The sequence below is a fragment of the Panthera uncia genome, chromosome F1 (assembly GCF_023721935.1).
Source record: "Panthera uncia isolate 11264 chromosome F1, Puncia_PCG_1.0, whole genome shotgun sequence".
NCBI lineage: Eukaryota > Metazoa > Chordata > Mammalia > Carnivora > Felidae > Panthera > Panthera uncia.
The window spans coordinates 55,603,730-55,725,871 of record NC_064813.1 but is presented as its reverse complement, the minus strand read 5'-3'; the positions used below and the strand labels follow the sequence as shown (position 1 = coordinate 55,725,871).

General features: G+C 39.0%; 3 protein-coding genes across 7 annotated transcripts in view; all 3 read left to right on the top strand.

Moving 5' to 3' along the window:
- Positions 1-2,944: 2,944 nt before the first annotated feature.
- Positions 2,945-23,842, top strand: BPNT1 (3'(2'), 5'-bisphosphate nucleotidase 1). 4 transcript variants are annotated; one of them, XM_049634573.1, is made up of 11 exons: positions 2,946-3,143; positions 4,422-4,626; positions 8,020-8,147; positions 10,746-10,850; positions 11,592-11,699; positions 13,145-13,193; positions 14,932-15,023; positions 16,127-16,171; positions 18,728-18,925; positions 21,555-21,660; positions 23,188-23,842. In XM_049634573.1, exons 3-11 carry the CDS (start codon positions 8,028-8,030, stop codon positions 23,334-23,336), a joined length of 972 nt encoding a protein of 323 aa, XP_049490530.1. In that variant the 5' UTR covers positions 2,946-3,143; positions 4,422-4,626; positions 8,020-8,027; the 3' UTR covers positions 23,337-23,842. The 4 variants fall into 4 exon arrangements, with proteins under 4 accessions (XP_049490532.1, XP_049490530.1, XP_049490533.1 ...); XM_049634574.1 differs by having other exon boundaries at positions 2,976-3,044; XM_049634575.1 differs by lacking the exon at positions 4,422-4,626 and having other exon boundaries at positions 2,945-3,143.
- Positions 23,843-35,235: 11,393 nt separating this feature from the next.
- Positions 35,236-106,968, top strand: EPRS1 (glutamyl-prolyl-tRNA synthetase 1). 2 transcript variants are annotated; one of them, XM_049634566.1, is made up of 32 exons: positions 35,236-35,400; positions 39,356-39,440; positions 42,768-42,867; positions 43,750-43,906; positions 45,409-45,548; positions 46,853-46,947; positions 50,976-51,102; positions 51,806-51,998; positions 53,761-53,932; positions 55,682-55,915; positions 57,205-57,289; positions 57,807-57,866; positions 64,010-64,120; positions 66,149-66,285; positions 67,031-67,238; positions 67,818-67,930; positions 71,981-72,098; positions 77,055-77,411; positions 85,287-85,520; positions 86,558-86,820; positions 88,876-88,927; positions 89,836-90,045; positions 90,435-90,507; positions 92,012-92,091; positions 92,327-92,428; positions 93,469-93,624; positions 94,108-94,305; positions 94,785-94,958; positions 99,584-99,744; positions 102,114-102,192; positions 106,443-106,507; positions 106,605-106,968. In XM_049634566.1, the coding sequence occupies exons 1-32, from the start codon at positions 35,355-35,357 to the stop codon at positions 106,753-106,755; spliced, it is 4,536 nt and encodes a 1,511-aa protein (XP_049490523.1). In that variant the 5' UTR covers positions 35,236-35,354; the 3' UTR covers positions 106,756-106,968. The 2 variants fall into 2 exon arrangements, with proteins under 2 accessions (XP_049490523.1, XP_049490524.1); XM_049634567.1 differs by lacking the exons at positions 35,236-35,400; positions 39,356-39,440; positions 42,768-42,867; ... (1 more) ...; positions 45,409-45,548; positions 50,976-51,102 and having other exon boundaries at positions 46,861-46,947.
- An 8,628-nt stretch (positions 106,969-115,596) lies between these two features.
- SLC30A10 (solute carrier family 30 member 10) overlaps positions 115,597-122,142 on the top strand; it is a 35,589-nt gene continuing 29,043 nt past the window's right edge. The window contains exon 1 of the mRNA XM_049634578.1: positions 115,597-116,103. Coding sequence (XP_049490535.1) covers positions 115,656-116,103 — 448 coding nt within the window. The 5' untranslated portion in view covers positions 115,597-115,655. The remainder of the gene's footprint in view (positions 116,104-122,142) is intronic.

The window sequence follows — 122,142 nt, the reverse complement described above, 5'->3', positions numbered from 1 at the left end:
TAGGTACTATGGTTATTGCCATTTTACAGTCAAGGAAACTGAGGCACATAGTGTTGAGTAACTTGCCTAAGACCATAGAACTAAGAAGTGAGAGATAGGATTTAAATTCGGGCAATTGGGTTCTAGTGGCCATGTGGATAATCATTATACTATATTGCCTCCCCTACACTGTACTGTGGGACAAAACATTTGCAAACACATTTTAAAAATTAATATCCATAATGTATAAGGACCTGCTACAAATCAAGAAAATAAATATCAACAGCCAAATAGAAAAAAAGGTCATAGGATAAGAATAGGCATTCACAGAGAAATGGAAACAGCCAATAAACAAACATACTCAAAGATACTCAACTTTAAGAATCATCAAGGACAGGCAGATAAGACAAGATACCATTTCCATCCAACAAATTAAAGCAAATATTAAGGCGTTTGATAATAAGGCGTGGGAGGGCATATGAAAGTGGCCTCTCTCACACTGCTGGTGGTAATGTAAAATTTGTACTGCCTTTTTGATGTTTATTTTTTCTACTTTTGAGAGAGAGCAGAAGCAGGGGAGGGGCAGAGAGAGCAGGGGACAGAGGATCCAAAGCAGGCTCTGTGCTTCCAGCAGTGAGCCTGATGTGGGGCTAAGACTCACAAACAATGAGATCATGACCTGAGCGGAAGTTGGATGCTCAACCAACTGAGCCACCCGAGTGCCCCTATACTGCCTTTTTGAATGGCAATTGGCAATATCTGTCACCATTTCACTTTTGACCTGCAGTTCTGCATCGGGGAAACTATCCTGTGAGCTTCAGTCTCACGGGAGCACAATGATGAATGTACGGGGAAGCTCTTCTAACCAACCTCTACATAACCCATTGCTGAATTCAACAGTGTTCTCTGTCTCCCCATAAAACCTGAGGGTACACTGAGCCCTCAGAGCAGAAGGCTATTCTCTGACACCTGCAGACTTCCCTTCTCACCTGTTGAGTTTACAGTCATGTTTATCCTTAAACTTATTCAAGCCAGTTGTACTCGTTTTGTATTACATAATTATAAAGACCAGCATATGCTTAAAATGGTAAATTTTGTTATATACCTATTTTACCACAATAAATGATCTGACTTAAGTCTCAAAGTTATTATGAAAATCAAATGAGACTGTATAGGTAAAAGATTTCTCAGGGCACCTGGGTGGCTCAGTCGGTTAAGCATCCGACTTCAGCTCAGGTCATGATCTCACTGTCCGTGAGTTCAAGACCTGCGTTGGGCTCTGTGCTGACAACTCGGAGCCTGGAGCCTGTTTCAGATTCTGTGTCTCCCTCTCTCTCTCTGCCCCTTCCCCACTCATGCTCTGTCAAAAATAAATAAGCATTTAAAAAAAAAGTTTTAAAAAAAGATTTCTCAAACTAGAACTCCTGTAATGGTAGCCATTTGTTGATATTCTCCGATGAGCTGTTGTTATTTTTTAATGGAAATTATTGTTTCTACTCATAAAAGTTTGGGAGTTACAGAAGAGCACACAGAAACAAAAATGGTTCACTGACTACTCTCTTCCCAAAACCAATGCGGTTTTTTTAATGCAAAGGTAATTGCTTTTATGAAAATCAAGCTGAATGCTCTAAAGAGTCCAGTAAAGAAAAATCTCCAAAACACAAAACAAACTGCTGTTAAATCAGGTGAAGATAAAACAAGTGCATAATAGTGGAGAAAATATCATAAAAAAATTATAAGAATTCTGCAGTTAGAATGTGTCTACGTTTGGGGGCGCCTGGGTGGCTCAGTCGGCTGAGCGTGTCCGACTTTGGCTCAGGTCATGATCTCAGGTTTGTGAGTTCCAGCCCCGCATCGGGCTCCGTGCTGACAGCTCGGAGCCTGGAGCCTGCTTCGGATTCTGTGTCTCCCTCTCTCTCTGCCCCTCCCCTGCTCACGCTCTGTCTCTCCCTCTCTCTCAAAAATAAATAAACATAAAAAAATTTAAAAAAAAACGCGTCTAAGTGTCTAAACTACAAAACTAGACAGTGCATTATGGCTCTGCATTCTCAGGAGACAGCAAAATTCCAATCCCAAAACACATGCTCCAAGAAAAGGCCTGGGCAGATAGTATCCTTTGCATTTTTTTCTTTTAAGCAATGAGAATGTAATGAATTACTTATCTAATTTAAAAAGAAAGTAGTACCTTTATTAATATGAAGGATACCTTTAACAATACAAAATCATAAGCAGGTTTTCCTCCGTGCCGCCGAGAAGCGAAAACAAAACCCCCAAATCGTTAACAAGGAACATCTAGCCAGGAAAAGAGACTATCCCCAGGGCTTACTGTCAGACATATGAAAGGGTCACAGACCCTTTTAAGAATCTCATAAATGCTGGGGCACCTGGGTGACTCAGTCGCTTGAGCATAGGATTTTGGGCTCAGGTCATGAGGTCATGATCACACCGTTGGTGAGTTCCAGCCGGCATCAGGCTCAGGTCAGAGCCCGTTTTGGATTCTCTGTCCCCCCCCCTCTCTCTCTCTGTCCCTTCCCCACTGTGCTCTCTCTCTCTCTCTCTCTCTCTCTAAGCGAATAAACATTACAAAAAAAAAAAAATCTCATAAATGTTTAAAAAAAAAAGGTAAAAGCTAGTGACCATTTCGCAGAGAGCCCCACTGCCATTGCGAGCAGAAGTGCAGGTGTCGTGGACCTCCTGAAGCCACTTCTCGAACAACTGGGGTTCGAGGTTAAGCAGTCGCTGGCCGCCGCAGGGCGATATTACTATCTAACATTACTACTAACATTTTAAGAGTGAAACATACATACAAAGAGGACTGGAAGACCCCTGAAATCAGAATGAACCTTTAAAAGTAGACACACCCCTCGCTGTGACCCGAGGCGACATGGGCCGCCGGAAAGTTCAGGGAAAACACGGAGAAACGGAGTTACCCTGCAGGTCCGGAGTCTCCCGCGGTCGTGGGAGCAGCTGTTCTGCGCCTGCGCCGAATTTCCCGCATGCTCAGTAGCTGCAGTAGGTTGTCCTGCATCCGCCAACGTACGACCTATTGCCGGGGAGAAGGCCAGGTACTGGAAGCTACCAGGGACCTGTTGCTTGATAGCTTTTAGTTGTTGTTGTCAACCTTCCAAGTGTCTTTCGTCTAGCTTTGTTCCAGGCTTGTCACTGTAAGTTTCTCCCCTGCGGGTCAGAGCAAGGGCCTTGGGCAGATCTGAGTCATTTATTGGTCCCCTAACTCCACCCCTTTGCAGAGATATAAGGAGATTTCAGAGATTTATGTTAAAAAAAGAAAAGAAAAGATTGCGGGAATCAGATTGCCTCTCCAGACATTCCAATTTCGGACCTAGATTCTTGAGTGTCAACAATTTGATTGTTTGATTTGTTTTTGTGCTCTGGGATCTTTTCATGGCAATATATTGTAGAAATAGCAAGGCAAACCTAGACAGTGGGTTTGTTAGAGACTGCCTTACGCCTAAAATTAAATTTCGTTAAAATAGCACACATTCTTCCTACTGTCTTTGCTGCATACTTATAGACTTGCTTGAATGCATCCTTGCTAACAGTGCTCTGGAGGATGTTCCCTCACAGGCTAGCCCACATTGGTCATATTTATCCATGCCAGTCTTACACATGAACAATCATCTTTTGCTGTTTTAATTTGCATTTCTTTCATAATTAGTGAGGTTGAGCATTTCATGTAATTAACTAATGGCCATTGCTTTTCGTTTTCTAGGAATAGACTGTGTCCTTTGCTCATTTTTCTACTGGATTATTTATCTTTAACATGATGATGTAAAAAGCCCTCTACATAACCAAAGTTAACCCAGATGTCTAGGCTGTGATACAATTTTTTTTTTTTCTCATTTTGTCACTCATCTGCTTTGTGGTAAACTGGCTACATAGATATTTTAGTTTTTATGCAGTCAAATTTGTCAATGTTCTTTTATAGATTGTTAGTTTTTCTCATGTTTAAAAGTCCTTTACCAAATTTATAAAATATTTAATATAGTTTTATTTTCATACTTTTATGGTTCATTCTTTACTTCTAAAATCATTCATTGATCTGGAGTATATATTTGATACAAAGAATGCAGAAAGTTTTAACTTTTAAAAAGATTAGTAATTGTTCTTGTCATTTTTTTGCACAATTAACTTTCCCTTGTGATTTGAAATACCACCTGTAGTATCTGTTTCTGGAATTTAATTCTGCCCAGGACTAAACTCTTTAATTACTATAGTTTTATATCGTATTTTGATAACTGGTAAAGAGTGTATCTCTGCTTGTTGTTCTTTTTTCAGAATTTGCTCTGTCGTGCTCATATTTTTATTTTTCCAGATGCCTTTGCACCTAGCATCATTTGATCAGGTTTCAAAAGATATATAATCTTTGTATTTTGATTGGGAACTCATCACTCATTTAAAAAATTTTTTTAATGTTTGGGCAGGGAGAGCGGGAGACACAGAATCCAAACCAGGCTCCAGGCTCTGGGCTGTCGTTACAGAGCCCAACATGGGGCTCGAACTCATGGACTATGAGATCATGACTTGAGCCAAAGTGGGATGTTTAACCGACTGCCAGCCAGGCGCCCCGTCATCATTCGTTTTTGGATCCTAATCCTCATGTGCTCACCACCTTTATATCGATTCAAGGTACATTTCCCAGGCTATCAGAGGAAATGGATCATTTGATTCCAGTTGTGTTTATCCTTCCAAGTTAGCCCTATTGGCAACTGTGAAGATTTCTTAAAGAGTGGGATGTCGGGTTGATAGCCTTAACTGGCATGCAACCTTTTTCATACATACTCTAAACCTCAACCTCCAAATGTTATGAAAAAGAATCTGTACTGTGATTCAGGGTCGTATTGGTTATCATATTACATTGATTACATATTATCATACTACATATTACATTGACCCCAGGGTCAAAATAATGTTGCAGAAGTTATAGGAATTGTTTCACCCTTAACACTGCCCTGATGTCTCTGCAGGAGAGCCAGTAATGAGGACAATTATTACAATAATGGTTAGCCAGTATCATTTAGTGCTTACTTTGTGCCAGGAACTGTTACAAGTGCTTTGCGTGCAATCCTCATTTAATAATTACAGCAACCCTATGCTATAGATGATATTGTTAGCTCTGTTTTACAGCTGGAGGCACAGAAAATTAAGTGGCTTTCCAAAGATCGGACAGCTAACATATGCCAGAGCCAGGATTTGAAGACTGGCAGTGAGCTCCAGTGCCTGTGCCTTTAGCTACCTCATGATGTTTTGAGTAAGCTTTCAGAAAGACGTGTTCACAAAAGGCGGTGTTTTAGGACCCAGAAGGTATAAAACTGGTAGAGAAGGAAGTACAGTGCGTGTAATTTGACCTGCTATAAGGAAGTTAGCAACTTGCAGGTAGCTTTTCAGGCTTGCTCTGGCGCTCCAGTACCGTCAACGTCAACGAGTGATTCTCCAACAGGTGATTCTCGTTTGGGTTCTGGGAGGAAACGCAATTAAAAAGGCTAACAGGAACCTCTTTTACAGATGTGTTTTGATACTGTGATTAGATTAATTTTCTTTATATTAAGGGCCAAAATTGTATTCATTTGTTCAAGAAATATGTAAGAATATTAGACAGGGATAATAATTTTATTAATTATGTTTAGATCAAAGTATTTCAGAGCAATTGGTTGGCATATTTTCTTACTTGCCAACTAGAAGTGATTTGCAGGATCTCTTTAAAAATCAAACCTAGGGGCGCCTGGGTGACTCAGTTGGTTAAGCGTCAGACTTCGGCGCAGGTCTTGATCTCAGGGTTCGGGAGTTGGAGCCCCACATGGGGCTCGCTGCTGTCAGTGCAGAGCCCGCTTTGGATCCTCTGCCCCCCCCCCTGCGCCTCCCCCTGCTCATTTTCTCTCTCTCTCTCTCAAAAATAAACATAAACAAAATTAAAAACCAAACCATTCTTATGAAACTGATGTTAGCTTTAAATGGCAGTTCATGTAGTATGCATTTTATGAGGAATGTAGTAAAAAGACAAAGCCCGAAAGCTTGTCTTTATGAAAAAATACTGTGAACTTGGCAAACATAAAGGGAAGTGGTTTATTTAGATACGAAGCCTGATAAGTCTAGAATGATTGCTTAATTAGCTCAAAGGTAAATGATATCTTGAAAAGTTAGAACACTACCACACAGTGAGGGAAAAGGATCTGCCTTTCATAAATGTCATTTTATAGAAGATGGGGACCGAACGAGCATACCAACACATAGTACCACAACAGCGGTTAAGACATTTGGGCAGTACGTAATTAGTTGCCTGAAGACTACCTTTTCCAGAGTAGAATAAATCAGATAGGTAGCCAGTCATGGATACTAAGGGAGTAGAGGTAAAGTCCACAAAGTATTTGCTGAATTATTTCTCCTGTTTTCAGTTTGAGGTGTTCCTGCATGAGTAATTTTCATGAGCAGTTTTTCCACATGTAGTACCTAGCATGCCAAGAAAATGACTGTAGCCTGATGATATAATAAGATAAACAGGATTTAAATACATAGGAATTTGTTTTATTTTCATCTTAATTCCCGACAGCTACTGGCCACAGGATGGTGTTCATTACCTTACATCAAATTCAATTATGTTCTCCTTCTGAAGGGTTTCAAACGCTTCACTTGTTTTTTGTCTCAATTATGTTCATAATGCCTGTGAATAAAATGTGGATGACAGGAAAAAGATGTAAAAAAAGAGCTTGAAAGCCTCATCAGATCAAACGTGCAGTCAGAAATTGGTGGTAGGATGATGGCTGTTGCCGAATTGAGGTTTATAATGTCTTTTCTGTTCTGTTTTGTGTTCCTTTAATGCATTAAAATAATGTTGACCTGATTTGATTGGGGGAGGGGGGAGGGGATCATCGGGCAGTTCCCTGTAAGCATTCTGAGACAGAGATAAAGCCCAAGAGGTTTATTAGGGAGTGTTCTTGGGATCACTTGTGGGAAGTGGAAAGTAAGCAGTGATGCCTTGTGGGGGGTTGGGAGTTGGGCCAGGACAGAGTCCCAGCCAAGGTCTCGGTCAACCAACCGTGCTGGGCATTCAGAAGCTCGGATGAGCCATCAGAGTTAGGGTGGCACCCAGCTGGAGTGTGGCGTGACCTTTAAATCCATCCCCTCTGTTGACCAGTTTCAGGTGAAGTGACTCATCTTAGCAGATAAATTCCCAGAGAAAGGTGGCAGGTAAGGGCCATCTGTTCGTGGCACTCTCAGCAGCTGGGGAAATGTCCTTCAGCCCTGAAGGGAATCTGAATGGTACATTGCAGCCTCAGAACAGTCACTAAAATTGCAGAATTTGTATTTGTATTTTCAAAGAGGAATTTACTTTATCCTAAAGGCTGTTTTTTTCCGCATTTTTCATTGGGCCAGGGGCTATTCTGACACTCATTACTTTTCCACATGATTGGTCTTTACCCCAATTAATTATGTCACTTGTTCTCTTTATCTGGTAACTGACGATGGTAGTAATAAATAACCAGCAGGTTAAATTTTACTTAATCTGTAATGGACTATTCTGTGTTTTTTAGGAACTAATTATCATCACGTGCAGTCCCTCCTCTTTTTAATTACTGCACACATCCATCTACATCCCTTACGCTGTCCATATACCTCTCTTGGCACTTACTACTTTTATGTTACAGGCTTTAGGTTATAATATTTTATCGCCAATCCACCAAAATATTAGCTCCTCGGTGGCAGATGTTTTATCTTATTAGTCTCTGCAGCACCTTCCATGGCCTTTGCACATACATTCATATATCTCATACATCCAACTTTTTCACATGCTCATAGGCCTGGGCCAGCTTACCCTATGCTTCAAAATGTACCATCTGCAGAGAGAGAGTGCTATAAAATTTATTGAAAGAATCAATGCTGAAATGGAAGTTTTTCCAAGTCTCTTTTAGTAAATATTTATTAAGGAATCTGCACAGTTAGGCACTCAATAAATATGTATTGAGTTGAATTCAAGTAAATAAAACCAGTAGAAAGTAACACAACTTTCTCTTCATTTCCCCCCAGGGCTTATCATGGCTTCCAGTCACACTGTGTTGATGCGGCTGGTGGCCTCGGCGTATTCTGTTGCTCAAAAGGCAGGAACCATAATCAGACGTGTTCTTGCTGAAGGAGACCTGGGTATCGTGGAGAAGGTACTGAAAGTCTCATCTCATTTCATACCAACTTTATTTTTGTTCCTTGAAATTTAATTTATTTATATTTTTGAGAGAGAGAGTGCGAGCAGGGGAGGGGCAGAGAGAGAGGGTCAGAGAATCCGCAGCGGGCTCTGTGCTGACAGCAAATAGGCCCATGTGGGGCTCACGGGGCTCGAACCCATGAACCATGAGACCATGACCTGAGCCAAAGTTGGACGCCTAACCGACGGAGCCACACAGGTGGCCCCAAACATTTCACTTTAATTCATGTTTAATGTCAACCAAGAAAAGATCATTGCTGATAGATCATAAGACTCTGCTTCTCTTTTTCTCTAACGATTAACTTAATACAGTTTTAATTCATTGAACGCATCTTCTCAAAAATGTTGTGGAAGAGGAGGACATGAAATCATACTTATCTGGGGCCCATGGGTGGCTCAGTTGGTTAAGTGTTGGACTCTTGATTTTGGCTCAGGTCATGATCTCACAGTTCGTGAGTTCGAGCCCCACGTCGGGCTCTGCACTGACAGCAGGGAGCCTGCTTGGGATTTCCTGTCTTCCTCTCTCTCTACCCCTCTCCCGCTGGTGTGCATGTGTGCTGTTTCAAAAATAAATAAACATTAAAAAAAAAGAAATCATACTTACCAAATTTATCAAAAAATGAACCTGGTAAGAGTAGCTAATATATTGGTTAGTTAGTATATTGGATCACAGAATAAGTATTCAAAAAGTTACAAACACTGAGAAAAGAGGGCCAAGTCCAACAGGATATTATATTGGGAATAATTATAAGGTCCCAAAGTATTAATGTTCAAGAAATAAGAAGTAAATCTGATTTATAATTGTTTGAAAAAGAGGTTTTAGTTGAAAACATACTGAGTGATAAATCAGCAATGTAATTCGGCAACTTTCAGAAGGCTACTAACCTCACTGCCTTTTTTATAAAGTGTTTTTACTGTTATGAAAAATAGGAAATAAAGAAAAATAGCAAAAATAAAGAAAAGTTATCCATCACACCACCACTGCCAATACTTATGATCATTTCTTTTCAGATAGTTTCCTTACGGCATCACTTATTTTTACATTGATTTTATATTGTCATTGTGTTAGATGTACCACATTGTAGCCTGTAGCTCAGAAGTAATGGAAAAACAGTATTCAAGTTAGGAAAAAGGTAATAATCGCCCTGTCCTCTTTACCGGTCAGACGCTTCGAGTACTTTATATCTACTTGTTGACAGCTCATTTTAAAAGAGGAAGGGCAGAATTAAATTTGTCACACAAAGTATTGAGTGCCAGATGAGGTCTGGCACTATGTCAGTAGAAAGCGCAGGAAGTATTATCCTGGAGAAGAAAAGAATTGGGATAGCTTTCCTCGTATACTTCATGGCCGTCAGTGTCTTTTCTCTAGAGAGCAATGTCTAGACTTGATTGCTGTATGTTATCTCCAAATTTAACAAATCTTTTCAAAGTTTCAGCAGATATTTCTAGAGCGGCTACCATGTGCCAGACACAATTCTTTAGGAAATAAAACAAAGATCTTTGTCTCTGTGGCCCTATATTATAGTTACTTTGCATTGAGATGATGAGCAGACTTCAGTGTGGCATAAGAGTCTTTGATTTTCATGATCGTTCCCTTGTCTCACTCTCACTCAAAAGTATTATAAAATTTCTACTATTTGAAATAACATAATCTGTAAACCCACCTAACCAGGCATATGTAAATTGCAACATTTCATAATTCTGTGAAAGCAAACTAACAAAAGAGGTTGTGGCTGTCAATTACCAGATTTTCCACTGTCTTGCACTAGAATGACTATCTGACATACGGCTTGAGTGAGAATATTGTAGGTGAGCTATACATGTCGAATATTATTGCTGTTCATTTTCATATTTTTTATATTTGAGAGATAGAAATTCTTTGTATCATCCTGAGGACCTATTGAATTATTAGGGAAGTAGATGAGTAGACTAGTAGAAGATTAGTGAGTAGAAGTTGTAGAAGGATCCGTGTAAGGAATACCTTTCAAATAGCTAAAGATAAAGTTTTTAGCTCCGATTGCCTTGGAAAATTATCAATTTCCTCTCTCTTCATCCTTTTTAAGTAAAATATTGATGTAGAGGGGCGCCTGGGTGGCTCAGTTGGTTAAGCGTCCGACTTCAGCTCCGGTCATGATCTCGCAGTCTGTGAGTTCGAGCCCCGCGTCAAGCTCTGTGCTGACGGCTCAGAGCCTGAAGCCTGCTGTGTTTCCCTCTCTCTCTGACCCTCCCCCGTTCATGCTCTGTCTCTGTCTGTCTCAAAAATAAATAAACATTAAAAAAAAAAAAAAAAGATTGATGTAGAGATCTTATGAAGAGGATTTCTCAATTGGGGGATAAAATGGTCTAATAATCTAAAAACTCCTTTCCAAACTTTAATCACTATAAATCCCATGAGAAAAACCAAACTGGGAAACTAGTTGACTCCTTTGGTGTTAAGTTCCATGAATCTAAAAGTAGACAGTGTGGTTTAAATGATATGGACACTCATGCGTTAGGGGTCAGAGGACAACTTATTTCATACTAGTTCTGCTGAAATTTGCATTCTTTGTTGCAGACCTGTCCCACAGACCTGCAGACCAAAGCTGACCGGTTGGCACAAATGAGTGTATGCTCTTCACTGGCACGGAAATTCCCCAAACTAACAATTATAGGGGAAGAGGTAAGACTTGTGTGAATCTGTGAATTCAATGTTGTGATACAATATATGTGATGCAATACATTTTTAATGACTGTTCCCCATATGGATTTACAATTGCCCCTTAAAGATTTATATACCACTATTCCTATTTCAGAGTGTTGTATCTGGTGTTTTAACACAAAAATGATATGTCATATTCCTTGGACTTGAAGGAAATGTCTGATAATAAAATATTTTGGTCCATTTTTAGGCAGGTATCTCACTTCTAGACCGTAAAAGATAGTTCCTGTTGTAATAATCAGCAGACAAACTATAAGATGGGATGAGTTCTAGAACTTTGGAATAAAAATGGATTTTGTTATTTCTCGTTGCGTTTTTTGTTTAAAATTAGGCGTATTTGTGCACTTACCCAAAGACTATAACACTGGAAGTGGTGGAGTTTGCCTGTCCTGTGTTTGAGAGGGAGGTATCAGATGTCAGAACAACTTTACTTAAATACATTTATAGCACTGAGATATATATTTTTTAATTGTTCAGGATAAGAAGGATGGGGTTTTTTGTAGTCAACTTTGCTCAGCCATATGTGGTCATTTTTGCAATTTGATTTGATTTGCTTTACTTTCTACTCGGTTAAACTCTAAACATAAAGGGCAAACAGGAAGCCCTCGTGACCCACGGTGCTGCAGTTGTTCTGTTACGAAGACAAAGGCTGCTCTGTAAACACCAAATAGCTTCAGTGACCATCAGTGTTCTCTGCCCTAGGATCTGCCTTCTGAAGAAGTAGATCAAGAACTGATTGAAGATGGTCAGTGGGAGGAGATACTGAAGCAACCGTGCCCATCACAGTACAGTGCTATTAAAGAGGAGGACGTATGATCCAGATCATTATTTCGTTCTTTGTCAGCCTTCATGTTGTTGCTCTAGTAGATAAAATTTGCCAGTAATGTTGAGAAGTTGGTAGATACAAAATAGGGCCAACCAGGAGCTTGAAATCTTTCAGGGCCAGCATAGAAGTACCAGGCAACCACATGGAATGTATGATCTGTTAAGTTAGGGTTTAGTTTCTTATCCTCTTGGCTTCTTCTCTAAAACTATTATTAAAAATACCTGAAGGAAGAACATCTAATTTGTTAGATTTGGGTAAAACATTCCATTGCTAGAAGGAGATGAAATAGATCCCTACGTTATATGTTTTGAAGGCCATAAAAATCACCTTACTTACTTATTTTGATTTGTTTAACATACATTCGTCAAATACCTACTATGAGTAAGGCACTTTGCTCTGTGATTTGGAGGACAGAAAGAAAATGAAACATGGTGTCTTCCATCCGAAATATGCCTCATTCACAAATTCACATCAAGCATTATAGCTCTAGTGGGTAATGGCTACATATCGTGAATCACGTTAAAATCCTAAGGAGAAGGGATTTCTTTTTAATGTACCATCCGTTCATAAAACATTCATTTTTCTTTGCTGTATATTATTGGTATCCTTAAGTTCAAGTCAGACTGTCATTATTTTTTTAAATCAGCATTATATGCCAAAGTGAGTACCAGCCACATGTTGTTCAAAATATTTTGGGTGCCACTTTAGTTTTCCCTGTATTACCACATAGAGCTCAGTGTGTTCATAGCATTGTGTTTAGTGTTCAGGTGACAGCAAATTTATTAGTTAAGCATTTTGTATTTAAAAGTCTTTGAGAGAGTGCGAGTTGGGGAGAGGGGCAGAGGGAGAGAGAGAGAGATAACCTTAAGCAAGCTCCACACTTGGCATAGAGCCCACGCAGAGCTTGATCCCACAACCGTGGGATTATGATGTGAGCTGAAATCACAAGTTGGACGCTCAACCGACTGAGCCACCCAGGCGCCCCACATATTTAAAATTTTTAGGTCAGGGGTGCCTGCGTGGCTCAGTAGGTTAAGCATCCGACTTTGGCTCAGGTCACGATCTCACAGTTCGTGGGTTTGAGGACCCCCTTGGGCTCTGTGCTGACAGCTCGGAGCCTGGAGCCTGCTTCAGAGTCTGTGTCTCCTTCTCTCTCTGCCCCTCCCCCGTTCGTGTTCTGTCTTTCTCTGTCTCTCAAAGGTAAATAAATGTTAAAAAAAAAAATTAAAATTCTTAAATCAGACTTTTCTCCAATTTAAATGGACGTTTTCCATGATTACAAAATATAAGGTTTTTTGCTATCACGAAACTGATGACATTAGCTTAAGCAATTCATAGTATAATTTTAAAAATGAAAAAAGTATTTTTAATCTACTTAAACCTATTTTTTAAATGTTGTATACTTACTTTGGATATTTCTCTTATTTAGCTTGTGGTCTGGGTTGATCCTCTGGACGGGACCAAGGAATACACTGAAGGTTGGTATCTCTTTGGTATTTGTTTCCAACAGCAATAGGTCTAGTGTATGATATTTGGTCGGCAACACTTAATATTTCGTCTGCTGCATGAAAACCTGGTATCCTATCTCACGTCCATGGCCTGAAGCTATATTTGTGCTCATCCTCGCTAACTTGTTGTATATCGGTGAGTGTCAAGACAGCGAGGGAGAAAATTCATCTCCTTCAAATACCACCCCCCCCCCCCCCGACCATCTAACAGCCGCACAATTCTAATGTCCCCCAGGTGAGGATAGCTGGCACTAAGCCAGTGTCAACAGTGACAGCGCTGAACCCCCAGCTCTGTTGGGGTAGAAAACAATGTAAAGCCCAGCTGCACTGCTGGGCTGTGCCGCCTCTGCCCTCCCACACCGCTTCCACTCACCCTCCCCTCAACTGTGAGCTGCCTTCTCACTCACAGCCTCACCTTTAAAGATGAGTTTGGAGGGGCGCCTGGGAGGCTCAGCCGGCTAAGCGTCCAACCTTGGCTGAGGTCATGATATCATGGTTCCTGGGTTCAAGCCTCACATCGGACTCTGCGCTGACAGCAAGGAGCCTGCTTTGGACCCTCTGTCTCCCTCTCTCTGCCCTTCCCCCACTTGCTGTCTCTCTCTCAAAATAAATAAATGAACTTAAAAAAATTAGGAAAAAAATAAAGATGAGTTTGGAAACACAGTACAATATTTCTTTGTGAAATTGTCTACAATGAGAAAACTCAGAAAGCAGCAGATTAAAAGAAAATGGACAGCATTAAAGTAAAAAGACCATGCTCCGAGTCTTAGGTTTTAGGAGCATAGCGTACATACGCTTAGAGTTTTATTTTTGAAACAGAGATCTACATAGGTTTTCTGATACTGGCTCTCAGCTTTATAGCTTAAGAAAAAGAAGATTTCACATCATTATTAGAAAAACTTTCTCTGTCTTTGGATGAGACATACCTGTAATGAGTCTGTTGCACAGTGTATATGCAAATGTACATATGCACACGCAGTACAACTTCTCAATGATCCGTAGAGAAATAGGGAAGCTCTAGATAGCTTAGTACATATAAGAACACCCAGATAGATTGTTTACATCTTGACCCCCACCTCCAGAGAATTTGATTCACTGGCTCTGGGAAGAACCCTGAGAATCAGTGTTAAAAATTATGCCAGTTAAGGGGCACTGGCTGGCTCAGTCAGTAGAGCATGAGACTCTTGATTTCAGGGTCGTAAGTTTGAACCCTACGTTGGGCATCAAGCTGACTTTAAAAAACAAACAAACAAGAAAAAGCATGCCAGTTAATTCTGATGCTGCTTGACAACGCACAGACCCCACTTGGAGAAATGTTACCTTAGAGACTTGAAATGGAGGTCTAGACAGTAATCCTGGAACAGGGAGTGATCCAGCAGGCAGGAGTGACATGGATGGTGGCAGAAGGTCACAGCAGTTTGACAATAATGGCTGTGGAGTTATGGCTGGTTTATTCAATTGGTTTACAAATTGTACTAATGAGACCATGCCTATTGATTCAGTTAAGTGGCCATAGATCCTTCTTCTGTCTCTGGCCAGCTATCTCTTATAATTTGTGCATTTTGCCAGCAGAAGGATTGATCGTGGATGAATCATTACAAATTTCTTACCTTTATTCCAAAAATAACTTGGAGCAGTTGATGTGCTGATGATGCATTATATGTAATATGAGAAAGTTATATAATTGATATTCATTTCTTTCTCATAGGTCTTCTTGACAACGTGACAGTTCTTATTGGAATTGCTTATGAAGGAAGAGCCATAGCAGGAGTTATTAATCAGCCATATTACAACTACCAGGTATTACTATAAATGATATAAAAATATTTTATTAGATACAGTGTTATATGATTCCTGATGTTATCTAATCCAGTGATTTCTAACTTCATTGCCCATGCAGTTATTAGGGAAGTCAACAAAATACAGATTCCCAGGTCATACCCCAGACCTGTTGAATCAGAACCCCTCAGGGCACTGATACGAGGAATGTATACGTATGTATTTGTGTGTACAGAGGGACACTATGTATACTACATATACTTTTTTATGTATGCCTTATTTGAATGCCAAAGTTTGGGAATTACTGACATGGTTCTTGATTAGCTTGGTTATTGAGACACCTGATTTACAGGTGGTTCTTGAAGCATATTGAAGAAATGAGCCATTTCAACCAAGAAAAGATGCTAGCCATGTTGTTTTCCAGGTAAAGCTATATAATCCCTAAATTACAGTCAGCATTGATAATAGAACTAGCTATGCTCTTGCACTCATTTCTTCTATTTTGTCTCTCTAATCTGCTTTGACTTTCTATTATGCTCCCAAGAAATTGCTTTCCTTAGAAACAAGAGAATAATGTAATTCCAAGGCATAAATATACTGTGAAATCACATTAAATGTTGAAGGAAATTGTTGAAATGAAACAGTTGAGGTATTTGCATTACTGTGACCTTGATAGAACTTGGAGAATCGAAGTAACCAGAGTGGGGACTATTACTTCTGAATTGCTAGCTTGAGTTTAAGAGCAGGATTAATCTTTGCTTCTAAGATATTTTTTTCATGTGTATGATCATAACTTTTTATTTATAATTATGTGCCTCTTAAAATTATTTAGCAAAAATAGTTCTGCATTACTGAACAACTCTCTCGTACTACTTTAAGTGTCTCTTAATTTTTTTAATATGACTTTAACGTTTATACAGTACTATACGCAGACACAAGTTTGTGGTTTTTATGTAAACTTTAAAGTAAGTTAATACCATTACTCAAAAGAGGGGTGTTTAGTTCACAGATGATGTTGTAATGCATGGCACCTTTCATCCAAAGACGATCGCAGTGCTTAGGGGTTGTTGATAGTTTCCATCACTTCTTTCTGAGATTAGAAAACTTGTATTCATTTTCCACAGAACAATGAAAAGCAGAAGTTAAGGGAACACGGGAATGAAGCAAAGGTGAGAAAAAATAGGTAGGGTTTTGGCTCCACTAGTAGGTAGAAAACAAGGCAGTCTACTTGTGGTACCCAGGTGGCCATTGTGCCTCTCGTGTGTCTGTTCAATTCCTCCTGTCCTGCTTCTCCCACTGCTACCTCTCTCTCCTCTACAGTCCCTTCTGTACTCTCTTTTTCCTCTCATCCTTCATGCTTGCATATGCCTTAAAATTTGTTGCAACAAGTGGAAAAGTTGCCCAGCTCTGTTGATGGTATTCAAGGATGGATATTCAGCTTCAAATAGTCATCAGTATAAGAATAATTGCTAAAGTTTATCAAGAGCTTACTGTGTGCTGCCAGACTCAAGAGATTCACAGGCTTTATCTCATGTAATACCACAGTCCTATAAGGAAACCTTTATCCTTGTTTTAAAGAAGACGAAACTCAGGCAAGTAACTTGCCTGTCATGGACAAGATCTGGAGACTGAAACCGAGGTCCAGGCTCTTACCATTACTCTATATTGCCTTCTTGAGCCAGATAGAAGACTTCTAACAATTTGAACTTTAGTATTCTAACAGATACTGAGCCTGGTAAGCACTTAAAGGAAGCAGGGTGGCTTAGTGCAAAGAAACCTAATTGGTCTTTATGTCAGAGATAGCCTCTTAACCATTATGAACTGTAATTAACCATCCTTTGTTACGTCCAGAAAGTTGGTGTGGTGCTTTTGAAGGAGATGGAGAGATCAGGAGCACAGAGGAAGGCTAGCTGGCTGCCTCATGGGATTGCATTATCGCACCCAGGTGCCAGATTCCTTGGTCACATCCTCTTTGCCTACATACTCATTTATGGAGTGAATGTGACATTTTAGGAACCAGAATACCCATGTCTGCTCTTTTAGTATGATTTCCTTTCTTTTTCAGAATAAATGGAGATGAATTGATAAATAAGTTTCTTGAGAGCATGAGATTTATCTCAGCAATCAAACCGAGGCCCAATGAGCACCAGAGCCCATCTGTACTTTTCAGGTTCTAAGACTCTCCTGTGGTGTAGATTCAAGAATCTACAGAACAGAGGAAGCGCCTGAACATATATTGAACACCAAGTGCTTATTCTTTGGTTCCTTTGTTGCCCCATATGCAGGGAGAGCTATGCACAGACCGCCTTCAGCAGGCAGCCTCTTCAAGCATTGTCTCACCTGAAAAGAGCTGCCTCACCCAGTGACATGCCCTTTTTCAAGGCAGTCCATTTCCAATGACTGATTATTGCATGAGTATAAATGCCTGGTATTTCCTTCCAATTTTTACCACCCTGAGGGCCATTCTAGCTCAGAGCTAATCAGCTGAGGCTGTTGTTGGATCTGCATCACAGCTCGGTTTCTCCCTCTGCCCACTCATGTTTCCTTCCCTCCCTTGCACAGGTGTTAATCCCAAGGGTCCTCCCTAATGAACACCCTCCCTAATTCAGAGTCTGCTTCCCACGGAATGCAACCTGCAACATAAGCATATTTCACTATAACAGCACCCAGGATGCCGCCAGTGGACAAATAAGATGATGTGTTTCAAAGCATTTTGATAAGTAAAATGCAGTATAATTTAGCAATGAAGGATATCAGCTTTGAATACAGATGAGCCTGAGTTTGGTTATGGTCTTCCCAGAGTCCTTGGTCAGGTTACTTAATGATTCCACATCTCATATTTCTCATCTGTAAAACAAGGATGGTAATACTTGCTTCATGGAGTTGCTTGGGGGGTTAAATGAAATAATACATGTAAGGCACTTAGTATAGTGCCTGGTATGGTACTTGCTTAGAATTCAGTAACATATATGTCTGTATGTCTCTGGTATATGTTTAGTATATTAACATAATGGTGTTTTGATGACTCTGTGCTAATGATTTTATGCATCAGTTTTACTTTCCATGAAATACAAGTTTTGTTTTTCTGTATAAAGTATATAGCTAAAACAAAGTTCTTTGAGCTCTGCAAAGGAAAATGCAGGTGCTAAGATTGCATTATCATTGCCATTTTACCACCACAGTTGTCAGTAAAAATGTTAACCCTGACCCCATTATCCGTGGCTAGTCTTCAGTATCAGCCTATTCAGTTGCCGTGTCTCCGTAGCTGCAAAATACATTATCTCTGTTACTTATTCCCATAGTAACAAGACCCTTGCTGTTCCTTAGATGATGAAAAGTAGTAATCAGTATATGGTGTTTCATTTCCTGGGTACTTCAGTACCTTTTGCAAACAACCATTTTCAGATACAACAACGATATCATTGGCTGATTCAGAGAGAGACACGAATCGGTATATGATTTTTCCTTGCCTGAGGACTTCAAGGAATAACCATAAGTTCCCTTCAGTGCCTCTTAAACCCAATTATTAGCCAAAACAACAAGAGAATAATCCTCTGATTATCTCAGGAAAATTTCATTGTCGATGATATTGTTCTGGTTCTTTATAACATTATCATATTTTTATTTCAAAAAAATCATGATGCTAACATAACTCAGCATTCTATTTATGGCTGACATTTTTCTCCAGACTATTACAAGCTTTTCTGTTTCACTCATTTATATAGGCAGGACCAGATGCTGTGTTGGGGAGGACAATCTGGGGAGTTTTAGGTTTAGGTGCCTTTGGGTTTCAGCTGAAAGAGGCGCCTGCTGGAAAACACATCATCACAACCACCCGGTCCCATGGCAGCAAGTTGGTGATGGACTGTGTGGCGGCTATGAACCCGGACGATGTGCTACGAGTGGGAGGAGCAGGAAATAAGGTACGAAAGCGTCTGCCGTTCCGCTGAAATGCAATTGAGTCTTTGACAGAAATCCCAAGCTTTAAAAAAAAAAAAAAAAAAAGTGAAATCAGGGTTGGGGAGAAAGAATTAGAGATTGTAACTGACCATCAAAGGCACATTTCAGCAACATTTGAATTTTTAAAAAATGTTATGGTTCAAGTCTTTTTTACCTAAGAGTGTTCAGTGCTAATAGAAGTCACCAGGATAAGATCCTGTGCCTCTTGCCAGCCCTCCTGTTCTCGAGGACTCTCCGGGGTTACTTCTAGATCTTTTATTCTGCGGACTCCAAGGATGGGCCTGCCTGCCTTTCCTGGATGCTTCCCCCATTCTTTCATCTAGGCTTCCATCCTCCTGAAAAAATTGTGAAATGGAACACAATTTGATCTTCATCCTTCCCAGCCCTGATCTCTTCTCCTCTGATTGCCCCCTGGATATCATCATCCTGACATCCTTCAGGTATCTCAAAGTCAACATGTCTAGTTGGAGCTCTTCCTTTTTCTTCCTGCTCCATGTGCGTTCCTCCTATTTCCTGTCTGCTAAATGGCACCACCATTTTCCTAACTGCTCCAGGCAGACACCTGAAAGTCTTCCTGGACTCCTTCATTCCTCACAGCCTATCTCTGTATCTTCTTAATTCCTCCCTAATGTCTCCTCTTGTCCGTCTTAACTGCCCCCACCCTACTTGAATCCTATTATCATCCTTCACCCAGACTTTACAGCTTGCAGTGGTCTCTCTGTTCAGTCCCAGCCCTCACATTAACATAGAGCCGTTAAACATGCAAAACTTACCATCTGCCACTCCCTTGCCCCAGACCCTTGGACACCTCCCTGCACCACAATTGAAAATCTAAGCCTTGGGGCCCCTGGGTGGCGCAGTCGGTTAAGCGTCCGACTTCAGCCGGGTCACGATCTCGCGGTCCGTGAGTTCGAGCCCCGCGTCGGGCTCTGGGCTGATGGCTCGGACTCTGGGCTGATGGCTCGGAGCCTGGAGCCTGTTTCCGATTCTGTGTCTCCCTCTCTCTCTGCCCCTCCCCCATTCATGCTCTGTCTCTCTCTGTCCCAAAAATAAATAAAAAACGTTGAAAAAAAAAAAAAAAAAAAAAAAAAGAAAATCCAAGCCTATAAGAATGGAATGTAAATTCCTCTATATCTTGTTCCCTGGACACACCCAAGCCTTATCTCACGACATCCCCCAGCTCAGAAGCTAGTGATACTGCCCGTGGTTCTGGATGCATGTGCATTGCACACTTGTGTACCTGGCACAGGAAGGCAAAGAATAAATACTTACCGAACTGAGTGGATTTAATTTTTCTTCACCTACACTTTGGAAGCAATAATCAACCATTTTTAGATTTTTCAAAAGCACTTACTGGTATGAGGATGAAAATAGGAGTTTAAAAATAATAATATTTTGGAAAAAAACCTAAAACATTTCAAAGTAAAAATATATTCTTGGTATTCACCAAATATAAATAGTGACAGGTGTGATTTCTCTTTGCCCTTACTTTTATAACCACAAAAATCCCATTACATCTTTTATTCCCAAGGAGCACCATTCTCCTTAGGAACTAAGTCCCCATCCTGCACATTCCCCACCTTTTCTCCTATAAAGAGACCTTGTTAGGCAGTTATTCACTTTTTTTATATATATCAAGGACTTATTTAAGGATCTAATGAAGGCTACAGCCCTTCCTCCCTCAAAAAATATACCTGAAATAGTTCTTGGCCCATAATAAGACTTGACACACAGTTGCTAAATGAAAGGAAAACCGTTTACTTAAAAGTCTCCAGGAAGGTTTAATCAAGTTTGCTGGCGTTCTTGAGCATCAAGAAAAACAATTGAATGTGACCAATTCCTTTCCTTAAAGAATTCACTGAGATTTTCCTCATTCTGTCAGTGTGTCCTCCTCATCTGAATATTTGAAATCTGAATTTTATAGTACTGATTATTTTACAGCATAACCAAAAAATAAGTAAATAACTAATGAAAGCTTGATATAATTGCTCTTTATAGAGTCATGCAGTTTCTATCAGTGACCTCAGTTTTGTTTGAGAGTTGTAAGAGTTACTAAGATGACAATTTAAAAATTCATATTTTGGCATTAGAAACCGCAATGCGTAGGATTCCCAAGACTTCAGAAGCTACTTGTTAGACTAGTCCGCGCTGCGTATCTGTTAGGACTTACTATAGTTTATACATTAGCGCACTACTTGATATTCTTCTATCCTTTATCTAACAATGGTCACTTCCTTACGAGATTGAAAAACTTTCATTTTTCTATAATATGCAATATGTTGATTTTACAGTAAGAGAAAAACAACATAATAAAAAGAAAATTAAATCTATCTGACTAGGACTATGAAGACTGTTCCGATAGACTCGTAGCTTATTAAACCACTTTCCCCCCTCAGGTCACTATATTATTCTATATTCTATAGTATTCTATATGTTTCTCCCTAATACTCATATCATTTAAACCTGCTAAAAGCTTTAACCTAAGTTGAGTTGGACAGAGGAATTGAAATATACTTGATAAAAAGCAATTTCTCTGATTTGTTTTTCAATTATTTCATGGTCCAAGGATAATTATTATCTCTAACCTTACAGATTATTCAGCTGATTGAAGGCAAAGCCTCTGCCTATGTATTTGCAAGTCCTGGATGTAAGAAATGGGATACTTGTGCTCCAGAAGTTATTTTACATGCTGTGGGAGGTCAGTCCCTTTTATTTTGGGGAATTAGAGTTTTTATAGTTTTTATGTTATGCTAAGATATAATTTTTCAGTATGTTATTTTACCTAGACTGTGAGGATATAAAAGCTACAAGGAATCCTAGAGATTAGCCAGTGCAACTCCTGTATTTCATAGAGATAGAAAATAGATTTTCAGTAAATTCCTCTTTCTTTAGTTATTGTTTACCTTTTGGACTTTGATCTACATACAGTTGATTTGATTTGATTTGATTTGATTTTTTTTTTATTTTAGAGGGAGAGTGAGAACAGGAGAGGGGGCAGAGGGGGAGAGAGAGAGAGACAGACTGAGAGAGAGAGAGAGAGAGAGAGAGAGAGAGAGAGAGAGAGAATCTTGAGCAGTCTCCACGCTGATTCAGGGTTCAATCCCACAACCCTGGGATCATGATCTGAGCCAAAATCAAGAGTCAGACACTCACCAATTGTGCCAACCAGGCACCCCTACATACAGTTGATTTATTTTTTTAATGTTTTTTTTTTTTTAATTTATTTTTGAGAGAGAGACAGAGCGTGAACAGGGGAGGGGCAAAGAGAGAGACACACAGAATCCGAGGAGGCTCCAGGCTCTGAGCTGTCAGCACAGAGCTGGACGCGGGGCTCGAATTGCAAACCACGAGATCATGACCTGAGCCGAAGTGGGCCACTTAACCAACAGAGCCACCCAGGTGCCCCACATACAGTTGCTTCATTTAAGCCCTTAATGATTTATGGCTTTAATGCTACTAGGGTTTTTTTTTTTTTTTCCTTGAAAAGTAAAATATTCATCACCATTGTCTTCACTGCAGTTTCATTTAAGCAAATATTGGTAAACATCTTAGTACTAGTGCTTAAGATCATAGAGTTAGAATTTTTTTTAATCTGACTGAAAATATACTACAAATATATACATAGTAAGATGATTTTTCAATTTCTAATAGACATCAGTTCACTTGTACTCTTGAAACACTTGATTTTTTTCTATAATTTCTCCTAATATATTATCAATATCTCATTAGTATATTACATGACAAGGAAGTTAGATTCATCACAATCCCATCTCTTTAAAGTATATAATTAAACTGTATTGTAACACAATTATATTTGATGAACGTACTTCCCTTAAACTCTTATTAATTAAAGTATTAATATTCAATGGAGGAATAAAGAAAACACTTCTGAAAATGGGAATCGTTGTGTTGGAGTAGAACCGACAAGAAATGTAATCGCCTCAGGATAAGAGAAATTAATTGATACTGAGAAATATAAATTAAAAATGCTAAGTGAAATTAGTTTTAATCAGGGAGAAAAATAGTTTGTTATCTTTCAGTTAGTCAAAATTGCTCTATAGTTTTAAATTCAAGTGAATGAAAACTTAACCTTTCTAGTCACTCATTTATCTTATCCAGAATGAATTGATATTATTGTACAGGGAAGTAAAAGGAACTTAAAAATAGCTAGAAACATAACCATGTGGTCAGCCACTAATGTCGTATTGATGTTTTTTTGCTGTAGGCAAGTTAACCGATATCCATGGAAATGCCCTTCAGTATAACAAGGAAGTGAAGCATATGAACTCCGCAGGCGTCCTGGCCACACTGCGCAATCACAACTACTATGCAAGTCGAGTTCCAGAATCCGTTAAAAGTGCTCTTGTTCCTTAAAGGAAAATCTCATGGACTTAGCTAGGAGAAGAACTTGATTCTCAAAATACTGTACTTTAATTAGATGGAATTAGAGTTCCACTTTATTCATTGTTGATCAGTGATTTATATTTACTTAGGAGTAGAAAAAGGAATTAAAGAATTTCTTGATTAATTATTCACCCAGACCAGTTGTGACAACTGAAGGGTTTATCAAGTAAGTGTGTTGATGGTTCTTTTCCTCCTTGTATTTGGATAAATGAAAGGAAGGTTTAATTTCAACTCCCTATTCTGGTCAGTTGTATAATCAACATTCCTGTTATTGTGAACAAGATTTCTTTAGGGCACAAAACGACAAGTTATTACCTGAATCTCATTCTTGTTTTTCACAGTAGTTTTAAAAGTTGTCCTTATTCCAGTGATGAATACACTAATACTTCAGGGATGAATACACTAAAATGTCATGTATGTGGATGAAACAGATTTATGGGAAGATTCTTTATAATAAATGAAATCATTTAATTCTAGTTCTTTATGTTCTTTACCATCTTTTAAAAATTTTGAGTAGTATTTGAAAATTACATATTCTCTACTGTGCACATTATTCTTATGGCATCGTTGTAATGACTATGGAAATTTAGGTAATTACCTTAGTTTTTTCCAAGGGGAGATTATAACATAAGCTATCAAAATCATTCTGACGTTCTGCCCAGATTTTTCTTTTTTAGGTCTCTTTGCAGTGCTTTTAAATACATTTCTCTGTTTTTGGATTAGAGAAAAGTGGTTTAAATTAATGGTCCTCAAACCCAACTACATCACCTAGAAAGCTTTTCAAAAATACGTTCATAGGCTTCATCCCAGCAGTTTTGATTCTATATATTTTTAGAAAGCTATTCTGTGGACTTTGATAATCATTGAAGTTTAGATAATAACTTCACAGCATCTGTAACGTAGCCTGAAGTGTGGCGTCTTGACATTGACACCTTTGACCACTCCAGTCTCTTATAACTCTCTTCTCAGTGATTTTCTTCTTCCTTCTCCAGCCATGCCCACCTAGTCTCCTTTCTTGGTTTCTCTTTGTCTCTCTTCATTTCAATGTCAGTGGGTTCACCAAGATTCTGCTCTGGGTTCTACCTTTTCACTAGATGATCTGATCCACACATATGGCTTCACCTGTTTACCTTTAATTCCAAAATCTTTGTCTAGTTTAGAATTCTCAGGGGCATCTGACTGGCTCAGTCAGTAGAGCATATGATTCTTGATCTGGGAGTTGTGAAGTGCAAGCCCCACTTTGGGTGTAGAGCTTACTTTAAAACAACAACAACAATCCTCTCAAATTTTAAATTGCCATGCCCAAAAGCCTGTTTTGGTGTCTCTCAGGTATCTGTGAATTACTATGTCTACAAAGCTCTTCATTCTTTCCCATCCCTCCTTATTTTACCAGTCCTCAAGGTGATTCTAGTAATTGAACAAATTTGGAAATCGCTTCCTAAATCCATTTACTTCCCTCTAAGAGTAGAGTTCTCTATCTATAAAGAGGCGACTAAACCTAATTTTCTTAATATGAAATTTATTGTCAAATTGGTTTCCATACAACACCCATTGCTCATCCCAACAGGTGCCCTCCTCAATGCCCGTCGCCCACTTTCCCCTCCCTCCCACCCCCCATCAACCCTCAGTTTATTCTCAGTTAAACCTAATTTTAAAAAAAGAAGCCCAAGTGCAATGTGAGAATAACTTCTGAAGCCATTTTCTACAGGCTCCTATTTAAATTTTTTTTAATGTTTATTTATTTTTGAGAAAGAGAGACAGAGACAGAGCACGAGCAGGGGAGGGGCAGAGAGAGAGGGAGACACAGAATCTGAAGCAGGCTCCAGGCTCTGAGCTGTCAGCACAGAGCCTGACGTGGGGCTCAAACTCATGAGCCATGAGATCATGACCTGAGCTGAAGTCAGATGCTTAACCGACTGAGCCACCAGGCACCCCTATAGGCTCCTATTTAAAAATGAGTTATCCAATACTCCTGAAATCACTGCTTCACTATATGCTAACTAACTTGGATGTAAATTTTAAAAAATAAAAAATTAAATTAAAATTTAAAAAATGAGTTATCCAAGAGACATATTTGAAAGTCTACATTCTCTCTTCAATCCCATTGCTTATACATTAATTTATACCCTCATACACCTTTATTTCTTCCATGGATCACTGTGATATCTTCCTGATGAATCTGCCTGCCTGTGCTGTAGTTCTTCACTCCACTTATCATATTCTCTAGGGTGATTTTTTACAAAGTCAAATCTAGTAGTGCCACTCCCTTACTTAAAATCTTTTAGAGCTTCTTATTGCCTTCAAGATGAAATACTAGTTTCTTATCATAGCATGTAAACTCTGATGCCTTCCTTCTCCAGCATCAACTCTGATCACTAGCTTATATCCAGCTGTGCTCAACCATTTAGAGGTCTCTCCAAATACCATGCTTTCTCTCACCTTGGCTTCCATTCATTCATTCAACAAGTGTGTGTGTGTGGGGGGGGTGTTTAAAGTTTATTTATTTTGGGACCTTGGGACACCTGGGTAGCTCAGTCAGTTAAATGTCTAACTTTGACTCAGGTCATGATCTCACGGTTCACAAGTTTGAGACGGCGTCAGGCTCTGTGCTGACAGCTCAGAGCCTGGAGCCTCCTTCGGATTCTGTGTCTCCCTCTCTCTCTGCCCCTCCCCTGCTCATGCTCTGTGTCTCTTTCTCTCTCTCTCAAAAGTAAATAAACATAAAGTTTATTTACTTTTGAGAGAGAGAGAGAAAGAGCGTGCTCAAGTGGGAAAGGGCAGAGAGGGAGAGTGAGAGAATCACAGGCAGGCCCTGCACCGTCAGTGCACAGCCCGATGTGGGGCTCAAACTCCCGAACTATGAGATCACGACCTGAGCCAAAGTCAGACACTTAACCAACTGAGCCACCCAGGTGGCCCAACAAGTATGTTTTGAGTACATATGTGAGTCACTGCTCTAGGTACATACAACAGTGGACATAACGCTGACCTCTAATCTTTTCCTTTGTTGAGCTCATGTTCTTGTGAAGCAAATCAGATAATGAACAAGTAAATGAAATTATTTTGATTGTGGTAAATGCTGCAGAGGAAATCAAGTAGGAAGATTAGCTAGAAAGCAACTGGGGCAGGATGAGGGGCTGGAAGATGATCTCTTTTACATAAAGTGGATATCTTCTCTGTGGAGGTGATGTCCAAGCTGAGATTTCCAGTAGGAATAACGAGCACAGTGTCTCTGAGGAAAGAAAGAAAAACAAAGCAGGAAGGGAGCCAGGATAGGCTGAAATAAAGTGAACAAGGAGTGAAGAACGTTATAAAATGAGGTTGGGGAGGCAGGAGCCAGGTCATGTACAGTCTTAAAATTTTTTTTTGTTTAGTTTTAAGTATTTAGGAGAAATGAAAATGATTATTAAGAGATACAGGGTTTCTTTCTGGAGTGATGGTTTAAAATCGTGTTAATGATTGGACAACTCTGAATACACTAAAGGCCATTGAGTTGTACACTTTAAATCAGTAAATTGTACAGTGTATGAACTATATTTTAATGAAACGGTTGGAAAAAAATTAAATAGCCCTGCGTGGCTAGTGCCCATCATATTACATAGGACAGCTCCATATCCTCTTCCTGGTTTATCGCCACAATTTCGACAACCACTCAACTCCAGCAAGATGTTTGAACTAAGCCTCAGAATTATATTATGCAGTTGCTATGGGATATTTTCATCTAGATACCTTTTTTTTTTTTTTTTTTAAGTAGTCTCCATGCCCACCGTGGGGCCTGAACTCACGACCCAAAGATCAAGAGTCGCGTGTTCTACCGCCTGAGCCAGCCAGGCACCCCTTTGTCTAGATGGAAGCATCTCAATCAGTTTGGGGCCAAATACTTGGCCAACCTGTTTTCCCTCCTGTCTTGCTTCTTAGACGATGACAACCATCCACCCAATCATCCCACCTGAAGCCTGGCTATAAACGCAGGCACACCTGCTTCCCTCCCACCACCCCCTTCCTCAGCATCTCACCAATCACCACTGAGTCGACCTCTCAAATATGTCTGGAACTTCCTCTCTGTTCTCAATTCTGATTTTTATTGCCTTAGTTTAGGCCTTCATCTTTTACCTCCTCTCTGATAGATTGCTGTAATGACATTTTAACTGGTCTCTCTGCCACCGTTTCTGCACACAGCAATCCACCTGCCATACTGTTGTCGAAACGGTCCTTGTAAAATGCAATCCTAATCATATCTCTTGCTGCTGCTTAAAACTCTTTACTGACTTCCTATCACGGGATGAACTCGAGTTCCTCAGAACTCTTTATAATTTAGTATCTGCTGACATTCCAGCTTTTTAATCTCTCATTGCAAAACATTTTACATTCTGGCAGTAACGAACTGGCCGGTTTTCCAAATACACACAGCTTCACAACTCCAGGCTTTAGCTCATGTTCTTTCTTTGACCTCTTTTTTTCCATCCCTTAGATATAACATCTCTTACTGGAAGCTTTCCTTTACTATTCTCTCTTCCCTCCCCTACTCACCGTGAATAATCATTTTCCATCTTCTGAGCTACTTTGTACCTTGTGTAAGCTTTTACTCATGCGTTTATTGTTATTACTCTTATTTCCAAAATGTTTTTTTAATTTTTATTTTTTAGTTTATTTATTTATTTTGTGAGAGAGTGAGCATGAGCTGGGGAGGGGTGGACAGAGACACAGAGAGAGAGAGAATCCCAAGTAGGCTCCGCACTGTCAGCACAGAGCCTGATGCAGGGCTGGAACTCAGAAACGGTGAAATCATGACCTGAGCGGAAACCAAAAGTGGCCTCTTAACTGATTGAGCCACCCAGGTGCCCCCTCCAAAATGTTTTTAAGGTGAAGGTATTTCTGGGGCACCTGGGTGGCTCGGTCGGTTAAGTGGCCAATGTCGGCTCAGGTCATGATCTCACGGTTCTCGAGTTTGAGCCCCATGTCGGACTCTGTGCTGACAGCTCAGAGCCTGGAGCCTGCTTCAGATTCTGTGTCTCCGTCTCTCTCTCTGCCCTTCCCCCACTTGCACTCTGCATCTCTTGAAAATAAATAAATGTTTAAAAAAAAAAGATGAATGTATTTCTGTTGCTGCATGTATCCCATTGTATAGCAAATTTTATTTGTCTCTTTCATGTATAAGACTAGGTCCCTTTATGAAGGGCAGAGTTTTTTTCTTTCACCTCTGTATTTCCTGTTAATTTACATTGTAAGAAGGGTTTAATGTGTTGTTTGAATCTCAGTAGATGCTGAAAATGCCCATTTTAATTTTTTTTTAAGAAAAAATACTGCTAACCTAAGAACAGAAGCAATTTTCCTTAATTGGATAGTGAGATACCAGAAGGAAACACTATTCTTGATAGTGAAACAGCTACATTCCCACAAAGTCAGGAGTAAGAGAAATATGTTTTTGCTCAACATAAACATTGCCCCTTTGACAATGAAAGAAATAGGAGGTAGAAATATTGGCTAGAAAGAAAAAAAGTGCCTAGAAAATTCAAAATGTCTAAGAAAACGATTGGAACTAATAAAATCATCCAACAAGATAATGGTCCTAAGACCTGAGACTCTTACTGCTGTAGTCCTACTTTCCCGAAAGCAGGTTTCTATTTGTGTACCACAGTTGTGCACTCTTTTTGTCATTTCTATTGATGACATCAATTTTCTTGATGATTCCATGCTTCTCAAAATCAAGAATGATATGGTTTCGACTGGGAAGAATAATACGATTGCAGAACTCTATAAACAAATAGAATAGTTATCATTACTTCTTAGCACTAATCTCTTTCCTACTCCGTAAACAATCCCACTCTCTTCTGAATTGTTAAGGCATTTCTGGACTCATCCAGTCATTGGGCACTTGGAATGTTTGTACCTAAGTCTTTTCAGAACTGTCTGTATTACTTTGACAGTAGTCAATGTGCTGAATGACATAGATGGAACTAAATCTCAAAAGTTAAAAGTTAGCAATGATATTTAAAATGAAAATGTTAGCTCTATCAAATCTTCTATGGATCAAGACTAGGCTAAGTTAGTGCATGCAACGTCTTACATTAGTTAAGCAGAGAATGGGGAACTCGAGGGATTTTAGTTGTTTACAATCTTTCTTTTTTTTAACTAAAATCCCTATGCTGTACTTTTCTTGTCTCCATGACTTATTTATTTTACAAATGGAAGTTTGTACCTCTTAATCCCCTTCACCTATTTCATCTGTCCCCTCCCCCACCTCCCTTCTGGCAACTACCAGTTTGTTCCCTGTATTTAAGAGTCTGGTTTCTTATTTGTTCATTTATTTTGTTTTTTAGATTTCACATATGAGTGAAATCATATGTATTTGTCTTTCTTTGTCTGACTTCTCTCACTTAGCATAATACCCTCTGGGTCCATCCATGTTGTTACTAATGGTAAGATTTCATTCTTTTTCATGGCTGAGTAATATTCGTGTGTGTGTGTGTGTGTGTGTGTGTGTGTGTGTATACCATATCTTTATCCACTCATCTATGGATGGACACTTGGGTTGTCTCCATATCTTGGCTATTGTGAATAATGCTGCAGTAAACGTAGGGGTGCATATATATTTTTAAATTGGTATTTTTGGTTTTTTGGTGGCAGATACCCAGTAGTAGAATTAGTGGGTCATATGGTATATTTCTTTTTAGTATTTGAAGAAACTCCATATTTTTTTCCACAATGCTTGTACCAATTTACATTCCCAACAACAGTGCACAAGGGTTTCCTTTTCCCCACATCCTTGCCAACACTTGTTGTTTCTTGTTTTTTCTGCAACTAGCCATTCTGACCGGTGGTATCTCATTGTGGTTTTAATTTACATTTCTGTGATGATTAGTGATGTTGAACATCTTTTCATGTGTGTGTTGGCCATCTGCATGTTTTCTTTGGAGAAATGTATATTCATGTCTTCTGTCCATTTTTAATTGGATTATTTGTGGGTTTTTTTGGTTTTGAGTTGTATAAGTTCTTTATATATTTTGGATGTTAACCCCTTATCAGATATATCATTTGCAAATATCTTCTTCCATTCTATAGGTTGCCTTTTGTTTTGTTGATTGTTTCTTTTGCTGTGCAGAAACTTTTTATTTCGATGTAGTCCCAACAGTTTATTTTTGCTTTTGTTTCCTTTGCCTTAGGAGACATATCTAGAAAAATATTGCTAGGGCCGATGTCAGAGAAATTACTGCCTATGTTCTCTTCTAGGGTTTTTATGGTTTCAGTCTCACATTTAGGTCTTTAATACATTTTGAGTTTATTTTTGTGTATGGTGTGAGAAAGTGGTCATTCTTTTACATGTAGCTGTCCAGTATTCCTAATACCATTTATTTAAAACACTTGTATATTCAAGAATTGTATATTCTTGCCTCCTTTCTCATAGTTAATTGACCTTATAAGTATGGGTTTATTTCTGGGCTCTCTGTCCTGGAGTTGTTTACAATATTAATGAGTCAACAGTTTCTTGTGGCTGTAAAGAGCTAACGTGGCGTACGTTAATAGCATGGTGATGGGCAAAACAAAAGACAGTGCTTCTGCCTGCACTCTGCCCTGATCACACCACACCCAGAACCTTTTGTTCAGTTCTGAGTATCACATTTTAAAAGACACATTGAGTAACAGAAGCACGTTTGGAAGAGGGAAGGTGGGATAGATTAAAACTATCATTTGAAGGATTGTTGAAAGGTCTGGAGACATCTGGCCTAGAGAACAAAGACATGGGAGGCATCATGACAACTTCCAGTGTATGAAAAGTTGCCATGTAGAGGATCCCAGACCTGTTCTGAACAGCCTCTGAGGGTAGTGGGCAGATGTACAGAAAAGCAGATTTAGATGCCTCTAGTAGTAATAGGTGTTTAAAAACAGAGGGGGCTGTCTTGAGCAGTATTAAGTTCCTCATCACTGAAGGTGTTCAAAAACAGGTTATTTGGTTACTCATCTGTTGAGGAAGTGATTTCAAGATTCTCTGTATCCCTAGTACGTCATATGGAAAAAGACACTCAATATGAAAAGAATTTTTAAGAGAGACCCAAGAATTCCTCAGCAAATAAACACTGATCTTTTCCCTATATCTCATGTACGATTCAATCACTGCATAATATTTAGTGAGTGTACATCGGCGATGTGCAGGAAAGTCTGTTGGACCCTTTGTGAAACTTAATAATATCAAAAAAATCTTAAAAATCACTTTGACCAAGAGGAGTATATTTAGAAGAGGGCAGCTTCAAAGTATCAGTGTAATCTATCACAGTATTAGCACTCTGTGAACACCTTGCTTACTACCTAGATGGAAGCTGTGACCAAATCTGAAACAGCTCCCCGAAAGTTACGTGAGGTATTGGTTGATGAAGTGGAAGGGCCCATAACTAGGGGGGAATGTGACTTTCGCCTTGGAGTTCTTAATAGTCATAAAATAAATGCCGAGCATGACAATACAAGTTTCCTTATCTTAATGGCATCACATCGCACTTTATAATTCTCTTTTTCCTACCCCCTCTAACCATTATCTCATTTAAGTGTTTCCACACATTTAGAAAAAGATACATATTGTCCCTTGGCCATTTATGATATTGTGACCAGGAAAAATGAAAGCCTCTTCCGTTGTTTTGTTTGAATGAAATTATGAGTCTATAATCATAAAAAAAGCAGATATATAATAAAAGGGCCAAAACATAGAAGCTTGAAGTGGCAGCATAAGGAGCTCTCTGCTAAGCGATTTTAAAAGGATAAATATAAAACAGAAGAAGTAACAAAAGACGATCTAAGACTACACTGACTTCAAATAGAACATTCTGTCTGATTTACTAGCTGAGAGGGACCATCCATGGAGAATACGAGGTTAAACATGTTATGGAACCATCTTTACAAGGCTAAACAGGTAACAATTCCACTTCTCACTTTTGTGTTTGCAAGTTAAAAAGACCTTAATCTGTAAATATTATGTCTGAAAGGCTATAGATAAGAAATGCAATATTAGCAAAAATTAAAAGCTAAAGACATCAAAAGGGACATGTGAAGGTACATTCAGATCTGAAATTTGAATAAGAAGTCAGTCATGAAAATCTGGGGGAAAATAGTTTCAGGCAAAAGGAAAGTGGTGCAAAGATAAAAGATGTACTACTTTTTTTTTTTTAGTTATTGGTTTACTGATCATGTATTTTATAAAATAAAATAAAATAGACATGTAAGGGTCCCAGATATTAGCTAAATTCAAAGAAATGGAGGAGTCTGGGTTAATAAGTTTGAAGAGCAGGTATAATTTGGTTTGATTCATGTAAACAGTTCAGAAACAATATTTCAACTTTAGAAGATGCAGTATTGAAATATCCCTTTGTCTAATCTTGAAGCTGAACATTTTGTCCAAAGGGAATGTTATTTTAATGTCCAAAGGGAACTTTAGTGGGAAAAATGTAGGTTTACACATTTGTGGAGCGAGAGAAATAGTCAGACATGATATTCCAACTATTAAATTCTTGGTTGTGACTGATACTAGAAAGGAAAACAAATAGAACCTGTTATTTCTAGCAGTCAATTTCCCGGAACAACTCTGTGAGCTTTTACCAAAAGTAGTGACCGGCTGACAGCATCTAGGGAGGGGAGGCTCTGCCAAAGAAAAAGATGCTGTTGGTTTTAATGTGCTCAAAGAACAGAAAAGGGTGATCGCAATGGAAATTTTCATAAAAGGGCAATGACGTCGGAAGTTTCCATGCCAGTGGCAGCTGCAGATTCTGTGCCTTGCTCAGCCACCTCCACAAGGGACTTGTGTAGGACTTTAGACACCTCAACACCCTGGCTCCTGATCATGCTCTGTTGACTGAAAGCATCCACTATTCCCATGGCTCCCAGCATGGCCTTGATACCAGAGCTCTCTTCCGCTTTGAACTGATATAAGTACAAATCTACATCACTCTTGCTCGCATTCTGTAAGTTGCCCAGGCTATCAATTTTTCAGGAGTGAGTTTATCTTCAAGCTTCTGCCGACCATTTACTTCATTTGGCAGCAGCAAAATCCTCCTTAGATCCGCATGATCAATCGTGCTTAGATCAGCAAAGCCATGCTTGCCTTTTTATGGCATTTCAGAATCTTGGCTTGCACATCCTTAAGGAAGGCAGAATTAAAGACCTTGCTCAGCTCTGCTCATATTCTTGTTCAGTCCAAATTCTCCCCCTTCAGTATGTTCTTTATCAAATTCCTGGTCCCACTGCTCTTTGAAATAGACTGTGTCCACCAGAACCAGATTTGCTAAGATTAGCACAACAGATTTGCTAAGAGAGCCACTGGGAAACAGTCCTTGATGTTCTTCATTTGTTTGGCTTTTCACTGAGGAATGAACCTTCTTTACGTTCTTCAGCAGCATTTACCTAATCAGCAGAACCCACACTGGCTAGGTACAGTTTGTTAACTTTATCCAAGTCCTGAAGAAACTGATGCATCATTTTTCCATAGAGCCTATTGGTGGTGATGTTCAGTTCATTATGCATCAGTGGGTTTCTCTGATTCAGTAAGAAGATTTTGAAATTGGTGATGCAGACATCCTGACTTTCAACCTGACCCATTGGAGCCCTTCCTTTTGTGTCTCTGTGACTTCATTAAAGTGTGTCAAATTTCCCTCTCCTTCTAAGATGATGTCATCTTAATATCCTTAACTTCACTACATATGCAAAGACTCTGTTTCCAAATAGTCACATTTAGAGGGACTGAGGGCCAGGACTTGGACTTTTCTTGGGAGACACAAGAAATCTACTACAGACCCCAGTGAACCATACCTCCTCGTATTGATGCTTTTGTGTAGTCCCTTCTTTTGTATCCAGGTGGGCCCTGTGATTCACTGGTCACCAATCAAGTGGCCCAAAAGTGACGCTATGTGACTTCCAAAGCTAGATCAGGAGGACCCTAGCAGTTTTCATCTTGGTCTTTTGGAACCTTCACTTTCCTGATACTGAGATACCCTGTAAGAAGTCTTACTCCCCTGCTGGAGGCTTCACATGGAGAGGACCTATGGAGACGGGTGGGGTCCAGCTGAGCCTAGGCTTCCAGACTTCCCACCTCAGGCATCAGGTGAGTGAAGCCCTTCTGCACCTTTGACCACCCCAGGCTCCAGTTGAATAGCACCAAGTGGCCCCACTTAATGCCACCCCCACTTGAGAACACGTGGAGGCATGTATTGGTGGTGGTACTGGTGGGGTGATGAGGTTGAGATATTTTTTTGGAATCAATTCTTGACCCTTGGCTCGAATACCAGCCCTTGGAGTACACACACGCACACACACGCCCCTACCTCTACCCCCACCCCTTCCCACGGGGTGTAGAGGAGAAATCCGCGTCCAGGCAAACAAAGCCAAGACAAACGCAGGCACTGGCTTTTAGTAACGCCTTTTACAAATAAATCCTTTCTTTTTAAGCATTATTTTCAAATATTAAAGTAACTCTTGGAAATGCATTCTTCTTTTGAAAAATGCGGAAAATCAGAAAAGCTCCCCCCATCCCCAGTGTAACCATGGTTTGATGTGCAGGGTGCTTCCACGACTTCTCTGTGTTTCTAAACACACAGTGCCCATCAACAACACACCGCTCCCCTGGCGTGTTCCGTTTTGTGGCTCACGTGCAAGCCCTCACACCTCGGAAACGCTCTCACACCTGCTCTCCTCGCTTTGCGAAGGATCGTAAAGACTCGTTCGCCTCGGCACCCTCCGTTGGCGGCGCGAAACGCCTCTAGGCCCTCCTTCCCTCTGAAGCAGAGGGGCGGGGTCGAAGACCACGGGGCCCGCGGCGGGGCGGAGACGGCGCACGGCGATGACGCATCACGGTGCGCGCGGAGACGGCGGCAGCCACGACGCAGGGGAGGGGCGAAGGCTGCGGCAGCGTCAGGCGCGTGCACACGTTGCAGCTTCTCGCTTTCGGCGGGTTCGGGGTGGTTCTGACGGCCAGGCAGGCGCACTGACAGGTAGAGCCGCGGACCGGCGGGGATGGCGACGCTCTGTCTGACCGTAAATGCAGGAGACCCTCCGCTGGGTAAGGGACCGAGGCCGCCGACCTAAGTGGGTTGCATCAGCCGGGGAGGGTGCGGGGCAGGGAAGGTCGCCGCGCCCGGCGTTGCGCAGTGGCGGTCGCGGTGTGGGATTAGGCCTGCCGTCTCCCCGAAACTGTACACGGAGTAAGCAGCGCGGCCCTCATCTTCCGTCCTTGGCGTGTGGATCTGCTCCCGGAGACGGTTTACTCGGGCGTGGAGGGAGGCGTGGTGTGAGCCCGGGCAGGGCGACACGTCGCTCAGCCTCGGTCCTTTTCTCTAAGAGGGATGACTCTCAGCCAGCTCCCCTCTCCCTTTTTGAAGTGGCTTTCCCTAGAGACCTAGAACTGCTCATAGAAATATCATTTTGAAAGTTAAAATCCCATTATCTTCGCCTCTCTTGTAGCATATCCCCCTTCCGTCTCCCTTCCTCCCTCGTCTCAGAAAAGATCTTCAGTCCACTTCACTACTTTATGTTTTATTGGATTCAAAGGGAACCAGGCAGACGATCGTAGTAGCTGAGGTTGTATTAAAACTGAGGTTGCACTTGTTTTTAATTAATGGTGGCACGGTAATTGCTGGAACACTCAAGTATACTGCGGACTGATCGGGTTGCTTTACCACACACATCCTTATGGATGTAGTCAAGGCCAGAATAAACATCGGATCTGTCACCTTCCTAATACATCTTTTTTTTTTTTTTAACTGCCTAGAGTTTTATTTACAGAATTATTTTTTGCATTTTACATAGTATGTGATATATTGTGAAGTCATTTTAAATATTATCAAAGGAAGTATATTGTTGGAATTCAGTTGTAAATACTTTTCTTATTCATAGGTACTTATTTTAGAGAGGGATTTTTTTCTCACTGTATGAAATTTATTGTCATATTGGTTTCCATACACCTAATACATCTTAAGTTCTATTTGGAATTGCTTTTTTTTTTGTGGCTGAGGTTATTGTAGATAGACAGCTTGGAATTTCTGCTTTTTTATTACTTTGGAAAATTACACAAAAGAATTTAAGTAGTTTATTAATCTCCTATTTGGTAATGTGTTTACATAGTCTAGACTCACAGATACTTTACTAATGTGGGAGAAGTGCCGATCTTTAGATGCAGTTGACCACATACGGTTGACAGAATTATTCACTACATTTTCAGCTTTGGTGGCATTCTGAGTCTTTTGGAACAAAACCCACAATAGCCATTTTAAGTACTTTAAAAATGCTGGTGTTTGAACCTATTGGTTCCAGTAATTATGGGCTAACCTCACCCTAATCCATGAACTCCGGAAGAAATGGGTTTTGCTTTTTGGGCTGGAAAGCACTAGACAGTGTGGTCTCATGGTTAAGAGCAAAGACATTTGCTTCCTGGAGACTTAGGTCCAATCCTGGCTGCCACTTACTAGTTGTGGAACATTGGCAAGTTCCTTGTTTGGCTTCTCCTACAGTTTCCTTGATTAAGAGGAATAGTATCTTCCACATAGGGTTGGTTGCCAGAATTACGTGAGACGGTAGGTAAAATTCCTAACACAATTTATGTATTTTCTAGCTGTAGTTTTTACTAATGTTACTTAGAAAATCACCTTGAAGGTGATAGACCTGTTTCCTTAGTGAATTGTAGAACTCAGAATCACATTCTGACTTAATTCTGGAAGAGAATCTTAAAAAAAATTATTGTCATTTTGAACGGTAGACCAGTTATCAAATACATATTTGCTTCTCTCCTTTTTTGTTTTTAATTCTTCACATTGCTTAATTAAAATACATCTTACCTTTAAATCAGTAAAATTAGATGAAACATTTAGAAAACAGATTGCATTATTGTTATTTCCCTATTTTATATGCGTTCAGCATGTGAAGTTTTAATGTTAAGATAACTTCAAACTTCAAGGTACAAGAATAGAACAAAATGCTTTTCCCCTTGTACCACTGGAGAGCACACTGCAGATAATGATGCTTCAGCATCCAGAATATGCCAGTGTAGTGCTCTCTCAAGTGAGGAAAAACTTTGTGACCTGACAGGAACATCAAAATCAGGAAGTACACATTGGTATCATTCTTCCATTTAATGCACAGACCCTGTTCATTCATATTCCAACACCAGTTGTTCCAGCAGTACTCTCCATAGTGCAGGAATCAAAATCCAGAATCATGCTTTGCACCTAGTTGTCATGTCTCTGCGGTTTCTTTCAATCTGGAATATATAGTCTTAGTCTTTCCTTGACTTTCATAGATTTGACCTCTGTGAAGGCTGAAGACCAATTACTTGAAGAATGTCCCCTGATCAGATTGTTTGATGTTTCCTTGTGGCTAGATTCAGCTACACATCTTTGGCAGGAGTAGCACAGAAGTGATTCAGTGTTCTTCATTTCCACCCATTAATTGGCGCATGAAGTTGATTTTTCCCATTACCGGTGATCTGATCTCAGTTACTTAAGATGGTGTCAGCCAGCTTTTCGCACTGGAAAGTTTTCCCTTTGCGTTTAAAAGGCATTTTGAATGCTTTGGGACCATGTAAACATCCTGCTCAAACCTTCACTTACTGGTTTCATCATCCATTGATGCTTCCTTCCCAACTTGATTATGATTAAGAAGGTGCCAAAGGTGACCTTCCAATTCTGCTGTTCTTTCTACATGTATTAGTTGGCATTTTTGTGTCAGAAGATATTTTTCTTTCCCATTAAAAAGAATTCATAACAAAATGTACTCAAAAGTTATAATCTGTATTATTTACTTTTATTCTTTTAAAATTTTTATTTTTTGAAATCCATTTTATTGACTTACAACATGCATATACTAAACTTTGCCAATTTAAAATTGACAAGTAACATACAGTAACCACCACAATAATGATAGAGAATATTTCTCTGATTTCGGAAAGTACCTTTATGCCCCTTTGCAGTGAGTTTCCCTTCCCCATCTCTCGTCCCTGATAGTCACTGATCTGTTTTCTGTCACTGTTGTCTTTTTCTAGAATTACATATACACTGAATTATATCATATATATTCTTTTGTACATAGGATAATGCTTTGGGATTCATCTATCCTGCCGCCTGTAACAGTACTTCATGCTTTTTATTTGCCATTTAGGATTTCATTGTATGAATACAGTAAAACTTGTATTATTTACTTTAGTGGTTACATTGCTACTGTTTGCCAGTGGGAGCCCCTCCAAGCTGGCCTCTGTGTCCTTTTGGCATATCTATTTGTGTACTTGCTTTCTAGCACAAGATTTTCCAGGGTTATCTTGTACCTTCCCTGCCGCAGCCCTGTTTCCAGTAGAGCATGATATTTAGAAATCAATATCTGGGTGTTGGTGGCCCATGTTATCCAAACTTATAGGACTAAATGAGTCAATTTAGGATATTTAATAGGTATTGAGAGGCAGATTACACCGTGTTTTAGAGTTTGAATTCTGGACTGCCTTAGACCTGCATTCAATTCCTGAAGTGGCACATATTTAGTCAAGAACTTGGGTTCATTATTTAATCCTTCCGAGCCCAGTTTCCTCCTCTGTAAAATGGAGATAAAGGTGACCACCTCTTAAGGTTGAAGGTGTACCAGGTGCCCCTATGGTGACCACCATAAAGATTGAAAATTCCGATGACTGTAAAGCCTTTAGCGCAGTGTCCACCACATAGTAATCACTGAAATGTTATTAACAATAGTTTTTATAGAAGGCGCTATTCTCATTTCTTCTTGTCTTCTGAGGGAGGAAAAGATTAATTTCAGTGTCCTTAACTGGAAGCTGAACATATTCAAAAGCAGTTGGACTGTGCCAATGAATAATTTCTGATGTAATATTTCCCCAAGACCAGAAGACCATACTTTCTGTTTATAGACCATTAGGAAAAAAGTTTACTCCTTGTAGGACTTAACACTGGTTTGTTGAGTCATTCTTACTGCTTTATGATTCAAGTTTATAAAGAAAAATCTTTTCATGTCATTATTTTTAGGAGCTTTGTTGGCTGTAGAACATGTGAAAGACAATGTCAGCATTTCTGTTGAAGAAGGGAAAGAGAATATTCTTCATGTGTCTGAGTAAGTACTTTTATATCTCTGTTTTCAGTACTGAACAGCATTTTTTGAAATATTCAGAATTCAATGTTGTGTGCTTGTTTTACTTGCTAGTTGGTAGATTGTCCCTAGAAAGAAGTCTGCTATTCTTCATTCTTAAAAGAAGTATATCCAGAGACACATATTTGTCAGTAAGGTATCTGATCCCACTTATAATCTAAAAGAAAGCAGAAATGTACAGAAAGATTTATACATGAGGTTTTTTTTTTAAGAGTGAAGAATTTTTAATGATTGTCTATTTTTGAGAGACAGAGTGGGGGAGTGGGGGAGGGGCAGAGAGAATTCCGAAGCAGGCTCCAGGCTCTGAGCTGTCAGCACAGCTGACATGACAATGCGGGGATTGAACCCATGAGCCGTGAGATCACGACCTGAGCCAAAGTCAGATGCTTAACTGACTGAGCCACCCAGGTGCCCCTATACATAAGGGTTTTTAATTCTACTGTGATTTATTCTGGTAGAAAATTGGAAATATTCAAAATTAGTAGTAATAGCAAATAAATAAATATGGTAAATCCACAGCATGGAATGTTAGGCATCTGTGAAAAAGCTTATGAAAAACTTTTAGTGATGGGTTATATTTACAATATAATGTTAATTAAAAAAACAGAACGTAAAGATAAAATCACATATTTGCATAGAAAAATATGTTTGAGAAGTGTGCAGCACTTTTAGTGGTGTCTGTTTCTGGGTGATGGAATGATGGGTGTTTGGGTTTTTTTTTTCCTTCTCTGTTTTCCAAGTTTTCTACAATGAGCATATACTGTATGTTCTTGATTAAAGTGAATCATTTGCATCCTGGGATATATGGAAGATTAAACATCTTTCTTTTGGAACCCACTGGAAAGAATAAAAAGAACCGGAAAGGGAGATATTATTCTCTTTAATTTTTGTTTAATGAAACTAAGAAATGGACACAACCTGGTTTCAGATTCTTTTAACAGTATTTCACCAGATAGTAGAATCTAGACCAAATTGAAAGAAAATTTCCAGGATATTCTCCAGCAAGGTGCAGATTTGAAAAGTGTTGAAAGGTTCATAATAAACTGACAGAAAGACTTACTTTGGGAAAGGGGCAAGATACACAAAAACACATACTCAAACACACTCTTCCACTCCCCTCTCGTCCTTCCTCCCAGTGTAGTTGTATTGTAATTTTGATTAGGTCACCTTTCAGTGTTTACACTGTAATGACCTAGTAAGTTTTACTTCCTGCTGAGCCACATACTATGATTACTTTTTATGTACAACTTTTACTTTTCCATGGAATAATTGTTTGCTTTGTTCTCTTTTGAAGCCTGTCTGATTCCTGATCTGTTCTGTGTGACTTTAGGAATTTGCAGGAATATTTTCTGGTGATTCAGTATTCTGAAATTTCACAATGATATGCTTTAGTGTGGGTCTGGTTTTTTTTGTTAAGATGTTAAAGTAATCACTACCCCCAACCTGGGGCTCGAACTCACAACCATGAGATTAAGTCACATGTTCTACCGACTGAGCCAGCCACGTGCCCCGTGTGGGCCTTTTAAAAAATCTCTTCCACTGGGTGCTTGGTCTCTTTTAAATGTGGAATGGAAATCCTTCTGTTTTGGAAAATGTTTAAAAATTTTTGATGATTTTCTCCTCCATTTTCTGTTCTTTATATGGATATTAGGATTAAGTATCACCTTCACTTTCCATCTATTTTTTTCTTTTTACTTTCTGGAGTGTTCTTCAACTTTATCATCCCATTTTTTCTATTGAGTTTTTTCTATTTTTGCTACTATATTTTTAGTATCTAAGAGCTGTTTTTTATTTTTTGGGTACTTCTGTTAACAGTATCTTGTTATTTTATGATTGCAATATATTGTTTCGTTTTCTTTTTCCTAATTTGTCCAGGTTGCATTTTACTGTGTGCTTATTTCTTCAAATATTTGGTAATTCCTGATGACCTTCTTAGATTTTGGTAGGAATTTAAAGCTGTTTGCAAATTCTGACCTCAAGGGTGGGCTTGTCAGCTCTGAGCATACTTTGGTCTGATTGAGCAGTTTATTTAGTGGGAACTTCTGATGTTAGTATCCTTAGTTATTTCTTCTTAAGCTGATCAGATTATTCAATGAAGACTTTCAGTCTCTTGTTTAGAAGGTAAAGAGTTCATACCAGAATATTTTGGGAGCTGAGAGAGGGAAGAAGGCTAAAGATCTCAGCATCTAGTATATGTATATTCATTTACCCAGTTACTTGCATAAACCAACTCAGCAGTGACCAATTTCCGCCAGCTGAGAGACCCTCTGTTTTAGTGCTTAGAGAATAAACCTCCAGTTTTTGCCAAGATTGAATAAGAGAAGCAGCCCAGCTGTGCAGAATAGGGTTTGATGGTATCTATTTCCAGCTGATTCTCTTTTTTTTTAATGTTTATTTATTTATTGTGAGAGAGCGAGAGTGTGTGTGCGCGCGTGCGCACAAGTGGGGGAGGGGGCAGAGGGAGAGGGAGAGAGAGAATCCCAAGCAGGCTCTGGGCTGTCTGTGCAGGGCCTGAATTGGAGCTTGACCCCATGAACCATGAGATCATGACCTGAGCCAAAATCAAGAATTGGACACTTAACTGAGCCACCCGTGTGTCCTCCAAGTGATTCTTAAATAGACTTTTTACCAGCCCTCCTAATTTTAGCCCCAGTTCATTCTTATTTCCATTCCTAAGTCTTTTGTGGATTGTAAAATTGAAGTTAGGTTGGTTTTCAGCTTTGTCCACTGTCTGCTTAAGATTCGGTTTTTTCAGACCTGTTAAATTCATCTCTCTAGCTTCTGAATTTTTATTGTTATTCTTTCTTTTCCTTAGTCTCTTTTTCCTATGGGTGTGTGTCTTTTTAAAAAATAATTTTTACAGAACAGTTTTTATATGGTTTGATCTGTCATCTTTACTTGGAAGTTGATACAACTAGCATCTTTATGACTGTATATCCTTGACTTCTCTGCCTTGATTTATTTTACATCAGTTACTCTTGATACCCCAATTATATTTTCATATTTTCACCACTGAATAGACAATAGTTAGAAGGACAAAGCAGTGTAGATAGTCCACTCTTAACTGAATTGTCAGATTTAACTGAACATTCAGAACATATTGGAATTTGATAGAAACAGTAAAGAATGAATTAGGCAGATTGTTTTTTTTTTAGGCAGATTTTTTTTAAACTGTAGTAGAAAATACATGGTAAATGTAAGGGTTCTATTTTTACAGTTCTTCGTAAGTCTCATGACTCCTACTGATTCGCTAGAGCTATGGTAATATTTTATCTCCTGCTTGTATTCTAGAAATGTGGTATTCACAGACATAAATTCCATACTTCGCTACTTGGCTCGAGTTGCAACTACAGCTAGGCTCTATGGCTCGAACCTGCTGGAACATACTGAGGTAAGGAAGGAACACTTCCTTGGGTTTGTTTTCTTTTGTTTTGATTTATACTTCTATTCTTTTGAGAACTTCATTTTATTGTTGACTTATGTATGATTATTCTATTTAAGGTTATTGATGGAGTTTTAGTTACAGACCTAGCTAAGGAATTCTCATCTTATTTTTATTTTCAGGAAAAAACTTCCTAGCTCCTAAATTTCAACTTTTAATCCCCACCAGCAGTCCTGTTGGGTCAGTGAGTGCTGTCTTCTTCATAGAGTCCTAAAATTTCATACCTGGATGTAACTGTATAGATCATCTCCTGCACCTCCCTTAACGTTACAGATGAGGCAGCAGGCCTAGAAAATTACGAGGTTTTCCCAGGGTCACACACGTAGCTTGGATTCTCTTTTCCTTTCTAGGTGTATACTTTGATTAATTATAGCAACAGTAGATTAACTTCCTGTACAGTTGTTTAGATGCTTTTCTCTTTGTTTGTAGTCAGCTCTAATTTTCCTAAATTTGCAAAATTTGAAATACAAAGAATAGTTTCCTAAGAATTTACTTCTAAATTTTGCAGGTGGATAATCACCTGCCGGTTTTGATCAAGTTGGTTATTCCTTCCTGCTGCTGCCAGTTTTCAAATCTTTTTCTTCCTTGAAGTGCCCCTCCACACCCCTGCAAAAAGAAAAAACAGAAAAATGAATGAAATTAAAATGAAAAATGAATGAATGAAATGTGTTTATTTTAATGCCAATTTAGATCCCGGGCAACCAGAATTAAATCCACATAATGGCAGATTCTGTAATTGGAGATAAGATAGGCACGTTTCTAACTAAGGCCATTTGTTTGTTTAAATTTAAACTGTGGTGTGCATTTATTTTCCATCTTTTATGTTCACAGATTGATCACTGGCTGGAGTTTAGTGCCACAAAATTGTCTTCATGTAATTTGTTTACTTCTGCAATCAACGAGCTCAATCATTGCCTGTCTCTGAGAACATACTTAGTTGGAAATTCCTTGAGCTTAGCAGATTTATGTGTTTGGGCTACCCTAAAAGGTATCAATTATTCTTCCTGAAGGTTGTTCTATTTTAATTGATATTTTGATGGGTAAGAAGTGTACATATTTCTGCATATGTGAATATATACATACATATACATGTGCATACACAGAAACATATCCACATAGAAAGAGTCACTTAGGACTTCCTTGCAAAGGATTGACCACCTGCTATTTTATGCCGGTCAAAGTCACAGGGATTCCCTATCCTTTGCTGTCCCTAGAGGTCATCTTTCTCACTAATCCATCTCCCTGCTGCCTATGAAGCTGACCTTGGCCCTGCTAAAGAAGCCCTCATCCCATTTATGTCAGCACCTCTCCTGTCTCAGCCATTCCTTTACTCCAGGCATTGTTGTCTCTGATTATGGGTGTATATGTGTTTGGGGGGTAATCTGGAGTTGTTTCTCTTGGGGGTCACTGATCTGCTCTTCTGTGACTAGTTTGTAACAGGGTAAGATTATGGGATTGATGAGAGGTATAAAGGGGACTTGAATTTTGTTATTTTCTTTAAAAAAAAAAAAATAGAAGCAAATACACCAGAAGGTTTTATCATTCTTTAATTCTGCATTATGTGGCATTTTTTACATTATGTGTAATATTTTTGTGGCTAAAACTTTCCTCCAAATTCAATTAAATTGTTATTAAAATAACCAACATAAAATGAAGTCCTTTTCTAATTAAATGTTTTCATGTATAGGTTTGACATTGTTGTCTTTTTTTTATTTCTGACTTAATATGTGTGAAAAGGAAGATAATATCTTAAGGATGTAGCTTTGTGATGTTAATTAAATTTTCCTTCAGTGCCTACTTTTGATGTTACATCTGAAGAAATGAGCTACTTCTTGATCTTGATTTCTATTTTGTTTTCTAGTGGATCTACTTAAAGTTTTTCCTTATCTACGAAATGTAGCATTGGTTGGGGTGCCTGGGTGGCTCAGTCAGTTAAGTGACCCACTCTTGGTTTGGGCTGTGGTCATGATCTCACAGTTCTTGAGATTGAGCCCTGTGTCGTCAGGCTGTGCCCTGACAGGGCAGAGCCTGCTTGGGATTTTCTCTCTCCCTCCCCTCAAATAAACTTTAAAAAAAAAAAAAAGTGTGGCATTGGCCTTACGGTGGGTGTGTGGTGGTGGTGAGAGCAGGATTTAGTATTCATTTCATTGAGTTGAACTGCAGAAATAGTTTTAATTACCTTTTGTGAATTCTGTAAAGTATGTTAAAGAATTACATGAAAACATTGCAATGTGTGTCTGGATTTAAAATGTTTCATTTTGGAAGTGTACCTTTTTTTTTTTTTTTGGTAAGTAGACTCCACACTCAACAGGGGGCTTGAACTCAAGACCCTGAGGTTAAGAGTCACATGCTCCACCGACTGAGCCAGCCAGGCACCCCTATAGAAGAACAACTTTGAGCCATCTTGTTTATTTAAATTAACGACATCTAGAACTTTGCTTTCAAAGTCGCAGATTTATTGAATGGTTTTAAAATTATGTTTGCTAACAGGAAATCCGGCGTGGCAGGAACAGTTGAAACAGAGCAAAACTCCAGTGCATGTCAAACGCTGGTTTGGCTTCCTTGAAGCCCACCAGGCCTTCCAGTCCGTAGGTACCAAGTGGAACGTTTCAACGACCAAAGCTAAAGTGGTGAGCCATTTTTAATGCTGAGACTGTAGATCTGAAAAGAAAATTATTCCTACTAATAGTTTGGTTTTTTTTTCCCCTTTCCATCCATGAAAAAGGATCTTTTTGGAAAAATCTGCCAAGGCTATTATAAAGTTTTGACTTACCTTTAATTATTTAACTACATAAAGCCTAATCTTTGTAATTATATGTCTAAAATATTATGGTCATCCGGTGTATGTCCCTTAGGAAATCCAAACTCCAAGTAACTAAAACCTCCTTTTTATAGCTGTACTGTATTTTCTTCCTCCTGACTCTCTCCTGTTTGTTGATTTTTAACCATTGAGTCCTAGGCTTCTGCAGAGCCTTTTTGTTGATTCTCTAGGACGTGTGACGTAGAGTACAGTAGAAAAGATTCTCTTCCCAAGGTCTCTGTACTGTGATCTGTTTAACATATTAGGCATGTATAGTAAAGTTTAAAGATTTTCTGGCACAGTAAAATTTGAAAACTACTGTCTGCTTGGGTAAAGACACCACAGTCCACTAAGCTGTTTTGGCTAAAAATCTTCATTCATCCTTCACCATTTTTTTCCCATGAAATCAATCAACAAGTTGTGTTCTCATATCTATGTTTTCTGTCTCCACTGCTTTTGATTTTTATTGAGGCCTCATTACCCCCTGTTGATTTAATACCATAATCTCATCAAAGGTCTCTCTCTTTTCTAGTTCAGCTTCTGCACTGGGCTGGGTATCATTTTAGAAAGTACAAATAAATGGTCCCATTACCCCCTGAGATTTCCTCATTGCCTAAAACCTAAAAGCAAGTTCATAAGAGGCTTCATGTTTTGGACCTTGTCAACAGCTTCAGCTTCTTTGCTCATTCACCCACCCCATGTATTTCTAACTTTTCATAGACATTGCATTGTCTTTGTGTCTTACCTTACCTTTGTGTGCTGTTCCCCCTTTTCTTAGAATGAATACCTTCTACATTCTGCATCTGATGTATCTCCACGTACTTTTTAAGGTCCAGCTTGGTTCTTACCTCCTTTTAAGCTTTTCCTGATGACCCTAGATGCTGTTGGTTAACTTCAACTCACTGCTGTAACGCATTCTATACATACATATGTATGGTCTGTTGCCAGTGTTTAGTTTTATTTATGTCCTTCACAAGATTTGGGGTCCTTAAGTGCAAGGATGACGTTCTAGTCATCATTTGTCTTGTAACCGTGCCTGGCACATAGTGGGTATTGAGTATTTGTTGAATGAGTGTATTCTTAAACATTTAACGATGTAACTATTTTATATGTTGTTTTTCTTCTGCTTTTCAGACATCTGAGAAAAAGCAAGATGTTGGGAAATTTATTGAGCTTCCAGGTGCTGAGATGGGAAAGGTTACTGTCAGATTTCCTCCAGAGGCTAGTGGGTAAGAAAATGTAACTTGTAATTACAATGAAATATATTTAATGGAAAAGCTTAAAGACCATTAAATGCTTTTAATATTAGTAGATTACTAATATGGAAGAAAATAAGTAAGGTTTTAATTGTGGGGGGTGTCAAATTTCTGAACATTTAAGTCTATTATAATTAATGTTAATGTATTGAATTTGTAGTTTTAGCTTTTTAAAGCAATTAGACAACATTGTTATTTTACCCCAGATGGAATTTTAGTTATAAATAGGAAACTTTCCATAAATAGAAACCCTTAAGTTTTATTTACATTTTGAGATTTTTAGGCTCTTATTTAATAGGGATTTGTTTTGTATCCTGAGCAGTCCGTTTGGTGAGCAGAAGTTATGGTAGAATTATTTTTAAGTTACTTTTTTCCGAAATAAAGAAAATGGCATCCTGAGAAGCCTATTCTTACTGAATTCTTTCTGTTGTTAGCATGTTTCCCAACCCCTTTCACTTTTGGCACCAATAGAAAATAATATTTGAAGGGTGCAATAGAGAAGAAGACTGTTCTGGCTGGTGGTCACCAGCCTGGGGCTGTCTCAGGCCTTGCCCAGCATTACCCAAGGCCAGGGGGAGTCCACCTTTGCACCAGCCTCTGTGAGCATACCGGACAAGCTTTGTGATAGCCCCTTTCCCGTGATAGTGAGTAATACAGTAAAATACCTCTTATTAATGCCAGAATTTTGCTTAGTTTCAGATTTTCTTACCCATTTGTGGTAAGTGGAATGTGTAGATAACAGAAAGTGGCAGATAAGGAAAAATCCATTTTATTTTAGCTGTTCTTAAGAGTTCTCCACAAAGTTTTCAGAAGCACCACTGACAAGAAAATCTGTTTTAGAATTCTACATTTTCTCTCTGCTTTTCTAAGTTTGCTGATTTTGGTGTCAAAATAAAGGATTGATGGAAGGGGATGAAAGAGAAATAAGGATTTTGGAAAATTCACAGACTAAATCATTAAGTGATCGATGGGTAGTTGACTAAGTGGAATCTCGTAGATAAGACTTCTCATACACACTTAATTCCTACTGACATCTTGGGTCCATGCGGCCCTGTGTTCTGTTCCTGTGTGCTTACTTGCGACAGGTCATGCTTTCCCGTTGGGAGTGAGTGACTTTAATGGTTTGATAAAAAGCCACTTTCTAAGCAGTGGCTGTTTATAGCTGCGGCATTTGGACATTTGTCCTTTTAGAATCTTCTTATATTTTTGTCACCATCATTTCTTGGAATAGTGAGTGCCTCACATTTATAATTTACTCTGTAAAACACATTTGTCTGCCATAAGTCATGTCAATTTCAGAGACCATAGTGTTGGCCAAATACAATTTTGGGATTTGGAATATAAATTAATGTTCAGGTATTTTGGGAATCTTCTTTTTTGTTTGGTGGGTTTTTGTTTTGTTTTCTTATTCATAATTTTTGTCCTATCCCCGTATACTGCTAAAGAATTCTTTAATTTTTCTTTTTTCTTTTTCTATGTCTTTCATGAAGGGCCAGAAGGCATGGCTTCAGCCCTGTTTCTTTCTGTTTTTTTTTTTTTTTTTTTTTTAAGGTTTATTTTTGAGAGAGAGAGAGAGAGAGGGCACAAGCTGGGGAGGGGTGGACGGAGAGAGAAAATCCACGCTCCGCACTGTCAGCACAGAGCCCCATGCAGGGCTCAAACTCACAAACTGTAAGATCGTGACCTTAGCCGAAATTGAGAATTGGACACTTAACCACCTGAGCCACCCAGGCACCCCAGCCCTTTTTCTTATTCCTAGCTAACATATATAGAAGCTGTTATGTACAGGTACTATCAAACACTATACACACAGCGTTTTAATCCTCACAGCCCTGTGAAGAAAGCACTGTTAACATCTCCATTTTACAGATGGTTTCGGAAACTGATTCATTCAACATTTTAGTAATTTGCCAAACTCAAACCCGTGCTATCTGGTTCTAGAATCCATTTGACTTAAAGTTCTATTGCCTATGTTTGTTATGGGTGGCAGAAGCCCTATTCAGCATAAGTGCTAACTGTGACATAGCGCGAATCTCACTTTTTTAGCTATTCCAATTAGGTTGTTTCTTGAGCTGATTACTATTTTAGTTACCTTGTGAATATTTCATAGTCTTGTTAGCTTTCTTGACATTTACACTTGTTAGAACTGCACACATTATTTCAGGTTCAGAATAATATCTTTAAAATTTTTTTTGTTTTTTTAATCTTTATTTTTGAGAGAGAGAGAGAGAGAGAGAGAGAGAGAGAGAGCGCGCGAGTGGGGGAGGGGCAGAGACAGAGGGAAACACAGAATCTGAATCAGCACAAAGCCTGACACAGGGCTGAAACTCACGAACCGTGAGACGCTTAACCTACTGAGCCACCGAGGTGCCCCCAGAAATAATATCTTTAACTGTAAGATAATGGTTTGATTTCCTCATTCCTCTTAAATTAATTCTTTTGTGTAAAGCCTAGCACATTAACTATCATATAGTATGGGTAGTCAGTGATGAGTAGTTGTCTTTTTTTTCCTGTTTTTAATGATAGGTATAACATGATACAAGTATAACACTTTCCATGAAAACTGCAGTAGGTGTTTCTGTTTCTTTCTTGGAACTCACGGTCCTTTGTTTTATTTTACTTTCGGTAAACCTTTTATTTTAGCATAGTTTTAGATTTACAGAAATGTAGCAAAGATAGTACAGAAAGTTCCCACATATACCGTACCCAGTTGTCCATGATCTTAACATCTTAACGCTACTCTAAGGTACCATTGTCACAAGTGGTGAACCAATATCAGTATATTACTATTAACACCTAAACTCCATACCTTTTTTTGATTTCATTAGTTTTTGACTAATGTCCTTTTCCTGTTTTAGAATCTCATCTGGGATACCAGTGACAGCCTTTTATTTTATATAGAAAGTTTTGAATAGCTGTAAATGCATTGCTTTGTACTTGTCTGCATTAACTGGTGCATATAAATCCTTCTTAACATTGAATCATTGATCTAGAATGCTGCGTGAATTTCTAAAACATGGATTGATTTAAAAACTGGTGTGAAGACATGCAAGGAGTTGTATTTCCCTCTCCCCTGTTGACCCCAGCTGAGATCAGAGGTGGGCGAGAAACTAGGAGACTAGCACAGGGGAACGGTGGCTACCATTGTCAGTGGCAACTAATAAAAGTTCGTGAGAGCGGATTATTAAACTTCCTCACTTCATGCCCTGTTTGCTGCCCAGGAAAGTGTATTTTCATTGTTAGTGGTACAAGATACTGCTTTTTACCCACTTCACTGATGAAGGGAAATGGTGACATATTATATCAACAGGGCCTCTGATATATTTTACTTGTAATTGCCAACTGCCCATAGGAATAGAATAGTATTTTCACAGATTGCGATTCATGGAGCGTTGGTCCTGGATGAGACCTGTCAAGTCCTTTAGTTGAAATCCTTGTATTTTGGCTTTTGAGAGAATCGAAGCCTTGAGAATAAGTGGCTCTTCTGCAGCTTCCCGATTCCCGCGTGTCCGTCCACGAGTTAGCACGTGGCAGTGGCGATCTCAGAGGCGCCTCTCGCTGGTGTGCACGAGGTGGGTGCTCCGTCCACCGCAGAGTCAGGTCTCTGTGCAGAGTAGCCCTGGACACCGTGTAGCCTCCCGTGTAGCCCTGGACACCGTTGTCCAGGAAGCAGGTTTCCCCTAACGAAACGACCACTCATTTCCTCTGTAAAAAAGAAAAAGATTCTCCTTAAGGTGGTAACGTGACTAAATCACTTGTCTCTTTGTGAGATGTTCCATGTGAAATTGTTTCTTGTGATGACTTTATAAATGTTGTAGTGTCTTTTTCTTCCTGTGAGGGTCAGCTTTTCTATCAGAGTACTTTCTTGTTAGAAAATAAACTATGACGGGAGTACCAACTAGAAGGATTTTTGTTTAGTTCTCATCTCCTCAGGAAGGTTAAGTTCAAGTATTTAGGTAAAACATGTTAATGAGTTTCTTTGTGAAATGTTTTTGTTTTAGTTACTTACACATTGGGCATGCAAAAGCTGCTCTTCTGAACCAGCACTACCAGGTTAACTTTAAAGGGAAACTGATCATGAGATTTGATGACACAAATCCCGAAAAAGAAAAGGAAGATTTTGAGAAGGTAATTAAAGGTGTAGTGATGACCCTTTGTCAGAAAAGTTAATTAAAATTAGAGGGTGACTGGATACCTTCATGGTAAGAAAATAAATGAAGTTTGTTCTCATAGCTGCCTTTTTCCCTCATCTGTCTATTCTGTGTCTGAGACCTAAGGCAAGCAATATTGAGCTCCTATAGCAAAAAACTTCCACTTACTGTTTTCTTCCTCAATTGTACAATTTTACCAAAGTGCTATGTTTTCCTATAAGTACCAATTTCTTAAATGAATTGGTCACTAGAGACAGGTTTCCTTTCTGTCATATAATTGTAAGTGTGTGAATGAAACAAACACCAAGTAGGTATCGGAAAATGGGGAGGTTTCTTGGCCTCTTCTATATCCTCTTTGTTCAGAAGCACTGCAATATGTTCAAAGAGAGGGCAAATGATTGTCGGTATGACCAATAATAACCAGTTTTCCAGAGTAAATGGAAAGCTCCATCATGAAATCAGCTTTCTCAGCTGAAAATTTGGAGACTAGTATAATGATTATCTTTTTTTTTTTTTTCTTTTCTGACCTAATATACAACTTGTACAACCATTTTCAGGCTTTTTTTCTTTTTTTGACTGATGGTGTATTATTACATTTGCCCAAATGCAGTATCAAGGATTGAAAATACACAAGAAAATGCAAAAGATAAGTTGATGGTTATTTTGGATTCTCTTTGCAGGTTATCTTGGAGGATGTTGCAATGTTGCATATCAAACCGGATCAATTTACTTATACCTCGGATCATTTTGAAACTATAATGAAATACGCAGAGAAGCTAATTCAGGAAGGGAAGGCTTATGTGGATGATACTCCTGCTGAGCAGATGAAAGCAGAACGTGAACAGAGGATAGAATCCAAGCATAGAGAAAACTGTAAGGCTCATTTAATGTCTTATATTTTAATTGGCGGTCTTGTGTTCTACTTCTTTAGTAGAACAAGATTTCTGTGAAAGATGCTGGTTTGAGACCCATTTGGGAATGTGACCCATACGTTCATCACAGGTTTCTTTTTTTCTTTCGTTATCATCTTTACATCGTTACTACTTTGTTGGTGTCACAACTACATGCGAAGTGTGTGTGCCCGTAGTTGTGCCCATAGTGTCTCACTGCACTTGGTCCTTTGCATTGCGTTCATTCCACTGCAGTGAGTACTTCTGCAATTCTTTGTAGTTCTCCCAATTTAAATACTTAGCCTTTCTAAGAGGTTCAGTGATCATGTTATTAGTACCCGAATCTTCTTTTCAGCATGTGAGTGTAATATGTAAGCTTAGTTAGTACAACTCTATACCTCTGAGATATCACTTAACGAAAAAGCGTATTTCTTATTCATTACTTGTCTCCTGAGCTACTGATTGGGGCTGTTTTTATTCTGCATTTATGTTGCCATGATGTCACATTTGGGAAGTGTATAGTGAATTGTTGTCAAATTGTTAAAAAGTCTTTTTTTCCCCTCTTTTTGAGGTTTCCCTAACATTTTCAAAAATAGTTAACAACTGTAGTTTTAGACTCATTTGATTTTTTTTGAGGACAAAGTGTCCATCATATCTTCAGGAGGTTCCACAGAGAGTCATTGTTTAATAGTTCTTTCTTACCTGCATGGGGCAGGTTTTCAGTATTTTCACAAGATAGAACCATAGCTACTTGGGACAGAATTTTCTGGGATGAAATTTGTATCACTGTTTTCTGTGATCTCTCTCTTTTTTTTTTTTTTTTTTTTTTTTTGATCCAAGAGAGTCCTGTTTTCCACTGGAATGACTGACAGGGTTTTCTGGTAGCCCATGGACTCAGGCTCACAGCCCAAGTCATGTTCTTTACATGGGCACAGGCTGTAGCACTGATGCCTGTGGGCCCTGTGGATCAGGCCAGTCTGGTCTGTCTCCTGAGCATGAGGAAGCAGAGGAACAGAATGCTTCTGCTTCAAAAGCAGAATTAAATTTGAGACGCTCAGGGGCTGGCTAGCTGTGCCTTGATCGGCAAGTGGGAAACACAGGGCGAGAAAAACCTTCAAGTCTCATGTTTCATCTCTTACCCTTTTATTTATTTATCTCAGTGAAAAAAAATTTTTATTTAGTTTTGAAAGAGAGACAGAGTACGAGCAGGGGAGGGGCAGAGGCAGAGGGAGACACAAACTCTGAAGCAGGCTCCAGACTCTCTTAGCACAGAGCCCGATGCGGGGCTCAAACTCGTGAACCAAGAGTCATGACCTGAGCTGAAGTAGGATAATTAACTGACTGAGCCACCCAGGTGCCCCAGGTCTCTTACCCTTAATGAGTACTATATCAGTGAAATGTATTGCTTTGACTTCTAAAAACATATTCATAGAGTACTTTTCCTAAGTGTTTTTTGTGAGACTTCTTCATAAAAAATGATGCATTTACTCTTCGTACGAGGTATTGGAACTATGATGGTATTTTAATTTATTTTTTATTTTATTTTTTTTAATTTGTATATTTATTTATTTTTAAGAGGCCACGTTCGTTTCTATTGACAACTTATTCTCTACATACATACAGTTATGATGGTATTTTTAAACTAGGGGAGTGTGCTTATAATATAAAAGTAAACTATTAAAATAATTTCAGTTCAACTAGGTTAGTAATATATTAGATAAACTGTAATATAATTAATCTTACAGCTATTGAGAAGAATCTACAAATGTGGGAAGAAATGAAAAAAGGGAGCCAGTTTGGTCAGTCCTGTTGTCTGAGAGCAAAAATCGACATGAGTAGTAACAATGGATGTATGAGAGACCCAACGCTTTATCGCTGTAAAATTCAGCCACATCCAAGAACTGGAAATAAATACAAGTAGGTGTATCTCTTTCATTATGCTAGGCAGCCTACTGTGATTTCACTTTGATTGCCTCTACACACAAGAGTAGATGCAGAATAGTCAAGAGACCTGGATCTTTGTTCACTCATAGATTAATAACTGCTTTTGGGAAAGCATGTAACCTAATCTCTTGGGCTGTTTACTCACCTATTGATTAAGGTTATACTAGGTTGTTTCTAAGGTACTTCCTTAAGGTCCTTCAGTTTGCCTAAAGTTGCTTTTTACATATTGATTAGGTGTATTGTGGTGTGTATCTTTAGAAGATCTTTTTCTTCCTCTTATAAACTTGGATTCTGCTGGGCATAAGTTGATTCACAAAAAAAAAAAAAAAAGTGATAGACTTGAATCTTTACAGAAATGTGAGCATTATAAGAAAACATGTGGGTTCTTTTTTTCTAGTTTCGATTAGTTTTCTAAGTGGGTTTTCAGTTAAAAGATTCTTTTTCTTTAAATGGGTTCCCCTTCTCCATTATACCATATAAAGCAACCATAGAATGTATTTTTTTATACTTTGAAGAAACCCACTATAGATAAATGCTGAATCATAACTTCTGAAGAGATTAGTGAATGTAAATGATAACCTGTTTAGCTAACGTGACTTTAAACTTGTGGGTATAGATCTGTGTGTCCGTATGTAGACAAACACATTATGGGTGTGGTTACACATGTATACACAAATCTTTCGTTGTTGTTTTTTTTTAATAAGTCTCTCATTTTTAACAGGGTGCTTACTCATTTTACTAGGCAAATACTTTGAATACATTGGAAAAGTTAATTTGGATGTGCATTTTCAGTATGAAATAATTGCTAAGCATAATGAAGTAGAAGTTTAATGAAGTTGTAGCCTAAAAATTAGAAGGCATAATACGGCATATTTTTAAAATTCAAATTAAAAGTACTTGTGCATTATGTACATTATATTAATCAGGAATTGTTTTTAAGACTATTCCATCTTAAATAGAATTTTAATTAACCTAGTTTTCTTCCCTTTTAGTTGTCAGAGAAGGAAATGCTTTGTTCTTGAATTCATTTAATTACAGGAGATTAAGCATAGGGATTTACTTGAGTGTGGGATTAATTAAGATATTGGAAAGCTAAAATTTCCCTTGAATTATTAAGTACAGTTGACTCTTGAGCAATGCAGGGGGTTGTGCAGTCAAAAATCTGTATATAACTTTGGATTCCCCAAAAACTTGACTATTAATAAATAGCCTCCTATTGACCAGAAGCCTTACCGATAACACAATTAACACATATTTTGTTTGTTATATGTAATATATATTGTGCTCTTAAATAAGCCAGAGAAAAGAAAATGTTAAGAAAATCGTAAGGAAGAGAGAATACATTTATAGTGCTGTATTGTATTTATAAAAATTCATGCGTAAGTGGACCCATATAGTTCCAATTTGTGTTGTTCAAGGTCAACTGTATGTATATTGCTTTTGTTTTCTACCATGGTATACATTGGCCATTACAGAAATGTGATTGTGGAATTTGCTGTGAATTGGTTTGAATATTGAGTGGGTTAACTGATTTATTTTCCTCAAAGACTGATGTTTTGATATGCTTTGATAATATTATGGGTTGCAAAACCTATTATTTTTAAGAAATTCCTAACTTGTAAGGAATTATTTCAAATTACTGTTGCTGCTTATAATGCATGATCTAATATGGAAAGGGTAAAATGCTTTATTTTGCTTTTAAAAATATTCTTTTTTTTCCAGTGTGTATCCGACATACGATTTTGCCTGCCCCATAGTAGACAGTATTGAAGGTGTTACACATGCCCTGAGAACAACAGAATACCATGACAGAGATGAACAGTTTTATTGGATTATTGAAGCCTTAGGCATAAGAAAGCCGTATATTTGGGAATATAGTCGATTAAATCTCAACAACACAGTGCTATCCAAGAGAAAACTCACATGGTTTGTCAATGAAGGATTGGTAGACGGATGGTATGTTTACTGTTACTTAGAATTGAGAGGAAGTAAGAACGTGGTATATCAGTGATTTTAAAACTTTTGAGTGGTGGGGAGGATGAATGGGAAGAGGTGGAATGGGTGGGTCTCCAGGGTTTTTGGTCCTTGTCTTTATTTCATCCAGTGCATCGGGTCCCCTTCCCCTCCCCTTTATTTTAATGCTACAAACACGGAGTGCCCATTGTGGACCCTGGTGCATGGGAATGAAACACACAAGGGCACAGCCTCTGCAAATCTCAGCATTGTTTAGAAAAATAGTTGTGACTCTGGTCCTTTGTAGACCTAGTTACCACTCTCCACACTGCTGAGGCTCTGAGGCTTTTCTTTTCAGCTGGGTCCCATGAAGACCAGGATGCCCTGAGTTGAAGCAAAGACATAAATGGTCTCTGCCTTGGTGGTGAAGATCCACCTTGTGGAGCAGTTGGTTGCCCAGAGGATTCAGCACCTAGGAAAAGTTTGCAAATCTCGGTAGCATATTAATAACCTATATGGGATTTCTATGAGGAAGAAGAGTATGAAAATTAAAGTCACCTTGTAGCCATGTATCTATGTAAACAAAACCTGTTCAGATGGGTTACCATGCTGATAAGTCAAGAATATTTTTTATCTAAATAAGAATGTATACAGTAGTTTCTGTTGGCATCACATAATAGTGACAGTATGTATTAAGTATTATATGTTGAATAAGATGTATTTTATACTGGTTTATTGTGAAGCTATATTTGACAAAAGGCAAATGTTGGGCTCCAGGCAAAGGGTTTTATTGCAAACTTACTAAAGTGTGCAAATTTCTGCAGAATATTAATAAGCAGTGCGTATATTTTTTATAACCCAAATGTGTATATTTTTTTATAACCCAAAGGGCTTTGTGAAGTACATTCATACGTGGATGACATGAGACCATCTCTTCTCTGATTTTCATGGTCATGTATAGAATAGAGACCATGAATATTGTAAAATAAAAAGCAAATAAGAACGTCTTAATGCATGGATTTTCTGTATTTGAAGATGTCACCTTTGTGTCTTTTTGAAATGTACTTTACTCTTTCTAGTACATTTATTTTACTGAGCAGTATTTGACCAGAGAGCAGTTTTGCTCTTCCATGAACGAGGGCTCACGGGAACCCAGTTCTTATAAGCAACTGTTAGTCACAAGTCTTTTCACAAGCTGTTTATAGTTTATTATTCATTAAGGCATTTTGTACTCTTTGTGATTATACATTAAAGAGTTCTCCTTGGTAACTGAACATTTCCTTCTTTCCCAGGGATGACCCCCGATTTCCCACAGTTCGTGGTGTGCTCAGAAGAGGGATGACTGTCGAAGGGCTGAAACAGTTTATTGCGGCTCAGGTGACCTACACTTTGTTTTCCGGCTTCTCGGTGTTTTTACGTGTCTCATTAATACCCCTTTAGTCTCTGTTATTTCTGTCCATTCTGTTCCTTATTTGTTCCTTCTAATGTAAGGGTAGGATTTTTTTTTTTTTTTTTTTTTTTTTTTTTAAGGAGTATGTTTCTAATAGTGGAAAATTGAGAATGTCCTAAGCCCTTAAGCTGGAGTGGGACAGAGGCAGCCATGGTATGCTTACCTGTTGAAATATGTGCTCTTGACTGTGGCTGTTCAGGGCAACTGGATTGGTTCGTGCACACTCAGTTTTATATCCCAGTGGAAGTCAACAGTATTTATTGGGTGTATTCTTTTCTAACATGTGTAGAAAATTAATTAAATTAAATTAATTTAAATAATTAATTAAATTAATTAATTTAATTTATAATAAATATAATATTAATTTAATTAATAAAGTAATTAATTAAATATTCTAATGGACACTTCTTGACCTTTAAATCGTTTTATTTATTGTTTTTCTAGGGCTCTTCACGTTCAGTTGTGAACATGGAATGGGACAAAATTTGGGCATTTAATAAAAAGGTACATGTTTTGACTCTTGGTCCTCCTTTCTCATGCCTAACTCCTGAATAATGTAATATGTGTGGAATTCATTAATGTGTTCATTGTAGAGAAAATTTTGTGAAGGATGTTGTCATTTTGCAGACCTTCAGGAAAATGGAATGTTTTCCTTTCTTAAACATAAAAAGAGCATTAAGCCTATTAGCTATACCAAGCAGGTAACCATGATTAAAACAAACTTGGAGTTAGTGGGGAACGGTAACAGTTTTTTCGTTCAATCTTTTATGAACACTGCATTTCATTTTTCTGCTTTCAAGCTGCGAGCTCTCTGTAAGAAGGTATTACCTAATGCTTTTATCTGCCTTACTTAGCACATAGCTTTTAGCATACATGTTATAACCTGAGATGTTATACAGCCTTGAAGCACAATCACATTTATATAAAAGACTTGCTTATACAAATCCATTGAAAATGCATTATTCCTAGTTTCAAAAACACATGTCCTCTAGTTTTCTTAGTGGCAAAGGGAAGATTGGGCTAACTCCATTCTCCTGTTCCCTTGTGTACTGAGAGGACAGAGTTTTAAAGTTGTATGTTTCATTGAGTTGTATTGAAGGTTCACTGTGTCTTAACTGAATGTAGCTTTTATTTTTTTTAACTATTTCTTAAATGAAAGTCAAGGAATACTGCATATGGACATTATTAATTTCTAATTGGAAGCAGATGCTTAGACACTATAATAAGGCAAATCATTAAAATGCCATGTTTTGAACTATAGTCTCTGTGATTGTGTTCTGTAATTTTTTTTTTCTTATTGCTGCTTGATTGTGCTGATGCCTTGCCTCAAGAAATACTTGCTTGTCTCGCATGTGTCTTGAATTTGTTTTATTTAGTCTTGTGTGTTTTTTGATACATAACGGAACTAATTGGTTCTTTCTGTTGCTGCAGTTACTAATAATAAGTACAAGTAGAATTTATAGGTAAAGTTAATTTGGAGTACTTTTCATTAATAAACCAAATTTTACAGGTTTTCAGTTCTAATAAAATCATACATGTGCACTTAGTTCAATTGTATGAACTATATATTTCATTATGGTTAGAGAGTTCTGTAGGGTCTGTTAAAGTGAACAGCAGATTTTCCTGTCTTCTGTTCTTACATTTTCTCCCTCTAGAGAAATCACTTTCAGCTCTTTTGGGTAATTCTTTTGGTATTTTTCTTGCCTGTATCTCTAAATAAGATGTGTGTTCTTCTTGATTTTTTTTTTTTTTTTTTTTTTTGTTTCAGGCATCCTTATTTGACTTCCTACAGTGGAAAGCAGGGATGTGGGTCTCTTACTTTTTCTTATATCTTGTTGGCTTTCTTGTAGCTGATTGTTTTGTTTTCCCCCTCATTTGTTTAGTTTTCTAAATCTGTCTGCAGCTTTCTGCAAGTTATCTAAATTTCCTAACAAGATGTTCTTATGCCTCAGTATACTTTCAGTTTCATTGTGGAGACATCTCTTCCAGAGCCTTCTGTGCTACTCCCTTCTGATCTAGATTAGGGCCCGTTAGCTTCTGAAGCACAGCAAGCAGTCTTCTGAGGTCAGTCATCATCGTCCCAGAATCCCCTTTGTGTTTGTTCTATGATGGATCCTCTGGTTCTTGGATCTCCCTTCTCTTTTTATTACTCTCTTGCTTTGCTGTACTCTGTCCTTTGGTAGCTCCCTGAGAAGGGGGCAAGGGATGAAGATTTTTGAGACCTTGTATATGGCCTTTTTTTTTAATTATTATTTTTCTAATGTTTGTTTATTTTTGAGAGCGAGAGAGAGAGAGAGTGCAAGTGAGGGAGGGGCAGAGAGAGAGGGAGAAAGAGTATCTGAAGCAGGCTCTGTGTTCTTAGCCCCAGTGCAGGGCTTGAACCCATGAACTGTGAGATCATCAACGGAGCTGAAGTTGGATGCTTAACCCGCTGAACCATCCAGGCGCCTGACTTTTTTTTTTTTTTTTTTTTATAACGTTTATTTATTTTTGAGACAGAGAGAGACAGAGCATGAACAGGGGAGGAGCAGACAGAGAGGGAGGCACAGAATCTGAAACAGGCTCCAGGCTCTGAGCTGTCAACACAGAGCCCGACGCGGGGCTCGAACTCACGGACCGTGAGACCATGACCTGAGCCGAAGTCAGACACTTAACCGACCAAGCCACCCAGGCGCCCCCTGACTTTTTTTTCACTTAAAAAATTTCATGATTATGTGCTGTGCTGGGGGTCTGTTTTCATCCCTATCCATCAGAAGAACATGTGGCTCCTAGTTTGGAAACTCATTCCTTCAGTTCTGGGAAATGTTCTTGAATGCTTTATTTTTTCTCTACTATGTTTTCTTCTCTCTGGAACTCTTCTTGAGCAAATGTTGGGCCTCATGGACTGGTCCTCTAATTTTATTTTCTCTCTTTTGCCTTTGCTTTCCGCTAGATCTACTTGACTCTGTCTTCCTACCCTTCTGTTGAGGTTTTCATTTATGTATCTTATTTCTAAGATTTCTTTTTTATTCTCTGCTTCTTGTTCTGTTCCTGCTTAGAACGCTAACATCACTAGGAGTATTTTTCTCATGACATCTCTTTCCTGCAGATTGTTTCTTTAGGCTTATTCTTTCCTGTGAAAGGCGTATCAGAGGCATCTCTGATGTCTGGTTAGTCTTGGTCATCTGCACGTGTAACATGGACTAAGGGAGCAGTTAGAAGCCCTGAAGGGAAGAGTTGGACCTTCAGCTGAGACTCACTGTAGGATGACCTGGCTGAGTCAGTCAGTTGGACAGCTTCTGTGTCAGTAACTTTATATCTCACTTCTTGGATTAGGCAGTTTTTCCAGAGGGTTTCTTTCAGTTACGTGCCCGAAGTGTGAAGGCTTGGCTGCTCTCGGCTTTGGAGCTGAACTGAGCAGACTGGTGCGGCCTGTGTGGTGTCATACGTTCACTTAATCCCCTCGTGCAGAACCCTCCCCTTCAGCTCTTTCTGGTATCTGGTATCAAGAAGGATCTGGACACGCTCCTCCTAGAGTAATCTTCCGTTCTTCAGTGGGGCTGGGGGAGAGGCAGTTGCAGAGAGGGGCTGTTTCCACATGGTCTCCAGATTCCAGCATTTTGTTGTTGTTATCTCCTCTCCAATTACACTAATTTTTCTGGGTTTGTACCTTTAAACAAACAAAAAAATCCTTTATGTCTTTTTAGTGGGGATGTGGGAGGAAGTGAAGGTAGGTGAGTATTTTTCAGTCTACTTTGTTTATCCATACATCTGTGGGATCCCTAATCATCAAGCACCATGTTAAACACATAGCACGGCTAAAATTTTTCATTGGTAGTAAAAATGAAGTTGTTCTGATATGTACCTTTTTGTTTCTACTGCTGGCCTTCCTGACATCTTCCCACATGTCCTTCACTTTGCCATTCTCTCTGACCCTTGCGGTACAGATCTCTTATTTAGGGCTCATGTCACATTCAGTCTGATCACTGCTTTGTTTTTTTGTGGCTTGTTCTTTTTTTCCAAGTTCTGCAAATAAAATGTAAGTGAAGCATCAGTGAACTAAATTTAATGCTCTGGCATTGTGAAGCAGTTATTAAGGACAGAGAAAATGTCATTCTTTGGACACTCTCCCACTCTTGGTAACTTAGCATTTCTGTTAAAGCATCTCCTGCTAAAAGACAAGTGGATTAACTCTGGATTAGCTGGAACTCTTTAAATACATTCTCCTTTGGGGAAAGAGCTTTATTTACAGAGTGTGGTATATATAGTAAAGAGAAGAGGGGACAAATGGATGAAGGAGACAGTGACATGTGGGGTGGTAATAATCTTAGTATCCCTCTGCAACTACTATAGTCTGTATTTTCTTAGCCTGACTTTTCATCTCAGAAGGAAACTAATACAGAATAACTAAATAGAATCCATTTCCATTAAATGATCTACCTTATTACTGATAGACATTTCACCAGCTCCTCTCTAACTTCCTTCTTGGTTTTACACGTTAAGATTTGAAGTCTTCAGTCAAGGCAGAAGAGTCACAAGCTTTATTAAGGTGTTCATTTCAGAATAGTATTTACTTCCATCAAATTTTATTTAGTGCTTTAATTTTACAGTCTGTGTTAGTATTTCAGTGGTATGATAATACAATAGTTTTTTCCCCAAATCTCATCTTTACCCTCATGTGCGCTCCTAGCTAGAAAATTTATGTAGAGACTTCCCTCTTCAACCCCAAACAAGCAAAGTCTTCCTTGAAATGAACAACTTTCAAGTAAACCCCAGTCAGTGAAAGGGTGTCCTGGTTGAAGTGTGTCAAGGGTTCTGGAGTCCTCTTCTGCCCAGTACGAGGCCTGTCCTTCCCCCACTCGGTGGTGTCTGCTAGAGCAACTCCTTGAAATTCCGGGGACCCTTTAGAGTAATTTGATCCAGAAAGTTTTAGAATTACAAACCTTTAGATAAATAAAAGTATAATTTTAGAGCTGTAAAAGACTTAAATCTTTTAATCCAAGATTTCCCAAACTTGTCTGATCCTGACCATCTATGGAATGCTTATTAAAAATAGATTTCTAGAGGTGCCTGGGTGGCTCAGTCGGTCGAGTGTCTGACTCTTGACTTCGGCTCAGGTCATGGTCTCACGGCTCGTGAGTTCGAGTCCTGTGTCAGGCTCTGTGCTGATGGTGCAGAGCCTGCTTGGGATTCTCTCTGTCCCTCCCCTGCTCACGCTCTCTCTCAAAATAAATAAACTTAAAAAATATATAGATTCCTAGACTTTACTTCAGACCATTACCTTGATAATCTTTTAGTGTCGAGTGGCCCGAGTACAGTGCCGGCCAGTGCCCTGAGTGAGCGTCTCAGGTAGTCAGCTGTGGGAGGCCGTCTTCTACTCCTTTCATCAGTTGAGGAAACTGACTTGTCAGGTTGGCTTGTCTGGTTGTAACTTTAAAGAAATTTCATCTGTCTTCCTGGCTTAAATACTGAACTGAGTAGTCACTAATTAAATCTTGGATCATTCTAGCCCAGTTGTAGCTGAATGAAGAAATCCCAAACGAGTAAGAATGACCTGTAAGCTAACTCAGGGGAGCAAAGAATGAAATAATAAACAGAGAGGCTGGTGTTGATCTACTACCGACGTGGAATATAAGCCATTAGGAGTAGCAGACATGGGGAAGTTCAGTAGCTTTTCTAGTTTCTTTGAGGGACTCTCTAAGGATGTTTCGAGTCACTCGTAATTTTCAGAAGCCGAAAAATAGTCTCAAAGCAAACAAACAAAAACCAACCCAACAGTGGCAACGACAAAGTTAATACAAAACAAACCAAACAGCCAAGTTTAATTAGCCATACCACTATTTCCTGCATCCTTCTACTTAGCTGTTTGACTCTACACATGCCTCTATCTACATTTTCTTCCATACGCTTTATTTAGTGTTTAAACACTGCTGTTATATGTCATCATGGATCATTTTAAATTTTGAACAGTGAAGTGAAGAAAAGACATCAGACCTAGAAGGGCAGCCTACTCATGTTTTGGAGGTGGAGTTAGTTTAGAGCCTCGGGAGCACGACCATTTGTTCAGTTAGCCTGCAAATGCTTGTTCATTACCTGTGTGTGCCAGGCCCTTGCTGAGTACTGGGAACACAGCGTTCCCTGTATATATGGCTTGCAGACCAGTAGAAATGTCTTGTTTATACTAAGATTTGTAGAATTGCCTTATTATAGTGACCTAATGCTATTTTGCTTTTGATGGTGTTGTGTTGCCAAACGCTAAAAACGGTACTAAAACACATATATCTATATTCTTTCAAAATGGACTTTCCAACAATACAAAATTACGTAACACATTTACCTGTAGGATTGATACATAACCCCACAGGATAATTTTTCCTCACCTTCTTATACCAGAGTAAAACATGACTTTCAAAAGAAGTATTTTGCTTTAACTAATTGGTTTCTTTTTACCTGTTAGTAGTTAATTCTTGGAAAGGAACTCTAAATTTCATGATTGTTTTTTTTCTTTCTTTCTACTTGACAGTTAAATATTAGAAGACTTAGCAGGTAAACCAAAAAATTAGTAAATGCAGTAACAAAGAAAGCCAGTTAGTATTCCTGTGCTATTATTTATTTATGAAGTTTTTAAAATGTCTGAATGTTTTAAAACGAGGGTGCATTTGTTGCAGGTTATTGACCCGGTGGCTCCGCGATATGTTGCATTACTGAAGAAAGAAGTGATTCCGGTGAATGTCCCTGAGGCTCAGGAGGAGATGAAGGAAGTAGCCAAACACCCAAAGGTCACCTTCACTTCCACCAATGTTATTCTCAGAAGGAGCAGGATTAAAGAGGGGACAGTGTGGTTTAGTGGTAATAGTGTGGTTTGGGGATCATTTTCTATTCAACCTTATTTGTTAGGGGTTGATACTAATTGAAGTAAATATTTTTGTGGGTTTCCTGCTGAAGAAAATTATTCTAGTAATAATCCACAACACGTCTCAGGGAACTACTACCCTCTGTGCCTCTTTTTCTTATTCTGTAGAGATAGTGTGGAAGTATATAAATAAGATTTATCTTTCTGGAGTCATTTTGAAAGATGAGATATTACAATTCATGCTCTTATCTTTATAGGGAAGATGAGGTGCATTCGCTGTTAATGAGGTTATTCATCATTACCTTTCTTTGTCCTGAAGCCAAACATTAGACCTAGTAATATTAATCACATTTTTTTTTAAAGTAGTCTCTACACCCAGTGACTCCACACCCAATGAGGGGCTTCAACCATGACCCTGAGATGAAGAGTCACATGCTTTACCAACTGAGTCAGCCAAGCGCCCTTTGAATCACGATTTTAGTCCAGGATCTATCGCAGTATCATTTACTCTGTTGTAGAAAGTATCAGCAAAGTGAGAATATAAATCTTAAATGTAGATAGTGGCGAATTCCTCTTAAGTTAAAGCATGGTTGTCGTCTTAGATAGTTATGACTGCGTGGTTGACAGTCATGAAGCAAAAATAGGTCCATGTATTTCAGCTTTGGGGGTTGTCTATAAATACCTTCATTGTGTGATGGAGATTCGTAGACCGATTCACTACCCTCATAGCCTTACTCATAATTACGTTACGTTCACAGACTAACTCACGTATAACAACATGCATCACGAAGAGCTATGGATTTTCTAAGATGCAGCCTTCATATGATTGCCTTTCTATATGACATTGGCTATTTTTAACTTTAAAGATTTGAGTTATTTTAAGGAGATTCCTGATAAGATGTGGAAAGTGTGTGTGTGTCTGTTATTGATTTGGCTTTGCCTTTATCTTACATCTGATTGGTTCAGCCTGGTGAGTGGTAGTATCTGATCTATCACCTACTACTGTTAGTTTAATTGTGAAGCTAACTGAATGTTTTGAAATTTGAATGGTGAGGATAAAACTTTTTAAGGGTGCTGCTGCTTTTAAAATGATGGTTAAATGTATTCAGATAGCTTAGTTAATAGAGTAAGTGATAAAGGAAAGTAATAAGTTAGGAACTAATTGATTTGGAAATACACTTTAGATGATGACTGGATTACTCAATTTGATATGTGGAATTTTCATTATTATTACCCTCACAAAGTGTTACAGATTTAGCCTGTTAGCATTCTGTTCTGAGCCCAGCAGAATATAGCTTGATACAATATACTAATTTTTCTCAGATGTATTGGTACTTTCATTGAACAGTTATTAAATACGTGCTATGTAAGATTTATTTCAAAGGATCTTCTTATACTTTTTTCTCTTGAAGTGAAACAACTGAAAGTTAACACAGCATTCTTTTTATTCCTTAGGTCTTTTTTCTTCTTTATATAACACATTTTCTGACAAGGCAGAAAATTTATCTGTATGCAAATATAATACTTGTTAAAATTTGTTTTTTAAAATATGAAAGGTCCACAATTTCCTGCTGTGGGGACATCTGTTGTCCTGTAATATTCTGTAGTCACTGATCAGGACTGACTTTATTTTCTCCTTTGCTGAAAAACCTTTAGTGAGATTCTGAGGATAGCAAAGCAGATTCTGTTTGGAGGGACACCAAGGACAAATAATATGGGCTTAGCTCTGAAAAACAAAGAATTTTAGGCTGGAAGTAAGTTTAGAGGGACAGGTCACTTCCTCTGACTCCCGTTAGCATTATTGGTCAGATGGCTTACTCATTGTCATAGAGCTGGGATTCAGACCAACACAGGTAATACATTCGGTTAAAGAATAAAATGAACGAATATATAAATCTGCATGCTGGGTTCAATAAGTTGTTTCAATCAACACTCTTTTTTTTTTTTAAATCAGAATCCTGATGTTGGCTTAAAGCCAGTGTGGTATAGTCCTAAAGTTTTCATTGAAGGTGCTGATGCAGAGACATTATCAGAGGGTGAGATGGTTACCTTCATAAATTGGGGCAACATCAACATTATTAAAATAAACAAGTAAGAACTTTTCATCTATTTTCTAATAAGTGTGAAAGGAAATTCTTAAGTTTATTCATTATTAAAAATTACCTAATTTAGACTCATTCATTTTCCCAACTGGTTAACTTGCTCAGGTGTAGAAACTCTCAATTCTGGACACATAACAAATTTCTTTTCCATAGGTGTTCCAATTTATTAATTGGATATTGGGATATGTTTTGCTTGTGATGTTGAAAATTACTACATCTGAATATAAAAAAAGTTCTAATGCTTATGGGATCCCTTTTTGTCATTAATTCTCATTATACAGTTTGCGGGAGGGACCCTTTGGACAGAATTTGTATATGTAACATAATCTTTATCCTAAAATCTGCTTTAAAATTATTTTGTGATGAGTATGCTACTGTCCAGTTATTATAGTGTGCTACACTTGTCAGTTCTTAAGATTATGTAAATGGAACATAGCATGCTAGTAAAATTAGTTTATGTGAACTCAGAAATCTTAATTGTCCAGTCATTGCATATGATTTCAAGTAATTGTTACATGCTTTAAAATTCTTTACATTTTTTAATACTTCGTGCTGGTGACTTTAAAATCTGTAAATATATTCTTGTTTTTCATCAAATATTAGACATTCAAATACATGTTTGACACTCTTCCAAAGAAAATTTCTAGCCATTTATTACAGATCGCAGAACAAAATAATGCATTCATAGCAATTATGGTTTGTTTTCTCTAAACACTTTTCAATCTTATATCTAGAAATGCAGATGGAAAAATTGTGTCTCTTGATGCAAAATTGAATTTGGAGAACAAAGACTACAAGAAAACCACTAAGATCACTTGGCTTGCAGAGACCGCGCAAGCTCTTCCCATCCCGGCAGTCTGTGTCACTTATGAGCACTTGATCACAAAGCCCGTGCTAGGAAAAGATGAAGACTTTAAGCAGTATGTCAACAAGAACAGTAAGGTAGACCCCTGAAAGAAATCGTATTTCTTTTTTCCCTGTCATATAAGCTTTTTTTTTTTTTAAGAATTTTTAAAAATTACTTTTAAGTACTTGGTTTTCAAACAAAATGGAGAAAAGATCTGTAAAATTTTATTAAAATGAAAAGATGTAAAAGGGTGATGTTTCCATTTTACGGAAGATAGAAGCTGAAGCACACTGAAGGTGAGTAAGTTGCCTGAGGACAGGCAGAGCCCTTGTGCCTAAGTGCTGAGGGCTGCCGTGAGTTTCAGCCAGGTCTGAGTGTGCTTTTTGCACTGTGGCTCCTACCTGTGGTGGGAAACTTATTTATATATCTTCAGGGACACCAATCAAGTTAGTTGAGAGGTTTTCTGAAATTCGTCAATTTATAGATTTTGACTTTCGAAAATACAATAAATGTAATTGTTTAATTCTTCACTGTTTCACAGTGTCTGCTTAAGTAGTAAAGCTTTTAACATATTTGTTGAAAATAGCCTCTGGAAAAACAGCTTGTACTGTAGAGTTCTCTTGAGTGCTCTGATTTCTGAGAAGGTGTATTTTCATCTTCTGTCCTCTTTACAGCATGAGGAACTAATGCTGGGCGATCCCTGCCTGAAGGATTTGAAAAAAGGAGACATTATACAACTCCAGAGAAGAGGGTTCTTTATTTGTGATCAACCATATGAACCTGTTAGGTAAGTAAATGTAGTTAAGCATTCATTTATTTTTTTAATTTTTAATTAAAAAATTTTTTGTAAATTTTTTTATTTTAGAGCATGTGAGCAGGGAAAAGGGGTAGAGGCAGAGAGAAAGAGAATCTTAAGCAGGCTACCTGCTCAGCATGGAGCCCAATGGTGGGCTCAATCCCACAACCCTGGGATCATGACCTGAGCCAAAATCAAGAGTCAGATGCTCAACTGACTGAGCTACCTAGGCACGCCTGTCTTTGAGCGTTTAAATGAAAATGCTTAAAGTTCTTACAGTAAATAATATTTTAAAAATTAAGTTTCTACTTAAGTACCGTCCCTGATAATTCTCTATTCGGTCCGATTTGTTTGTTTTATATTTAGTATTTCAGGCTTTATAGTAATAAGGGGTAACTTTGAAACAGTAATTACTAATAACAAATTATTCATTTCTAAAATTAAACCATCTTATAATTCATCTTCATGGAGTCCAAGTATAAACAAAAAAGTTTCATCATATCTTACCTTTGGGTGAAAATTATCACTCTTACCTCTTTTTTCATAGTGTATTTTCTTTTTTTAAATTTTTAAAAAAAATATTTATTTTGAGAGAAAAAGCATGAACTGAGGAAGGGGCAGAGAGAGAGAGAGGCCCAAGCAGGCTCTGTGCTGTTAGAGTGAAGCCCCATCCAGGCTTGAACTCACAAAACATGAGATCATGACCTGAGCTGAAATCAAGAGTCAGATGCTTAACCGACTGAGCCACCCAGGCACCCCTGTGTTTCTCTTTATTTTATTTTTTTGTTAAAAAAAATTTTTTTGATGTTTATTTATTTTTGAGAGAGACACAGAGCGCAAGTGGGGGAAGGGCAGAGAGAGAGAGAGACACAGAATCCGAAGCAGGCTCCAGGCTCTGAGCAGTGAGCACAGAAGTATGATGCTCAACCCACTGAGCCACCCAGGTGCCCCTCCCTCTGTTGCTTTTTAAACTGTGAGCTAATGGGATTATTAGGAAAACTTTTAGTTTCTAAATTTTTGTCCGTGTTCCTTTTGGTTTTCTTTTTTGTCTCTGCTGTTTTTTCATTGTCATCTCTTGCGTGATCAGACCTTTCTCTTGAGCGCTACACTTGGGAATCTGATGCCTTTTAGACATCCTTGAATAGATATGTCAAACCCAGTATCTTCAAAATCCCGAGATCCTTAGTACCATCTCTGCTTTGCTCCTTCATCCCCTCATTCCAGTTGGTAAACTCTAGTGCTTTAACTGCCAGTCTAGGCTATCTCTGTGTGGCCCCTGCTCTGCTGTGTTAGCCCCTCCGCCCCTGCCCGCCCCTCCCCTGGCATTTCTTCTTGATTACCAAAACAGCTTCTAAAGTAGCGTCCCTGCCTCCAGTTCTGTCCATTTCTAATCCACTTTTCACATGGGCCCAACTCTAAAAATTTCAAAATAACAATTTTATCACATTTCCCCCCCTGCTTAAAACCTCTTCTTGATTTCAGGGTAAAATCTAAACTTCTTAGTGTGACTTGTAGGATTTTTTTATGTTGTGGCCTCTCCACCCCGCTGAGCCATATCTTTTGTAATTACCCTCTCACGTATCCGTCCTGTTCAAGATACTGGATAGCTTGGAGCTTTCCAAAGGCATCAAATGCTTTTGAACCTCCTGTCCTGCCTTTTGCTGGAATGGCCCTGCTTTTTCTTCAGCTGGGTAACCTTTCAGATGTTACTTCTCCCAGAGCTCTGGTCTGGATAGGTACCCAACCTATGTATGTCCATAGTATCTGGCACTTTTCCTCTTTAGAGTGTTTATCACACTCTATTGAATGTGTCTTGAATGCTATTGAATCTGTCTTGTTTCCGCTACTGGAATTCATTCATCAGGGACAGATACTTTTTTTTTTTTCCCTTAATGCCACATTGCATTCAGTCATAATAACATCATACATGTAAACAGTGTGGTACAGTGCCTGGTACCTAGTAACCCTTGTCACACATTTAGTGATGATGGTGGTAGTGGTGTGGGTGGTGACGGTACCACAATTAGAGTAATGCCCCGAACAGAGTAGGTTCTTAACTTAGTCTAAAAAATTGTCGAGTTTAAACAAATGTGCCGGATCAGTTGGATGGTCACATGCAAAAGAGTGAAGTTGGACCTCACTCCATCTACAAAAATTAAGTATGAATCGAAGAACTAAATATCAGAGCTAAAACTATAAACCACTTAGGAGAAACATTAAGTGTAAGTCTTTGTACCTTAGCATTGCTTTCTTAAACAAAGCACAAGCAACCGAAGAAAATATACATAAATTGGACTACATCAAAATTAAAAAATTTTGTGCTTTGAGGGATACCACCAAGGAAGTGAAAAAACCCACAGAATGGGAGAAAAATGTTTACACGTGTGTCTGATAAGGGACTTGTGTACAGAATAAATGAAGAATTCTCACAACTCATAAAAACAGATTAAAAATGGGCAAAGGATTTGAATAGATATTTCTCCAAAGTGGATATACAAATGATCAGTCAGCATACAAAAAGATGCTCAGTATCGTTAGTCATTAGGTAAATGCAAATCAATACCATAATGAGGCGTCACTCCACACCCACTGGGATGACTATAGTCAAAAAGACCGACAATAACAAGTGGTGGAGGATGTGGAAAAATTGGAACCCTCATACACTGCTGATAGGATTATGAATTTTAAGATGATCTGGCCACTTTGGAAACTGTGGCAATTCCTCAAAAAGTTAAACATAGAGTTAGCGTTTGAGCCAGCAATTTCCTCCTACCTGTGTACTCCAGAAAAATAATAACGTGTTCATAAGAAACTCTGACAGGAACGCTGAGTAGCCTCATTTGTAATAGCTAAGTTACAAATAACCCAGATGTTCCTCAGCTGATGAATGGATAAACAAAATGTGGTATGTTCATACGAGGGAGCGTTATTCAGTCCTAAACAATAGTGAGGTACCCTTCATGCAGTAGCGTGCACGAACCTTTAAACATACGCTAAGTGAGAGAAGCTGGTCACAGCCCACCACGTATTGTGTGACTCCATTTAAACAAAATACAAGAATAGACAAATCCATAGAAACAAATTAGTCGCTGCCAGATGCTAGAGGCATGGGGGACCAGGAAGTGGTAGATACAGGGCCCAGAATTTCTTTTTGGGGTGATGTAGATGTTTTAAAGTTAGAGGGTGGTGATGTTGCACAGTTTCATATAATCATTGAATTGTGTACTTTCGAAGGCTGATTTATAATAATATCTCAATAAGACTATTTAAAAACATTGCAGAGGGGCGCCTGGGTGGCTCAGTCGGTTAAGCGGCCAACTTCGGCTCAGGTCATGATCTCGCAGTCCGTGAGTTCGAGCCCCGCGTCGGGCTCTGCTGACAGCTCGGAGCCTGGAGCCTGTTTCAGATTCTGTGTCTCCCTCTCTCTGACCCTCCCCCGTTCATGCTCTCTCTCTGTCTCAAAAATAAATAAATGTTAAAAAAAAATAAAATAAAATAAAAAATAAAAACATTGCAGAGATACAGGACCCTATTGTCACTGAATTCTTTTTGTTTTTCCTACCAAATTTGAAGAAATCATTTGCTTATGAATAGTCTCCGGGACAGTGGATTTTGCTAATTACTGTACTTTTAGAATTGAGAAATTCTTATACATGTTTTACAGAAATTCTTCTGTTTATAAGCAGATTAGGTGTGGTATGTAGACGCACTTGCTCTAAATCAAGAATGAGACCATTAGCAGCCACTAGTGCCATTTCTGGTGACAGAGTAGCTTTTGTCCAGGAGTTAGCATGTTTATATCTATAAAAAGTTCTTAAATTGGAAGCATGCACTTAGAACTGCAAATTTTTATTTGTGTATTTATTGGTTTTAAACTACTCTGAAGAGCTTCTGATTTGAATAATAAGAGAATGGACTGTTTATACTTTGAAAAACATTAACGTAGACGGTACCATTGAATTAATCTAGGAATTCGGTTTTAATTGATGTCAGATAATTTTGTTCAAATAAACTTTTTTTGACCCTCTATTTTCTCTTTAGCCCCTATAGCTGCAAAGAAGCCCCATGTGTTTTGATATATATTCCAGATGGACATACTAAGGAAATGCCAACATCTGGGTCAAAGGAAAAGACCAAGGTAGAAACAACAAAAAATGAGGTAAATATTGACTTTTATGGATATGGCTCTAGTCGATGATATTTTTGCCCCAGGGTTTACACTCTTTCTTTACCTTCAGTAATGTCTGCATTCAATGTGGGGCTCGAACTCACAACCCCAGGATCCAGAACATGCTCCACCAATTGAACCAGCCAGGTGCCCCAAATCCTTTTCTTTTCTTCTTTCTTTTTTTGGAGAGAGCTCACATACCAGTTGGGAAGGGGCAGAAAGAGAATCGCGTAGGGCCCACCCCCAGCTTGGAGCCTGACATGGGGCTCTATCTCATAACCATGAGATCACGACCTGAGCTGAAATCAAGAGTTGGACACTCAACCAGCTGAGCCACCCAGGCCCCCCCCTTTGTTTTTTTTTTTTTAATAACCTGTCTACTTTAGGATCGTTGTGTAGAGCTAAAGAGTACTTAGAGGACCACCTGTTCTTAGCTACTCATTTACACATGGAAAGAAAAGGAAAAATCCCTTGCCCAAGATAACAAAAGTTGTTATTGACAGAGTTAGGACATTGAAGCGGTTTTATGGTTCCCTATCTGTACTTTTCTGTCAGACTCCAGTGCCTCTGAGAGAAGAGCTCCTGATAGACCGAGGTTCAGAAAAGAGAACATGGATAGGAGTTGCCATGTTGTGGGCGATAGGTTTCTTTCTTGAGTCTTGGACTCAGATTGGACACTGCCATGCTAATTTACTGTTCCACAATGATTTTCCTGTAGTACTTGATTTTAACACAGCAGTTGTGGAAAATTTAGTTTTGCAAAGATATGACATCATTGAAAGAAATGTAGCATACTGTAATGTTAAGACCGAACCACTTTGAGCTTGTAGTACATGCAGACTACAAACATGTAATGTTTGAGAGATGCTGGGTATATTGCTCTGTTTACCTCAAATACATAAAATATTTTGTGGCACCCTGGAGCACCTTGATACCTGGTTTGGGATCCACAGATGTTGGCAATTGGGTAAACACTGATGATTTGGTATCAGCGTAGAAGATACTTTGGAGGGTGGACTGGAAGTAGGACTAGAAGATGTTATGAGTGGTAAGGAAGCCAGAGCGTGAGAGCATGGAGGATGTAAAGGAAGACATGAATTTGGGAAGTAGAATTGTTGAGACAGTAATTTCTAATTCTGTTGGGTTGACTAGGTAAATAAAGATAAATAACCTGAGCTAGGGAAGACAGAGACACGTAAGTTTATTAGATGTGAGTTTGGAACTGTTTACAGTGATGATGTCGTGGCTTGAGCTTTTAATTTACACAAATATTGTGGGATCTCAGCCAAAAGAAAATTGAAGAAAAACAAGAGGTTTTTAAAAAAATTTTTTTAACGTTTATTTATTTTTGAGAAAGAGAGACAGAGTGCAAGCGGGGGAGGGGCAGAGAGAGGGAGACAGAGAATCCAAAGCAGGCTCCAGGCTCTGAGCTGTCAGCACAGAGCCCGACGCGGGGCCCGAGCTCAGGAACCTGAGATCATGACTTGAGCCGAAGTCAGGCACTTAATGGACTGAGCCACCCAGGCACCCCGAAAAATAAGAATTTTAATGGGGCAGTATCTACGTTCTGTTTTTTATAAGTATATACCAGCAGCTCTCAAACTATTTAGTCTCAAGACCCTTACATTCTTAAAACTGGACCCCTTTTGTTTTATGTGAGTTATGTTTATTAGTATTGGCTACACTAAAAATTGACAAGTTTTTAAAGAACATATTCATTTTAAAATGACAATTATAAACCCAATTATATGTTTATATAAATAACACTTTTTATGAAAAATATGTTTTCCAAAACAGATTTGTGAATTAGAATGGTGTGGTTTTTGCACTTTTATTTTACTTACTTGTTTTTAAATGTTTGTTTATTTTTGAGAGAGAGTGCGCACATGCGGGGGAGGGGCAGAGATAGAGGGAGAGGGAGAATCTTAAGCAGGCTCCGCGCTGTCAGCACAGAGCCTGATGCAGGGCTCAATCCCATGACCGTGAGATCATGACCTGAGCTAAAAGTCAAGTGTCAGGTGCTTAACCCACTGAACCACCCAGGCGCTCCAGCACTTTTAAATCTCTCTTTAGTGTCTGACTTAACAGCCTCCAAGACATTGCATTGTACCCTCATGAAGGACTGACTCAAAATGACAGACTACGTGTTAGTATTATTATTAAATAACTGTGGGCTCGCAGCCCTCCTTCAAAAGGATCTCAGAACTCTTCTGGGTTCAGGGTGCCTGGGTGGCTCAGTCAATTAAGTCTTCAACTTTGGCTCAGGCCATGATCTCATGGTTTGTGGGTTCAAGCCCCGCGATGCTCCACACTGACAGTGTGGAGCCTGTTTGGGATTCTATCTCTCCCTCTCTCTCTGCTCCTTCCCAGCTCGTGCTCAATCTCTCAAAAGTAAACATTAAAAAAAAAAAAAAGAAAGGAAGAAATCCTCTGGGTTCTGTAGACCACACGTTGAGAACCACTAGTATTTGTAATGAAATAAACATGAACTGGGAAATGTGGCTACCCATTCCCTCATTGGTCCCAGTTTCCACCTGTACCTCTCACCTTTTACGTATCCTATAACGATGCTAGTGTTATGCTATAAGTTTATGTATTCCTTTTTTATTTTCAAAATTTTATATACATTTTAGTTAACTAGCATATAGTGTAATATTGGTTTCAGAAATTTGTGTATTCCTGAAAAACTTTATGTTTTGCAAAATGGCATACTAAAAATAACAGGGCTGCTTTATTAGGGAAAATAGAGTTGGGGCAAAACACTAAGAATAAGAACCTGTACATCTCATGTAGTTTCAGTCAAGTGGTGGCTGGTTAGCAGTCATGGAAGGCTCAGCTAGGCTGGACATCACAGTGGCTCACTCAGAAAGTATCGAATGGAACAGCTGCAAGAAACCTCTTTAGTCTGGTAGCGTCCGGGTAGTGAGACTTTGTATATGACAGCTTGAGGCTTCAGAAGTGAATGTCCAGTAGACACGGTGGGAACACCATTGCCTTTTATGATTTAACTTTGAAAATCTCACACAGTGTCATTTCTGCTGTTGTCTGTTGTACCGAGCACTCATAAGCTTGCCCACATTTCGAGGGGAGGGGACATAGACTCCACCTCTTGATGGAAGGAGTGTCAGAACGTTTGTGGATATGCTTTGGAACCTGCACAGACCCTCCTAGAAACTCAAGAACAGTTGACTGGCATTGGTGTCCAACACTGCAGTCAGCCATTGTTTGCAGCCTTAAATCTTAAGGCTAATGCCCTGTCCTTTGATATGTAGGTTTGAGGGTATTTGCCTCTAGTAGAGATCAGTGTCATCAAAAATAAAGTCTGACTCATCATGGACCCTGCTTCATCTTTTCTCTTCTTTTCTTTTTTTTAAAGCCCAGGAGGATAGTTTTTTGAAATTTCTTCATTTACACTTGCATCTTCATTTGATGGCTTAATGTTGTGGTAAACAGTGTTTTTAAAGTACCACCTGCACTCAAGCCACTTCTAAAGCTTTCTCTTTTAATAGTGAGAAAGCTTTTCCCTGAATGCTTCTTTGTCTCATGTACATGAACGAACACACTGGGAGAAATCACCACCAGGTGGTGTGATTTTTCAGTGTTACCCTAATATTATTTCGTTCTTTACCAGGCATGGTTGAGTCAGTTCATGTTATCAAAAATAAGTATAACAGAACAGAATGTATGCATTTTTGGCACAGAGTGGCTCCCTTTGTGTATTTTCCTTTACTGTATAATAGGCATTTATATGTGTATATTAACATTCATGGTTGTGTATTTTGAAGGAGTAGTTTTGAGTGTATGTAGGTTTTTTTTTTTAAGATTTTATTATTTTTTTAAGTAACCTCTGCACCCAATGTGTGACCCCGAGATTAAGAGTCACATGCTGTACCCATTGAGCCAGCCAGGTGCTCCACGTGTATGTGGTTTTTGACTTACATGCTAACTTCAGAACTTAGCCCCCATGTAAAATGCAACTCTGATGTAGCTTAAGGTGCTTCTTAGCTATCCAGGTAAAGATGTCTTAAAGACCATTCAGAATGCTGGGTCTGGGGTCAGGACAGAGTCCTGGCCTAGAGATGAAACATTTTAGAGGTAATGCATGTGACTCATGAATATGGATGAGATTTTGAAAAGTTAAGTGGAAGACCATTGAAGAAAAAAGTCATGGGGAAGGTATGATGTGAGCTGGGTTTTAAATTTGGAAGGGTTTCAGTAGGGTAGAAAGCATCCTAGGCAGAAGGAAAGTATGACATTGAGAATAAAAATAGCATAGTTATTCACTATCCAGAACATATCTCTAGGTTTATTGCATACACCTTTATATAACCATTTGCCCATAAGTATGTAATTTTATACAAATGGAGTTGTTCCACAGTACTGAGTTAAATTTGTATCAGTGTTTCGTGGAAGTCTTCCTTGTCAGTAATCGAGATATTGTCTCCTCTTTTACAAAATTAATAATACCTAAAACTCCGTGATACTTTTTCTCAGGCTTTGTAACTAAAAGCTTTACACATGTTTATTACCTTTATTTTCCCATCACACTGTTGGGTTCAATACAGTTATTCCTGTCTTTTAGTTGAAACCAGAAACAGCTTTTGTAAGTAATTCAGGGTCGCAGTATGTGGTGGAACAATGATTTCTTCTCAGATATATTGGATGTGTCATAATTTCTTTAATCCTCTAATGGTTAAGATTTAGATTATTTTCAGTTTTTTACTGTGATAAAAATGCTCCAGTGAAATATCTACCTACGTCTGTTTTTATTTCTGTCATTTTTCATTAAGATAAATTGTTAGGAGTGAGGTTATTTACTTAAACTTTTTAAGGGATTAAAACTTAAAAATTTTTTAGCATGGAATGTTATAAGACAATGTGTATAATTTTGTGGGAAGACATTTAACATGAATTAACTATTTCACTTTTGGTTTTCTGTCTCTGTAGCCAACTATTCCTTTTAAGGAAAGACCAGGTCCTTCTTTGGATAATACTTGTGCTACATTTGAGGATTCCTTGGTCCTTTACAACAGAGTGGCTGCTCAAGGGGATGTGGTTCGTGAATTAAAAGCCAAGAAAGCAGCCAAGGAAGATATAGATGCGGCTGTAAAACAACTTTTGGCTTTGAAAGCTGAATATAAGGAGAAAACTGGCCAGGAGTACAAGCCTGGAAATCCTGCCGCACTGGTACAGAATGTTTCTTCTGTATCAGTAGCACGTCCTCTGGAGAGTAAATCTCTGTATGATGAAGTTGCTGCCCAAGGAGAGGTGGTTCGTAAACTGAAAGCTGAAAAAGCCCCCAAGGTCAGTATGCTGGAATGAGTCGAGACAGCATTGTGAGGAAGCTCATGAATTCAGATGGTCTAGGATGGTCGCGTCTCATCTTCTGTGAAGACATAACTGTGTATAGACTGTCTGCTTGAATATTTTGGCGGAACAGTTAACACCTACTGATGCCTGCTGTGTGCCAAGCTCGAGATACTAGCAAGCAGCAGCTCACCATCTAGTTGGGAGAGGTGTCAGGGAAGAAACATACACGCCGTATCCCATGTGACGCGACTGTAGTCCTGTATGACGTGTAAACTGTTCTCCCAAGTGTTTGTGGTTGTTAAGTGGCAGGGAAGGAGGAAGCAGTTCATAAAGGATATTTAAAATAGTCCTGAGGTAGAGGAAGCCCTTTATGGATGAATAAAGTTCAGGGAAGGTACTCTTTAAGCGTAGATCCGTGCTTCTCAAGCTTCATTGTACATCAGAATTACTAGAGAGCTTGCTAAAACACCGATTGCAGGGTCCCACCTCTTGAACTTCTGCCTCAGTAAGTTCACAGTATGCAGAGAGTGTGCACTTGTAAACAGTTGTCCAGGGGATGCTCGTGCTGCTGGCCTGGGGCCGGGTGTGGAAGACACACACTGGCAGAGGCAGAGAGGTATGAAGGTTCAAGGTGTATTCAGGGAGTAATGGGTTGTCAAGAGGTTTTGGACCAGTGACTATTTCTCATTCTTCTCAGGGGAACCCTAAAGTGATACTAAGTTTTGACTAAAGTATACATATTATTCTTGTTTTAATGATATCTTTAGGCAAAACATTTAGCCAAATGGATGGTAGCACTGAGTATGGAACAGGATTGTTTGCTGTGAGAGATGAAAGGAATGGCATCTGTGGTAGAAAAGGGCCATATTTAATAATCAAGATGTACAGTTCTGTTCAAACAGTAGTGTAGTTCTAAAACATGACCCAACGAGTAGTGCTGTAACTGGATATAATTCAGTCCCTCTTAAACTTCCAAAATTATAGACTCTGGGCTGTGACAAGAACACAGAGAGGTATGGGGAACTCTCGGACTTGACTTCTGGTACTGGAGGGGATTTGTTGTCCCATCAGTGTCCTGGGCTTTGGTTGGAGAAGAATGGAATAGGAGGTTCCTCACCTCATTAACAGTTGCTAGGCCTCTGACTGGAAACTGTCCCCCTAAGATTCTTTCTTTCATGGACATTTGACCTCTGCTGAAGAGAGAAAATGCTTTAGGGAAGTCTTAAGGTTTTGGTCTAGAAGTTAATGTTTTTCTCTCTATTGTGAAGTGTGATAAATCTCTTTTTTCTCTTTAGTGAGCCTGTTGGAAGTCCTGCAGAGCCATGACGATCTTAAAATAGCTCTGCTCCTAGGAATAAATCCTGGAGCTTAGGACATAAATCCTTGATATCTCCCACCCTCTGGCAAGGTTAGGAGTATTTCCACTCTGTACATGATCCACTCTATAGATCAGACACAAGCTATGGACCCCTCTCTAGATGTCATTTGAGGGGAAGAGCGTTGGTCTTTAAATTCCTTCATTCTGAGGGGCTCCTGGGCGGCTCGGTCGGTTAAGTGTCTGACTTCGGCTCAGGTCATGATCTCACGGTTTGTGAGTTCAAGGCCCGCATCGGGCTCTGTGCTGACAGCTCAGAGCCTGGAGCCCGCTTCCGATTCTGTGTCTCCCCCCTCTTTGCCCCTCCCCTGCTCATGCTGTGTCTCTCAATAATAAATAAACGTTAAAAAAAAATTAAATTCCTTCATTCTGAGTAGAGTATATTGAGATTCTGTGCTGATTATTGGACAGCTAATTATGTGTGGGGTAGTAACAGCAGTAACCGTTATATGTAGGGCAACAGCCAGCTACACCTCCCATCTCGTTGAGTATTGGATTATGGCATATTTTCCTGACACAGCATTGTCAAGCTTATGAAAAGTCCGCCTATGGGTAAAAAAATCTGTGTCTTTGGTAATTAGTCAGATACTTTTACTAGGTGCTTTTTGATCATGGTGAATGGGATACTGAAATTAAGCTGACTTTAGTTTAACCTTGTTTTAATTGAATGCTTAAAATGCACCATAGCAGTGTTTTAAAATACTGCTTGTATTTTTTCTTCTCTAAATGCTAACAGTGGCACATAGTGCTCTTTCCTGTTCCAGAGAATCAGCCCAATTGCTAGGAACGGACGGTGTTATTTAGACCACATCTGGCACTGTGGACTACACACTGGTGCTGTTCTTGCATTGACTCCTCCCCACAGCTTTGTTCAAGAGTGTCCAGATAATGCTCCCCTTTTTATTGGCTCGTTTTAGTAACCAGTAAGAAACTGGATCTGAAAGTAACTTCCTGAAGTTTACAAAGCCTGGATTCTAATTTTGCAGTCAAATTCCAAGTTATTTCCCTTCAGAGGTGATGGGAGTGGTGTATTGCATTAGGAACACTAGAGAGTTCTGGTTTTACCAGTTTATTAATTTATTAAGCAAGTCCGTACACATTTTACATTAATAACTTGTCTAAGCCTCTTAATTCCATTTCCTACAAAAGTAGCTTCTGTTAAGTCATGTTCAGTGGCTAAGTAAGCGATAGTTACAAGCTTCAATTAGACTTTTCTTTTTCTGTTTGTCCATCCATCTGTTCTCCTCCCCCGCCTCCCTCCCCCCACTTGAGGATCAGATACGTGATTCTGTGTAGGAACTTGTAAGCATAAAGGCAGAGTATAAGCAACGGGTAGGCAAGGAATGAAAACCTGGAAGAACCTACCTTCAGTTTCTCCTTCAAGTCCACCTTCTGCTCCTCTTCTCCTTTTTCTCCTGCTCAGTAGGTTGTTACAAAACAGCGGGTCAGGCAGATACAGTGCGAGTTGCATGTCTGAGAATACACCAAAGATAAAATAATTCTGCATGCTGAGTTATTTAAAAATGGAAGTCACTTTTCAGATTTGAAATACTAACTCTTAAAGCTCTAAAGTTATAGCTTCAAGAAATAAAACTTTGATAAATAATAAAACACATTTCTCTAATTTGAAATCTAAATGAATGCAGTTTGAACATGAAATTATAGTGTTGCTTGAAATGAGAGTCAGAAAATTAAGGGCTTTATGGAATACTTAACAACACTTTAAACTCTGGGACCGGGTTTGGCAAACTGTAGTCTGCACCTGTGTTTTGTAAGTGAAATTTTACTGGGACACAACCATGCGTTTTAGTTTACATATTGTCTAAGGCTGTTTATGGGCTATAATTGCAGAGTTGAGTGGTTATAACAGACTCTCAAAAACCTACAGTATTTTTTATTGACCTGGCCCTTTACTGGAAAGTCAGCTGACCCATCTCTTTAGAGGACAGAGTTTTGAGAAGCTTTATGGTAATGACTTTTTTAATTGAAATAATAAATGGCAGCAAAATCAAATGATTATCATGTTAAATAAAAACAATTTAGGGGCACCTGGGTGACTCAGTTGGTTAAATGTCTGACTTTATCTCAGGTTATGATCTCACAGTTTGTGGGTTCAAGCCCACATTGGGCTGGCTGCTGTCAGCACAGACCTGTCTTGGATCCTTTGTCCTCCTCTCTCTCTACCCCTCCCCTGCCCATGCTCTCTCTCTCAAAAATAAAAGAAAAACTTAAAAAAACAAAAACAATTCACAGTTGTTGCATCTTGTCATTGACAGCCTCTTTTTGTCTGATCCTGTCCCAGTGGACAGATGTTGATCATCTTTTACTTCTGCACTTACAGCATTTCAGTTCATGGCACGTTATTTATGCCCCCAGTAATTCATCTTCAATATCCCACCCATCTGTGCTCTTTTATATTTTACACCAGTGTTTGTGGTTTTAAAACCCAAATCATAGCTTATCTGTATTTAGCTTAAGGAAAGGAAACCCCATCGTTCTACCCCTTTGTCTGGTAAACAGGCTATTCTAGGAAACCACTGCCCCTCACCCCTACCCCAAATAGCCTTAAGAATTCTCAGGCCAAAAAATAAAGATTGAAGGGGGAGAATGTAAGAAGAAACAAACCCATCCTTTTTCTTGACAGAGTTTGAGCTTCTTTAGGATTTGTATGTGGTGGGTTTCTGCTATATCTGTATTTGGTACTTGATGCAAACTTGCTTTTGCTCTAAACAAGTATAAAACCTATCCATCTTGTCTGTGAGACCGGACACTTCACAAGACTGACTACAGCTTAGGGATCTTCTAGGAAAATCTGAGGAGTTTGTATTGATTGATTTGTGTCAGAGAAAAGTAGCAGATACATTGTGATTTAGGTAAATGAACTATTAGCTGAGAAACAGCAGAACAGGTGTTCCAGCCTGACTCTAGTCTGGGTCCTCTGTTGTGCTGGATTGGCTCCTGGGATTGGGGTTCCATAATTGGGCTGGTTGGGATTTCCTTACAAGGTTGGGATTTAAATAAATTTAAGTAGATTTAAATAAAATTTATTTAAGCTAAATACAGGTTTCTAATTAGTTGACTTAGGAAAAAAAAGACCCTTCTTTGAAAACCTGTGAACTTTTAGTTCGCTAAATCTCCTAGCAGACTTTTTTGTATGAGACCGGCTTCATTTCTTTCTCTCCTCAACTTGGGAGGATTCCTGCTTTGGATTGTCATCCGTCCCCCCCACCCCACCAAGTGAGAATCTGCTTCCGGAGTCATTATCACTGATGTGTGCAGGTGTAGTTCTCTCAAATTATGTTAGAAAGGAACAAAAAGTGGGAGAACGTTTATTATAGAATTGGAAAACATTTTTTTAAAAAACTGTTTTCGCTGATAATTAAAGTGCTCAGGCCCTTTCGAAAGGTTCTGTTCTTAAATTTTAAATTGGTAAAGTTCTAGGTTTTTCTTACTAAAGTTCTTTCTAGAACTTCCTAGAAAGGTTCCATCTAGTGGCTGCTGCCCACATGGCTGTTTGGGTACTTCTCAATCTGCACACAGCCCTATGAGTCAGCTCTCATCTGCAGATCGTGTTTACTTCCTCCAATTCCCATCTTAAACTTTCCACAGAAGTGTTCGTGTGTAGGCTGTTCCTTTCTCATTCATCTGCATCAACAATTATTTACTGAAAACTTTTCGTGTTTGATTTGGCACACGTTAGATAAGTTTAAAATGATCTTTGTCGGGGCGCCTGGGTGGCTCAGTCGGTTAGGCGTCCGACTTCAGCTCAGGTCACGATCTCGCGGTCCGTGAGTTTGAGCCCTGCGTCGGGCTCTGGGCTGATGGCTCGGAGTCTGGAGCCTGCTTCCGATTCTGTGTCTCCCTCTCTCTCTGCCCCTCCCCCGTTCATGCTCTGTCTCTCTCTGTCTCAAAAATAAATAAACGTTAAAAAAAAAAATTTAAAATGATCTTTGTCTACTAAGAACTTAAAATTTATCAGCATATGCTTTGTAGGGTTCTGTTGTTTACTCTTGTATGGAGTAGTACCATCCAATTTCCCTTTGTAAATGCCTCTTATTCCAGAAAACTAGAATATTAAAAAATATTTTTTCCTCATTGTAGGAGTCATCATTAAGTAGAATCAAAGATATCTTTTGAAAATGCCGTTTTCGTGGCATGGCAGGAGTGAACGGGACACTTAGATCATTGTTTCATACCTTCTGTGATGCTTGGCAAACTGTGAGGGTCAAGATCACAGACTCTAGAATAAACCCTAGATGAAATCCTGGCTCCACTGCCACTTAGTGTGTAACTTTGGGTAAGGTGCTTAGTCTTTCTAAGCTTTACTTCTTGTATAAAATGAGTCGGTTATTTTGAGAAATAAAATGATCCACGTAAAGCACTAAGCATAACGTCTAGTACGCAGTAAATAAATAGGCCATCAAATGATAGTGCTAATTTTTTTATATTGATAATTCTAATTCAAGAATCTTTAGATACCTTCTAAGTCATCAGATAAAACTGCATAGGGAGTAGTATAATTTCATTGTTTTGAAAAATAACCTGAATAGAAAACTTGGTTACCCACAGTATTCCATTTCTCAGTTGGAGGGGATATAAGTATATATAATTTAGTCTATTTTTAGAATATCCTATAATAATGAAGTGATGGACACGTTAGAATTTTCTTCTTTATAATATTTTGAATTGTAATCTTGCCCAACAAGGTTTTTTTTTTTTCTTCATGAAGTGTGTGCCATTTGACTTCAGACTCTGGTCAATACTTGCTTATGGTGTAGATTGGAACTTCTTTCAAAGGCCTCTTTTTGTAGAAGTGGTTGCAGGAAAGTCCCTTAACTTTTTTCCCATTTTCTTTCTTTTAGCTGATGGAAGTTTCTTTTTCTTGCTTCTTTTATCACTAAGTGTGTCTTACTTCTTATGGACAGGTAGATTCTGCTGTGAAAATGCTTTTAACTCTTTTTTTTTTAGTTTTAAGTTTATTTATTTATTTTGAGAGAGATCATGAGCAGAGAGAGAGGGAAAGAAGGAGAATCCCAAGCGGGCTTTGCATCACCAGTGTGGAGCCCAACATGGGGCACGAACTCGTGAACTGTCAGATCATGACCTGAGCCCAAACCAAAAGTCAGACGCTTAACTGACCGAGCCACCCAGGTGCCCCCAAAATGCTTTTAATTCTAAAGACAGAATGTAAGCAAGAGACAGGTCAGGGGTACAAATCAGGCAAGCTGCCGGCTTCTCTTTGTGTGATTTCTCCTCTTCTGTTTACTCCTGTGTGGTACCTGGTGTGACAGACTCTACTTCAGTACCAAAACGTTGTATCATAAGTGACGAGGAAATGTCACTTGTTGATTCACAGATGCAAATTCTTTAAAGGTGTCCCGGTGCTTCCTGTACGCTTTTGACCCCAGTTGTGGTAGTCTTCCTGGTTTCTGTTGTGTTGCTTTTAGCTGTCTGGAGCATTGTCATAATGTAGCCGTGAAGCTTGGATAGGGTAATTTTTTTTTTTTTTTTTTTAACGTTTATTTATTTTTGAGACAGAGAGAGACAGAGCATGAAGGGGGGAGGGTCAGAGAGAGGGAGACACAGAATCCGAAACAGGCTCCAGGCTCCGAGCTGTCAGCACAGAGCCCGACGCGGGGCTCGAACTGACGGACCGCGAGATCGTGACCTGAGCCGAAGTCGGCCGCTCAACCGACTGAGCCACCCAGGCGCCCCTGGATAGGGTAATTTAGAGGCCCTTTTTCTCTCTGATTGATTGATGCCTTGCCTTTTTAGTGGTATCTTGGTCTGTGTTTAGACTAAGTTAGTTAGTACTACCGTTCAGGTAAGGCGTCCAGCTTGGGCCCTTCGCCTGTGTTGTCCTCTGCCGGCATCACAAGTGTCTCAGTTGGGCTGAGTGTTTCATTCTTTTTCATTCTGATTATGTTGAAGTATCAGAGGATGATGTATATAGGTTAATGTCTAATTAAAACCTCAGCACACCTTCCCATTGTATTATAAATTTTTAAAAGAATAATGTAACTGTTCTTTACTTGGGCCCGAGCTGGTTTGTTTGTTTTAATGCTGTATTTAGTGTTTGTTTACTAGGCTAATGAAAATAAGGTTTGTATAGCAAAGCCATTGAGCTGATCTTTGTTCTGATTTTGTAAATGCTGACTCCACTACTTATAGACCCAGGGCTTGGACACTGCCAGTTTGCTTGGATATTCTATTATTTATTTGTCTGTTTACATGTGTAAAATGAGAAATTGTGGTACTATATGTGTATGTGTGTTTACTTTTATGACTTGTATAAAGGATTATAATTTGATTTATGTTTTCAACATTTTTTTTAGCTTTGATCTGTTATTTTATGATTGAGCTCCTTTGTTGCTTGGGTTTCTCCGTGATTATTTATAGGAATACTTTGATAGAACAAATGATTTTTAATAATCATTGAAATTTTCAGAAATGTCACAAAGTTTCAAATAATTGTTTTTTGTCTTTTATTTCAGGCTAAAGTAAATGAAGCTGTAGAATGCTTACTCTCCCTGAAAGCTCAGTACAAGGAAAAAACTGGGAAGGAGTACATTCCTGGTCAGCCCCCATTATCTCAAAGTTCAGACTCAAGTGCGACCAACAGCTCCGAGCCTAGGGGTCCAGAAACACCAGAAGCCAAAGTTCTTTTTGACAAAGTAGCTTCTCAAGGAGAAGTAGTTCGAAAACTTAAAGCTGAAAAAGCTTCTAAGGTTCGTGGGATATTTAGTTTGTATTTTTGTTTTTTACATTACAGGCTATTTTCTTTGCCCAAAACACTTTCTCGCCCATCAAATCTAAGTTCTGCTCACGTATTTCAGTTCTCAACTCTGTGTAGTAGAGAAGCCTTCGCTGACCATTTCTCTCCCCAACTAGATTTGACTGGACAGTCTCTTATATAAGACTCTGCCTTTCTCTGGCATAGTACTTAAACCCTGTGTATTTTAGCTGTTGGTTCAATTGTCCGTTTCTCTCTAGGTTGTGAGATCCTGGAGAATGGGGCCCTAGACTCTAGCAGTGCCTGGCTCATTGTAGGCCCTTGATGTCTGCTCTTTGTTTTACTCCTTCTCCTAAAGCTGAATCAGTCTCAAATGGCAGGTTTTATTTATTTTGAGCTCTGGTGTAATTTGTGCTAATTATATTCACTTCCTAGGAGTAGGATTTTTTGGGTACAGATTTGTGAGTGGGAAACAGTAAGTCATTACAGGTTTTGAAGTTTAACCAGTAGTACAGAAACTTGATTACTGTTATTTTTATGATTGTGAAATGCTCAACATGTATAGTTTAATGGCTCCTGACTTAAATTGCAGTGGAGTGCTTGTTACATACTAGTGCTTTCTTACAGAACTTTCTCTGATGGCGGGCATGTTGTGTAGCAGCTCTGTCCAGTACAGCAGTCACTGGCCGTGTGTCGCCATTGAAGACTTGAAATACGGCTGTTGTGACTGAAGAACTGAGTTTCAAATTTTATTTACTTCACATTTAAATAGCCGCGTGTGGCTGGTGACTGCCGTTCGGATAGTGCAGTTATAATACTGTTTTTCAGTCTCTCTTTTGCATAATTCTGTTCCTGTTTATCATATTTTTTTGTTCTCAGTAGTTAGCATATTTAATGTTCGCCACCCCTACCCTATTCCCCTCTACCTTTACTTGTGTTTTCAAATCTGCTTTTGAAGCTTCGGAGATGGGTGCTTAGTCAGTGATTTGAATTAAATATTATCTTCTCTCTTCCTCTTTTGTTAAACTGAAGGAGCAGGTAGATACGGCTGTCCAAGAACTCCTTCGGCTGAAGGCACAGTACAGATCTCTGACAGGAGTGGAGTATAAGCCTGTCTCTGCCACTGGGGCTGAGGACAAAGATAAGAGAAAGAAAGAAAAAGAAAATAAATCTGAAAAGCAGAATAAACCTCAGAAACAAAGTGATGGCCCAAAGAAAGACTCCTTAAAAAACCGAGGAAGTGGACTGTCATCAAGTGGAGCAGGAGAAGGGCAAGGGCCCAAGAGACAGACCAGGTAACAAAGCGTGGAAGCTTCAGTAGGAGCGAAGCAAGGCTCTGAATGAATTCAGCTCTTAAATGGCTTTTTTAAAAACCAAATTTTGCTTCGTTTAACTGTCCCATGAGGTTGGAGAACGCTGGAAGTATAGTGCCAGCAGATAGCTGTTGTCGATCTTCTGTTTATTTAAATAGGCAACAGATTCGTTTGCTTGGTTCAGGAATCTCAGAATGTAAAAAGCTCAGTGAAGTCTCACTCTTACACTTTTTGTCCTTTCTTCCCAGTTTCTCCTACCGCCATAACGAGTTGGTAACCACTGACGGGTGTTCGTTTGGTCACACAGTAAAAACAAATATATGTAAACAATCCTTTTTTCCTCCCTTTTAACACAATTGGTAGCCTGACAGTAGTCATTGCTTTTTACCTTAAGCAAATGTTTTGAATGAAAATCTTTTATGGAATGACAACATCATTCTCAATAGGATTTTAAATTTGGTTGGTTAAATACAAAACGAAGGTGTTTTAAAGACAAAACAGTGGCATAGATGGTGTTTCAGTACGTTCCAGTTCGTAGGAATAATGTGATGCCCCTGTCTGTAATCCCCATGGCAAAATTAGAGTGAACTTTGTGCCAGCCTCCTTTCATGGCTTAATAAGAGGAGAAAGCTGCCATTAGCAACTGCTATTGTGAGGTCTTTTGGTTTTAGATTTGTTTAGCTGATTTTAAAATTCTGCCTCTTAGTTCTCACATCATACATGCAGTATCTCCTTAAACAGAATATAACGGTGGTTTTTCTTGCCTTTTGACTGGGTGGTCAGATTTATAGATTATAAAATAATAGAAGAGAGAACAGAATCTCTCACCTTTTACCTCTTTGTGAAAGGGTCAGGTTTCATGTAGGCATCTTGTTGAGCTGTGTCAAAAGTGAAATAGCAGAAGTCAGATATAAATACATTAAGATTTTAACCAGTATGCTTTGTTGGTAACTCTAAAACGTAACTAATGGGTGAATTTTCCTATGTGGATCATAAGCCACAGTGCTTGAATAATTACTGATGTTCCAAGAAAAGGATTCTCATCTGGAATAGTTTTTTTTGTTTTTTGTTTTTTTTTTTAATCGCAGATCTAACTTATTTTAGAAGCATCTGTCTGTGCAACTTTTTTTTTTTTTTTTAAACATTGATTTATTTTTGAGAGACAGAGACAGCATGAGCAGGGGAGGGGTAGAGAGAGAGGCAGACACAGAATCCAAAGCAGGCTCTAGGCTCTGAGCTGTCAGCACAGAGCCTGACTCGGGGCTCAAACCCATAAACTGCGAGATCATGACCTGAGCTGAAGTCAGATGCTTAACCAACTGAGCCACCCAGACACCCCTGCAACTTTTATTTACTGCAATTAAAAAAAATTTGTAGGGACACCTGGGTGGCTCTGTCCATTGAGTGTCCGACTCTTTGATTTCTGCTACGTCATGATCCCAGGGCCTTGGGATTGAGCCTCGTGTCAGGCTCCGTGCTGAGCTGGGAGCCTGCTTAAGAGTCTGTCTCCCTCTGCCTCTCTCCCCCACTCATGTGCTCTGTCTCTTAAAAAAAAAAAAAAAAAATTGTAGACCATGTAAAGCTTATTTATACACAGACAGCTATTGGTTTTATACTTTTTGTATGTTACTTTCAGTGGGACACTGATCTTGCTAATTATAATTTTTTTTCTGGATTGAGGTTGGTCAAAGATTCTTCTTTTTAGTGAGAGAATCCCATGTAAGTAGATTCTTTATTACAGATACATTGCCTTATAAATTATAAAGGACTTTGTAAAAGAGATGTCTGCATTAAAATCATAGCTGTTCTTGGGCTTGACTTTCCTAGTTCTTTGTAGACAGTACCTTACCACCTTTAAGAGATGGTGAAATTGTTTTCTAGGTTAAAAACTTTATTTTGGGAATGAATGTACAAGAGAGATAAATATGGAAATAACTCATACTGAAGAGAAACTAATCTGTTTTGAGGCTTATTTTCATTCAACCTACAAGCAATTGATGAACGAAGGGATTCATATTTTATTTTTCATGCCTGCAGGTTGGGCCTTGAGGCAAAAAAAGAAGAAAATCTTGCAGATTGGTATTCTCAAGTGAGTATTTTATTCAGTTGATTTTTATGTTTTCAATTTCTCAAAGACTACGTTGTATTTAGGTTCTAACGTTCAGACAAAGTAATAATGTGTAATGTTGTTAGTAATATATAGTATAGTCCTTTAACGTGTCCCAGTTTTCAAAGCATGTTCACATAAAGCATTGAATTGAGAAGTAGCCCTATGAGATAGTCATTATTCAAGGTTGTTCGTTTTTTTTTAACGTTTATTCATTTTTGAGAGACAGAGTGTGAGTGGGGGAGGAACAGAGAGAGAGGGAGACACAGATTCCGAAGCAGGCTCTAGACTCTGAGCTGTCAGCACAGAGCCCGAGGCAGGGCTTGAACTCACAAACTGTGAGATCATGACCTAAGCTGAGGTTGGATGCTTAACCGACTGAGCCACCCAGGTGCCCCATGGGGCACTTAGGCTTTAAAAAAAAATTTTTTTTTAATGTTATTTATTTTTGAGAGAGACAGAGACAGAATGCGAGTGGGTTAGGGGCAGAGAGAGAGAGGGAGACACAGAAGCAGAAGCAGGCTCCAGGCTCCGATCCGTCAGCACAGGACCCGACGCGGGGCTCGAACTCACGAACTGCGAGATTATGACCCGAACCGAAGTGGGATGCCTAACCGACGGAGCCACCCAGGCGCCCCTGTTGTTATTTTTTAATGGTGAGGTAAAGGGATTAATCCAAAGTCACAAAGACAGTAAACAGGAGAAGCAAGATTGGAATTCAGATCTTAAGAGTTTAGGGCTTGGTGTTTCTCAGCCGAGGAAAGTCCATTTTACGGGCACAGTAACAGTGGAAGCCTTCAGATTTGAAGCTTGGTTATCATTCACTTGGCACTTGTAGTGTAATTTTGGTTTAATTTAGGCTTCACAGACTGTATTTTTCTTTTAAAAAGGTCATCACAAAGTCAGAAATGATTGAATACTATGATGTAAGTGGCTGCTATATTCTCCGTCCCTGGGCATATTCCATTTGGGAATCCATCAAGGACTTTTTTGATGCTGAGATCAAGAAACTTGGTGTTGAAAACTGCTATTTCCCCATGTTTGTGTCTCAAGGTGCATTAGAGAAAGAGAAGACTCATGTTGCTGACTTTGCCCCTGAGGTAAGTCAGCTTGCTTTATTTATTTTTACAGTTTTCTCATCAACTCGAAAGTGTATTTTCAGTTCACACTTGAATGGTAATTTAAATGACAAGTTACAACAACCGGTTTAGATAAATACACAGCCATTTTTAAAAGTGTGTATATATATATATATATTTCTGTCTTCAGGGCAAGTTACAGTTCTGTTTGTTACATTAACTGGCTCTTACTTTTTGCTAAACATTTATAAGGACAGTAAGTGTCTACTTTTCTTACCATGAACAGCGGCAATTATTTTAACTTGCCTTAATTTCTCTAGCAAAAATTGAAGTAGAGATTTGCCTGCATTAGTGCTGTTTTTCTAAACTGCTGTTTAAAAAATGTGTGGAAAATGATTTTCTCTTCTTAGGTTGCTTGGGTTACACGATCTGGCAAAACAGAGTTGGCAGAACCAATTGCCGTTCGTCCTACTAGCGAAACAGGTGAGGACGGGCCTTGGAGCAGGAGGGCACTCACTGGGACACTAGAGGTGGCTTCTAGAGTCGAGTCTCCGTGTCTGTTCTGTGATATTTAGAATTCTTGTTGACGGTACAGAGTTGAACGAATGTTGATAAAGGTGAATGTATACTGAAGTTGCGTAGAATTTTATTCTGTGTGCAATAGTCATTAGGACGAAGGTGGTTTTTTTAAAATAAAAAACACTAATCATTTTTTATTTGATGCTGTAACTTTTCAGAACTTGCCAAGAATTTGATTCTTGGAATATTTTTTTAATGTTTATTTATTTATTTTGAGAGAGAGTACGAGCAGGGGAGGGGCAGAGAGAGAGGGAGAGAGAATCCCAAGCAGGGTCCTCACTGTCAGTCCGGAGCCCGACATGGGACCTGAACCCACGAACCATGAGGTCATGACCTGAGCCAAAATCAAGAGTCCGACACTTAACCGACTGAGCCACCCATGCGCCTCTCTTGGAATTGATAATAAATTTGCAAGCACTAATGTTTTATGCCATATTTTCTTAGGAATTTTTAGTCATTTTAACACGACATTCATATTTGTATAGGTTTTTATAGGTTCCTAAGTGACTTCATTTCCATGGTGTGTTATTCTTAAAGTAGTGAGTGGGAGAGGTGGAGGCAGCTGTTGTCTCAGTTGTGGAGGTAAAAAGAGGTCTCTGAGGTTGAGTGGTTTTTCTAAAGTTACATGTAGTGAGTAGGAGTGCCACTTGGAGGTTTTGAGTTTTGGGGCTCGTCAGTGTTTTGCGAAGTGATTATCCATCTTTAGAATGAGGGATTGTTTGCTCTTTATTTCATACTTCTAGGGATAACTCTTGTATAATATAAGGATGCATTATTGAAATTATGACCCCAACTGTTTTCAGATAGGCAGAGTTTTATTTTAGTAATTATAGGTAGTCGTGAGTACCTATAATAAGACCGACACCTTCCCTTAAATTAGCAGTTCATGATAAGAGCTTCCATACTTTGGATAGATGCATTGAATAGGTTTACTCTAAATAGATAAAATCTAACTTGCAGGATTCAGCAAGTTATTTAACTTCTCTATGCTCAGATTCTGCATCTTTAATGATGAGATTCAAGTATCTACTTTGTGGATTGAATGAGAATTGAACAGTATAATGATGCAAAGAACATGACATAGAACATGATATATACTCTAAGATCTTCGCTTAGTGTTTTTGAAAATAAAACAGCTGAAAAGCAGTCAAATTTAATGTCAAATGTAAATCCCAATGTAAAAAGAACATAAAATAAGGTCAAGTTTAGATAGATTTTCTTGACTAATCCGCTTTATGCAAAATATAACAATACCTTTTACTTACCATTACATACGTCAGATACACATTTACACAAACATCATTTTAATTTCTGGTAATTATGTTGTTGGTGTAACTGTTAGCAGCCTTCAAAGAGAAACAAAATCTTCAGTGATTAACTCTGCCTGTATTTGCCTGTATCTTTTCAGTAATGTATCCTGCGTATGCAAAATGGGTGCAGTCACACAGAGACCTGCCCATCAGGCTCAATCAGTGGTGTAATGTCGTGGTAGGTACACACTCTTTCTTCTTCTGTTCTTTCATTCTTATTCTTACTCATTTTTTTTTAAAGCACATTTTGTTTCTCCTGATTTTTATATTCAAGGGATTGGGAGAATGGAAGTATTTTTTTTTTTTACAGTTATGGATTACAATTATGATTTCTGATTACTTACCACATGAAATTGTTAATAAAAATTGAAATGCTCTCCATAATGGTGAAATTATATTCCTGCCTCTTCCAGCGTTGGGAGTTCAAACATCCTCAACCTTTCCTACGTACTCGCGAATTCCTTTGGCAGGAAGGGCACAGTGCATTTGCTACATTTGAAGAAGCAGCAGAAGAGGTATAAAAAGTTATCTTCCATATTAATTATGTTCCATTTCTTTGTCCAGGCTGTGCTTTTTTTTTCCCCCAGCTGTAAGTAATACAGTGCTGTCTATTTGTATAGAAATCATTCAACAAATAAATACAAGTTGAAATATAATCTGATCTCAAAATAACTTTAAAAGATAATTTACTGGTATAATTGTTTTGTTACTTAAAATTTATGTATTACTTGTTAAAAGAAAAAAAAAAGCAAGTTATTTACTTATTTATTTAGAGAACACGAGTGGGGAGGGCCAAAGAGAGAGGGAGAGAGAGAGAATCCCAAGGAGGGTCGGTGCTGTCACATGGAGCCCAACGTGGGGCTTGATCTCACGATGTGCAAGATCATGACCTCAGTGGAAATCCAGAGTCAGATGCTTGACCGGCTAGCCACTCAGGCAGCCCTTATATTTTCAAATGAAAGTTTTTTCGGACTTCCATGTATAGAGGAAATTATAATCCCAGGGGTGAAATTAATTATTCTTCAGAAGATTTTCACCCTGGTTACTATATATTTTTATATCTTTCATAAATGTTTCTTTTTATTTTTTTTTAATTTTTAAAAATTTATGTTTATTTTTGAGAGAGAGACAGACAGACAGACAGAGCATGAACAGGAGAGGGTCAGAGAGAGAGACAGAGACCCAAATCTGAAGCAGGCTCCAGGGTCTGAGCTGTCAGCACAGAGCCCGACGCGGGGCTCGAACCCACGAACTGTGAGATCATGACCTGAGCTGAAGTTGGAAGCTTAAGCCACCCGGTGCCCCTATTTTTCTTGTATTCTAAACTTATGAACATTTAAAAAAATTATTCAGTTTCTTTTACCCTACTTGGTTGAATGTTTTTCCATAATAAATACACACTAGCTGCTTTAGCCTTCCCGTAAAAAAAAAGGTATTTATTGTTTGAGATGCTTGTTCCATCACATTTAGTTTTAAATAGTACAGTTTTATAGACCTTTAAGAAATAAATACACCATGAATTTTGATCGCTTTCACATTTAAAATGTTGTTACAGGTCTTGCAGATACTTGACTTATATGCTCAGGTGTACGAAGAGCTCCTGGCAATTCCTGTTGTAAAAGGCAGAAAGACTGAAAAAGAAAAATTTGCAGGAGGAGACTATACAACTACTGTAGAAGCATTTATATCTGCTAGTGGAAGAGCCATCCAGGTATCAGCAAAGTGCACAAACGGTTCATAGGGACTATGAGCATAGCCTCTGGGCACATCCAACAGACTGCAGGTTGTCAGAGAAGTAGACCATTTTCAAACAAATCAGTACATTTCATGTGCCTCCTAGACCATATAATTTCAGGCTTCTCTGTCCCATTCTTCTCTAAATCTCTGAGGTCACTTAGTTAAGCAAAGGCTTGTATCCTGAATTACCAAAGCACGGATTCTTTTTTAGCCTTTGTAGTTGAAATTAATCCTATGAAAGGGACTGCTCCCAGCAAATACACTTCTGTAGTGTTTTTTTGACTAATCCTAGTCTCTTTGTTGTATCATTTATGCTTTAAGAATTTACTTAATATAAAAAAATCAAAGAAGCTAAGTTTATATATCTAGTGTCATTTTGAGTGTGTGATCTTATAGAAATCATTTTCAGAGGCATGATTGGGGTTATTAAAATTAAAGCTTATATTTCTATTTTTAGGGAGCAACATCACATCATTTAGGGCAGAATTTTTCCAAAATGTTTGAAATTATTTTTGAAGATCCAAAGACACCAGGAGAGAAGCAGTTTGCCTATCAGAACTCCTGGGGCCTGACAACTCGCACTATTGGTGTTATGACCATGGTTCATGGGGACAACATGGGCTTAGTATTACCACCCCGTGTAGCTTGTGTTCAGGTAAGGAAAATATTTCTGCTTATCATTCCTTTTATAAAATACAAGCCCTGTTTACTAAAGGAAATTTGAAAGGGTGATTTTCTGAGTATCATTCAGGTAGATTTTGCTAATATAGAAACAACATAGAGTATGATCTGTTAGTATTGTGTAACTACGTGTATCATTTCTGTTATTGTTTTTTTTTTGCTCATAATTTTTAGCTGCTTTCTACGTAAAACTCTTTTAGAAATCATTTTTTGAAATGACTTACAATAGGTTTAATGAAATATAGTAGGTCAAGTAAAAATGCATTTAGCATAGAAAAGTAATGCAGCTGAGTGCTACACGTTCAGTGGAGATGAGAAATCACATAAGTTGATCCGTGTTAAAATTTATAGTCCCTAGTTGGTTTTGACATCTGGGTGTCCCGCAGCGGTAAGACTTCATTACCTTTGTACACTGTTTCTTTGTATAAATTTGTGACATTGTGCTGGTTCTAGGTGGTGGTTATTCCTTGTGGCATTACAAATGCACTTTCTGAAGAAGACCGAGATGCTCTGCTTGCGAAATGCAATGATTATCGAAGGCGGTTACTGAGTGTTAATATTCGAGTTAGAGTTGATTTGCGAGATAACTATTCTCCAGGTTGGAAGTTCAACCACTGGGAGCTCAAGGTAAATTCTTCAGTTGTATCTTTCCCTTCCACACTCCCAGTTTGGAGTTAGAGCTTCTTTATGCATATGCTTTTGTGAGACATAAGGCTTCTCATTACATTTCTCTGTTTGGATAGTTGTTTTTTTTCTTCTTCACTTAAACTTCACTTAGACAAAGTCCAGATCTTTGTTACAGCGAGGGATACCTAAAGCTTACATATTTTCTAAATTTAAAATCTTTTCTGTGGAAGCTTATTTTTATCGTTAGAATAAAAATGATCTTAAAGACCTTCTATATGATTAATAAACTTAAGACTGTTATACAAAAATGTTTACACCAAGAATTCATATAATAATAAGCTATTTAAATATTTAAGCTATTTAAACAGTAAGACTGTCAGAATAACGGTGCATGGTTATCACCTAGCTGACATTGTAAAACATGAGAGATTATCATCGTATTTGGTTTTTCACACCACATTGTTTTTCAACACCAATTTGTTGGTTTTTATTTTGTATATTCAAGGCTAAATTCTGGCTTAATGTTTTAAGACGAATTTCATTTATTGCACATTGTCATTAGTAGAATAATCTATACTGTTAATTCCATTTTGTAAACTTCTGGGATTTAACTTGATTTCATATGCTTTATTTAACAAGGGAATCATATTAGATTTAGCAGTGAGGAGTCGAGAATTTATAAACTTACAATCCAGGAAACATGCAAGAAGAGTAGTGACACTGCAGCTGCAAGCTGGTCCCAAGTGTGGAAGCTCAGCAGGAGGGGGATTATTCGGTGTGAACACACATAGGGTTCCCCAAATTGCTATTAACGGCCCACTTTATTTTAACTGGCCCCTAAGGTAAATCTTCTGTGCTAAAACTTAGTAGTTATATTCATTCTGCTTCCCTTCTGTGTAAAATGCTTTTTCCTTTACTTACTCTCCTACGTTTAATGAAGACTTTAAAGATAAATGTTTTCTCTGCATGACTTGCCTTTACCTGCAGTGTTTTTTGCTTACTTAGAAGTAACTGTTGTGTGATTCTGGTGGCAGCTCGTCTGAGCCCATGAGTACTTAGAGGAGAAACTTACTCTGCTGCTGGCTGGATTGAAAGGGGAAAAAAAGGCATCCGTATTCCCTTCTCCCTTCTGTGTTGTTCCCCTTTGTTCTCCCTTCTTCTCTTAGAACCGACTTGACTTTGTCCCCGTCACTCTTCTTTTTCATATCCTGCTGAACCTGTACCGTGAAGGGGACCTCTTAGTAGGAGTTGGCTCCCCCACAGCTTCCTTGTCTACAGTTCTCAGGAAAGAAAACAAAGCCCCTGTGTTCCAAACATGATTCCGAAAACTAAGGCACACCAAGAGAGTTCTCCAGTTAGTGAAAAGTATTGATGGCACTTTTTAATGCCATTTTAATCTCCATTTAGTCCTAGGATTCCTGAGAAAAGAAAGTATTTTGAAAGATCTAGATTCATACTCATTTGGTAGTAATTAATTTTATATAGAGAGGCGGTGGGGGTGGTGCGGGATATGTACTGTGAGACTCAGTTGAATAACTGGGGGTACGGTTTGGTGGTGAGACCAGACCCTGCGACCCCCCACAACTTCCTTAATACCTCTTCCTGTAGTAGGAAAATAGAAAGGGGGAAAATAATGTGAGTGAATTCAGTACTTTTCCTTTTACTGTGTTGGATCATGTTGTGTTGCTATTGAAAAGAAAAACAAGCAAACAGCCTTTTATGAGTAAATTCGTAACTTGTTACTTAGAAAAAAACTATCAACAAAATCTATGCCTCTGCTATGGTTTGGCCTCAGATTATCTTTCTAGCTGTTATTTTTTGTTAACCTCCTTTCATACATCCTTGTCTCTGTTCTCAGACAGTCTCTTTTCCACCTCTATGTCTTTGCTTGTGCTATTTCTTCCACCTCGGTTGTAAAATTTGCTATCATGAAACAATCATAAATTTTTTTAATGTGTTTTGTAATGTTTTAATTTATTTTTGAGAGAGAGAGAGAGAACAACAGAGCACGGGCAGGGGAGGGCCAGAGAGAGAGGGAGACACAGAATCCGAAGCGGGCTCTAGGTTCTGAGCTGTCAGCACAGAGCTCAACGCCGCGGGGCTCGAACCTACGAACCGTGAGATCATGCCCTGAGCTGAAGTCAGACGCTTAACCAGCTGAGCCACCCAGGCACCCCAGACAGTCTCAATTTTGTGACAAGCATGTATAGTACAAAAAATTAATTTTTCCTTCCTGAACCAGTTGAAAGTAAGATTCTAGCCTGATCCCTCTTCACTCTATGAACACAAAATTGGAGAGTTAACATTGATCCATTACCAGTGAGTTTTTGAACCCCATCGAATTTTCTGAGTTGTCCCCTAGTGTCTTTCATAGCAGAAGGATCTGGTTCAAAACTGAGCTACATGTAGTTATCACATCTTGTTAGTCTTTTTTACTCTGGAATAATTCCTTAGGCTTTTCTTTGATTATCACGATCTTGACACAGCACATTCCACGTTCACCTTTTAATCAATTAAATAATACATATTTTTGTTTTTAAAAAAATATTTTTGTGGAGCCATGGTTTCTCATGTCATTCAGTGGATTATAATCTAGTACAATCATTATTTTGAGGCTCAAAGTATCTTTGATACGACTCATAAAATCCCTTAAAGCTGACTTTTGAGCGTTTCCTTGCTGTCTGGTACTAGAATTAGTCGTATCTCACAGAAGCCCTGGTTCTCTGAGCAGAGATGGTATTTTGTGCTGGATGCACTCATCACTTTTGAGCTGTCCCTCTTTCCAGACCTTCTCAGTAGACGGGGCTGCAGACTGGGGATGTGCACGCACACACGCACGCACACACACACACACACACACACACACACACAAATTTACGTCTATGTTTCTATATCTATGTAATTTGATAACCGGGAGTTCACATTAATACTTTCAATTCCAGTAAAAAAGCAGGACTCATTCTAGTTTTCTCCCATTCCAGGTTTTCACTCCCTTCTCTGACAGTGAAACACCTAGCTCCAGTTATCCTTAATACCTTGATTTATTTGATCAGCCCCTCTGTATGCAACCAGTCTCTCTCTGCCTTTGCCACCCACTCCCCACGTGAATGCCCTTCCCATCCCACAAGGGTGGTGTCACTCCATGCCAGGCTCTTCTCAGGCCCTCTCGCCCCACTCAGGCTCTGACGCCCTGCCTTGGGCTGCCACGGCTCTCCTTGTCCAGTATAGGATCCATCTATTGCTGTTAGTTGTCAGTGTCATTTTAGTTTCCTTTCATCAGGAGTAGTTCATCAGCCTTTCTTTGCCATTCATGAAATGGGCATTTTTGTAAATATAGGTCATTTATTTCATAGAATGTTCTTCAGTTTTGATGAAATCCCTCATTAATTTTTGCCTTCTTTAGTAACGTTCTTCTCTTTTCCAGCTGAGGGTGGTCTCCCACTTCTGATTTTCTGTACTTACTGTCTGTATGCGTGCCTTATTTGCCTGGCAAATGGGAAGCTCCTGGAGGACAGGATCTGTTTTTTATCCCTCTTGTAAATCTCATTACACTCAACACTGTTACACATGCATGTACATTGGGTAAATAAAGGAAAACAATGAAATAATGTCATACTTAGTATACAACAATTTGATGGTGTTCATTATTTTATAAAACAAGTCTTCTCTAAAGGTAAATCATTTTTTCTAGAATAACATTTAAAATTTTCCTGTGGCTTTGATTTGGAGGACTACTAACAGCAAAACCGTATATGTAGAGGTTGCCTAACTTAAATTTGAAAACCCCAAATTAGTTTTAGAGCTCATTTACTCAAAAAAAAAAAAAAAAAAAAGTTTGGAAAAAAACCCTACTGTTTATCAGGTAAGGTACTCTACCCTAAAAATAAGGTTTCCCTGAGCCTTAATCCCCTCCTGGAGCATTCATGAGGGTTGAACGTTCACAGGCTTAAAGTTGCATTTAGTCCTTAAGCGTCTTTGTAAAATCCAAAGGTATTGAATAGGGGAGCAGTTCCCAGAGTGTAGCCCCAGGACCAGCAGTGCCAGCATCACTTGAGAACTTGTGAGAAATATGAATCTTTAGGCCCCATTCCTGGGCCTAGTGTAATAAGAAATTCTGGGGGTAGAGAATTTGCAGTCTCTGCTTTAACAAGCCTTCAGAGATTCTGCTGCACAGTAGAGTGTCCAGACCTGAGACCAACCAGAGTATACCATTGTGCCCCATAAGAGTCCCAGATGTGCCAAGGTATGCTAATCAATGGTTTGGTGGCCTTAGGTTCAAGAAGCCTTCTCGGTTTACCAGCTCGTGCCACACAAATGTAACTTTCTGTGCGTGCTGTCATTTGAGAAGAGTCAAGAATACTGATCTAGACAGCACTACCCTCCTGTTTCTCCATTAAACACTTTATTAGCTCAAAACCACTTGGGCACTACATCTTTTCTTAGGTTCATACGTTCTTTTTGGAGATCACCTTAGTATCTTAGGAATATTGCCTGCTGCCTTTATTTGTTAATGCCTTTGATTTTGGGGTTTTTTATGATTTATGGTAGATAAAGCCATGAAATAATTCTTTATCTTCGAGTGGAGACATGCATGTATCATTTTAACTGTCTTTTTTGTTTTCTAGGGAGTTCCGATCAGACTTGAAGTTGGGCCACGTGATATGAAGAGCCATCAGTTTGTAGCTGTCAGACGAGATACTGGAGAAAAGCTGACATTTGCTGATAATGAGGCTGAGACTAAACTTCAAGCTGTTTTGGAAGACATCCATGTGAACCTTTTTACAAAGTTAGTCCTTAGAATTGCTTTTGTTTCTGATCTTGAAATCCTGTTCAGCTTTTGAGAACTTACTGAGGGATTTTTTGAGCGCCCCAACTGGAAGCCATCTTTCTCTCTGAGCTCCCATGGTTCTTCATTTACGTTTCTCTTTGTGTTTTTGACTGGTAGCATGATGATTTTTCCAAGAGCTTTCTGCTTAATAGGTTTGCAGCAGTGGCCTCTCTGTCCCATGGACTAATTGGGGTTAACTTTAGATGCAGGCTTTTATGACATATGAATTTGGGGGATTAAGGCACTGATTGTCACCTGTGTGGGTAGACATTAGCAGCAGCCAGGAAGCTTTAAAAAATACCAGTGCCTAGAACCCTCCCTAGAAATATTAATTTAGTAGGTCTAGAGTGAGCCTGGCAGCTGTAGTATTAAAAGCTCCCCACGTGGTGATGACCTGTGGCCAAGGCTAAGAACCTTTCGGTTGCGATTGTAGGTCCGGGATGAGAGGAAGCTTCAGGGCTGCCCTGACCTGTGGAGAGGGGTCTTCTAGAATCAGGGGTTCCAAGTCAGAGGCACTAGAAGATTGGTGTGTGTGTGTGGCACCATATTTTCTCTCCTACCCACCCGAGGCAGAGAGAAAGGCCCACTGCCCCTGGGGATGGAGGTTCAGTTTGGGGGAAGGTAGTGCCTGCATCGTGTTTATTCCTATATCTTCTGATGCCTTGTGCCGGACTCATTAGGCTCCCATAAATCATGCATTTAAGGAAAGAACTAATTTTAGCTGTGGCATTGGTGCTTGCTTACGTTTTTGGGCAAGTGGTTTCATTTCTCTGGGCTTGCTTGCCCTAAAATGGAATGATAATGAGTCTCTTGACTTCAAGGATTTACTTAACCAGCTAATGAATAGTGCATTTGAAGTCCATCTGAACTCAGAACAGGTAATACTGTCAGAGGTGAAAGATCAGAAGGCTGCCCGTCTCTGTTGCTGCCATTTAATGCTGCTGTGCATTTGGGGGTGCCTGGGGGACTCAGTTGGTTAAGTGTCTGACTTTGACTTGGGTTATGATCTCACGGTTTGTGAGTTCGAGCCCCGCATAGGACTCTGATGTCGGTGCAGAGCCCGCCTCAGATTCTCTGTCCCAGTCTCTCTCTGCCCGTCCACTTGAGCGCACGCACTCTCACTCAAAAATAAATAAAACATTAAAAAGTAAGTAAGTAATGTATTTAGGACAGTGGTTCTTTTCTAGGGATTCTCTTCAGAGTCACCTGGGAACTTTGGGAACAGAAAGATACCTGAGCCTGACAGGTTTTAAGATAGATTCTGGTTATCTGTAGTATTAAAGTGTTCTCTGTGTGATTTCAGATGCACACGCCTGGTTGCAAAACTGCTTTAGTGGCTAAAAAGCAGTTTTTTTTCACTGGCATTTTTATTCAGTAAATTTGTTAACAGTGTAGGTTGCATAAAGGTGCACTTTTTTCCCACCTAAGTCTTAAGCCTGGGAAGTGTGTATTCGTTTTTCTCGATCTCATTGGCTGTAACTTACTCACATAAGCTTATCTCAATATGAAGAAGTCCACAGGAGGGGATTTGGTGGAGAGCTAGCAGGCACTGGCACAGAATTCACATGGTCTTAGACCTGAGAGTCAGAAAAGAAGCATATGCTTTCTCTTTCTTTGTCACCACCCATGAGTGGTCCTCATGTATTGTGTGGCTTTGAATGTGGAAGAGAATAAATACTTATTTCCATTTCTAAATGTAGTTTAGAAGTTCTTATAAGGGAGTTATGTAGTATACGATAACCGCTCGAATATTGTGTATTTATTGTTTTTCCTTTTTTAAAACATGCTCATGCCTTTGTGTTCGATTCTTACAATAATCCTATATGGTAGTTAGATTACTTGAGTGTTTTTCCAGTTTTGTGGAAAGGAAAACTAAGACCAAAGAGGTTTAAAAAATGATACAGACTCTCATAGATGGTAGTGGTATAGACAGGAATAGAATGTTGGTTAGTAGAGATTTAATGGCAGTAACAAAAGTAATTAGAGCACCTGGCTGGCTCAGTGGGAGAGCCTGTGACTTGATCTCAGGGTCATGAGTTCAAGCCCCATGTTGAAGTGACTTAAATAAATCAAACTTAAAAAAAAAAAAAAAGTATTACCTGTTTTTATGCTTGGGAAATTCCCCTTTCATTTAGTGTTAATGGTAATACAATGATGAGTTGACTGAGACTTACTGCGTGTTGCTGTTAGTGACAAAGTGGAGATTCAAATTGAGAAGTTCTCACTTCTAGGTAATTGCTCTTTTGTTAGATTATGCTTATTTTTTAAAGAAAACTTTGTCATATTAGTAAGAAAAAATATATTCTTTTTCAATTATGTTTTGATAGGGCTTCTGAAGACCTTAAGACTCATATGGTCGTGGCTAATACAATGGAAGACTTTCAGAAGATGCTAGATTCTGGGAAGGTAAGAGACTTCTGGAAAGTTTTGAATATAAAATATTTCAGTAATGGTATTTTAAGACTCACTGAATTTATGCATGATATTAATCCCTTTTATAAGGCCAGTCACGCAACAGGATTATATATTACTCCACATTTTATCCTGTTTTCCATTGGCTTTCCTAAAGCATTACAGCATTATATCATTTCTGGATAACACTGTGAACTGATTATGTAAAAACTTTTTCTCTCACTTTAAATACTGGCTAAACAGCATTCATTCTGTATGAATGAGAAAACCATGGGCCAGAGTCTAAATGAATTACCCCGAGCTCTGCAGAGGCAAACTTGGTCCTAAAATTTAGATGTCATTTTGACTAAGTTTAATGCACTTTCTTCTGGATATTTTTGTTCTTATGTATTATTTTTTTTAAGTTTATTTATTTTTAGAGAGAGCAAGAGCGGGGGAGGGACAGAGAGACAGGGTAAGAGAGAAACCCAAGCAGTCTTTGCGCTGTCAGCGCAGACCCTGATGCAGGGCTCGAACTCACAAATGGTGAGGTCATGCCCTGAGCCAAAATCGAGTGGGACACTTAACCAACTGAGTCACCCAGGCGCCCCAGGTCATAACCTCTTAATATGTTTTTTATTGCATGAGCTGGGACAATGTGTTAATCTCTCTGGCTCTCAGTTTACTAATCTGTAAATGAGTACAAGATAGATAATCTTAAAATCCCCTTCAGATCCATAATTCTTCAGTAGGTTTCTATTATTCTTGGTTTATTGCCTTTGTGATCTTCCACCTTTCTGGTTTCTGGAAGTTGTCACTTGGTTCAGATTATGTACTTCTTTTTTTTAATTAAAAAAAAATTTTTTTTTAATGTTTGTTTATTTTTGAGAGAAAGAGAGCTGGGGAAAGGGCAGAGAGAGGGAAACACAGAATCCAAAGCAGGCTCTAGGCTCTGAGCTGCCAGCACAGAGCGCGATGCGGGGCTCGAACTCATAAGCTGTGAGATCATGACCTGAGCCGAAGTCGGACGCTTAACCAACTGAGCCACCCAGGAGCCCCTCAGACTACATACTTCCAATAGAAGGCTAAAGATTCAATGTTTATTTTTTCTTTCACTGTAATTTATTTATGATTTTATTTTTATTCCATTAATTACTGAATTTTTAAAATTTCCTTTATTGGGGTGCATGGGTGGGTGGCTCAGTTGGTTAAGCATCTGACTCTTGGTTTCAGCTCAGGTCATGATCTTACAGTTTGTGAGATTGAGCCCAGCGTCGGGCTCTGCTCTGAGAGTACAGGACCTGCTTGGGATTCTCTCTGTCCCTTTCCTGCTTGCTTTCTCTCTCTGTTTCTCTTAAAATAAACTTAAAAAAAAAATAATAATGTTTCATTTATTATGGAAATATAGTAGTCACTTTTGCAGTCCAGTCTGGTAAAGACATTATGTAAGAGTTAATAAATCAATAGAGTAACTTATCAGTTAATCCATTGCTTTCAAAGAAAGGAATCTCAGCAGATATCAGTAGAGTCATATCTTTTATTCTAATATCAGATTAGAGATTTCAACATCTATTCTAAAGCACAAAGTGGGATGTTAGTTGTATGTCCAAAGAGCATGTAGAGATTAGATTTTGTTTCTTGTATCAGTAGCCAGTTCTGTCCCCCACCTCCCCTCATGTTGGTCACCTTCTGTGTGTTGACTGACCGTCAAGCAACCTTTGAGGCTCTTGTAAATAAAACTGTATTTACTAGGTGGGGAGAAGGAGAAAGGGATCTTTGGAACTTGCATGTAGGTGAAAGTTTGATTTTCTACTCTTTGTTGGTATAAATGAAAAAAAAATTAGATCTGATTTATAGAACTTCAGTAAATTTTTTCAAAAGTATAATTAAATGAAAAACAAATGTTATTTATGTATAATTTTTTTAGTCTTGATGTATGTTACTAATCTGTTGATCACTATGATTTTTGAGTATTGCTATTTCTCGTCATTAACATTTTCTGCTTCAGAATTCAAGATATTATACATTGTGGAAAATTGTATCTTTTTAAAGCATATAGAAATAATAAAAAGTAAAAGTTAAAAACTTTTCTGTGGTTGAATAAATAGGCTAAAAATATATATTTTCCTTTCATATTAATGAATTATATGCATAAATAGAAATTTCACGTCTTACCACCTACACTTTACTTTGAAGCTACAAAGAATTAAAACATGCATTTTTACAAAATTACCATTTATGAGTTTAAATAACTTCAGTTGAATTTTTCCATACTATGGCATTTTTAAATTTTAAAAATTATTTTAGAAATCCCTTCTCAAGGCTCAGTAATTTTTTCTTAGGGAAAAAGAAAATAAGACCACTTACTGTAGAATTTGTTAAAGTAATGAAAATATAGTTGTGTTGTGGGTTAAAAATAAAAGCAAAATTTTCTAAGAGACCAAATTTAAATTTATAATCCAAAGACCCTCTTTGTAATTAAGTCTTAATATTTTTATCATTGCACAGTGACAGTGGTTCCAAGTTTTCCTCCCATTCTGTTTTTCGTAATGAATTTTAAACAATACTTTTATGAATGTACATTCTTTTCATGCTTTCTGTTTGTACAAATGCTAATGATTTACCAAATTTCAATACAGGGGGGTAACTTTGGGTTATTTCAGCCCTTATATATCTAAGTTTATTTTGCTTCCACTTTCATCGCATAAACAATTTTTATTAAAATGTTTCAAAATTCTTACTAATACCATTCCTTACACCTTCTCTTCACCCACTCATTCCCTCCCACCCCCCCACTACCCTGCCGGGATTTTCCTAGCAAGTTATCACTTCTTTATTGTCTTAAGGCAGATTATCAAAATAACAGTTGATCAATTTTGGGAATTAGGCTAACACATTTTGTTGAATAAGAGACAGATAACTAACTATTCCTTATCCTGCAGAATGTTCACCTGATGAATTACTTGTTCTTTTTATAATTTCCTACTGTTACTTTCACTTTACTTCTTAGAGAAACCTTTTAAAGTATGTTTAACTAAATTCCCAGTGCCTTATAAGGGGTTTGCAAGAGGGTCATGATTTGAGTATGGAATGTGTGGCTCAAAGTAGTTGATCAGAAATTGATGAGGGGGTGCGCCTCGGTGGCTCAGTTGGTTGAGTGTCCGACTTTGGCTCAGGTCATAATCTCGCGGTTCGTGAGTTCAAGCCCTGCATTGAGCTTGGGCTCATTGCTGTTATTGCAGAGCCCTCTTCAGATCCTCTGTCCCCTACTCTCTCTCTGCCCCTCCCCTGGTCACACACACACACACTCCCTCTGTCTCTCTCTCTGTCTCTGTCTCTGTCTCTGTCTCAAAAATAAACATTAAAAAAAAAAAATTGATGAGGGAGCTGGATAACTTTCTGTTTTTAAACTAATGTCTGGGGATTGTCCCCATCTTTGATCTCCCCGCTGCTAATCTTGATCTCCAGGAACTTTCTGTAGGATTGTTACACAATTGTTCTTGCATACAAACCTCACTTTGAAGTAGACATGCTATGAAAAGTTTAGGGTTTACAGCTGAGAGAACTCTTAATTCTTGTCTAGTCCAACACTCATTTTACAAAAGAAGATTCAGAGCTAGAGAGTTTCAAATATGCAATGAATTTCAAAATTAGGGTAAAATCCCAGCTCTCTTGATTCTGCCCGTTATTCTGTATGATCTAGAAAGGAAAATTTGAGAGGTTATTTTTTTCTGATACAAATTATTTTTGACTCTGAGTACCCTTGGACTTTAAAAGTGATTCACTTGCCTATCGCAGTATGGCATAAAGCGAGGTTTACCTGATTGTTCATTGTTACCGTTAACGGCAGTTTAAACATCAGTTTACTATTCGTCATCTCTCCTCTGTCCTACTTGCAGCTGGTCACCTAGGCAGAGCGGGTAGTGTCCGGATCTGAAATGAGAGCAGTACAGTGAGAGGCTGGACTCAGGTCTACCGATCCTTTCTTTCCTCTCTTCAGGCACTGTGTTGTAGCCAGTTTATTTGGACATTGACGTGTATGGCAAAGATGTTTTGTCGTGTTGCTTTACGGTGTATGGGTTTTGGATAGAGGGACAAAAACATTTTCCCATCCCTTACACCTCTGAGCAGAGTTTCTTGCAGGTTTGGAAAGGTACCGTGGCCTGAAACAGCTACCATGGGAGACGTGTCCTTTTTGCTTCAACTCAGGTATTCCTTTTACGGAAGGGAATTCTAAACCCAGAATATTTTTTCTTTTCTATTAGATTGCTCAGATTCCATTCTGTGGGGAAATTGACTGTGAAGACTGGATCAAAAAGACGACTGCTAGGTAAATGTAGTTAACAGAACTTGTGAGCATTGCAGTGAAAAAGAATGGGAATTTAGAGCGTAAATGAGTGGAATTCTTAATTTGTTTTTAATTTCAGAGATCAAGATCTTGAACCTGGGGCTCCATCCATGGGAGCTAAAAGCCTTTGCATCCCCTTCACACCGCTCTGTGAGCTGCAGCCGGGAGCCAGATGCGTCTGTGGCAAGAACCCTGCCAAGTTCTATACCTTGTTTGGTCGTAGTTACTAAGGGATAAAGCAAAACTCCTATCTCCAACCCTCCCTACTTTTTAAAAAAATTGATATTAATATCTTCCCAGATATAGACAGTTTTATGATTTTTTAAAATAAAAGTTCTAATAGGAGGTCACATGAGACACAGACCCCTTCTTCTTAGGCCTAAATTAACAGTGGGAAAAAGGCTTTTCTGTAAACAACCCCAGTAATAAATATCATGAATTAATACTGTTTTATGTATTCATTTATTTCTGAAATACATGATTTATGTACCACAGGACGTCCTTACAAAGAGATGAAGAAAATTGGGAACCCAGTCTCCCTCATGTTTCAGACCTCGAACGAGCAGTCCTCTCGTTTCTTGTATGTTGAAGTCCTTCTCTTCCTACACTCCTTCTCCTGAATCTAAAATTGTCCTAAATCTTTCTGTTTAGAAGACAAAACAAAACCACAAATGGACCGAAAACCAAAGAAACCCCATACCTTTCCCGTGAGCTTCTTCCTCCCTCTCGTTACTGCTGGTTTCTGTGGGGTCTTCACCAACAGGCCATGGTTTCTGAAGGAGGCATAACCCTCTCACTTCCGCTTCTTGTTTTGCACTTGTCTGCGCCCGCCCTGCCTCCGCCCCACCGCCATTTTCCCTGCGACCCCTAATGCCACTTCTGACCCAAGCTAACGTCTCAGTCTCTTGTCTTCCCATATCACTCTGCTGCGTTTCTGCTGCTATAAAACATTTCTTTTTTTTTACTAAATTACTCCTATGACTTGGCCTCCCACTCTGATTCTTCTTCTTCGTTCTTCCCTAGGCATTCCTAGGCTAAACTTCTGTACCTGGCCCTTTTCTGGTGCTGCCTAGTCTACCTCCTCTAATCCCATGGTTTCAGAGAACACGAACAGGATGACTCCAGCCAACATTCGTTCTCTAGGTCTGAGCTCTAGACCTTATTCCAACTGCATCCTCAGGCCTCTCGAATGTTCCCATCATATTTTCAGGCTATTTGTCCCAAAACCCTCGTTTCACCGTCCACTCCCAGACCTGCTCTTCCTACAGTATTTCCTGCTAAAGGGCTTCACATTTCCAAAATGTACCTGGTAACCTAAACCAGAACCGGAGTCATCTTAGCCTCTCCAACACACCGTCTGCTGTGTTCATTTGGCCAGCACAACATCCCGCCATTCCCACTCGTGTCTCCTGGGTCTCCCCTTTCGCAGATGCCTCTACTGCCTCATGTCTGTTAACCTCTGACATCAGTTACTTACACTGGCCTCCGGAGTTTTGTCTCAGGCGGGCCCCACATTGCCACAGGTGTTTTCTTCCTTAATGTACAACGTACCAAGATGTCTCTCTTCCCCTTAAAAGGCTTTTCAGGGCTCACCATCAGTAACAGAATAAAATAATGCTATAGCCAAGTCTGGTTCAGCCTATCTGACCAGTCTCTCCTCTTCAACCAATCCAGCAAAGTCCTTTGCAACCTAACCATTTGGGGTTTCTTGTGAACAATGCGCCATTTCCCATCTCTGTCTCTGTCCCTTTGCCTGGAATGCCTTTTACTCATTTCTAGTCAACTAGGTAAATCTCTCTGGGGCTCCATTCCAAAACACTTTCCCACGTTGTAGTAATAAATACACCAATATAAGGAATAAGCTTCAAAAGGACTTGAATTTTGAATCATGTTTTGAAGGATAAGTAGAATTTTATTATTTTTTTTCTGGGTGAACTTGTTTTATTTTTTCAAAGAAATAATTTTGCTTATTGAAAAGTCATACTCATTGCTAAAAAAGAAAATATAAATTAAAATAAGACCGTAAAAGTCAATTGGTAATTCTAAAACCCAGATAAATTACTATTTGAGTATTGCATATTTACATGTCTAAGATTACTAGGCATACCATTTATAATGTTTTTTTTTTAATTCTAATTTTATTTTTTAAATTCACATCCAAGTTAGCTTATAGTGCAACAGTGATTTCAGGAGTAGATGCCTTAGTGCCCCTTACCCATTTAGCCCATCCCCCCTCCCTCAACCCCTCCATTAACCCTCTGTTTGTTCTCCATTTAAGAGTCTCTTACGTTTTTGTCCCCCTCCCTGTTTTTGTATTATTTTTGCTTCCCTTCCCTTACATCCATCTGTTTTGTATCTTGAAGTCCTCATATGAGTGAAGTCCTATGATACTTGTCTTTCTCTGACTAATTTCGCTTAACATAATACCCTCTAGTTCCATCCATGTAGTTGCAAATGGCAAGATTTCATTCTTTTTGATTGCCGAGTAATACTCCATTGTATATATACACCACATCTTTATCCATTCATCCATCGATGGACATTTGGGCTCTTTCCATACTTTGGCTATTGTTGATAGTGCTGCTATAAACATTGGGGTGCTTGTGCCCCTTCGAAACAGCACACCTGTATCCCTTGGATAAATACCTAGTAGTACAATTGTAGGGTCGTAGGTTCTATTTTTAATATGTCATTTGCAAACATCTTCTCCCATTCTGTCGGTTGCCTTTTAGTTTGTTGATTGTTTCCTTCGCTGTGCAGAAGCTTTTTATTTTGATGAGGTCCCCATAGTTCATTTTTGCTTTTGTTTCTCTTGCCTCCGGAGACACGTTGAGTTAGAAGTTGCTGCGGCCAAGATCAAAGAGGTTTTTGCTTGCTTTCTTCTCGAGTATCTTGATGGCTTCCTGTCTTACATTCAGGTCTTAAATCCATTTTGAGTGTATTTTTGTGTATGATGTAAGAAAGTGATCCGGTTTCATTTTTCTGCATGTTGCTCTCCAGTTTTCCCGGCACCACTTGCTGAAGAGACTGTCTTTGTTTTATTGGATATTCTTTCCTGCTTTGTCAAAGATTAGTTGGCCATACGTTTGTGACTCCATTTCTGGGTTCTCTATTCTGTTCCATTGATCTGAGTGTCTGTTCTTGTGCCAAGGATAAGTAGAATTTTAATACATAGAAAAGGAAGGACATTCCAGGCAGAGGGAACAGCATATGCAAAACCTCATGGTTTTGGTATATGCTATGTGTGAGAACACAGCAAAACTGTTATTAAGTTGGTAGGAAATTATCAAAGCAGATTAAATATAGCATATCTTCAAGACTGATGTTTTGAGTATGTATTCATATAGATGAATGAGATAAATACATAAGCCACATTTCTGTCAGAATCAATTTCTTATTAAGCTATGGCAATACAGAATGCTTTATCTTGTTTTTCTACCTTTAGTAGCTGTGTAAACCACCTATTCATTTATAAAATGGAGAGACGTCTAATAGCTTCACCAGAGTTACTCTACCTTATAAAGTACTTAGAACAATGCCTAACACACACTAAAAAATAATAGCTAATGTTAGTTAATGACCTTACAGAGTCAACTGGAAGTTGCTCCTAATTTGTAGCTTTAATTAACAATAATTACTTTAGCCTCTGATTTTTTTTGTCCTGCAAACATAAATGCTTTAAAACACAAGGTTTTTTTTAGTGGATCCATGACAAAAGCCTGAAAAGTAGATCAGAAACTAATAACCACATTTTGTCCCATAGCCCAAGGCCATTTTGGAGGAAGTGGCAATCATCGGAGCAAAGACAAACCCCAGGCTATTTTTTGAAGCTTCAGATGAGTAGAACTAATCACAGAAAAGCTTGAAGTTTGCTGCTTTAAAGGTATTCACTATTTAAAGGAACCTCCAAATAATTATGTTGAGGAAGGAATCCTTCATCCAAAATCTGCTTGTGATAAATTGCTTTCTTTCTCAAACTGAGGTTCAACTAAAATACCAAAACTTTTTCAAACATCTGAAGAGTGGTGGTGCTTTTCAAGAGGGTGCTAAACCTGAATCCAAGTGATTTCCTTTAAGAAATGATCAGTATTTTACTTGCAGATGACAGCCATTAATTAGATACATGACCAACAGTCACAAAAGTGATTGTGTGCCTTGTGTTTGTTCCAACAAGAAGAAAACAAATAGGTCAAGGTATATTATTGCTGGCTGTGCTCACTAGGACCTGCTAGTGTATATTATAGGATAGCAATTTCTAGGTTCATCCATGGCTGTTCAAAATAGTTCCTAATGCCAGTAAATCATTTGACACCTTCATGAAAATTAGTAACAGCAACTTCTCTGGCCTGCTGCTGGGGAGGCTTTGAGGCTTGAGATCAGCAACAAGCAGAGAGAAGGCATTTTGACTGGAGAGTCTGTGCCTGTCCCCCTACTTGGTATCTGATTGTAGTTATAAATATTAGTCATCTGTCATAAAGCTGTGGTTTTCAGGGGTTGTCAGGAGCATCAGAAGTTTGGGGAGGCGGCTACCGCTACCAAATCTTCGGCCTTTTGCTTGTTACTTTCGCCGTGTCTAGAAAACTCCAGCCATTTATTTAATAAATTTGAGCGCCTGCTTTGTGCAAAGTGCCTAAGCAGACAGCAGCGAGTAGAGCCAAACATGAGTTTTCCTCTTCTTGGCTCTATCTCCTTGAAGTTATCTAGTTCGGCTGCAAAAGCAGGCAATGGAGTGGACAGGGAGGTGGAGCAGGGAACTGGGGCTGAGCACTGTGAAGAGGGGGCCATTGCCTCGGTGACCCTCACGGAGACATGGCAGGATCATCCCTGCCCACAGCAGCGTGCTGACAACAACCCCTGTACTCAAGATGATGATAGCTGGAGAATGAGGTCCACCCGATCCTGCCACACCTCAGGCTTGAAATCACAGAGACAAACACATTCCCCTGGCTCAGCAGGTGATGTGAAAACGGTGCCTCCGTTTCACTTTACTGGAGGATTCAAGAGTTTGAAACATCTGTAGTGCTGAAATGATACAAAACTGTTTTAAAGGAGTCTCATGTAATGGGGATATCTCACAATATATTTTAGTAATGTTCCCGAAAGCAAACTTTGTGACTGGGAAGAATGTGTTGAATGAGCGAGGAGCTTGGGGGATATACAGGCTGGTGACGGTGCTAACAACAGAATTATGTGGTAAAAATGTCATTATACTGTATTTCCCTCATTTATTCATTCTCTCACTCTCCTGGACAATTATTTCCTTCCTTCCTTCCTTCCTTCCTTCCTTCTTTCCTCCCTTCCTTTATTTTTCCCCTCAATTTTTCCAGATTACCCCTTTCTGACTTCGAGTTGGTCATCTCGATTTCGATTTCATCAAGAAGATAGAGACAATAAGAATAGACCCACCAGGGGCGCCTGGGGGGCTCAGTTGGATAAGTGTTAGACTTCGGCTCAGGTCATGATCTCACAGTTTGTGGGTTCGAGCCCCGCATTGGGCTCTGTGCTGACAGCTCAGAGCCTAGAGCCTGCTTTGGATTCTGTGTCTCCCTCTCTCTCTGTTCCTCCCCCACTCATGCTCTGTCTCTCAAAAATAAATGTTAAAAAAATTTTTTTAATAAAAAAAAAAAAAAATGGACCCACCAGGACCTCCCGCCACTGCATCTACCCTCTTGTGTGGGTACATGCTGTCATCTTCCCCAACTTGTCGATTCCCTTATCCCTTTAGCCTTAAAATAAAGCTATCTGTACTTGCCAGCTCCTGTTTCCCTTGTCTGTTCTGAACCCACTTCATTTGCCCTCTTGTTCAGGCCACCAGTGGCGTCTGTAATGTGAAATACGAGCCATCACTTCCAGTCCTCCTCCCGTTTACTCTCAGCGTTTGGCCCGGCTGATTCCTCCTCTTCTTTGAAACACATTCTTCCTTGGCCTTGAGAATACTATACCCTCCCATTTTCCCTTCCGCCTCTCTGGTCCTTCTCTCTCATCTCTTAGCATTGTCTTCTCTTTACAATTTTCTCTCATTTCCCTGGTTGACCTCCTGCAGTATATTGTCAGCATTCAAGTTCATATATTCCCAGCCTTTCAGCCCGGCTGTCTAATAGATACACCAAACAATGTCATTTCTGCTCCTTGCTCCCCAAAGCTGTCACCTTTGTCCTACTTCCATCTCACTTGCAACTTCAGGCCACAGCCCTAATGTCACCTTGACTGTTCTCTTTCATACCTCTCATCCAATTGCCCAGCAAATGCTATTGGCTCTAACGACCCTGAGATCGAGACCCGAGCCGAAATCGAGAGTCGGATCCTTAATAGACTTGAACCACCCAGGCACCCCCATCCTAACCATTTTTAAGTGTATGCTTCAGTGTTAAGTATATTTGCATTTTGGGGTAGCCAATTAGCAGAACTTTTCCATCTCACAGAATTGAAGCTATATTCATTAAACAACTCCCTCATGTCCCCCTCCCCCCAGCCCCTGCAACCACCATTCTAACTTTTTGTTTCTATGAATTTGACTGCCTTCGATAGCTCATAAAAGTGGAATCCTTCAATATTTGTCTTTTTGTGCCTGACTTATTTCACGTAGCTTGGTGTCCGCAAGGCCCGTCTATATAGTAACGTGGTAGAATTCCCTTCATTTTTAAGGTGGAATAATATTCCATTGTATGTATACATATGTGCACACACACACACCCACACCACATTTTATCCTTTCATCTGTCAATGGACACTTAGCCTGCTTCCGTCTCTTGGCTGCTGGGAGTAGTGCTGTTATGATGCACAGACCCTGCTTTCAATTCCTTCGGTTTTATAACCAGGAAGTAGACTTACTGGATCAAACAGCAATTCTATTTTTCATTTTTTGAGGAACTGGCATACTATTTCTCATAGTGACCACACCGTTTAAAATTTCCTAGTAATTTTTCAACAAAGGGCCTTGTGCTTTCATTTGGTACCCAAGCCCATGGTTCTGCCTGGGTCTTCCCACTTCCCACGTGGTCCAAGTCACCGGCCTTTTGTTTAGATTATTGCCACAGTCTCCTAACAGGTTCCTCGGCTTTCATGTCATCTCAACCCAGGATCCAAAGATTCTTTTAAAACGTGAATTCGGTCTTGTCATTGTTCAGCTCTCCCATCTCAGGATGCTACATGATCCCCCCCCCCCCCCCCCCCCCGCACCATTGCTTCTCAGACCCCACATCCCGTTTGTCTCCCTCAGTCACTCCTCTCCAACCACACTGAGCTCCTTCCCTGCTCCTTGGACTTCCCATGCTCTCTGCTTCCTCTGCCTAAGGAAGAACTGCTTTCAGGCATCTTCATGGCTCAGTCTCTTCCTACCTTTCTTTCTTTCTTTTTTTTTTTACAGCCCACCCACGTCCCCCGTTCAGATCTTACTCAAGAACATCTCAGTCAATTCTTCCCTGACCACTTTATTTAAAATAACACCCCCACCCCTATATCAACACTGTATCCCTCTTCTCTGCTTCATTTGTCTCCATTATCCTTATTACCATCTGACATTCAGTAGATTTTATGATTAATTTGTTAATCTCCCTCCCCCACTAGAATGTAAGCTTCATGAGGGCAGAGACTTTCCTCTGTTTTATTCACTGCCGTCTCCCCAGAGTCTAGAACCATGTGTGACATGTAGGAACTTAGTATCTGTTGCGTGAATGGACGAGTGAGGTAGTCTTAGTGCAGTAATTTTCATAATCTCATTCAAAGTCCCAATGTTAGAGTATCAGCTGACCAGGAGATTATTTCTGAGATGCTGAGGAAATTACTAGGGCTGCATCTAAGTTGTCAGTGTTTTCCAGATGAAAAAAACCCAATATGGTGTGTATATAAATAGAAAGATGCATTAAAAGGAATTGGCTCATGCGATGGCGGAGGCTGAGAAGTCCCAAGATCTGCAAGGTGAGTCGGCAAGCCCGAGGACCAGGGGACTCACTGGAGCAGGTCCAGTGAAAGACCACAGGCTCGAGACTGAGGATGAGCTGATGTAGGGGTTTAAGCCTGAAGGCAGGAGAAAGCCAAGTGTTCCCACTTGAAGGCAGTCGCAGGACCAATTCTCTCTTACTTGTAGGGGGGAAGTTCTGTTGATTCCTTCCAGTGAATGCATGAGGCTCTTCTACATCAGAGAAGGGCGATCTGTGGCACTCAGTCTACCAATTGGAATACCAATCTCATGCCGGAATGATGTTTGACCAAATGTCTGAGCACCTGGTGGCCCAGTCAAACGGACACATAAAATTAACCATCGCAGTCAGACTTCTTTAATTCAGAAAAGATTGGGTATAGTAATTTTAATCTGCGTTCCTCTATAGGATTGACTGTAGGGAGTCTACTCAAAACAATAGAGGCCGCTACTGTTTCAGATATTCGGGACCTGGAAAATCGTTATGATTTATAAGTGACACATTGATAAGATTAAAAACAAAAAAATTTGCTTGCATCAGCTAAATTGAGTTATTCTAATTTAGCTTTCTTCCTGAAGCTAACTGGGATCATGGCTTTAGCTCCTTCGGCTTAACGGTGTTTTATCTTTTCTGAACATGAGGAATGTTTTTCTTGTCTTATTTGTGGAGAATGCTTGGAAGTAGGGTGCTTGTTATTCCGGATTAGTGGACACGACAGTAGAAAAATCACCCTAGCCTCTTTGGCTTTGACTTCTTGTAGCTCTGATCTGTGGATTAGAGACCCCTAGAATGTTCCTTGTTCCATGTGGTTAACAGAATTCATATTTTTTACCCACCAGGCAGACAAGACCCGATTGTTTATGACAAAAGGCTTGACCCACCACAGTAGCTATTGCACACACCGAGGCTGGAAAGGCCAAAGCCACAGATGAACTTCTGCCCGATTCAAAGATCCGGAGGCTCCTGGCTTTTGTGCATAAACACACAATGAATGAAAGAAGCCCCTCAAGTCTGCATCGGACACCCGTGCCTTCACTTTCCGTAAGTCCCAGCTCACGTGACATCTCTTGCTTAATTGCCCTTTAAACTGTTTTATGGCTTTATAGCAGCCTATAAAAGGTGATTTCCAAATATGACAAGTGCTGCAAGGCTGAAGGGGAGAGTTACCCTTCCCAAGAGAGGGGTGAGGAGCTGCCCGAGAGCGGGGTGCCATGGGGCGATACTCGGGAAGAAGCTTCCGGTTAGTCCTCCTGTGCGCGGTGAGCGTCCTCCTGTTCGTGATGGAGCTGGTGATCGCCAACATAGGCAACTCCCTCTCCCTGGCCTCCGATGCCTTCGCCGTCCTCTCCCACTTTGTTTCCATGATCATCGCCTGGCTTGGCGTGAGGGCCAGCAGGATAAAACGGCACAGGAAGAGCACTTTCGGCTTTCTCCGGGCAGATGTGGTGGGAGCGTTTGGCAACTCCATTTTTGCCGTGGCTCTGATGTTCAGCATCCTGGTGGAAGCTGTCAAAAGGTATATCGATCCCCAGAAGACAGAGGAGCCACTGCTGGTTCTCAGTGCTGGAGTTATTGGCCTCTTCTTCAGTGTCCTTAACTATGTCACCTTGGACTGCTGTTACTGCACGGCACACAGGCCCCAGGGAGACACTGAAACAGGTAAATAGCTCCTTAGATGTTATAGCAGATGTGGTCGGCCTCGTGGCTGGTGCCGTCGGCGGGGGCCTCTGACGGTGCTTTTGAGACAGGCCCAGCTCGTTTGGTCGGCCTCGTGTCCATGACTTCACAAAAGATCTTTCTCAAAGGAGTTGCTTCCAGGCCAGATTTGCTGGTGAGCTGGGTGGCCACAAGCCGCTTTCATCTTGGGGGCTTTAATTTTTAGTCACCAGGAATGAAAAGTGTTCAGAGAGGTAGACAGGGAGTAAAGGTACTGAGCAGGGCCATGAAGGGAGCAATTTGAAAGAAAGTGGATGTGGCATTGAAAACAGTCTCCTTTAATAAGTGGCCAGATGCGACACGGCTGTGTTTGAATTTAAAAATAATATTTTAGAGTCCCCATAAAATATGTTTAAGAAAATACTGGGCCCTCTAACCAGCTGATATCAAGCAAAGGGTCAAACAAGTGTCTTGGCTGACAAATTCATAGGACTATATACTGGAAGAATTTACAGAAAATGGGGAGAGAAAAAATAAAGGAGATGATCTAGTGAACTTAGTTCTTTTTAAGATGGAAATATTTGGACTTATTGTATGCATCCATTCTATTTGACAAAAAGAAAAACTATTTACACATGAAACTTTTGGAAGGGCTTAAGAGTGGGTACCACTCATTGGGCCATCTGTCAAAAAATGGAGTTAAATCTTGGGAGAGAGCAGTTGACTCTAAAGCAATGAATCCAAATGATAAATCATTAGATGAAAATGTTTCTTTATTCCTACAGTAGGAATTAAACATATATATAAAGAGCTTCTTGCAGAAGAGAGAAATTTCCAGTGCTTTTTAAAAGAGTCCCATAGCATGAACAGACCAGATTCAAATCATGGCTTTACCACAGGGCAGCATTCGAGTTAGCTCAGCTAGCCTGTCTGCCCACAGGTAATATGAAAGTAGGAAGCACCAAGTGATCCTGAGTGTTTAGCACTTAACAGGCACTTGGTAAAGAGTAACTTGTTTTTTAAAAAAATCACAATGCATGGGGCGCCTGGGCGGCTCAGTCGGTTAAACTCTCAGTTTTGGCTCAGGTCATGGTTTGTGAGATCAAGCCCTGTGTTGGGCTCCGTGCAGACAGTGTGGAACCTGCTTGGGAATCTCTCTTTCTCTCTCTCTCTCTCTCTCTCTCTCTTTCTCTCTCTCTCTCTCTCTCTCTCTCCCTCTCTCTCTCTTTCTCTCTGCCCTTCTTCCACTCTCTCTCACTCAAGATAAATAAACTTAGAAAAAAATCACAATGTAAGCTTTTGAATTATGTAATAATCCAGTATTATTGAATTCTAATTGCTCATCTGGATTTGAAGAAATTTTAAGATTTTCCTTATTTGATGCTGATCAGTTTTCTCTGGGTTTGGATTTTTCATTTTATTCCTTCTGCCTTTGCTCCCAGTGTAAATTATGTCCACTAGGTCCAGTCTTTTATGCTATCTCTGTCTAAATTTCCCGATTAGTAGAATGTATGTTATGAGAGCACCTATAGTATGTATTAAGGATAAAAGGGAACAAAGAAGAAAATAGAACCTATATCTTTATTCAATTTAATGAATCAGTTAAAACCTTATCCTTTTAAAAAGACAATTAATTTGAGACCCTAAGCCTTGTTTACATCAGTCATCATGTAGAAATTATTACTTGAGACTCCAGATTATAAAATTCACATATCTGATGTAAGAAAAATATATTTCTTATTGCTAAGTATAATTTTAAGGCAAGGAAGTGGATTTCAAACAAATGGTTAGTTTCAGCTTTGGAAGTGTCATCATCACTAAACTTACCATTGTGTTTCAGACATATGGTATATTTTAGGCAAAAATATACATACAATAAAAAAATTTTAGGCAAAAGGTTTAACTCTGACCAATGTGAGAATTGATAGACAAGTATAATTTTATTTTTATAAATTGAATTATTGTCATATAGGTCTTAGATTAGCTCTTGTTTGGGAAGTGCTGCTTTCTAATGTTTATGTCCATGCTAAGACAACAAAAAGAGGCTTAAGACAAATATTTCACCCTGATCATATCAGTTTCTATTGCCTAAATTCCAGAATATCTATCTTCTTTTGAAGCGTTGGATGCTATACAATATTCTACTTTATATAACTAAGTACAGTGATAGGTATACACATAGAGCTAATGATTTAAGATCCACATTCTGTGTTCACTTTCTTTTGATAGCTTTTGGTATTGCATTCTTCTGGTAGAAATTTTAGAATGTGTAAACCCTCCAAGTAATTTTAAGATAGCTACTTTGTTTTGCATTTATTGAGTTACGTACTTAGCACTTTTAGTAAAACATACATTTTGGTATCTTTCCCATTACCTAAAAAAGTTTAAAGTAAACATTTGGATGAATCTCAGAAACTGACATTACCCCATTTTAATTGTCTTCCATTTCAAGGAGAAATTGATTAATCCATACACATTAATTGATACCAGGAGGTATACAATATGAGAGAACAATGACTCTTGACTTCAGAAGATTTGACGTCCATTTAGGATAAAGAATTTCTGTATGCCTAGAACCCTAGCTTGCAGTGCTGTGGTCCCTCCTGGGTTAGTGATCAGAGTCAGGATAATCTATCACTGCTTCTGTGGGATCTGTGGCCAGAAAGTTTTTACTTAGCAAGTCTTCACTCTCTTTTGGTTCTGTGGATCTTTAACTGGTTCTGCTGGATCCATCTGATGTGGGAATTGTATCAGTTACATCTGCTGTCTGAGGTCATAGGAAAGTAAAATATAAGATCACTAACTCTAAATATTAATAGAATAGACTGTCTAAACTGTTAAGACTTTAAAATATCCGTGAGTTTCAAGGAGTAAGAAAGGTTGGAAAATCAGACAGATGGAGCCAGAAATTAAACAATAAAACAAAACAAAACAAAACAAAAAACCCTGGGAGAAAAGAATGTAGAAGATTCAGCTGAAGGACCCCGGAAACCCTGGGTCAATCCCTCGCTGGCATGAGTCCATCCCTGACATGAAAAGTGATAGGGGAGTAGGTATTTTTGGCTAAAGTAAAAGGAAAAAATGAAAAAAGTAAAAATCACAAGCATGGAAGAAAAAACAAACAAGGGGGAAAGTCTGAAATGTAGATGGTTACGTGTGTGTTTGGGGAAAGAGCAAGATGTTAAAACAACATGTAGATTCAGATCCCAAGAAATATGTGACACCAGCTTTCTTTCTCTAGACTTAAGGACTAAATCTGCTGTGTTTACAGTTTTTCCTACTCCTTGTTTCCTTGACTTTCCTTGACTTTCACATTGTCTTTTATGTTTTGTTTTGTTTTTAAAAATTGAGTTTTCTTTAAAATATAACTACTGTAACTCTCTATGCACTCGCCCTATATTGAACAGATACCTTTATATACATTGGCCTTATTTTAAACCAAAGACAATTTTGTGTAGATCTGTCTGGGATATATTAGGCTTGCCATTTATATAATTTATAGGTGAACAATTTATATCTGAAATATCTGCTTATTACTTTTATTTTATTTTTTTTACAAAATGCCTTTCCTTTGAATTTATTTAAATTGTTTTCGTTTTGAGTCCAAATTGTGCTCATTCTCTCTCTCTCTCTCTCTCTCTCTCTCTCTCTCTCTCTCTCCCCCTCCTCCCCCCCCCCCCCATCCCCCAGCCTCCTCCTCCCACCCTCCCTGTCCCTGTCCCTTTAGCCACCTTTCTGGCATTATGTTTCTCTAACCAAATCGCTGGAGGCAGTGACAGCACAGTAATCAACCAGACACACTGTTGTGGAAGGTTGTAACACACTGCTGATTGGTTGTTCTCACAAGCTTCTAATTTAGACTCAGTACTAGTTAAGACTCAATACCATAGCCTGATGGGAGACTTTCACATGGACAGTCCTGTAGACCCTGAAAGCAAATCTGGTTTCCTTTCCTTGTAGAGCAAATTTGATCCAGAAACCAGCAAAATAAGCAAGGCACTGAGATTTTAGGAGAGGCAAGGGGGAATCGGCTTCCTATCTCCCAGTAGCAAATACCGGGGAGTGAATAAGAGGTCAGAAACTGCACCATGGAACACAGCTTTTCAAACTGGAAAGGGAAAGTTTTCTGGGCAGAGCTTCCCTGAGTTCTGTGTCTAGTTCACAGGAATGATTGGGAGTTTACAATATTATTACATCATTTTAAGAATCATGCTTAATTCCCAAACCTGTTACTTTGCCACTTGTCCATACCTGACGCTGTTGTTTTCCAAGCACTGTGTTGGATTTTGAACAATTAACTTCCACGTGAGGGTTCAGTGGTAAGTGCACACACACACACACACACACACACACACACACACCCCTATCGTAGATTACAGAGTCTCTCCCACGCTAGATGTTCTTTGTATTCCCTTACATCTCTTTCCATGTGTTCATGACAGCTTGGTGAGCCCCTCCTCTCTCTTTTTGCCCAATTACAGCGTTCTGGGTCAGTTCTAGGGAGTGAATAAGAAAGATTAACAAAAGATTGAAAAATAGGTGCTATTTCACATTTGTGAAGTCAAATTCAACTGAAGGGGAAAAAAAAAAAAAAAGGATAAACCAGTTCCTTGTTCTCAGCCATTTTCTTCTAACATGCAGAGGCTATTCTGATATCTGAGTTAAATGTTAATGAAAACCAAGTGTTTACTGACATCCATGGGTTGTCGGGCACTCGGGAAGTGTACAGACAATAGTCACAGCACTGTGTGGCATACATTTGGAGAGCTGCATGTCTTATGAAATAATTAGAACGTATTGCATTGATTTGCAGAATTGTATGTATTGTGACAGAATATTTGCTATTTACATTTTACAGACAAGAAAACAGAGGTAGAGTCAGGTCCATGGTCATACAGGTAGTTCATGGTAGGGCACAAAGAAATTACAAGGTTGAGTCTAGGCCCTTAATTAAAGACCTACTCTGCTTCACCAAAACAAACAAACAAAACAAAAACAAAACAAAAACAAAAACAAAACAAAAAAAAACACTGGAAATTTGCTCAGCAATAATCACAAAATAACATGTCAAACAGTGCCAATTAATACACTAAAAATTGAATCCCAGTAGCTGACTGACCTCTAGAAAGATACTCAAACTTTCTAAACCTCAGTTTCTCTGTCTGTAAAGTGGGTAGTGTCTATCTTTTAAGATGTTGCAAGGATGAAATTATATTGTGTGTGTGAACTTGTCGACACAGTGCTTGGTGGTAGTGGATGGTAGTGATTGTCCAAGGACTGAAGGGCAAAGAATGAATGAAGTATCAGTAACACCCCTCTGGGGACAAGTCCCTTGCTTTACTTCACAGCCATGACACAGAGCCCACCTTATCCTGGACCAGCACTCATAACTGTTTGCTGTTAGTTATGCATTTGACCAATACACACCCATCGCTACTCCTGGAAAACCACACAAAACATGTATCTTACTGATGACAAGTTAGTAGCATCCTTACTAGGATGAACCAAAGGGAACATGGACCAGTCACTGGAAAACACGTGTTCTAGCCCTTCTTCCCTCATGTACTGGGTCTGATAATGGAGAAGATACTTAACCATTTTGAGCTTCATCTCATGTATCATTACACCGACTTTAAAGAATCAATATGCTTTTCTTTTGTTAAGTAATACCTTCATGATGCACGATTTTTCAAAGGGTTCTTGTAAATGTTACTTTCCTCGTTTTCCGTGTTCAAGATAACACTTTGTAGAAGGGCATTGGTTATATTTTTCAACTGTTAAAAATTATATTATTTTTAAATATATTTTTAATATGTTTATTTTTGAGAGAGAGAGAGAGAGCAAGCATGAGCTGGGGAGGGGCAGAGAGAGAAGGAGACACAGAATCTGAAATGGGCTCCAGGCTCTGAGCTGTCAGCACAGAGCCCAAGGCAGGACTCGAACTCACAAACTTGTGACCTGAGCCAAAGCCAGATGCTTAACCGACTGAGCCACCCAGGTGCTCCAAAAAATTATATATTTTAAACCTTTGTCATGGTATTA

Bases quoted from the DNA above. Each gene is read 5' to 3' on its own strand.
- BPNT1 (XM_049634575.1), top strand. From the start codon at position 8,028: ATGGCTTCCAGTCACACTGTGTTGATGCGGCTGGTGGCCTCGGCGTAT. The intron at 16,172-18,727 runs GTGAGAAAAAAT...TCATTTATATAG, and splicing joins AACACGGGAATGAAGCAAAG to GCAGGACCAGATGCTGTGTT. The intron at 21,661-23,187 runs GTCAGTCCCTTT...TTTTTGCTGTAG, and splicing joins TATTTTACATGCTGTGGGAG to GCAAGTTAACCGATATCCAT.
- EPRS1 (XM_049634566.1), top strand. From the start codon at position 35,355: ATGGCGACGCTCTGTCTGACCGTAAATGCAGGAGACCCTCCGCTGG. The intron at 45,549-46,852 runs GTGAGCCATTTT...TCTGCTTTTCAG, and splicing joins CAACGACCAAAGCTAAAGTG to ACATCTGAGAAAAAGCAAGA. The intron at 90,508-92,011 runs GTGAGGACGGGC...GTATCTTTTCAG, and splicing joins TCGTCCTACTAGCGAAACAG to TAATGTATCCTGCGTATGCA.